Source organism: Nicotiana attenuata, chromosome 1, assembly GCF_001879085.1.
Source record: "Nicotiana attenuata strain UT chromosome 1, NIATTr2, whole genome shotgun sequence".
Classification (NCBI taxonomy): domain Eukaryota; kingdom Viridiplantae; phylum Streptophyta; class Magnoliopsida; order Solanales; family Solanaceae; genus Nicotiana; species Nicotiana attenuata.
In genome coordinates, this window is record NC_031989.1 from 52,162,239 (window position 1) to 52,306,417 (window position 144,179).

Below are 144,179 nucleotides of genomic sequence, written 5' to 3' on the forward strand. Positions count from 1 at the left end.
TATCACACCCCATGGAATGTCGAAACCTGGACCTCTCTTCGCGAGGAGGGGAAAAAGGGGGCGCGAGAAATATTACCCCCGGTAGAAGATTATCCATACCGGGTATAATAAGCTTATCCTTTCGATACTCCGTTATGGATAAACATTACCCCCGGTAGAAGATTATCCATTCCGGGTACAATAAACTTATCCTTTTGATACTCCGTTATGGATAAACATTACTCCCGGTAGAAGATTATCCATACCAGGTACAATGAGCTTATTCTTTCAGTACTCCGTTATGGATAAACATTACCCCCAGTAGAAGATTATCTATACCTGGTACAATGAGCTTATCCTTTCAGTACTCCGTAGTGGATAAACATTACTCTTAGTAGAAGATTATCCATATCTGGTATAGTAGCATCTTACACAGCAGCTTGCAGTAGCAGCTTACACAGCAACTTCCTTTCTTCTATAAATAGAAGAGATTTCAGTTCATTATGTGCATCAGTTTGAATTCGAATAATACATCAGTTTCTCTCTATACTTGTCTTACTTTACAGTCTTTATTTTATAACACGTTATCAGCACGAGACTCTGCCATCTCGAGCAAATACTTTGAAATAATCTGAGGTACAAACTTTCTTTTTCTATATAATGTCAAATCTTTCTAAACTTGAATTTGTAGCCCTGGATATATCGGGAAAAAGCTACATGTCTTGGGTGCTTGATGCTGAAATTCATCTTGACGATGGGTCTGACAGACACCATCAAGGATAAAAATCAGGCATCAAATCAAGACCGTGCCAAAGCAATGATATTCCTACGCCATCACCTTGATGAGGGCCTAAAAATGGAATATCTTAATATTAAAGATCCAATCATACCGTGGAATAATTTGAAAGATAGATATGACCACCTGAAGATGGTCGTTCTTCCACAGGCACGTTATGATTGGACTCATCTAAGGCTACAGGATTTTAAATCTATCAGTGAGTGTAATTCTTCTATGTTCAGAATTATTTCCCAATTGAAATTATGTGGTGATAATATTACTAATCATGATATGTTGGAGAAAACTTTCACCACTTTTCATGCCTCGAATATGCTCCTACAGCAGCAATATCGAGAGATGGGATTCAAAAGGTATTCTGAACTTATCTCACATCTTCTTGTAGCCAAGCAACATAATGGGATATTAATGAAAAATCATGAAAGCCGACCTACTGGTTGTTGTCCATTCCCTGAAGTGAATGAGACGAACTTCCACCAAGCTAAGCGTGGAGGAGGTCGTGGCCCCAGTCGTTGTCATGGCCGTGGTCGGGGAAGAAATTTTAATCATGGTAATAATAATGCACCAAAGAACCCTCCTCGCCACCAGCAGTGGAAAAGGAAGGAACAAAAGCATGAAGCGGTGCAAGCATCAAATGCAGAAAATGCATGCTATAGATGTGGAGGAAAATGGCACTGGTCACGTACTTGTCGTATGCCAAAGCACCTGGTTGAGCTTTATCAAGCCTCCCTAAAGAAGACTGAGAAAAATGCTGAAGCAAATTTTATTTCTGAAGATAATTTAGACTTCATGCATTTAGATGTAGCTGATTACCTTGCACTCCCAGATGGAGAAACAAGTCATGTGATCAGTGGTGAATCTGTAGAAATGTAAATATTTTAATTTTTGTTGTTTGTAATAGATAGTATGGTTATGTAATTATTGTGCATAAAGAAAAATTATGATTTGATAATGATGTTTACTATAATATGTATTATTTATGTCATTTTGAAGAATATGGATAACATTATTAGATCAACTTAAACTCTAGCAGAGTTTGCAAGAAATATACAACCACCAGAAGTGGTTATATTTCGTATATCTCATTATAATTGTATTTTGTTAACCACCAGAAGTGGTATATGCCTATGATCACCAGAAGTGATAATTTAGGCTTTCTATGGTTACAATTGAAGATAAGCTACATAAATATTCTCTATATTAAATGTACGCCTCGGTTTGCTCCTGAAGTAGTAAATATTTTAAAAGGTTGAGGCATCACAATTTGATGTGATTAATGCGCATTCAGATAATTATGTTCGATTTTCCTGAAGGATGAGAACTTTTGATAATATTAATCCATTCCCTGAAGTGAATGTGACAATATTAATAAATCTGGTAAATATGAACGCGCTCTTGATGTAAATATATTACAATTCACCTCCAGAAGAGGTAATATAATTGAGAGAATATATACTCAATATTTCGTATTTTAAATTTGCTCCTAAAGAAGTAATACAATTGAAATTGCCTCCTGAAGTAGGAAAATATTATGCAGAGGAGTTTTCTTGTGCTTAAACAATTATTTATTTGATTGTGATTTTCTCTTATGATACCAGAAGTGTCTGAGCAATATTTGATAGTACAAAATGTATCAACAACTCCTGAAGAGCTAACTGTTTGCCTAGAAGACACATGACACCAGTAGTGTCCGATAAATATTAGATTGTGGATAATAAATAAAGGCTCTCGAAGAGCTTATTTACTAATATGTCATTCATATTATATGATTATGGTAAAAAATATGTTGTAGTAAACCCAAAGTTTACTAAAATAAATGGCTATCATATTGAGACTATAAATGATTGGAAAATTAAAAATCTTCATGTTTCCACAATCATAGGGGGTAAAATAATATGTATATGAGAAGTTACCCGCCTTATTCTTCGATTTGTACTACATCATGTATCACAGTAAACCAGAAGTTTACTAATACAAAAGTAGCCACAGTAAATCAGAAGTTTACTAATGCAAAAGTTTATGTCATAGTAAACCAGAAGTTTACTAAGAGATAGCACATGTCATGATAAACTTGAAGTTTTCATTTGCCATTTTTAAATGAGCTATTTGAGAATGTAGATAAGCATATACTGAAGAACTAGAAGATTCTTCAAGAATTCTCCTATGTTGCTTGTTCTCATAATAAATTGATTATACCAGCTAAAGTTGGGACTAAGACCCCTGATTCTGAAATATATAAAAGGTGAATATGGGCCCATTCACCTATCATGTGAACCACTTATAGATGCATATATAAGATGGTTACATGTATGTTTATTGTCAACCTGCAGTTTGGCATTTGAAATTGCTTTTCTCACTTAAGAGCATAATTTTCAGATTATGAAATCAAGACAGTTCATCTTGATAATGCTGGTTTATATACAAGCTAGTTTAGCAGTGAATACCTCCTATTAATGGCTAAACTATTGTTTATGAGAACAAAACTTCATGTGTTGGTCTAAGATTTTCTAAATTGCATATAGCAGCACTTGTATGCATCAGACCAACAATATATGATAAGTCCTCCCCTCACAATTGGTTTAGGATCAGAAACCAAATATTTTACTATCTTTTGATGTGTGGTATATGATTAATTTCTCTACCACAATGCACAAAGATATGTTTCCCAAAGAAGATTGGGGATATATGTTAGTTTTTCTAACATTTAGGGAATGGAATAAATAGCTGAAAAATATGCTACATGAATCGAATTATCATTAATATGATCCTCACTTAGAAGATAATTCAAGTCAAATGCCAGAAGCATTTGCTGATCCAAAATCAAATATCATATTTCAGCTGCAAATGCTCCTAAAATTTAAAGTCCTTGAAGGATAGAGTTTACTGTACGCATGAAGCGTGGTAGACCAATCGGTTCCAAAGGCAACAATCCTTGAAAAATGATAAGGAGCTAATGATCAAAATGATCATAATGAGGAGGAAATGAGCTCTAGAAGAGCCCACGACATAACATTTCATGAAACTCCAGAAGAAGCTGAGGTACCTGAAAATAAAGAAAGTGATGAAATCTAAACAAGTTATGTCGCTTATGAACCGATACAAAATGATCGTCGACGATATATCTGATACAATATAGTGCACAATACTGTGAAATGTTGTGAGGATCGGACCAGTGGTCCAGACACCTGAAGATGTCATGCCATTTAAATGCGAGTCATAACCTATATGACTCATTTGATTAAATCTCTATAAAGATCCCTGAAGGATTTCAAATGCCTAAAGCATATAGTTCAAAGTCTCGAGAAATGTACTCGATCAAATTATAAAGATCTTTGTACGGTTTAAATCATCTGGGCGCATGTGATATAATCGCCTCAGTGAATATTTGCTGAAAGAAAGTTACATAAATGATGTTATTTGTCCATGTATTTTTATAAAGAAAATGTCATTAGAATTTGTTACAATTGCTGTTTATGTTGATGACATAGATCTTGTTGGAACTCCAGAAGAGCTCCAAAGGCAATTGAATATGTTAAGAAAGAATTTGAGATGAAAGATCTTGGAAAAATAAAAAATTATCTTGGTTTGCAAATTGAATATTTAGCAGACTAGATCTTTATCCATCAATTTGCCTGTACAGAAAGGGTCTTCAAACGCTTTTACATGGACAAAGCGCACACATTAAGTACACCAATGGGTATTCGATCACTTGAAGTGAATAAGGATCCGTTCCGACCTCCAGAAGAGGATGAGGAACTCCTTGGTCCTAAAATACTCTATCTCAGTGCAATTGCTATGCACTTATGTATCTTGCTAATGCTAACAAAGGTGGTGCAGATCGTATTGGTTATGCAGATACAAGATTAGAATGCAGAGACTCAAATATTTGAATCAAGGTTTTCATCAGGGGGAGTAAAATACGCGATGCACTCTTTTTTCCTTACTAAGGTTTTTTCCCACAGGGTTTTCCTTATAAGGTTTTTAATGAGGCACCTAGCAATGCGTAATACTAAATATGTGTACTCTTTTTCCTTCACTAGAATTTTTTCCCACGGGGTTTTTCCTAGTAAGGTTTTAATGAGGCACATTATCTTTTAATGAACATCCAAGGGGGAGTGTTATAAATATATTATGGATGTTCATTTAGTACTCCGTTGTAAATAAGCTTCCCGAAGAAGCTTATCCATATGGGACTCCGCCGTAAATATGTTTATCTATTTAGTACTCTATTGGAAATAAGCCTCCTAAAGAAGCTTATCACTTCGGTACCGGTTATGGATAAACATTACTCCCGGTGGAAGATTATCCATATCGGGTATAATAAGCTTATCCTTTCGATACTCCCTTATGGATAAACATTACCCCCGGTAGAAGATTATCCATACCGGGTATAATAAGCTTATCCTTTCGATATTCCGTTATGGATAAACATTACTCCCGATAGAGGATTATCCATACCGGGTACAATGAGCTTATTCTTTCAGTACTCCGTTATGGATAAACATTACCCCTAGTAGAAGATTATCTATACCTGGTACAATGAGCTTATCCTTTTAGTACTCCGTTATGGATAAACATTACTCTCAGTAGAAGATTATCCATATCTGGTATAGTAGGAGCTTACACAGCAGCTTGCAGTAGCAGCTTACACAACAGCTTCCTTTCTTCTATAAATAGAAGATATTTCAGTTCATTATGTACATCAGTTTGAATTCGAATAATATATCAGTTTCTCTCTATAAGCATCCATGAGAATGGTTATAAGTGCACTTGCCCCATCATTATAAGGTGAATCCGACCCGTTATCCATAACCGCTTGATTTCCAACCCGAATCGACCCGAATCAACGGCCATACATCGGCTAAAACCCTAAACCCTGCTCCAACTCTACACTTAGGGGAAAAAAGCAATATAATCCTCTGCTCTTTTCTGATTTGGGTTTCTGAAAATACAATTAGGTAAAAGAGAATGGAGCAAAGATTAGCAAATACATGGCGAATGACAGTGAATGAGAAAAAGTTCATAGAATCTGCATTGGAATCTGAACTGAGAATAGACGGTCGCCGTCCCTTTGATTATCGGAGGCTTACAATCAAGTTCGGTAGGTAAGAATCTGGAATTCAATATCGTTTTTTACCTTGACTTTTAGAATTAAAAAAAACTATGCTTTAATCCAAAATCAGTCTATATGAATCCTCTACATTAAGAGAATTTGCTGTAGTTCATCAAATTGTACTCTAGCCATTAAGCTGCTGTAAATATGTACCTTTGCTGGTGGGAGTTAGTCAGGTGCGCGCCAGCTGGCCCTACACCACAGTCAATGTTTAATTTTTTTTGCTTTAATCCAAACGACTTTTTTTTTTTTTTTTTTTGTAGAATTAGGTAGGTGCGGGCAAGCTGGCCCAAACACCACATTTTTTTTGTTGCTTTAATCCAAAATTAGTTGAAGTCAGCTATTTGAATCCTCTATATTAAGAGGATTTGCTGTAGTTCATCAATTTTTACTCCAGCCATTAAGCTAAATACAGTCAAACCTCTCTATAACAACCTCGTTTGTTCCAGATATTTTTGGATGTTATAGCGAATTGCTGTTATAGAATACATATATTATAACAGAATATGAAATTTGGTTCCGAAAAAATATGCTTTTATAGTGGAGTGCTGTTATACAAGGATGCTGCTGTTGTAGAGAGGTCTAACTGTATACACATAAATTGCTCTGTTGAGGTATCTGATGGGAGGTAGCAGGTATCACATAGAATTAGTCAGGTGCCGCTGGATGCCCCGGATACCGCTGTTAAAAAAATTGCTTTAATCCAATATTGTTGAAGTCGGGTATATGAATCCTCTATATTAAGTTTTAGTTCGTCAATTTTTACTCTAGCCATTGAGCTATAGTAACCGTCCTTTATTCGACTAGGGAATTGCTTTTTGAGGTACCTCTGCAGGTGGGAGGTAGCCGGTATTCCGTAGAGTTAGTTGAGGTACGCGCAAGCTAGCCCGGACACATGTGGAATTTGAGATGGATACTGGACATAGTATGTGGAGGTATTGAAACAGAAACTATCAGTGAGTGTAGTCTTCTGTTTGTTTGGTTGTCACTTTGTAACACATTTGGAGAGATAGAACTTTAATGTTAGAGAAGAAGACTCCTTACGGATATATCTATCACAGTTGTAGGTTTTATGTTATGGGCTGCTTTTGAAACTTTTAACCTCTTCTTATCATACGTTACGTTCATTTCAAATGATTTGACTAATCCCATGGATTAAAGTTCTTTCCTTATCCCCAATTGTTATTTATTGTACCTCTCAGTGTCACGCTTCCAGTATAACTTTTATATCGCACATGTTTGGCATATTATGGTATAAGGAGAAAAATTTAGCTATGTATGCTCGTGCAATTCATATAAGAACTTGTGTTATAAGTGCTAAGAGTTATTGATTTGCAGAGAAGATGGCTCGTCGGAAGTTCAACTGGGGCAAACTCATGTTATGGGCTTTGTTACGTCGCAACTAGTGCAACCTTATCGAGATCGACCAAACGAAGGAACCCTTTCAGTATTTACTGAGTTTTCCCCAATGGCTGATCCTTCATTTGAGGCAGGCCGTCCTTCAGAGTATGCTGTGGAGCTGGGTCGCATAATTGACAGAGGGTTAAGGTAACATTTCCTTTACTATTCTCTCCAAGAAGCATATGTCTTCCTCCGACAAGAGAATGTTACGCATCGAGAAATATATTATGATATATATATGGTCTTTTTAAAAAAACTAAAAGATGTATATTTTACAAGAAAAAGGTTTTACTATCCCATGGAGAGATATAGTATTTCTTTGTCTCGCGGTTGAGAAGTGCTTATAACTTTTGAGCACTGCTGCTTCTTTTCCATTATAGTAGTACTTGTTTGCTTTTTGAGCTTTTGCATTAGATCTTTTTGAAGGTATCATGTATTGTTATTTGTCTGTAGAAAGCGGACAATAAAGCTCACTTGCTTTGTTTTGCCGAGATAAGTACATAATTTGAAGAAAAGACATTGTTGTCTTTGGTTAAGTCTTCTTTTATGCTGATGCCTAAATGCAGGGAAAGCAGAGCTGTGGACACTGAATCACTCTGTGTTGTGGCTGGGAAGTGGGTTTGGTCAATTCGTATAGATCTCCATATTTTGGACAATGGAGGGTGAGTTGCAGTGGTTTATAATTGGGCCCAGTTAAGTGCCCATCTACGTCTCCATCTGAAGTTATGAAACTAATTATGTGATTTCTACAAGTGCAGTAATCTTGTTGATGCTTCCAATGTTGCTGCTTTAGCTGCTCTTTTGACATTTCGGAGGCCTGAATGTACACTAGGAGGAGATGACAGGCAGGAAGTGATACTGCATCCGCCCGAGGTCCCCTTTCTTGCTTATTTCCCTCAAAAATTTTTGAGGTTGCATTAAGTAATATTTCTTTGGACATAATCATCCGTTAAACCAATTCTTCAAAAGAAAATGTTTTGTCAAACAACTACCTTAGAGTCGTACATTTCCCTATATGTTCTTCCTTTATTGAGATTTCCTATCTGAGCGCTTGCCTTTGTCATGTTTAAGAATATCATTCTGTTATGTTGTAAATATAATCATAGTTACTTACCATTTCANATAAATAAATAATAATAATCACGGTGTCTTAACTTACTCTCGGCCCCCCCCCCTACCCCCCCCCCTACCCCCCCCCCCCCCCCCCCACAAAGAAAAAAACATATTATGGTGTGCTATGGTTTTCTTTATTAGCTTGTCAAAATTTGGAAGCTCTTAGTTCTGAAATAGTTTCTGCATTTTTTTTGCTGCTTTTTTTATTTTAATTGTTTTTCTAGTTTTTGCTTTAGCCTTCACCTACTCCCCCCGCCTTTTTATGTTGCTCGTCCAGAGTAATTCACTGACTCGTACATTATTCCGTATCTGCTTGTAATGGGAAATGTTCTATTTTGTTGCTATTACTTGATGTGTTTGAAATGTTTGTTAGAAAATGTTACATGTTGAGTTATTTGAGTGCTTCTTGAATTTTGGCAGGTGAGGGAGCCACTTCCTTTGATTATACACCATTTACCTATAGCAGTAACTTTTGCATTTATTGGAGACGAGAATTTGGTATGCAACTGTTAAAATTTCCTCTTTTAATTGTTTTATGCTGTTTAATTGCATGGTATTAAAAAATCAAATGCAAACTTCTTCTAATCTAACTAGTATTGGTAGGTTATAGATCCAACACATCATGAAGAAGCTGTTATGGGAGGAAGAATGTCCATCACCCTGAATACAAATGGCGAAGTCTGTGCATTTCAAAAGCCTGGAGGACAGGGTACCATGCAAAGTGTTGTCATGCAGTGTCTACGCATAGCCTCAGTGAAGGCCGGAGATATAACTAGCAAAATTAAAACCGCTGTAAGTATATGGTAGTGCAGACTAACTTTCAAGTGCTACTGGAGTCTGGTTCTGTAATCTTCATGCCTTTTCTGCTGAATGATGACTTTTTAAATCCCCTTTCTTTTCCCAATTAGAGCTACTATTGGTCTATCTTTCTGCTTTGCCCATGCCGCTACCATGTGCCACTTCATTTTCTCTGAGACTATCAAGAACTTACACTTAAATTGGTGAAAATATCTTTGTTATAATTTACTATATTTTGGTTTATTTGGAATTGCATAAATTTGGCTTTGGATTTGGATGAAAGCTCTGTGAAGAAGAAGGCAATTCAATCTTGTTTCTCTTTTTGTTTTTTATTTTATTTTTTCTGAAATTGAGTCAAAAAATAAAAAATATTCAAGTTAGTATTATCATGAATGGCGAAAGTATGATTTAGTTTGTTACATGTTGGATGCATTTATGAGTTGGGATAAGTTTGTGTTGACCAACCTGTACAAGTGGTTGGTAGATTGATGCCTAATAGGTTGGAATGTATTCTTTTTGTAGGTTGAATCTTACAACACAGAGAGAGCTCTCAAAATGGTCAAGCGACATGCAAATATTAATGCAGTTGATGTCAACGAACCAGGTCAAAAGGTACATGGAGGCTTTTTCATTAGCCAAATGTATGTGTAGAACCCATTGTATTGACTGATTAGAGTCATTACCCTTAGACATATTCAATAAGGGTAGTGAAGATTAGTTAAAATGGTTTATCTTTTGAAATCAAGTTCCATTCTCACCAAAATCTGAAAAATGGTGTATATTGCTAGGAAAAGAAATCACAATTCTATCAAATCTTAAGTAAGTGTATTTGCCAGTAAATTGTTAGAAAGTATGTGTTTCATTACAATATTGAGTCTTTAGCTGAAGCAAACTTAATTTTCAGCAGTTAGAATTTTGACTAAGATTTTTCAGTCAACTGAATTTCAGTCTTAAGACTTCAGTGTTCTGTTTTCTTATTTCCATCTCCTTACTGATAAGGCTAAGCAAATCTTGGAGGGGAAAAAAATAAAATCAGAAGAGTGCAGTGTTAGTCAGAGCGATGCCATGGATGTCGAGCAAGGTAGAATCAAGAAGAGGAGTGATAAGAACCAGAGTTTCACAGGCGGGCCATCCAGTTGGTAAATCTTGGTCCTGTCTTATTCTGAGTTTGTTTACCAGAAAATTATTCATATGCGGTGCAATTTATGCATATATAAGTTGCCAAAATGCCCTGGGCTGCTGTCTTTGGGCTAAGAGGTTTACTTTTTACATGCACAAGTGTAATCCAGCATGGAAACCCAAAGCTATCATTCAGAGAAGCAGTTCGTATATTCTTGCTTTGAAAGAACTAATGCATATCTCCATCTTAAAATGCACTTATAAACTTGTTTGGACACGTTAATAGTTGATTTTGCTAACTCACTGCAAAAATTTCCTTTCTCTTGCTTAGGGATCCATATTCAGAAGGTGTTAACACAGATGAATTGAAAGCTAATCTTGCTTCTCGTGGTGAGTTTTATGATTTAATTTCAAGTGTAAGCTTGGAGTTCCTTGTGTGCTATGATTGTTCTCTGACTTAACATACTGCAAACAGAGCTGAATGTGAATTACTAAATGAGCTTTTATGGATATTGATAATCTGACTGTGTATAGTTTTTGGATAATTCATGTATTCTTTGTATGCATGGTTTATTATACATTTGTTAAAGATTCAAAGACTTTGCTAATCTCATAACTGGGAGAGACTTTATTTCTGTGGGATTGTCCAGCTTCACTTGTCAAAGGAAATTTAGAAATTATACAAGGACTATCACACAATTTTTAATTTAATCTAAGTGCTTACAAATAGAATGTCAGTCTGATACGTCTCTTAATTTGCGGATAAGGAAAACTATCTTTGTTCTAGCGGTAAGAGAGCAACACATGATGTGTTTGTTAGGCGCACATCACAGGTTCGAACTCTCACGCAAGCAAAAGCTTGGTATTTAAGTAGAGAAGGGTAGAGCGGCAGGCTCATTATCCACCGAGTTTCGAACTGTGCGCCACGGTCTTAGGAATTTCTCTGTTATCCAAAAAACTCTATGTGGCATGAAAACAATGTTAGATAGGAAGATATGTAATTTTATGTATGTTGTCAGCTATACAAATCACATCCCATCAATTTCATGTGTCAGTTAGTACTTGCTAAAGAAATGACCCCAAGTAATAAAAATTGCTTATATTAAGCTTATAAGAAAAAGCACATTATAAACCATAAGAATTTTCAAATAATTTAACATGGCTTAGCATAAAAAAATTCAACATTATCAGTCAAAAAATAAAATAAAAATAATAAAAAATTGACATTATAATCAAACAATGAAAAATAGAAAATCAAAAAAATTTGAACATTGTGTTACTTAGGGTAGGCGAGAGCTCCTTTTTCAGGAGCTAAAGAGAATCTTTCTGTTCTATCTGGAATTTTAAAAACCTTCCCTTGTCGATCATCACATCTTCCCCAATCAGGTCCTCTTTTCTTATGACCCCAACTTTTCTTGATTTCCTTATCCTTTTAATCAATATTGACCTACCCAAAGTTAGTTCCTCCAATATTTCACACTGTTTAAGCTACGAGCTCTACTGGATAAGCCCCGTCTTTCCATTCAATTCAGAGCTTCGGTGTTGGTTTAAAGAATAACTAAAGTGTTGTGATACAGTAACATGAAATGTAATTCAATGTCACGACCCCGGTTCGCGCTCCGTGAACCATCGTGACGGCACCGTCTCTGCGACTAGGTAAGCGTAACAATGCGGAAAATAAACAACATTTGCGGAAGAAATAGTTAAAAACCGAAATAGTGAAATAAAACAGTGTTTGAAATGCCGCTCGGCATACAAAATATCAACTCTCGAAACTAATAACATTTCCCAAACCCGGAATCTCATGATCACAAGCGTTTGAATGTCTAATAGTATCTAACTCCAGAATATCTAACAAAGAAAGGAAATACAGAAGGGCTAATACTTAAAGCAAGAGTAGAAAGGGACTCTTCGGTCTGCGGACGCGGCAGATATACCTCGGAGTCTCTACAAGCGCCTCGCCTCAAGCGTGATAAGTCTGAGTCGCAATACCTGGATCTGCACATGAAAAACATGCGCAGGAAGGGCATGAGTACACCACAGCGGTACTCAGTAAGTGCCAAGCCTAACCTCGGTCGGGTAGTGACGAGTAAGGTCAGGGCCCTACTGAGGTTAGACGAATACAAGATATAATAACAGTGTAGAATAAAATAGTATGCTTAAGTGCAACAGTAAAAAGGTAACACAGGATAGAAGAACAACAGCAACTTTAACAGAAACAAAGTAATCATGGAAAAACAAATACAGCTCAACGCAGAGATATCAACCGGGGATCTCCCAGGATACCGTCCTGTAGTCCCCAAATATAAATATCCAGTGGATCTCCCGGGTGCAGTCCCGTAGTCCAACTCGTAAATGCGCGGGGATCTACCGGAATACCACATCCGTAATCCCAAATATAAATACTCAATACTGGGGGAATCTACCGGGTGCAATCCCGTAGTTCCAATGTAAAAGTGCAGGGGGATCTCCCGGAATACGAATCTCCGCCAACCGCTCCGAAGAATAGGTGGTGCACACAGGAATGAAATGTGCGGACTTGGTCAGCCGATCCACAATAACCCAAATGGCATCGAACTTCTTCAAAGTCCGTGGGAGCCCAGATACGAAGTCCATGGTGATCCGCTCCCACTTCCACTCCGGATCTATCTGCTGAAGCAATCCACCCGGTCTCTGGTGCTCATACTTCACCTGCTGACAATTAAGGCACCGAGCTACAAACCCAACTATATCTTTCTTCATCCGCCTCCACCAATAGTGCTGTCTCAAATCCTGGTACATCTTCGTGGCACCCGGATGAATGGAATACCGTGAACTATGGGCCTCCTCTAGAATCAACTCCCGAAGCCCATCAACATTGGGTACACAAACTCGACCCTGCATCCTCAATACCCCGTCATCACCAATGGTCACATCTTTGGCATCGCCATGCAAAACCTTGTCCTTGAGGACAAGCAAATGAGGGTCATCAAACTGACGCTCCCGGATACGATCAAACAAGGAAGACCGAGAGACCACGCAAGCTAGAACCCGATTGGGCTCCGAAAGATCCAATCTCACAAACTGGCTGGCTAAGGCCTGAACATCCAACGCCATGGGCCTCTCTGCTGCTGGTAAATAAGCCAAACTCCCCAAACTCTCTGCCCGGCGGCTCAAAGCATCGGCCACCACATTGGCCTTGCCCAGGTGATACAAAATAGTGATATCATAGTCCTTCAGCAGCTCTAGCCACCTCCTCTGGCGCAAATTAAGGTCCTTCTGCTTGAACAGATGCTGCAAACTCCGGTGATCAGTATAAATCTCACAAGGCACACCGTACAAATAATGACGCCAGATCTTCAAGGCGTGAACAATGGCAGCTAACTCGAGATCATGGACAGGATAATTCTTCTCATGTACCTTCAACTGTCTGGACGCGTAGGCAATCACCCTACCGTCTTGCATCAATACCGCTCCAAGGCCAACCCTCGAGGCATCTTGCATCAATACCGCTCCAAGGCCAACCCTCGAGGCATCACAATAGACCGTATAAGACCCCGAACCGGTAGGCAATATCAAAACTGGGGCTGTAGTCAAAGCTGTCTTGAGCTTCTGAAAGCTCTCCTCACATTCTTCCGTCCACTGGAACGGAGCACCTTTCTGGGTCAGTCTGGTCATAGGTGCTGCAATAGATGAAAACCCCTGAACAAATCGACGGCGATAATCCGCCAAGCCAAGAAAATTGCGGATCTCTGTAGCTGAGGATGGTCTGGGCCAACTCTGCACTGCCTCCACCTTCTTCGGATCCACCTGAATACCCTCACTCGAGACCACGTGACCCAAGAATGCCACGGAATCCAACCAAAACTCACATTTGGAGTACTTAGCATATAATTTCTTTTCCCTCAAAGTCTGGAGCACTGTCCTCAGGTGCTGCTCATGATCTTCCCGACTCCGGGAATATACCAGCATGTCATCAATAAAGACAATAACGAATGAGTCAAGATATGGCCGGAATACACTGTGCATCAGATGCATGAAGGCTGCTGGGGTATTAGTCAGCCCAAAAGACATAACAAGGAACTCATAAAGACCATACCGAGTCCTGAAGGCAGTCTTCGGGATATCTGGCTCCCGAATCTTCAACTGATGATAGCCTGAACGCAAGTCAATCTTAGAAAACACACAAACACCCTGTAACTGATCAAACATGTCATCAATACGAGGCAAATGATAGCGGTTCTTCACCGTGACCTTATTCAACTGGCGATAATCAATACACATACGCATAGAACCATCCTTCTTCTTCACAAATAAGACAGGAGCACCCCAAGGTAATACACTGGGCCGAATGAAACCCTTATCAAGCAATTCCTGTAACTGCTCCTTCAGCTCCTTAACTCAGGAGGAGCCATACGGTACGGAGGAATAGAAATGGGCTGAGTGCCCGGCAACAAATCAATATCTCTATCGGGCGGCATGCCCGGAAGGTCAGCTGGAAACACATTAGAGAAATCCCGCACTACTGGGACTGAATCAACTGTAGGGGTATCAATACTGACATCTCTCACATAAGCTAGATACGCGTCACACCCCTTCTCAACCATACGTCGAGCCTTAAGGAATGAAATAACTCTACTAGAAGTATGATCTAAGGTACCCCTCCACTCAATACGCGGTACACCTGGCATAGCCAGCGTCACGGTTTTGGCGTGACAATCAAGAATAGCATAATGGGGCGACAACCAGTCCATGCCCAGAATAACATCAAAGTCTTACCATGCTGAGCAATAACAAATCGGCTCTGGTCTCAAAACCACTAAGAGCAATCAAACACGACCGATAAACGTGGTCCACAACAAGAGAATCTCCCACAGGAGTAGAAACATAAATAGGGGAACTCAAAGAATCCCGAGATACACCCAAATGCGGAGCAAAATAAGAAGACACATAAGAATAAGTGGAGCCTTGATCGAATAGAACCAATGCATCTCTGTGACAGACCAAAATAGTACCTGTGATGACAGAATCGGAGGCGACAGCCTCAGTACGGGCAGGAAGGGCAAGCCAGGCCTGGCTTCCCCCTTCCTGCCCGTACTGAGGCTGTCGCCTCCGATTCTGTCATCACAGGTACTATTTTGGTCTGTCACAGAGATGCATTGGTTCTATTCGATCCAGGCTTCACTTATTCTTATGTGTCTTCTTATTTTGCTCCGCATTTGGGTGTATCTCGGGATTCTTTGAGTTCCCCTGTTTATGTTTCTACTCTTATGGGAGATTCTCTTGTTGTGGACCACGTTTATCGGTCGTGTTTGATTGCTCTTAGTGGTTTTGAGACCAGAGCCGATTTGTTATTGCTCAGCATGGTAGACTTTGATGTTATTCTGGGCATGGACTGGTTGTCGCCCCATTATGCTATTCTTGATTGTCACGCCAAAACCGTGACGCTGGCTATGCCAGGTGTACCGCGTATTGAGTGGAGGGGTACCTTAGATCATACTTCCAGTAGAGTTATTTCATTCCTTAAGGCTCGACGTATGGTTGAGAAGGGGTGTGACGCGTATCTAGCTTATGTGAGAGATGTCAGTATTGATACCCCTACAGTTGATTCAGTCCCAGTAGTGCGGGATTTCTCTGATGTGTTTCCAGCTGACCTTCCGGGCATGCCGCCCGATAGAGATATTGATTTGTTGCCGGGCACTCAGCCCATTTCTATTCCTCCGTACCGTATGGCTCCTCCTGAGTTGAAGGAGCAGTTACAGGAATTGCTTGATAAGGGTTTCAGTCGGCCCAGTGTATCACCTTGGGGTGCTCCTGTCTTATTTGTGAGGAAGAAGGATGGTTCTATGCGTATGTGTATTGGTTATCGCCAGTTGAATAAGGTCACGGTCAAGAACCGCTATCCTTTGCCTCGTATTGATGACTTGTTTGATCAGTTACAGGGTGCTTGTGTGTTTTCTAAGATTGACTTGCGTTCAGGCTATCATCAGTTGAAGATTCGGGAGCCAGATATCCCGAAGACTGCCTTCAGGACTCGGTATGGTCATTACGAGTTCCTTGTTATGTCTTTTGGGCTGACTAATGCCCTAGCAGCCTTCATGCATCGGATGCACAGTGTATTCCAGCCATATCTTGACTCATTCGTTATTGTCTTTATTGATGACATACTGGTATATTCCCGGAGTCGGGAAGATCATGAGCAACACCCGAGGACAGTGTTCCACACTTTGAGGGAGAAGAAATTATAAGCTAAGTTCTCGAAATGTGAGTTTTGGTTGGATTCCGTGGCATTCTTGGGTCACGTGGTCTCGAGTGAGGGTATTCAGGTGGATCCGAAGAAGGTGGAGGCAGTGCAGAGTTGGCCCAGACCATCCTCAGCTACAGAGATCCGCAGTTTTCTTGGCTTGGCGGGTTATTACCGTCGATTTGTTCAGGGGTTTTCATCTATTGCAGCACCTATGACCAGACTAACCCAGAAGGGTGCTCCGTTCTAGTGGACGGAAGAGTGTGAGGAGAGCTTTCAGAAGCTCAAGACAGCTTTGACTACAACCCCAGTTTTGATATTGCCTACCGGTTCGGGGTCTTATACGGTCTATTGTGATGCCTCGAGGGTTGGCCTTGGAGCGGTATTGATGCAGGACGGTAGGGTGATTGCCTACGCGTCCAGACAGTTGAAGGTACATGAGAAGAATTATCCTATCCATGATCTCGAGTTAGCTGCCATTGTTCACGCCTTGAAGATCTGGCATCATTATTTGTACGGTGTGCCTTGTGAGATTTATACTGATCACCGGAGTTTGCAGCATCTGTTCAAGCAGAAGGACCTTAATTTGCGCCAGAGGAGGTGGTTAGAGCTGCTGAAGGACTATGATTTCACTATTTTGTATCACCTGGGCAAGGCCAATGTGGTGGCCGATGCGTTGAGCCGCCGGGCAGAGAGTTTGGCTTATTTACCAGCAGCAGAGAGGCCCATGGCGATGGATGTTCAGGCCTTAGCCAGTTTGTGAGATTGGATCTTTCGAGCCCAGTCGGGTTCTAGCGTGCGTGCTATCTCGGTCTTCCTTGTTTGATCGTATCCGGGAGCGTCAGTTTGATGACCCTCATTTGCTTGTCCTCAAGGACAAGGTTTTGCATGGCGATGCCAGAGATGTGACCATTGGTGATGACGGGGTATTGAGGATGCAGGGTCAAGTTTGTGTACCCAATGTTGATGGGCTTCGGGAGTTGATTCTAGAGGAGGCCCATAGTTCGCGGTATTCCATTCATCCGGGTGCCGCGAAGATGTACCAGGATTTGAGACAGCACTATTGGTGGAGGCGGATGAAGAAAGATATAGTTGGGTTTGTAGCTCGGTGCCTTAATTGTCAGCAGGTGAAGTATGAGCACCAGAGACCGGGTGGATTGCTTCAGCAGATAGAGATTCCGGAGTGGGAGTGGATCACCATGGACTTCGTATCTGGGCTCCCACGGACTTTGAAGAAGTTCGATGCCATTTGGGTTATTGTGGATCGGGTGACCAAGTCTGATCATTTCATTCCTGTGTGCACCACCTATTTTTCGGAGCGGTTGGCGGAGATTGGTATTCCGGGAGATCCCCTGCACTTTTACATTGGAACTACGGGATTGCACCCTGTAGATTCCCCCAGTATTGAGTATTTATATTTGGGATTACGGATGTGGTATTCCGATAGATCCCCGCGCATTTATGAGTTGGACTACGGGACTGCACCGGGGAGATCCACTGGATATTTATATTTGGGGACTAAAGGACGGTATCCTGGGAGATCCCCGGTTGATATCTCTGCGTTGAGCTGTATTTGTTTTTCCGTGATTACTTTGTTTCTGTTAAAGTTGCTGTTGTTATTCTATCCTGTGTTACCTTTTTACTGTTGCACTTAAGCATACTGTCTTATTCTACACTGTTATTATATCTTGTATTTCCTTTAACCTCAGTAGGGCCCTGACCTTCCTCGTCACTACCCGACCGAGGTTAGACTTGGCACTTACTGAGTACCGCTGTGGTGTACTCATGCCCTTCCTGCGCATGTTTTTCATGTGCAGATCAAGGTATTGCGACTCAGACTTATCACGCTTGAGGCGAGGCGCTTGTAGAGACTCCGAGGTATATCTGCCGCGTCCGCAGACCGAAGAGTCCCTTTCTACTCTTGCTTTAAGTATTAGCCCTTCTGTATTTCCTTTCTTTGTTAGATACTATTAGACATTCAAACGCTTCTTTGTTAGATACTATTAGACATTCAAATGCTTGTGATCATGAGATTCCGGGTTTTGGGAAATGTTATTAGTTTCGAGAGTTGATATTGTGTATGCCGAGCGGCATTTCAAACACTGTTTTATTTCACTATTTCGGTTTTTAATTATTTCTTCCGCAAATGTTGTTTATTTTCCGCACTGTTAGGCTTACCTAGTCGCAGAGACCAGGTCTGTGCCCAATAATCTAGCCTCACCCGGCTCAAACCAACCCACCGGGTTTTAATTCTTAAAACGACCGGCCGGGTCGTTACATTCAAACCATAATAGCTCGAATTTATCGCTGATCAACGGAGAACTGTTTATGCAGCAAGTGGAAAATCCGTTGACTTGAGAGAAAATAGCAGGAATTCTATAGGATGGTTTGATTTGATAGAGAGGAGAAGAACTTAGCTAGCAACATTCATTTCAGTAACATCACTGGGTGGTCAACCACTTCATAAGAATAAAGATGGTACAGGGGATCGAAGAAGATCATCTCAAGAGATTGTACACGACGTTGGATGGGAAATTGCTCACAAAATGTTAAACTTTGGAATTTAGGGTAAGAGAAGGTGATTCGTCCTTCACACGAGTTGTTTCTATTAAAGGATGACCGTTAGGAGATGTGAAGCTGGTGAATCCATAAGAGGTAGAAGGAAACTACATCACAATTGAGAACCCTCTTAAATCTAGACTAAATGCTTAAATAGATGTTTGGGAGAGATTTGGAAGTGTGTCAGTTATACCTGGACTAGTAGAGTAGAGAGGTCAGTCAAGGTTCGTTGGGGGATTCTGGCATTTGAAGGAAGGGTGGCCATTTACAAATTTGATGCTTGGAATTTGAAATCAACGTATTTGACAGTAGAGTGGCATGTATTGTCTTGAAATTGATCTTCTAATCAATCTTGTCGTATGTTTCAAATAAACATAGGAGGCTATGCGTCTGGTGTTGACCATTTCTCTTTTTAGCACCTAATTATTGCCTGAATGTTATGATTTTGAAGGATACATCTTTCCAATTCTTTGTCCCTGCATGGTTGAGCCAAATTTTAGATTTGTCATCCTATGTTCCTATCTTTGAACATGAAAATGGGTACCACTAAGAAAGTAAGAAGCTTGTGAAACCTGAAAATTGTGTCAGAAGTTTGAACATTCTCTCTTGAAACAAGTATGAAAGATTGAGAATTAGATGGCTTGATACATTATAGGTTCAGCAGCAGTGCCTATGAAGCTAGACAATTTAGGTGATGATATTACAGACGAAAGAAAATCAGATGAACCACTTTCAGATGTTAGTCCGGTTTCATCATTGACCGAGTCAGCTGGAAAAGAAATGGCAACAAGCAGAGAGAAGACTTTACAAGATGCTGTTAAGCCTAAAAACAGACGGCGAAAGAAGAAATCTTCTAATTCTGCAGTTTAGAGAATGCCTGTGTCATCTGTCTTTTTGAGGTACGTGGTTGGTGTATGGTGTTTTTGGTGTTGCAGTCTCTGAATTTGACGGGACTTTCATGGTGGTTCTGGTTAAATCTTTCTTTTACAGCTCCCGTTAAATCTAACCTTCAAAGTTTGTTAAATATTTGACGGAGATTAAAAATGCTCACCTTTTCCAATTTTTTTTACAAGGACGGAAACTGCTCAAGAGTATATGTTTTACGGGACTATTTTAAACCTACCTCCGAACATAAGAGACCATCTTTTTGTCATTTTCTCGCATTAAGCTGGGGGAAGTTTATAGTGTAGACAACTTGGATGCCAATACACATTGCTGTATCACCATTCGGTTATATCTGTTTTACGAAATAAGATACATCTAACTACATTCACTGTCTTCTCTCAGGTTGAAATTTTCCGCCTGGCATCAGTAAATTATGTGTCTAATCGCAAAGTTGGAGCAGCACATGGAAGTTCTTGATAGTAGCAGCTAAAACTTTGTCCTCAAGTGAAGATCCTGAATTGAAGGCATTCCTATCGATGTTCTATGTGAATGGAAGATTAAAGAATGCTGGATTTTGTGAAGTCACTTAGCTCGAGTTCCAATTACTTGATCGTGTCCAGAACTTGTGGCATCCCCGCTTTGAATCTTGATTTGAACCTCGTTCTTGGATTTGAACTAGGCCGCGAAGGAAGACATAGAATGCTTTGTTCTTTAGAGTTTTCTCTGGCTTCTCTTTAGCTTTCTATGTGTTCTTTGACCATGTAGAACATTTTTATTTATAGTTGTAGAGCAAAGACAATCATTCTTCTGGATTTGAGGCTCACTTGAGTCACTCAGCTAACTAAACTATTTATGCAGCAATTGTATTTGATTGACCTAAACATGTCATTTCAACACTTGGAAGGTATTGATATACATTTATGTAGACATGACAAAATATACGAGTCGAGACATTAGATTCTCACCCCTCCTATACCAGTTCCAGAGCTGATTTCGCCGATTGTGTGTCAGGAATTTAAATAATTTGAATAAGATTTCTGAAGTACATATACCTTGCTCTCTAACTGAAAGGCTTGTCTGCTCTATGTGCCTATTGCTCTTATTTCCTCTTCTATAGAAATGTCAAAGTCTAATTGAAACTTCAAACAGCAAGTGCAATATACACAAATCACTGTGCAAGAAATATTGCTCCTACAATTAACTTTGGATAAATGGCAACAATCTATCTCTCTGAGGATGCGAAGAATATTTGAAACGACTTTCAAACCATCACACGGATTCCGACCCAACTGTTGAAAGGTCCTAACAAAACAACGAGGATATATGCTTATGGTTGATATATGCTTTTGTTCATCTTCTTGAGCCGAGGGTCTTTCGGAAATAGCCTTTTTATCCCCCAGGGTAGGGGTAAGTTCTGCGTACATATTACCCTCTCCAGACCTTACTTGTGGGATTATACAGAGTACATATTACCCTCTCCAGACCTTACTTGTGGGATTATACAGAGTTGTTGATATATGCTTTTGCCTGGAAGATAGGGGCAATGCTTATTAGTCATACACAAACCATAAGTCAAAAAAAGTTAAATAGGCAACAATCAATTTTTTAGAGGTACTTTATGAATTAATGGCTAGGAAAAATAGAGTCAATTAGTAATTCTTTTACGGCTTTGATATCTTTAAATTCTATAATATCACTAGACCTAAGCTATATAAAGGAAATTAGGACATCACCTCACGAAATCTTTTATCAAATTAAAAAGCATTTTGAGGGTGGGCTATCTATTTACATAAGCCCCGTTCGCCTTTGGTACTTCAATAAATATTCTAAAATAAAAAATTCAACTATAAACATATTAGGCAAGTCCGCCAATACCTATTTATAGAGTGAAATTAAAATAAAAGAGTATTTCAAGTCCTACTTGAAAGGCTTGCTTTTTAAAGTGAAAATGGCATGGGATAGCGTGGTATTTTTTTTTTATTCAACAATTCTAATGTTAAGAAAAATAGCCACTACTTTATTAAAATTAATATGAAAAGACATTTTTACCTTTTCTTCCATAGAACCGGAGCCCCGACAATGGCTGTTTAGAGTTTGTTCGTTTTGTTTCAAAGGAAGATTGTTGTGTCGCTAATGGCTTTCCGTCTCGTAGGGTAAGTTGGTTTCAGCCTAACTTTTGATTTATCCTAAGGCTTGTTTGATCTCTGTCTCAATTTTTGGGGGATTTTTAAATTTTTGGTTTGGGTAGAAGACAAATGGCTGCTGGTGCTGGTAGGGCTTTGCTTGGAGCACCAACAACACAAATCAAGTTCAAAAGTTAATGACATGTAGTCCTGAACTTTCAAAAGTTCAAAAGTTAAACTTACAGTTACAAGTTCAAAAGTTAAGGACAATAGGTCCTGAAGTCCTGAACTTAGACTAACAAGCTCAAAAGTTAAGGACAATAGGTCCTAAACTTAGGCTAAGAAACCCAAAAGTTAAGGACAATAGGTCCTGAACTTAAAGTTACAAGTTCAAAAGTTAAGGACAATAGGTCCTGAACTTACAGTTACAAGTTCAAAAGTTAAGGACAATAGGTCCTGAAGTCCTGAACTTAGACTAACAAGCTCAAAAGTTAAGGACAGTAGGTCCAAAGTTCGACTAAGAACCCGAAAGTTAAGGACAATAGGTCCTGAACTTAAACGTTACAAGTTCAAAGTTAAGGACAATAGGTCCTGAACTTACAGTTACAAGTTCAAAAGTTAAGGACAATAGGTCCTGAAGTCCTGAACTTAGACTAACAAGCTCAAAAGTTAAGGACAATAGGTCCTAAACTTAGGCTAAGAAACCCAAAAGTTAAGGACAATAGGTCCTGAACTTAAAGTTACAAGTTCAAAAGTTAAGGACAATAGGTCCTGAAGTCCTGAACTTAGACTAACAAGCTCAAAAGTTAAGGACAATAGATCTTGAACTTAGGCTAAGAAGCCCAAAAGTTAAGGACAATAGGTCCTGAACTTAGACTAACAAGCTCAAAAGTTAAGGACACTTGGTCCTGAACTTACAGTTACAAGTTCAAAAGTTAAAGGACATGTAGTCCTAAAGTCCTGAAGTTAAGTTCGAAAGTTAAGGACATGTAGTCCTGAAGTCCTGAAGTTAAGTTCAAAAGTTAAGGACATGTAGTCCTGAAGTCCTGAACTTAGGGTTACAAGTTCAAAAGTTAAGGACATGTAGTCCTGATGTCCTAACGTTAAGTTCAAAAGTTAAGGACACGAGCAGAAGGGTATTTTCGTCCGGACAGTTAAAGTTTATTAAAGCAATGGTTAAAGACTAAAGACATTTTAAACAGTGGCTTAAACGTAAATGCATGTGTTATTAGTGGCTAACCGTGCACTTCCCGCCTTTTTAACAAATATTTTTTTAATATTAAGAATCATTTAAAAAGCTGAACTTCTTCAAATAGTATGTAGATTTACTTAACTTCATGCCTGACTATCATTAGATTTAGACTGAAAAAGGAAAAATGAAAGATTGAGCATTAAAAAAATAGAGAATGAGCTATTACAAAACAATAGAAATTCAATAATAGTTCAATTATAAAACCATGAATTAAGAAATTCATTTCTCTTCAATTTGTTTCACTATCATCTCACTCGTAGAGATATCTAGATTTCCCAACATAGAGGAAGTATATTTTTCTACTTACGGTCAGACCTCTCTATAACAACATCTCTATATAACAATCATTCACTATAAAAGTCAAGTTTTTTCGGAACCAATTTTTATGTTATGTTATAATATATGTTCTTTATAACAGCACCTCACTATAGTAGCTAAAAAATATCGGAACAAACAAACCTGTTATAGAGAGGTCGGACTATATTAAGTTTATAAGGAAGTTGTTTTACTCATAAAAAATACTTATTGAAGCCTTTTAAAGTTGTTGCAGCTAGCGACAGCCTTTTTAAGTTGAGGTTTAGGTCTAACTTTGCTTAAGTCAGAAATACGTGTTGGACCAAAATTAAATTCAGTTCACATAGTTCAAGCTAGAATTACATTTTTTAATATCACTTTCTTCCAATCAATATAGTTGTTTTGTCAAATTAAGTTAGTATCGAAACATTTGACGTGTTATAAAAATAAAAAGTCATTTATTATTATTTTTGAAATCTATATTTTGTTGTCCTAACTAGCGCAATTTAATTAAGTGAAACATGCCAGGAGAAATACAAATTGGTTAGATAAATAGCATTGGCTAGCCATTTTTCGGATTGGTAATTAAAAAATATCCAGCGTTTGCAAAGTCATTGAAAAATAGCCATTATTTTGCTGAAACACGAAAAGTTCCAGCATAATATGCCGGATTATGGAACTCATACGTATAAACTTCCAGCATATAATGTTGGAACTCCAGCACACGAAAAGTTCCAGTATAATATATTGGATTATGGAGCTCATGCGTTTAAACTTCCAGCATATTATGTTGGCACTCCAACACATTATGTTGGAATCTCATATGTAAAAAATTCGAACTCCAGCATATTATGTTGGAATATTTCCGGATTTTTAACGGTATTTTTCTTCAGATTTTATCTTTACATGAAAAGTGGCTAAATTTTGATCGCTTTTAAAACTGTGACTATTTTTCAATTACCAGTTGTAAATCTGGTTATTTTTAATAAAACCCAGATAAATACTTTTACGATGAAGATTGTTAAATTTCTTTCTTAAAAAACATGCAAGGAGAAATACAAATTGGTTAGATAAATACTTTTATGATTAAGATTGTTAAATTTCTTTAAAAAACACTCGAAAAACTTAAAAAGTAAGTAATAGAGTATAAATTAATAAGAGGAAGCATCATTTTTTCTCTTTCCTTTTCTTTTCTGATTCTACTTATAATAATGAAGGTTAATAAGGGTACACATATTAAGCATTAAAGAAATATCAACAAAATATATCGTATTATTATAACATGAAAAAGGTATTCCTAGATCCACCGAAATGACACGTGCCATCTTTTTCATCAGTCATTGGCAGCATTTATATTTCATTTAAAATTGTAGTTGCAAGCACACATCACGGAAAATAATGGACCAAGAATGGGCAAGTAAGAAAACAATCTCAAAAATCATGAACTCAAAAAATAAAAAATAAAAAAATTAAATTATACTCCTTCCGGTCCAAAATAAGTGATTTTTTGGCCTTTTTTTTGTGGTCCAAAATAAGTGATTTTTCTAGATTTCAAGAATGAATTAATTATTTTTTTTCCTACATTGCCCTTAGAGTAAATAGTGTTGAAGTATGTGTTAGGAGTGTTTATGTGAAGAGATAGTAAAGATTAATATGGTCAATTTCATTGCTAATTAATGCTAAAAGGTGAATTTCTTAATTCGTGTGAAAATAACTAAAAAAATCACTTATTTTGGACCAAAGGAAGTACTATATAGTAATAATAAAGTCATAGCTATAGGCGGCAACAATATCTTTATTGCAACTGTAACCTACATGCATTGTAGTAGTAGTAGTAGTAAATTGGACCCCATTACATTTAATTCTCTTCACTTCCCACCTATCTTTTTGACATAAACCTTGCAATAATGTCCATTATCTAACTCCAAAAATATATTCAAAACCATATATACACAGAGATGCAAACATATTATAGAGTTGCACTTTTTTGGGAAGTTTAACTGAAAAAAAAATATGTACTGACTACTGATTAGAGTCATCATTTCATAGCAAAGCAATCTTGTCCATATATAGTCCAAAGGGTACTGTTTTATTTTTTGTTGTTTTCTTGTTTTTTTTTTTTTGGAGATGGATGGGATGGAGATAGAAGTGACAAATGGTGATGGAGATATTGAGAAAGGAGATATGCATAAACAAGGAGTTGCATATTTAGTATGGGAAGATTTAACAGTAATGTTACCAAATTTTGGACATGGACCAACAAAGAAATTGCTACATGGTTTAAGTGGTTGTGCTGAACCTGGTAGAATTATGGCTATTATGGGTCCTTCTGGTTCTGGCAAATCTACACTTCTTGATACTTTAGCAGGTTTTTACTCTTACTTCTTGATTTTTTTTAATAATGATGGTGTCCGGTCCAGTTTGAAAGGAGCCTTGAGCATTGTAAAGTTGTTTTTGTGTGACCAATAGGTTATGGGTTCGAGCCGTAGGAGCAGCCACTAATATTTGCATTAGGATAGGCTGTTTCCACGGACCCTGCGTGAACGCGGATGCCTTGTGCATAGGGCTGCTTTTTTCTTCCGGTCCAGTTTGCACGTTTATCGATTATTTTACTTGGTACTTCTTGTCTTTCGCCAACACATGTATTATGTTAACTCTGCCCACCAAAACTTAGGCAGATAGGAAAAAATCTGCCCCTGCTAGGATTTGAATTCTGGTTTTTCATAGTTTTCTAGATCCTTAGGGCACAGACTTGAGTGCCTCTACTTTTCTTGAATGTGTTTGGGATTTTTTGTTTGCTTGTGTTTGTTTGTTTTATTTTCTTTAATATTTTCCTATTTTGTTTTCTATTTTCTTGCTTACTTGCCTGTCCATGTTTTGTTCAAGAAAAGGGCAGGTCAGCTCGGTGCACAAATCATCTCGCACATAGGGTCCGGGGCAGGGTCGCATTCCAACGATGTAATGTAGACAGCCTACCTTAATACAAGCATTAGTTGCTACTTCCACGGCTCGAACTCGTGACCTGTAGGTAGTTGTTCAAGAATGTGATTTTTTTTGAATAAACCTGTCTATTATTGGGTTATTATGGCAGATCTGTATGTAAATAATGTATTGACTAAAGTAAATGATAGCTTTAACTAAATGTCGGCAAGGGTAGTTAGATAGAGAGGGACAGTTCATTAAGCTTTGTTTCTAGCTAGGCACATACTTATAACTCTGTTTTATACTTAAAATTGACAAAATTCTATTTACATGGGGTCTTATATTCGGATTATCTGGAAAAAAGGAATAGTGGAAAACTGTATTTTTCACATTTAATGATGTTGTTTGTGTTAGGTTTAGTCATGTTAGATAAAAATGGACATTTCCATTGCAGGAAAACTGTTAGTCTGTTCATTGTCAAAATAAGCCTTGAGCCTAACTCATATCCCAAAAGTTAGCTCGAAAGGAGGAGGATTGCCCAAGGCTTATACGGACATTCTTTGTCGGGGTTCCACTGTTCAGTCTGGAACGTGCAAAATCATGGACCGGGGGTATTTCCACACCCCCCCCCCCTCCAATTGGTCCGGGGGCATTCCGCCTCCTCTTTTGGGGGCCCACATCGACCACGGGTATAGCTCTGATACCATGTCAAAATAAGACTTGGGCCTAACTCACACCCAAAAAAACTAGCTCGAAGGGAGGAGGATTGCCCAAGTCTTATTAGGAGACCAGGATATCATCCCGGTCCGATGTGGGATTCATTCCAGTCATCATTGGATTGCAAGGTTTTCAATTGGCTTGGTGATCCACTGAAAATGAAGTATTGATTATGTTTATCGAATAAAACCTGAAGTTGGTTTGAATTTGACAATCTCAACAAGTAATCTATGACCTTTGCTGAAATACGGAGGATAGAATTAGTACTGTTGTGAATTTAGATGGTTTTGATGATAAAAAGGTAAAACCAGAGTATGAACATAAACTTAGCATGAACTTATAAATATTGGTGTTCATGGTCAAGGGATCTAATGTTTGCAAAAGTTCTTGTCTTGAGAATGCTTTCTATAGACCTGTTCCTATAACAGGCGAATTCGAGCATTGGTTTTGGTTGCTTATTCAAGCCTTTAAGGTCAAGTGACTGAATCCCACTTAAGTACTTCCCTGAGCCAAGGGTCTATTGGAATCAGCCTCTCTATCTCCACAAGATAGGGGTAATGTCTGCGTACACATTATCCTCCCCAGACCCCACTATTTGGGATTATACAGGATATGTTGTTGTTGTTGTTGTTGTTCCTATAACGGCTTGAAATAATCTCAAAATAACAGACTATGTTTATATTGAGGTGTTTCGCGCATTGCTTGTTCTGTGTCAAAAGGCTACTGCAGTTAAGTTAACCTCCTTGGTTCTGAATAATCGGTATATTTGCTTTTGGTCATGTCTTGATATCTATACTCTTAGCCTTGAGAATGCTCTTTATATACCTTTTGGACATTCATCTCCGTTTTCTCTAATTCCTTCTTCGACTTCTACTTTTCATTGTCATACCAATGTGGTTCAAGATAGTTACAAATTAAAGATGTTTCTCGTAGAATTGTTTTGCATGCTAGTCAGGTAGTCATGTGCTGCGTAAATTTTCATCCAAATCTTAATTTGATATCAGCACAACTCATGTACTTAGTTTATTGGTGAAAGTAAAAAGAGGGAAAAATTTGAGAATGAAAATTCACTTCTTGTGATTATAACATCTGCACTTTGCTAAATCATGCTTGGTTTGGACTGCAGGTAGACTATCGACAAATGTGGTAATGACTGGAAATATCCTTCTCAATGGGAAGAAGAGGAGGTTGGACTATGGTGTTGTTGTAAGTTACTCTGACTGAGCCGTTAATTTGTCCACACCACATTTTAGGCACTAACATTTGCATGTTTGAACTTCGCCAGAGTGTCCTTTTTCATTTAAGCAGGACATATAGAAGTTTGTGCTATTTCCTATGTATGCACTTCCTTTTGCTCCTATATAGATGGAAACCTCTTACCACCCAAAAAAGATGTCAACGCTAGCATGTCGTTTTCTCAAGATTCTCGAAGATTTGTTATTCTATGGCATTTTCTAGAAAAGAAAAACATAATTCTTTCTATCAGTTTGTCTCGAGTGAGTCTTAATAAACATGTCGATGTTACAGAAATCTCCAAACTCAACAAACATAGGAATATTACATAAACCTTCGGATTTTGTTTCTTTCTAAAACCACACTTTCCTTATCAGAAACATTTTCTAGATAACGCATTTGAATGTGATAAGAACGCCATCGTCTGAGTGAAAACAATGTGTACATATTTGAATGCAGAAGTTATACTTCTTTATTTTTTGATGAGCTGCCTGAATTTTACAGGCTTATGTTACTCAAGAGGATACTCTGTTGGGAACTCTATCGCCTAGAGAAACAATTACGTATTCAGCACATCTGCGTCTTCCAACTAGCATGACAAAAGAAGAGGTAAACGACGTTATAGAGGGAACAATAATGGAAATGGGGCTAGGGGATTGTGCTGATCGGCTGGTAGGAAATTGGCAGTTAAGAGGAATAAGCGGCGGGGAGAAAAAGAGACTAAGCATTGCACTTGAAATACTTGTACGACCTCGTATACTTTTTCTTGATGAACCTACCACTGGTCTTGACAGTGCCTCAGCATTCTTTGTTGTTCAAGCTCTTAAAAATATTTCCCGTGATGGAAGAACGGTTATCTCGTCTATTCATCAGCCAAGTAGTGAAGTTTTTGCATTGTTTGATGACCTCTTTCTGTTGTCTGGTGGAGAGGCTGTATATTTTGGTGAAGCAAAATCTGCAGTACAGGTATGGAGTGATAAAATTTGTATAACTACAAGATGTTTTACAAAGTCTTTTGTTTTCTATCTAATGAGATTGAATTTAATCTATACATATTGATATTTCAGTTCTTTGCTGAATCGGGGTTTCCGTGTCCAAGTAGAAGAAATCCATCCGATCATTTCTTACGCTGTGTTAATTCGGACTTTGACGTCGTGACAGCCACACTAAAAGGCTCGCAACGACTCCGGGTATGATACTACTATAGTTATGCTTTCTCCTTTTGAAATCACTCTTATTAATCCTTTTCCTGTGTCTGATGGATGTTATTTGTATGTCAAATTTTACTTCAAATAAGAAAATGGCTGTTTCTGTTAGGTATCAGGATTTAGATTTTGTAACCGTAGTTTTGTAGTAGCTCAATCCACTAGTGATACTGTCCGCTTTTAGCCTATACCCGCACGACTTTAAAACGCGTCTCTAGAGTCTAAGCAATGTTTACTTATATACCCAGCATCTGTCTCGTGTTTTGTCGATGTGAGATTCACCAAGGGTGTCACATACACCCCCCTTTGGAACTCAGCGTCCTCGTTGAGGTTTGCCCCACCATCATTCAAGGTTACATGCGGAGTGGCTCTAATACCATAGGTAACAGCCCAGACCACTAGTGATATTGTCCGTTTTTTGCCTAGGCTCGCACGGCTTTAAAACGCGTCACTAAGGCCTAAGACCTGTTTACTTATATACCCAGCATCTCTCCCGTGTTTTGTCGATGTGAGATTCGCCTAGGATGTCACAAGTTTTCTATGAACTGAGATCTGAAGCACTGGCACATAAAGCCTTCACCTTATGTTTTCCACATTCTCAAACTAGTTCATTGTCTCATAAATGAAAATTTTTAAGCTAAGACTTCTGGTTCTGTTATTTCAGAATCCATGTTTTGGATCATATAGATTGTGTATACTTTTCTCAACAGCTTATACTCAAGAACGATAATCTTTGTTTCTGATGCAGGAAACACATAAGAGTGACTATTTAATGAATATGGCAACAGCAGAGATTAAAGAACTGCTTGCAAGCAAATATAAGCACTCAGCATATGCTACAAGGGCCAGGTCACGGATGCGAGAACTCTTGGCCACGGTTAGTTCCTCGGCCCACTCTTCATCTGTATTTTTTTCCCTTAGTTTAACTGCTGTTTTAAACTGAAATTTAGGCTACACTATCAGGAAAGTGAGATAAAGTGCTGTATTTTGATTTGATTTCCTTATAAACCAATTTTATTTGTTCACCTCATTGAAAAATGTGCTGTAGGATTCTATCAACAAGTATGTATAGTTTTTGATTATAAAATTATTTACATGCTTCTAAATGATTGCCATTCTAATATAGGCTACTAAATTTGCAAAGTGACATCAAAAGCTGAATTTGGATTTATATTTGCCTAGAATTTCCATATCAGTCCTATTTTGTTGACAGACTATAAAAAATCATTAAAAATGCCGTGTAGAATGCTTTCATCAGGGACGCTTATTCTATCGTTCTAACAGCATTCACATATTTCTAGACAATGACCATTCTGTTAATGATGATAAACATCAATTGAAAGAGCTCCTAATGCTGTTCAGAGATACAAGTATAGGTAAACCAGTAGGATGCAAATCATCGTGCATAACATGCTGGTCGTTGGTGGTGGGTCAGGGTCAGGGATTGGGGGGGGGGGGGGAGTCAGGGTCTACGGGGTGGGGTGGCTGGGTCAGGTTCGTTGTCGGGGGTTGGTGGGTTCGAGATCAGGGGTCGTAGGTCAGGTGTTGGGGTAGGGGGTGGGGTGGGGTTGGGGTCTAGGGGGTGGCCTGGCCGCGTCAGGGTCAGGGGTCTGGGGTCAAGTGGGGGTGCGGTCAGGGTTGGGGATGGGGGTCGAACTGCCTTAAGACTTGTCTGATCAGTGTTTTTTGTGTGCAAAAACCTCTCTGCTCTAAATGTAATTTGCTTTTCATGCTGACTACTTTTCTCTTCTAAACTACTGAAATCTTGGCTACTCAACTTGCAAGGTGACAGTGAGTGTTGCATTTCGACTTACACTTTGTGCTGTTGTTCTTGAAACATTAACATTTTGTGCTGTCTAAACTATGAAAATGTTACTAATGATGATGAGTATCAAAGAGGAGTTCCAGTAAGAAGTACAATACCTTTATAATTAGTCGATCCATGCTCTAAAAGTCTTCTATTTAAAACTGTTCTATTTTAAAGCCGCTCTAATGCATCCTTTGTTCGCAGCAAGGAGTTGAGATTGAAACAGTAAAAGGAAGTCAAGCTGGTTGGGGAAAGCAACTTTCAACATTGACGCGAAGATCATTTGTGAACATGTCAAGAGACAAGGGATATTATTGGTCTCGCATAGTAATTTACATCATTGTGTCTATTGCTGTTGGTACCCTCTTCTATGACGTTGGCACCAGTTACACAGCAATCTTGGCTCGGGGAGCTTGTGGTGGATTCGTCACCGGCTACATGACTTTCATGTCCATTGGAGGCTTTCCGTCCTTCATAGAAGAATTGAAGGTAAACAAGCATTTACTACTATCTTAACCGCTTAACATGAAGGGGAGCCTTGGCGTAACCGGTAAAGTTGCTGCCATGTGACCATGAGGTCACGGGTTCGAGCCGTGGAAACAACCTCCAGAAATGCAATGTAAGGCTGCGTACAATAGACCCTTGTGGTCGGCTCTTCCCTGGACCACACGTATAGCGGGAGCTTAGTGCACCGGCTGCCCTTTAACTACTTAACATCCTATTTGACTACCAAGTACAAAATAGGTCAGCTATTTCGTGCCTGCAGGGCAATTAGTTTCTTTTGGGACTGTGTTAAGAATTTTGAAATAATTTAGGACTGACATTATGTCTCATTTTGCAGGTTTTTAGCAAAGAAAGGCTTAACGGGCACTATGGTGTTGCAGCTTTCATAATAGCAAACTTCCTCTCTTCATTTCCATTCTTAGTTGCAGTTTCACTCATCACTGGAACCATCACCTACTACATGGTGTTTCGTGCTAGATTCTTTCGTTATGTGTTTTTCGTCCTAAATCTTTTTGGTTGTATCGCTGTTGTTGAGAGCTGCATGATGATTGTAGCTTCACTTGTTCCAAACTTCTTAATGGGAATCATAACCGGAGCCGGCGTGCTTGTACGTACAAATTGCTTAATACTACTTCTCATCTTATTTTATCATCCTCTAGCTGTCGAGTAATTACACTCATCACCATATTTCTGTATACAGGGAATCATGATGATGACTGCTGGATTTTTCCGTTTGCTGCCAGATCTTCCCAAGCCGATTTGGCGCTATCCGATTTCATTTCTTGGTTACGGAGCATGGGGTTTACAGGTAACAAATAAAGCTTCATTTGCCACTGCTCTTTTCTCATTTTTCCTCGTGCTGAGGGTTTACTAGAAACAGCCTCTCTACATTCACTGTAGGGGTAAGGTCTGCGTACTATCTACCTTCCCCAGACCCCACTTGTAGGACTATACTGGATTTCCTGTTGTTGTAGTAGTACTATAGAGGTTTTGATCGATTATATCATTATGTCCATATTGGAGACTAGTAGCATATTCTACGCGTATTAAAGAATATTTTTGACAAGTACATTGAAGATGATATACTGGTACTATTGCAGGGAGCATATAAGAATGACATGATTGGACTTGTATTTGATCCGCTAATTCCTGGTGGAGAGAAGCTAAAAGGGGAAGATGTCATAACAAATATGTTCAAATTGTCATTGGATCATTCCAAGTGGTGGGATTTACTTGCATTATACGCCCTCATTCTGATGTATCGGCTTCTATTCTTTATTATCCTCAAGTTAAAGGAGCGAGCAACGCCATTTTTCCGATCAATGTATGCCAAGAGAACTATGCATCAACTCAAAAGGCGCCCGTCATTCAAGAGGAAACCATCTTTATCTTATTCAAGAAGGCAACATACTCTTAGGTCATTGTCTTCTCAAGAGGGTCTTAGCTCTCCAATCCCATAGAAACGATAAATCTCAAATTCTGGCACCAGAGGCGAGTTCAGGATTTAGAGTCAATGGGTTCAGAATCGATATAATGTCATTTATATAAGAATTAGTGAATCAAGGTGAAAGTTGTGGATTCAATTGAACCTGCTTTAGATCCGTCTCGATCTGGCTGTTACCTGATTCTCAACATATAATACTGTTAATATCTCATAAGATCATAGAATTCTGGTCAATTACATTGTCCTTGAGCTTTCATTTGTTGAACAATGCAATAAATTTGCTTCTATTAAAGAGCCAGACAAATTGCTGTATTATCAAATATATATACAAAAGAAGTGTCCCTTCTTTTGGTGTTAACTAAATTGAAGTGACTACTGCTTATAGGAGTATAGTGGCATGATTGAAATTCTTAGTGGGTTTATCCTACGTGCATTTAAATTAGTACCACTAGGCTTTGGATAGCAATCGGGTTGGTCTCAAGGGTGTACGCAGAAATTTTTGAAAGCGGTGTCGAAATTTATATAAGAACTGGAATATAACTTTGATTATCAGTTAAGGTTTGAACCTTTGACCTCTTAGAGCAAAATCAAGCACATAACCAACACACCAAGACACAATTTATGTTAAGTAGTGTTATTTTTTCCTACTTATTCATTTCCATACAGTATAAATACATATGTTTAGTGAAATTTTCCGACAAAGCGGTGTCGTGTGACACCGCTTTGGTAAGCGTGCATCCGCCCCTGGTTGGTCTAACCCAGAAATCGGCCTGAACTTGCCCATTAAAAGGGACCAGCCTTGATTCCTGGTTAGTGGTTAACAGGCTGGGTTTTGCCCAGCCCGAGGATATCGGACCCTTGTCCTTCCATAGCTTAATTTTAAGGGAACAAATGCTGCTTTCAGTGACGAAGCCAGAAATTTCTCCAAGGGTGTTCAAACTTGAAAGAAGAAAAAAAAAATGTGTTCAATATATGTTATGTGCCTCTAAAATCTAATATTTTACCTATATATACAGTGTAATTTTTTGACGAAGGGTGGTCAATTGACCAATCTTAGAAGAGCATAGCTTTGCCCCTGGCTGCTATCCTCCCATTTAGAATTTCGCTATATGTGTTTAATAATTTTTAAGATTTAGTATATATGTCGAGAAAATAATATTAGATCTATATGCGCATTATAATTTTCATAATGGTGTTCAATTGACTACATTTGAGCTTATGTAGCCCCGAGACTGCTTAAAGTTCAAAACTATAAACACCGTCAATTTTTCTTCTTATTATTTACAAAACAAACTCAACATTCTCTTCGTCAAGGAAAGATCTTTCTAAAATAGAATCAAGAGAAAACGCCAACTCCTTTTACCTTATCTCTGGTTGAAAGGGTCTCGACTGAAGTGAGAGAGACTTATGTGTTGTTTAGAATGGAAAAAATTGACGCTTTTACTCCAACAAAAAAAGGGAGTAGCATTATTTGTCTCCTTTATTCCCCCTTTACTCTCAAATGATCCTTTCAACCATACTTAGCTAATCAGAAAATAAAAGAGAGCGGCATAGCCCCAAAGGCGTTGCCAATGAAGAAGTTACGGGTTCATCTGAACCCAGTAATTTCGGCTTAGGCTTTGTATATGTTGTTTAACCAAAAATTGTGTAATTCGGTCAAAGCTTACTTTAAGAAGTACTCGGGCTACTGATAATCAAGAAATTCTATATTTACTCAGTGATAAGAAAGGAAATTAGAATATGAGATATCAAAAATAGCCAATAGTAAGCAAAAGAAAATAATTGTATTCCAATAATAATCAAAACGTGTTCGTACAAATAATATCCATTTCCCTTATATAGGAATCTATAAGTACAACGTCTTTCCCCTTTTATGACCGAATCATTATGAGCATTGTTAATGTTAATGAGACGTTATAATTGGTAATCGTAACTGTTCATGAGGATTTGTAATGTTTGAGATCATTCACGCTCATTAATTAATGATTCATGAATCTTTCCTTTTTACTGTCTTGATTCATTCCACCGGTACCTCTTCATGTATCCATTTAGACTTGAGCGACCATATCATTCCCTCTCATGGGTGATTTGCTCGTATCTGTTACGACTCGTGTTTCTTTCAATGCATCTCTCCAGCTGTCGCTTTTCTAGTAATCCACGTGTCTTGCCATATCAGCCACATATTTTATTCCACGTGTAATATTTATTTTTACCGATACAGATAGTCCCCCCACTTGCCAATATTCAGCAATCGAATATTTGGGAAGTGGTATGTATTTATGGCGGGAATTTTTGCCGTCGTTTCCCATGTATCATTATGTCTTCTCCAGAATCAACGCGTCGTATGTCACTTCCATTTAATGCATGTGCCACGTGGCCTTCGTCGATTGGGTTTATGACCCTTCAGCATTTTTAGGGCTTTTTTACAGCTGCATCTGTCATGAAGTGACTACTTCATTATGACGTTTACATCATGACTCACTTTTTATGACGGTTACTTGTTCATATAAATACCTCCTCTGCCTTTGCTTTTACTAAAAACTTTCTACAGTGTTCTTTGTTCACAATAGTTCTCGTTCTTCATCACGTATTACTTCCTCATACAACTATGTCTTCTTCAAATCCTGATCCTCGTAAAGTTGTTATAGTGGATGAACTTCCCCTTTCGTCTGCTCCTACCAAAAGTAGAAGAGGTGGCATGTTACGTAGTTTAGGATCTGTTTCTATCTGTGGTTCTCCTTCTCAACCCAGTACCACTACCCCGTCGTCTTCTAGAACTAGGGCTTCTTCTTCACATAGATCTTCTTCTAGAAGTAGGGATTCTAGTGAACCACTTCGTGAACCCACTGTTGATGAGATTATTCCCGCTGAACTTTCCTTCTTTACTGATAGAGAATCGATTAGAAATCAAGTTACTTCCATGACTTCTCATGATCGTGCTGATGTTTACCCTTCCCAGATTACTGAGGGTTTGATTTCTCTTGTGCGGAGAGACTGTCATTGGAAATTTGATTTCCCAATTTTAGTTCCTAGTGCAAATCAAAAGATCACCTTATTCAAAGCTGGTTATTCTTTTGTGTATACATATCCCTTTACGTTAGGTTTTAGACCACCTATTGACTCAGTCATCATAGAGTTTTGTCGTTTCTTCAACGTTTGTTAGGGACAGATTGGTCCTATTGTATGGAGGGCTGTGGCATGCCTTAGATACTTGTCAAACTTGGCTTCTTTACCCTTCACCTTTTATCATCTGATTCATCTTTATTCCCCCAAGTTATTTCGTTCTGGGGTGTTTACTCTTGTGGCCAGGAGTAAGAGGGTTTTAGTGAGCCCTGAAGATGACAAGGATCGTGGTTAGTACGCCCGATTCGTTGCTGCTCCCACAAGTGGGTTAGTGGGAGAAGTTAACATGCCTTTTCCAGAAAAGTGGAACTTTGCACGTAATTTCTTTTTCAGATTTTTTTTATTTCTCTTCTTTTTTGTAAATAACCTCCAATCTCATAACTGTTTTACTTTTCTTTTTCAGCAATCATGGAAGCTATTGAGGAGATTCCAAATTTTCGTGGTTGGGTAGAAAAATTGTTAACCGCTGCTCCTATGGAAGAAAGATTTTGGAAATACCTTTCTAACAGGTTCGAATGGAAAGTGAAGACTCATGGTATCTTCCTCTTCCACTTTCTACCTTGCTTCCATACTTACTTGGGCACTTACTAACCTCTTTCTTCACTAAGGTTTCCCATTCGGGGTGTGAGTGCCGGATCAATTACTGCTTCGAGGCTCTCTCTGTCGATGGCTCAAGAGATAATCTTGAGTTCTTCGTCAAAAAGAAAAGCTGATAGAGCACACAGTTCTGAGAGTGAAGAGGAGCGGGATGAAGGCTCATTGGTTCGTAAGCCTCGATCTAGGAGACGTGTCATTTCAGATGACGAAGCTACTCCTCCTCCCAGTTCTGTTCCCATGCACGAGCCCGAAGGTGCTACCTTAGTAATTTCTGATGATGAGATGCCTGCCGCACCCCGAGGTTCTACTGAACATCTCTTTTCTCGTGGGTTTGACGAAGACTTCGGCTTTGTTTCTAAGGAAACGCCTCTTGCTTCTTTTCCCGTGTCTGTTTCAGTTGATCCTCAGTTCCCCGCATCTATTGCTACTGCCACTGCTCCGCCCGTTATTTTGACTCCCTCGACTGTTCTTACTGTTACAACTTCTCATGTTGAAGTTGGTTCCTCTAGTAACAGTAGGGTAATGAAAAAAGTTACCATCGAGGTTCCTGAGGATGGTAATCTTCTGAAGAAATCTGGCCAAGCTGATGTATGGCTGAAACCATTGATTGGCCCAGTTGAGAAGTCAAAACTGGAAAGCCACAGTTCTTTAACGTGGATGAATGATATCGTACATTCATCTTTAAAGGTATAAGCCTTAGCTTTTTATTTTGCACGTGATTTCCTTTTCATTGGTATCACATTTTTCTTTTCATAGTGTAGATCAACCTCATTGGCACGGAGATGATGAAGAGGGTCCACAGAGCAGTTAATGCACGATTATCACATAGGCAGACAATTGGAATGAGCAGTTCGAAAGTCTTCAACTTGAGAAAGAAGTCTTAGAGGAAGAAAAGTGTACCTTGGAGCAACAGGTAAAAGTAATGGCAGCAGAGTTCGCAGTTGAGAAAGCCTCATCCAATCAGGCGGGCAAAGGTAAAAACCTTCTCGAGTCTTCATTCGCTAAGCAGCTTTCCAAGGCTACTGAAGAAATTAGAGGTCTGAAGGAACTGCTGAACCAGAAAGAAGTTTAAGCCAGGGAGCTTGTTCAAACGCTCACCCAAACTCAAGAAGATCTCCGCGTATCTTCTAACAAAGTTCAATTTTTAGAAAGGTCACTTGCCCCCTTACAGGCTTCTTATGATGCTGCCTTGAATGAGAAGGAAGAGCTAAGAAGTGAGATTGAGCAGTGGGAAAACGGTTATGAAGCCCTTGAAAATAAGGCCGCTGTTGATGTTAATTGGGCTTTCTTGAACACACGTCTCGAAACTTTAATGGAGGCAAGCCGGGAAGGCTTTGACTTAGCTGCTGAAATTGCAAAGACTAAAGAAACTATTGAGAAAACCCAACAGAGTCAGAGCTTTTCTTCACTTGAGGTCGCATTCCAGAGGGTGATGAAGTGACTTCTGGTGAAGTTGTTGTTCAACCTTCTTCTGCTCAAGTTGTTCCTCCTGCTATTGATGATGCCATTCTTTTGAAAAGTTTGAAGTGTTGTTTCGTTGTTTTTTTTATTGGTGGAATGTTTGGAAGTTTTACCCCTGGTCCTGTTTTGGGGTTTAGTGACGCTTAATTTTTTTTACCCCTGGTTTGTTTTGGGGTTTAGAATCAAATGGTTAGGCTGTAACTAAGTTTTTATACTTAGTTTTAACCGAATTTATATAATATTATTTTCCGAGTTTTTGTTATCTTATTTTGGGGTTTGAAGACAAATATTTGCCTTATGTTTGCAAAGCTTGATATATAGATTTTTGGCTTTAATATCCGCCTAATTTAATGTTTGGGTTTTTGTTTCACCCTTTGTTATTTTAACTTTGCATTAAACATGCTTCAATGCTCCGTGACTTTTTTGAACAAGCACGAACTATAAAAGAGGGCCCTTTTATAAACGACACTTAATGAAGAAGACGTCTCAACTTCATATGGGTGTAAACATACGAAAGAAGAAGTAGGAACATACATATTTCTTGGAGTAACTTGAGGAAGTTTTGTATTCTTGAACTTTCAAACTGTATACTTTACATGTATTCGAATAACATCTAAACAACTCTTTCATAACTGTTTTCTTTATAACAGATTTTAAAAATTTCAAGGGTATATCTTGCAACCCACAACTAAATATTGCCNTGGGTTCGATCTCATTTCTTTAGGCCACCACACCTTATCTCCCATGCTTCTTCAAAACAGCTACCAACTCAGAGGTGCTAACATTGAAGCTGTAACCACCAATCTTCGCTTTTGTACTTCTGTCGATGTCCTGCGTGTCTCGCTCCTTTCCAAACTTAGATGACGAACCCGCGTCTCTGTCACTTGATTTGGAACCGTACCTCGGTTGTCCTGTTTAGAACGTGAATCCCTTCCTGCTGGTCCCATGTAAGGTTCGTACCTGTTCTTACCGGACCTTTTTTTAGTTTCTGGTCGCCTCGAACTTACTCTTTCATCTCCCCGCGACCGAGTGATAGTATCTTCTTCTATCCGCAGCTTCGTGCTATACCTGTTGTAAACATCATTCCAAGTTGTTGCAGGAAATTCTCGTAAACTTTCTTTGAGTCTCCTCATGGCTTCTGAGCTTTTTTCATTTAGGTTACTTGCAAATGCCATAGCCGCCCAATTATCAGGTACACGTGGTAACATCATTCTTTCACGCTGGAATCCATACACAAATTCCCTGAATAACTCAGTATCTCCTTGTTTTATTTTGAAGACGTCTTCCATCCTCTTTTCAACTTTTTGAGCTCCCGAGTGTGCTTTTATAAATGAATCTGCAAGCTCGGCAAAAGAGTCAATAGAATTTTCAAGTAAAAGAGAATACCATGTTAGTGCTCCTTTTGTGAGTGTTTCACCAAATTTTTGACCAGCACTGACTAAATCTCTTGCTTGGTCAGGTCGTTGGCTTTCACACCAGTTGTAAATACAGTTACATGATCTCGTGGGTCGGTTGTCCCACCATACTTCGGGATATCGGGCATCTTAAACTTTTTTGGAATTAGCAAAGGCGCGGTACTTGGCTTCCATGGTTGTTGAGAATATTTATCAATATCCACCCCTTTGATTATGGGTGGAACACCAGGTATCTGCTCTATGCAATCGTTCTGCTCCTTGAGCTGTTTCTGCAAAGTTAGTACTAAACTTTGTAAATCAGAATCAATTAGAATACCTGACCTTCCATCACGAGATTCGCTGGGAGTTCCTCCACTGCCTGAATTTAGCGAGTCCCGAGCATGGATTTTCTATGGTTGCGGTGTTATTTGGAGGTGGAGTTGGTGGTACAGTTGGCAACCCACTAACAAAACCTTGAAGAGCATTGTTGACCAGTTCTGCAATTAGTTGCTTCAATGCATCATCAACAACTTGATCTTCCCCTTGTTGGTCATTCACATGTGATGTTGATCTGTCAAGTGACCCTTCTCGGGAATGTTGAGGAGAGTTTCGGGGTGAAGGGATTGGAGTTCCATCCTCTTGTTAATTCTGCTGGTTCAACTGGTTTTGCTGATTTTGTTTTTGTTGTCGTTAGCGGTCGACATGATTTTTTGACGGAACAAAGAATTTGGAAAGTGAAAAGATTATCAGATTCCCGGTAACGGAACCAATTTGTTTAACCAAAAATTATGTAATTCGGTCAAAGCTTACTTTAAGAAGTACTTGGGCTACTGATAATCAAGAAATTCTATATTTACTCAGTGATAAGAAAGAAAATTAGAATATGAGATAGCAAAAATAGCCAATAGTAAGCAAAAGAAAATAATTGTATTCCAATAATAACCAAAACATGTCCGTACAAATAATATCCCTTTTCCTTATATAGGAATCTATAAGTACTACGTCTTTCCCCTTTTATGACCGAATCATTATGAGCATTAATGATATTAATGAGACGTTATAATTGGTAATCGTAACTGTTCATGAGGATTCTGTAACGTTTGAGATCATTCACGCTCATTAATTAATGATTCATGAATCTTTCCTTTTTACTGTCTTGATTCATTCCACCGGTACCTCTTCATGTATCCATTTAGACTTGAGCGACCATATCATTCCCTCTCGTGGGTGATTTGCTCGTATCTGTTACGACTCGTGTTTCTTTCAATGCATCTCTCCCGCTAGCGCTTTTTTAGTAATCCACGTGTCTTGCCATATCATCCACGTATTTTATTCCACGTGTAATATTTATTTTTACCAATACATATGTGTTGAAAATCCAGCTAAAAAGTAAAAATGGCACGGGCTAGCTAGTTTTCGGACTGGTCATTCAAAAATAGCCAGCGTTTGCAAAGTCATTGAAAAATAGCCACTATATTGCTGCAACACGGAAAGTTTCAGCATAATATACTGGAGATTGGTGCACCTGTGTATGAACTTCCAGCATATTATGCTGGACCGGTATGTTATACTGGAACTCCAACATATTATGTTGGACCAGTATATTATACTGAAACTCCAATATAATATGCTAGAAGTCCAGTATATTATACTGGAGTATTTTTTGGATTTTAAACAGTGTTTTCGTTCAGATTTATCTTTATATGAAAAGTGGCTAAATTTCGATTACTTTTGAAACTGTCGCTATTTTGAATGACCACTTGTAAATCTGGCTATTTTTGAATTTCTCATAGCTAAAAAAGTACAAAAATAGATTGTGAACACGGGTGATGTGATAGAATTACGAATTTGAACCCATGAAATTATTGGAAACAGCCTCTCTACCTGCATTAGGTAGGGGTAAGGTCTGCGTAGAGACTATCCTCCCCAGACCCCACCTGCTGGGATCAAACTGGGTTTGTTGTTGTTGTTGTAACCCATGAAATTCAAATCCTAGATCCACATCTGCATAGCCCGGTGTACAAAGCATTCCGTATTCACGCAGGATTCGGGAAAGGATTGCACTCCAAGGGGTGTGTTGTAGACAGCCTACCTAATGCAAATATTCACGCTCAAACCCATGACTTATAGGTCACACGAAAACAACTTTACCGTTACTTGAGAGCTCCTCTTCACATACAAGCAAGAAAGACAGCCAAAAAAAATCCAAATTGTTGAAACAATCAGGTTATCCAAGTCTCGGTACTTTTCAACTCCCTCATAATGGCAACTGCATTAAAAGCTTGTTTGGTGATAACTTTTTAAAACCACCCTAAACTCAGAATATGTCTTCAATATAGTGCTCTGGTTAAAGTTTTTCTTTTTAAGGGTAGTGTATATTACTTACTAACATTATAAGTATTAAGTAAAGAGGACAATTATATGTAAGCATTCATATAAATATCAAATTTATAATGTGATAGCAGGCTAAGTTACTATTTTGTCAGGCTACTAGTAACTACACTTATCGCAGAGATTTACGTGTAACCTATGTTGCTTGGATTCTCTAAAATAGCTTTCGTGTCGGATCCTCCAAAAATGCACTATTTTTGGAAAATCCAGCACGTCACTAAACAATACTTTCGGAGAGTCCAAGCAACATAGCCTGTAACTACATCATAATTGATCTGATTATGTAAAAAAAAAAATTGCACTAACATTTTACACCATCAGTGCATAAAATTTAGACGGTAATTAATTTACACGTGTTCGATTGTGACTATTCATCAAGCTGGTTTTTATCATCCACAGTATGTACGTCCCTATCAACTGTACATATCTTCTGCTATATATGCAACAATGAATTACCATATTCCTGAATAAGATATTTCAGACATCAAATTTGTCTTGATTTCTGCTACACAAAACTCTATTAGGACAATATTCTCTTTTCCTTATAAAGAGTTTTAACAAAGAATATGGAGATAGAGGCAGCAAGTACTGCAGCAAGTGGTGGAAATTGTCTTGATCTTGAAAAGGGGGTGGCGTTATCAGAAAATACTGTATTATCTGGAATTCAAAATGCTGCATATTTGGTTTGGGAAGATTTAACAGTAATGTTGCCAAATTTTGGGAATGGACCAACAAAAAGATTACTAAATGGAATTACTGGTTATGCTGAACCAAGTAGAATCATGGCTATTATGGGTCCTTCTGGTTCTGGCAAATCCACTCTTCTTGATTCTTTAGCAGGTCATCTCTCTCTCATCTCTCTCTATTACTAGTTGAGTTTATTACATTGCTATGTTGCGCAAACTCTCCAAAATGACGCTGCGTCAGTGTCGGATCCTCCAAAAACGAACTGCTTCTGGAGGATCCGGCATGCACCTAGCGATATTTTCGGAGAATCCGAGCAACATAGCTACATTGACACTTAAAAGAAATTTTTAGACTATTAAGTCACGTAAAATATAATTATATGTAATCATCTATAAAAGGTGAGATCACTATGCAGCAAAATAAGGTATGTAACTCTCCAAAATGATGCCGCATTTGTGATGGATCCTCTAAAAATGCACTATTTTTAGAGAATTCGATATGCACCGAGCGATATTTTCGGAAAGTTCGAGCAACACAGCAAAATTAACAATTAAAAGAAATTTTTACACTATTAAATCACCTAAAATATAATTATATGTAATTATCCTATGGCGCTTCAATGTACATAGGTTAAATTCTTAACAGTGCACCCATTTCTAGGGTGGAGCTAGAAGGTTACCTATGTTTCAGACGAATCCAGTAACTTCAGTCCAAATTTCGTGTATATATATATATATATATATATATATATATATATATATAAAAGTTAAATTCATAATCCAATTACTGACACCTGATAACATTATCTTAGAATTTAATTAAAAATCATAAAGTTCAAATCCTGACTCATCTTCTACGCATTTCATTTGCATGAGAAAGGAGAAATAATTGTGATAAACAACAATATCTAAAGTTACTAAGTACTGATTTATAAGGAAATAAAGCAAAGTATGGTGTTTCAAGCATAACATCATCATTACCTAGGAAATAAAGCAAGGTTATGGTGTTTGAAGCATAACATAAGTTTGCCTCAATTGTTTGAGCATGCATAATGTCAATGATTATGAATCTGTGTGTACTATTTTCTTCTTCTCCACAAACAGAAGACCTGTCCGGTGCAGAGGTGGATCTAGGATTTCTAGAATACGGGTGCACCATTGAAAAAGCAAGAAAAAAGTACCTTGAATAATTAACTTAGCATTCAACCAGGTGCACCACTCAACCTTTTTGGAGCATGTGCGCCAACATATTATACTGGTCAATTTTACGATATATATACATAAAATACCTAATTTGGCAAAAAAACTATGTGTTCACGTGCCCCCTAGAAACGGCCTGAATCCGCCCCCTAGTTAGTGTCGTCGCTAATGCACAAGCTACTAAGGCAAGTGCTTTAGGCCCCCAATTTTCAGGGGCCCCATTTTTCAATAATAGTTACTAAGAAGGACTTTTTCGAGCCGATATACATCGACATATTTCGAGCCGATATACATCGACGGATTTAAGTAATATACATCGTTAATGTAAAAAATTTAACATTATTAGTGCTATTTAACTGAACAATATGTTATTTCTTTACTAAAAAGCAGTATACCAGTTCCATATAGACTAGACCTACTAATGGAGCAAGTCCGACTTCTGGAAACACGTCTTCCTATTCCATCTTTTCTCGAATTTCCTTAACGGAAGAAATAGAAAGCAATCCCTATTTCGCATAGCCGCCCTTTATTGAACAATCCTTCTTTTTACCCTGCCCGGAGCCATCCATCTCCAAATAGTAAACGCTGCTAAGCTCCTCGTGTGAAATTGTCTCTGTCCTTCGCTTTCCCTTCCTTTCTCAAGGTAACTTTCAATCCTCCGATCCACTCTCGTACTAATATGCTAACAGCGGTTTAGATAACCAGGAGCTCCTTGTTTGGGAAAGAAGAAAATACCGGGTTAAGTAGGCAATTATACTTTTTAGGTTATTCTCATCTCTTTATGAAGAGTGTACGTTAATTTAACTTAATGGTGTAACAAATTGCAAACTGTCAGTGTAGAAATGAAAATCTTTATACAGTCAGACCTATCTATAACAGTATCCCTATATAACAACACTTCACTATAAAAGTCAAACTTTTCCGAAACCATTCTTCATGTTAAGTTATAATATATGTTCTCTATAACAGCACATCGCTATAACATCCAAAATTATTCGGAACAAACGAGGTTGTATATAGAGAAGTTTGTAGTAACTCTTGTTGTTGGAAATTTAATGAATTAGCACAATGTTGTATATGTCACTTTCTTTTAGTACAATTCATTGTACACTTGGAAAGTCAAAAATAGGAGATTGAAAAGTAAGTGTAAGCAGTGCATTAATATGTGTAGCAGTGAATTTTATTGTTTCCTCTGACTAGTAATAATATTATAGGACAAGAGGTAGATAGAAAGAGATAAATAAGGCGTGGGTGCAGTTGGTCACCTAATTGATATTATAAATGCCTCATCTAGCTAACAGTCTAGCTAGTATTCAATCCTGTGCGTATTTATAATCCCTCTAGGTATAATAGTAATTTTTTTTGTTTCTCAATCGATGTTCGGTACTCGCATTAAGGTACGACTAAATCTAGATTCCTGCTAGAAAATCTTACTTTGGAGGTAAAGAGCTTCCTAATAAAGCGACTTTATACCCAGGGCTTGAATTCAGAGGCGAAGCTACACTTTGGTTAGGGTGGTTAATTGAACAACCTTTGTCGGAAAATTACGCTCCGTATATTGGTAAAATATCAGGTTTTTAGAGGTACATAACATATTGAACACGAGATTTTTTTTTACTTCTTTCAAGTTTGAACACCCTTGAGGAAATTCTTGACTTCGCCGGCCAGTTCCGAGACCTCTAGTTAAGAATGAAGTAATACACTACCACTGCACCACAACCCTCGTTGGTAAAATAGTACAATAGTAAATTGATAGTATTTCCACTTGTCTAGTTACTACAGCTATAGTACGTAGAGTAAATTACACGTACAGTTTTTCTATTTGGAATCATGCTATGAAAGCTCAATTTTTTTTTTTTTTTTTTTTTTTTTTGTGTGTGTGTGTTTGTATGTTATTCATATTATATATAGAGTTATGCAAAATTCTAATAGCCATTTTGCCAAGGGTTTTCTAGGATGGCTAAATAATAGTACGAGTAATTAATTGTTTAATATTGAATTGAATTTTTGAAAATAAGATGGAGAAATATTTACAGAGTTTGGTTTTACTTAGCAGGTAGACTCTCAACAAATCTTGTAATGAATGGAAATGTTCTTCTCAATGGAAAGAAGAAAAGGCTTGACCATGGTGTTGTCGTAAGTGCTATATCCAAATCAACTTAATATTATGAAAATTTGGTAAAATTTATTCTACTTTGAATTATTTAATTAAGAAATATATGTATTTGCACCGTAAAATATTTCTATCCATAAATACATTTTAAAGCAAATATTGGTACTTTCTTAAGTGGCTTAGATCAAATTGTAATATTTTCATGTTAATAAATCACAATACAATATTTGATCTAAGCCACTTAAGTACATTAAAATTATCTATATTTGTGTGTTTGTGAAAAATAAATGCTTGAATCTGTCACTGATTACTTGATGTTATTGTGGACTATGTTGCGCGGACTCTCCAAAATGCTGCCGCATCCGTGTCGGATTCTCCAAAAATACCCTACTTTTGGAGGAGCCGACATGAATCCGACGACATTTTCGGAAAGTCCGAGCAACATAGATTGTTACCAGGCTTATGTGACACAAGAAGATATACTAATGGGAACTCTAACAGTGAAAGAAACTATCCAATACTCAGCTCAATTGAGACTCCCAAGCAACATGACCAAACAAGAACTAAACAAGATTGTGGACAATGTAATATCAGAGATGGGGTTAGAAGATTGTGCAGAAAATTTAATTGGAAATTGGCATTTGAGAGGAATAAGTGGTGGTGAAAAAAAGAGATTAAGTATTGCACTTGAAATTATAACAAAACCTCAATTATTATTTCTTGATGAGCCAACAAGTGGACTTGACAGTGCTTCAGCTTATTTTGTTGTTCAAGTTCTTAAGAATATTGCATTATGTGGTGGAAGGACAATAATATGCTCAATTCATCAGCCAAGTAGTGAAGTTTTTGCACTATTTGATGATCTTTTCTTGCTATCCTCTGGTGAAATGATATATTTTGGAGAAGCTAAAATGGCAGTTGAGGTAAGACAAGCTTGACTTTACTCTTATATGATGTTATTAAATATGTATTTTAATTAGTTTGCACTCTGACAGCGTAAAATTCTCTTCGGGTGACCTATAGTTCTCGGGTTCAAACCGTAAAAACAGCCACTAGTGCTTGCATTAGAATATGCTGTCTACATCACACCCCTTAGGACGCGTTTGGTACGAGGGATAAGGGATAATTAATCTCGGGATTAAATTTGAGATGGTTTTACCCCTACGTTTGGTTGAGATAAAATTGTGGTATAATTAATTCCGGAATTAGTTATCCCGGAATTGTAATATTTTTTTTAATCTCTATGGGAGGGTGGGATAACTAATCCCAGGATAACCAATCCCGGGATAATTAGTCATGAGATAACTTGTTTCCCAACCAAACGACCCCTTAGGGTGCGGCTGGGTAAACCCATCTCAAATTTAATCTCGGGATTAGTTACCCTGGAATTGTAGTATTTTTTTATCCTTATGGGAGGGTGGGATAACTGATCTCGGGATAATTAATCATAAGATAACTTGTTTCCCGACCAAACGACCCCTTAGGGTGTGGCCCTTTCCCGGATCCTGCGTGAATGCAGGATGCTTTCAAAATTTTTTAAAGAAGAATAAATGGGTTTATATAAAAAGGATGCTATAAACATTCCGAAATAAGCTATACGCTCGGTTATTGATAGAGTGAATAGATCTGCCATTTCTTGAAATCTCTCTTCTGATTCAAAATCGTAGTGTAACGTGTATCCTCGACACGAGATAGATCTTCCAAAGAACAAGACCTTTTTCGAATAAGCCAATTCATTTGGGACCCTGCAGATCCTTCCTCCAAGGCCCAAATAGCTTAATTTTCTCCCATGAACTATTTGTGTCAATGGATTAGTTCGATCCAAAACTTGAGATAATGGGTGTAAACCGAAGGCCGGGACAAAGGATCGCGATCCCGCGAGGGTGAGCTAACCCCAAAAACCCGTCCTCAGTTCGGATTGCAGGCTGCAACTCGCCTGCATGAAGCCGGAATCGCTAGTAATCGCCGGTCAGCCATAAACGGATGAAATCAAGAAATAATTCAACTAACAGTTCGAACCAAGAAATGGAAGAACGAAAGTCGTATGGGTTCACTTCGCCGGATGCCTTCTTTTTTTTTTTTTTTTTTTTTGCACTGACAACGTAATTTTTATCATCACTGCACTTTAACTGATTGTATCAGGTTGCTTACTGTTTTTCTACCCAATCAATTATTTCTATATGGTTTACATATAGTTAACTTTTAAGTGATATGATTGTGTAACATTCAATGTGTAGAACTTAAAACTTGTTAAGGTAAAGGCAAATAAATTTCGCTAATTATGCACTGACAATTCAAATTTTTTTTAATGTATATAACTTAAATCCGAAAAGTAAATGTGATGAACACTATAGAAGAAAGACTAAAATTAGGATTAAACTGTATATAGGTCAAAGTTGTAATATTTATTTGATTTTATGTTTGCAGTTCTATGCTGATTCAGGATTTCCATGTCCAACAAGAAGAAATCCAGCTGACCATTTTCTTCGATGCATTAATTCAGACTTTGACGATGTTACCGCCACTTTAATAGGCTCGCAGAGAATAAATGTACGTATGATATATAATGTCGGTATGAGAAATTTTCCAATTATCGAATTTATTTTTATCTGTTGTAGCAGATTTTTTTACTCTCATTCTTCCGGTGTACCACTCGTTTTACTTTTAGAGTGTGTTTGGTACGAAGGAAAATATTTTCTTTATCACTTATTTTCCTATGTTTGGTTAGTGAGTGAATTTTTTTTTTCGAAAATTATTTTTAGTGTTTGTTTAGAGAGAAGATTTTTTTTTTTTTTGAAAAATAATTTTTTATGCTACTTTCCTTATCCTCCTTCCCCCAAATCCTCATGTTTCCTATGCTCCCCCTCCCCAAATCCTAAATACCCAACGTTTCAGGACTCTATTTTCTTCAAGAATTTAATTATTTTTTTAATTCACACAAACCCAAAAGGGACTAATGTGTTGTTTTACTTTTTCAATCGAAAATAACGTTGAAAATTGTGCTACATAACTAAAAAGAAAACACTTTTTTTTTTGGTTGAAAAAGAAAGTACTCTTTCTACAATATGAAAAAACGTATTCATTTTGTTAAAATGAAAGAAAATAATTTTTCTACATCATGAAAAGAAAACACTCATTTTGTTGAAATGAAAAAAATACATTTTACTACATTATTTTATTGAAACGAAAGAAAATACTTTTTTATATCATGAAAAGAAAATACTCATTTTGTTGAAATGAAAGAAAATAATTTTTTACAACATCATTTTGTTGAAATGAAAAAAAATATTTTTTACTACATCATTTTGTTGAAACGAAAGAAAATACATTTTCTACATCATAAAAAGAAAGTATTTTTTTGTTGAAATAAAAGACGATACTTTTTATTACATCATTTTGTTGAAATGAGAGAAAGTACTTTTTTTGTTGAAATGAAAGAAGATATTTTTTACGACATCATTTTGTTGAAATGAATGAAAATACTTTTTCAACATTATGAAAGAAAGTACTTTTATGTTGAATTAATGAAACAAAATACTTTTTTTATATCATTAAAAAAAATACTCATTTTGTTGAAACAAAAAAAGAAAGTGCTCTATCTACAACATGAAAAGAAAGTAATCTTAATAAAACTATTTAGGGTGGGGGTAGGGCAGGGTTGGGGAGGTGGGTGGGTGTGGTGGGGTGGGTGAGGTAGTGTTGGTGGTGGGGTGGCATAAGTGTGGGAAGGTTGGTGGGGATGGAAAATAGGGAAGGTTGAAGAAGAGTTTTGGAAAATATTCTCCTTTCTTTCGATAGGGAAAACACATTTTTCTCTAATTAGAGGAAAATGAGTTCATGAGGAAAATTATTTTCCAAAACATTTAAGCCAACTAAACATAGAAAAATTAAAAAATTTATTTTGGAAAACTTTTTCCTTCGTACCAAACACACCCTTAATTTATGACATTTTCAAGGAAAAAAGACTAACATACTCCTTCCATTCCATTTTAACTGTCGCTTTTGTTCTTTTCACGCCCATTAAAAAAAATAATAAGTTTACTAAGTTATTCCTATTAAATGCTTTTTGAGAATTGAATAGTATTAAAAAGGCCTATTACTTCTTTAATATTAAAGTTATAATTGGAAACTACTAACAAATTTAGTCTTGAGTTCTTAAAATGACAATTAGGGGATAATTATTTGAGTTAAAAGCGATAGTTAAATGGGACAGATGGATTATAAGTTGTTGATTACAGTATTTATCATGTGGGGACTGGGGACATATTTATTTATTTATGTTGAAGAATGTAATAATATTTTATGATATTGTTTTCTTGAAAAGAGTAAAAGTGAGTCCAATCAGTTTTTGATGTATTTAAAATGTGTAAAACCTTCAATATAATTAAATAGAGTGAAAAAACTTCTAGGGAGATCATTTTGTTGTGGAGGATTATGAAACATTTTTCTTGGAATTCTTCAACTAAATTTTTATTTATTACATCCAGTAGAAACTTGAGTACTTTTTGACTTTTGCATTCGAATTATAATTCCCTACATTGAAATTATAACTTTGTTAGCATGATTTTAATTTTTTGACATCGTAAATTATTTTTCAAAGAACATGTAGTCTTAAAATATAATATAGGTCAAAATCTTAAAACAAAAAATGATAATTGTGAAAATTAAATATGTTATTCTTTCTATTCAGGATATCAAAGAGTCCTCAGGTTCACTGGTTTATCTTCCAACAGCAGAGTGTAGAGTAAGGCTTATTCAAAAATACAAATGCTCCAAACATAGATTGAGGGCAAAAGCTAGAGTTCTCGAACTCGCAAATATTGTAAGTTTTCACAAGCTTTTCTTTCTTTTCTTTAATATTAGTATAGTATTCAGACTCAAAAAATAAGTTTTTGAAAGGGCAGCCGGGTGCATGCTGCCTCTATGCGCTGGGTCCGGAGAAGGGCTGGACCACAAAGGTCTATCGTACGATTCACGATGACTCCTTATACTTGGGTAGATTCACGATGACTCCTTAAATATATTCCTGAGTAGTTTTAATCCCTTAAATATGTCAAAAAGTGAGTTTTTTGGTCTTCGTCAAATATTTAATAAATTCTGATTGTTAAATTTAATGCGCACTGTAAAAAAAAAGTAGAATTTAACACGTCGTATTTGGTAGGTGCAGTTTTAGGTCACGGGTTCGAGCCGTGGAAACAGCCTCTTGCAGAAATGCAGGGTAAGGTAACGTACAATAGACTCTTGCGGCACGGGCGGATCCAGCCTTATGGGTGGGGTGGTATGGCACCCGCTCGGTCAGTAAAATTATCATATATTTTTGTAAAAAATTTTTTTAACTAGGTTAAATATATGATCCAGTCACCCCCATTCGCAAACTAGACAAAGGTGCCATGACCGGTAGACCTTTTTGAAAGCTTTTCTCATGTGTAAAATTCAAGATCGAATTTATCTTGAACCTTGTCTGACTTTCTCTTTTCGTTGTGCTTTTTATTTCTTTTGTCCCAGTCATTTTCTTTTTTGGCTACCTCCCAATTCCTATTTGTCGTTTATTATTTTTATATTTTTTCCTCTATTCTATTACTTTATGTGTGATATTTAGCAAGAACACTCAAAAAAGAGCCTCCAAAATTTGAAACTTTTTTTTATAAAGGCGCCTGAGGGCACTGATTAGTATTAAGCATTAAACAAATTTAAATTTTTTTAAATTATATGCATTTCTCTTAATCTCAAATCTTTTAGTTTTCTTCTTCAAAATCAAAAAACTTGGGTCTTGATATTTAGATTGAGATCAAAATTAATTTATAGTTTTTTTTTTTATTATAACATAAATATTTTGTTATTCTATAATTTTTAAATACAATTAAAATCTCTTTAGTATTAAATTATAATGAATATTTCGCAAGCATTAGATTTATGATTTTATGTTTTGAGGTCATGTAGTTTATCTAATTCTGCATTTACTTATGGGGTATAATTTACCTATTGAAGATGTTTTTTTTCTCTTATTCTGATTGGTGGAGTTCCCTTATTAAAGATTTTAGTTTACTTGTGCAAATTTATTTTTAGCATACAAAAAAAATATAGTTCCTTAGTGAAAATATTGATTTTACTTGTATTATTAATAATAAAAGTGTGATTCCTTATTTAAAATGCTAATTAAATTTTCTTCTTAATGTCTGAGATGTAATTTTCATACGACAATAATAACATATACCTAATGAAATTCCATATGTAGGGTCTGAAAAATTGATGTAATTTTTATATTTGCAAATAAAGTGCTTATTAAATTGCCCGAATAAACTAAAAAAATGAACCGGACAAACGTTCCGAACAAACTATAATTTTTATATTTGCAAATAAAGTGCTTATTAAATTGGCCGAATAAACTAAAAAATGAACAGGACAAACGTTCCGAACAAACTATATATTAGTAGTTATTATAAGGTGTACATTAAAGGAAATTTTGGCACCCGCCACCTTTAAATCCTAGATCCGCTTCTGCCTTGCGGTTCGGTTCGGCCTGTCCCTGGACCCCACGCATAGCGGGAGCTTAGTGCACCGGACTGCCTTACTATTTTTAGTCTGTTTCTGGAGTCTGATGCAGCTATTTTCTCACTTTTGACAAACTTAGAGGACCAAAACTGCTCAGGATTATAGTTAAGAGACCATCTTGAACCTTCCCCCAAACATAAGGGACCATTTTTGTTATTTCCCAACAAATTATATTAATCTTTAAGCCTCAAGTTGTAGAATATAGCATTAATCCTTAACTAGTGAATTTCTATTTTGGGCAGAAAGATGTTGTGATAAAGGAAAGTGGAGGGAGCCAAGCAACATGGTTGAAGCAACTGTGTACATTGATAAGGAGATCACTGAAAAACATGAGTAGAGATTTTGGGTACTATTGGTTGAGAATTATAGTGTATATAATACTATCTTTTTGTGTTGGTACTGTGTTTTATGATGTTGGAACTGGCCATAATGCAATATTGGCAAGGGGAGCTTGTGCTGGTTTCATTTCTGGTTTCATGACTTTCATGTCCATTGGAGGCTTCCCATCTTTCATTGAAGAAATGAAGGTAAATACATTGTCTTGCTATTGTTATTGTTTTTTTTTTCCTATCGCTTCTTCGCTACCGTATTTCTTTGATAAACTACTGCGATTATGATTACCTTGAACTAAGGGTCTATCGGAAATAACCTCCCTATCTTACCTGCAAGGTAGGAGGTAAGGTCTAGGTACACTCGACACTCCTCAGACACTACTTGTGGGACTACACTGAGTATATTGTTGTTGTTATTGTTATTGTTGTTGATATTGTTTCGGACTTTCAAAAAATGTTGTTGCACCTGTGTCAGATCCTCTAAAAATGCACTACTTTTGAAGGATCCAAAGCGTTCTCAACGACATTTTTGAAGAGTTTGAGCAACGTAAAGTACAATTTAATTTAGAACAAGATTAATTAGCTAGACATTGGGCTTATAATATTTGCCTTTTTTTCCTATACCTAAGTACAACTGTGTTGTGATTTTTGCTCTCTTCTTCCTTTTTATCCATGAAATATCAGAAATACTGTTAAAAAGGACAAATACTACTAACCATAATTAGTAGGATTTAACTTTTACACACTGATAGTATAAAAAAACTATCATGTCCAAAAAGATAAATACGGGTAAATGTTTGTAAAAAATGAAATTAGTAACCTGAAAAATAAGGCAAATTACTGATTATAACAGATTAAGATATACACACAGTATAAAAATTCTTACTGTTAGTGCTTAGGAACGCCATGTTGGATTGTATATATGAGGGACTTTCTATACATTCGGAAACAGTCTCTTTACCTCCACGAGGTAGGGGTAAGGTCTGCGTACACATCATCCATCCCATACCCTACTTGTAGGATTTCACTGGTTATGTTATTAGACTTTCTATACTTGAATATGGATAAAAAAAGCTCATTATATCATTATATTTGAGTATTAACAATTCATTTTTTGCAGATATTTAGCAAAGAAAGGAAGAGTGGACACTATGGAGTTGGAGTTTTCATTCTTTCAAACTTCATTTCTTCATTCCCATTTCTAGTTATTATGTCTTTGTGCTCAGCAGCCATAACATACAACTTAGTGAAGTTTCACCCTGGCTTCTTCCATTTTTTGTATGCTACCATTGATCTCTTGAGCTCCATTGCTGTTGTTGAAAGTTGCATGATGCTTGTGGCTTGCTTTGTTCCAAATTTCACTATGGGACTTGTTATTGGTGCTGGACTTCTTGTAAGTATCAATTATCCTATCTTGCTGTTTTTTTTTCCGGTTCGGTGTTTGGTACCCGTTTTGGGACCTGATTAATCTGGATACGCATCAGGAAGTCCCACCTTGGGGTAAAACGTTCCCTACCAAGCTGACTCCATACGTAAGGCTTGAACCCTAGACCTCTACATGGAGGCAATGGCGGAGCCAGGATTTTCACTAAGGATGTCAAATATAAAAAATTAAGCACATGAACGCCAAATTCTTTGTTCCATTCCTTTTGTTGAAAGATTTAGATTCTATTACTGACAGTACATAGGTATTTTTATACCATTTTGGTAAAATTGACGTATAATAATGTAGCTAACTCTTCATATCAAGTCGGATATGGTAACATAAAAAATAGAACGAAAACCTGTTACAACCATTTAATTTGCATTGAGAGTGAAATTTTTTTTAAATTATTAATGTGTATAACTTAAATCCTTTGCGTATATAACGCAGGTTATGATTTGATTTTTTTTATTTTTTATTTTTGGTATAATTATTTGTTATATGCAGGGAACAATGATGGCATCAGCTGGCTTTTTCAGGCTAATCCCTGATCTTCCAACAGTCTTTTGGAAATATCCTGTTTCATATGTTAATTACATGTCATGGGCCTTACAGGTAAAATTTCTAAGTCATAAAGCTATACTACAACTTGTTAAGATTACACATTAGTTGGTTGTCCAATATGCATCTCCTAAATATCTAAGTCTTGGTTTTAAAGGCAAATGCAAGGTAACTACTAATAATAAGTGAAATTCGTAACCTGGAAAATAAATCAAGTAATCTTCTATGAAAGGTTAAACTGTAAATTCATAACTTTGACTGTGAATATAAGTTGAAGGGGAGCCTTGGAGCAACGATAAAATTGTCTCTGTATGACCTATAGGTCACGGGTTCGAACTGTGGAAGCAGCCACTTATGCTTGCATTAAGTTAGCTATCTACATCACACCTTTGGGGTGCGCAGCCCTTCCTTGGACCCAGGGGCGGATTTAGGGGGGCGGAAGGGGGTTCACACCGAAACATTACACTGTATATATAAGGCAAAATCTGTTTTTACCTCTATATATTATGTTTTGAATCCACTTGACACAGCCCAGAATCATAACTTAGAGGTCAAGGGGGTTCAAAACCTTTGTAAGGTCATTGGTTCAATTCTCACTATCTACAATCTATTTTAACTTTTTTATTTTTTGAACCCCCTTAGCGGAAATCATGCCTCCGCCACTGCCCGGACCCTATGTAAATGCGAGATGTTTCATGCATTGGACTGCCCTTTTTGACTGTGGATATAAGTTATAGGTTCTTTCGATATATTCCTTTTAACAATTTTTCTCTTGATTTTGCAATGCTAGGGAGCATACAAGAATGATTTAATAGGATTAGAATTTGAGGGTATAATCCCAGGTGATCAAACTATGAAGCTGAAGGGTGAAGTAATCATAAGCTCAGTGCTTGGATTTTCAGTTAAGCATTCAAAATGGTGGGATTTGGGTGTTGTAATTTCTATTCTAATATCATTCAGATTGCTTTTCTACATAGTTCTCAAGCTAAAGGAGAGAGCTTTACCAGTTTTACACACATTTTACACAAAGAAAACTCTTCAACATCTTAGTAAAAGGCCTTCATTTAGGAAAACACCACCATCTTTTCCATCAAAAAGACATTATAATGTTCACTCATTGTCTTCTCAAGAAGGCCTTAATTCTCCTCTCCACTGAGAATATTATTAGAGTTTAACAGCTTGTTTGGATTGGTTGTTATTTATTGTATTGTATCGTATTGTTATTTTAAATATAATGTTTGTTTTGATTGTTACTTAAATTTTATAGTATCGTATCGTTAAATCCATTCTTAAAAGAACTTTAGTGGTTAGTGTAATACCATTTTTTTGGTTTCCCTTTGTACTTTTTGGGTGATTTATGTATTGGCTATGTAGAAAATTGTTCCAATATAACATATGTTTTATAGGGAAGTTTCAATATTTTTCCTTTGTTTCAACTCTAGGGTGAATTTACAAGGCATGTGCTCTCCTTCCTATAATACACATTGATGTAATATATATTAAAGTCTTTTGCCCTGTGAAATTCACACTAGAAATTGCATGCTCCTTATGCCAGATCTTGCATTCAATTTTATAAGTTCTATGCACTGTCGATATAACAAAAATTTGAAGAAAGTGAATGTAATATAATTTGTTCTAAATCAATTAAACCATTATTTTCCTTCTTCCCCACCAAGACAACAATCTAACAAGGCACCATTATGAGGGCTAGAATTTAAAATTGCAACAGAACTTAGTATCCTCCACCTACAGTACCGAATCCACGATGTAGATTCAGTGGATTTTGCTTTTAAATATGTGCTCAACTTTTCCCAGGCACATTCGCATACATATATATAGTCCGAGCTAGACGAAATGAGTTAAAAATTGTGCATAAGAGAACTTTTTAAGAATGTCCACCACCATTATTATTGTTTCAATAGTTGAGATAGCATAAGTACTTGACATGAAATTGCAAGGAGTTATGAACATAAGAGAAGACGAGGATGAAATCAAAATAATTTAAATATGAAGGATGAAATAATACTGCAATGTCTAAAGCAGACAATTCATATATGTAGACAAGATTAAAAATGATCATATCCAACATACATGTGACACTATGGAGATTGAAAGCGTTATGAGGGAGTAATGACCTAAAATTATATTGAAGGATGTTGAAGATGTACGTGATTAAATAAAAACTATATACTCTCTAATAATTTAAGTTTATAGATGATATGGTTATACAATTCAATGTGCTATGAGAGCAAAAATCATCCCCATTCTAGTTTATCCAATATTAGGCCACCATGTTATGTTGTCCCTGCTTCAAACGTCCAATCCTGGATGTGCGGGAGGTGAGGGTTATATGTTCTACATTGGTTAAGGGACTGGACTATCATCTACAAGCTCTTGGACAACCCTCGCTTCACGATTTAGTTTTTGAAGTTGTCCAAGATCCTTATAACTCATTTCCTCCACCAATATGAGATACTTGACATTCCATTCACCCCGATGTCCAAGACTAGAAATTTGGAGCATGAACAACATAACATTGTGACCTAATGTTGGATAACCCAAGAATAACAAGCGGACGCCTAACTCAACTCCAAAATTTAGCTCATTGGTCCAAGACTATATAAAGAGACAACAAATATATTAAAAATAGAAGAAAGATTAGACTAACCTTAAATCTAAATTGCCCCTTGCCCAACACCGACTATCATCTCCAATCACCGGTGCCATCCAAGCACTACAAACGCTAAACGCCAATCATCCCTTAGCCTCGTGTTTCTAAAAGTGAAAAGCTAAGAAGCGACAAGATTGATGAAGCTTAAAGTGAAAGCGAGAAGTGAGGCGCACACTTCTTTGAAGTGAAGCACATAGTTTTACAGAATTTAAAAGTACAATACAATATGATTTTAGTACTATAATAATAAAATTTCAATTAAAATAACTGATTTAGTCTTCTGATATACAATAATGCCGATAATAATACAACTCCTTAAGTTGAGATTCAAAGAATTGATCCTCCTTGTTGCACTTTCTGTGTCATTATTGAAGCGCACACTTGTGTAAAAGCGCACGACTTCGCCCATAAAGCAATGACCTCTCGCTTTGCATCGCTTCATCGCTTTAACCGACGAAGTGATGACTTTTAATGACAATGCTTTAGCCCTAATGGTAGCAAAATAGATAAAAAAACAATTATCTATCCATACTATTCACTAAAAAATTGGTTGGATAATGAACTCTTTAAAAAACGGATCTAATATAGATAAAAACTATATTATCCACTTAGAAAATGGATAACTAATGGGTTTAACTCTCACATTTGTAAAGACTCAAATTGGGGGTGCCTCAAGTTTGGAAGACTAGGAATTCTCCCAAAAATGATCATATTCAAGAAGTCATGGATAATATGAGTACCCATATTATCCGCCGGTTAACCCATTTTCTATTCATATTAAATATGGGTCGGGTCGGATAATTCATCCGTTTTGTGTGACTCCTTTTCGACTCGTCCATATCCGACCCGTCCCGTCCATTTGTCACCCACACTTGGCCCTTACCCATCATCATCTATATATAATGGTGGTGCTAGGCTAACTTATACACACCTCAACTAATCTGCCAAGTACTTATTGTGACACCCTAAGCGAATCTCACATCGACAAAACACGGGAGAGATGTTGGGTATATAAGTAGCAAGGCCTTAGATTCTAGTGATCATTTTACAACCGTGCGAACCTAGGCCCAAAGTGGACAATATCACTAGTGGGGTGGATTGTTCGATATGATATTAGAGTCACTACGCGCGCAACTTTGAACGATGGTGGGGCAAACCTTACGGAGGATGCCGAGTCCCTATGGGGGGAGGAGGTGTATGTGACACCCTAGGCGAATCCCACATCGACAAAACACGGGAGAAATGCTGGGTATATAAGTAAACAAGCCTTAGACTATAATGACACGTTTTAAAACCGTGCGAGCCTAGGCCCAAAACGAACAATATCACTAGTGGGTTGGGATGTTACATATGGTATCAGAGCCACTCCGCGTGCAACCTTTAACTGTGGTGGGGGACGCTGAGTCCCTAAGGGGGCTGTATGTTACACCCTAGGTGAATCCCACATCGACAAAACACGGAAGAGATGCTGGGTATATAAATAGATAGGGACTCTAGTGATGCATTTTATAACCATGCGGTCCTAGGCTCAAAATAGACAATATCACTAGTGAGCTGAGCTGTTACACTTACTATCTCCACCAACACAAGTATCGAGTAAATCCGCCAACAAGAATTAGGTAGATTGGACAAATTGCTTAGTATTTTTGTCTTTAGTGAGATTTGAACCCTGATTTCCCATTATTTTCATCCAACTTTATTAACCACCGAGCCACACCCTTGAAAATCCGCCTTTATGATCTTCTTGATCATGCAATCACGACCACTTTGCTGTATTGCCTCATCTTTCCACTCCGGTAACCCTATCATGTGTCACTTGCCCTGTTGCGCCGTTACTATAACTTGCCCTTTCCACCATGCCCCTTCTACAACTCCTTCCTCTCGAACCTCTCCCGCCCTGACCTTCAGCCATTCCAAAACCTTGCTTTATTTTCTCAAGAAGTCAAAACCTTGAATTCAAGCTCCATAAATCACAAATTAAAAATACATGCAAAAACACATTCTATTTCAATTTATGAATAAACATCACAAACAATGAACAACACCAAATTTAATGTAGCATATAAATTTGAATGACAAGTACATGAGGGTCAAGCAACAATCTCACGGACTAACCGCTAAATTCATCAACCAGAAATTTCTTCCATCAGACAGCACATTTCTCTAACAGAAAGAGCTAATAAAGACTAGAATCAGGGTCTCAACCAACTACAAGAAGACAACAACACAATAGAAACTGTACAACAGGCTACCCAAATGAAATTGATCACCCATTCTCCAGCACTCAACAGTCTACCACTTACAAAAGTTGGAACAACTATGAGACCACGCCAAGTAGCATTCTACATTCTATTTACAAAAGCTGAAACATAACCAACCTGAGTGCACTGCTCAAGCTTAGCTGACCATTTCAGCAGCTTCACCAATTTTATTTACGTGCTCTTTTACCACTTTGAGCATAGGGCACATCCTAGTTGAATGCCATGAATCACCTGTAATCAGAAAGTTTAAATCATGTTCAATCTGCCAAGATAGCTTAGATGAATGGAGTTAGGCAGATGCAACTGCTACTTAAGGTAGTTGTTTTTCTCTTCCTAATCTACTTCTGATATAAAATAGTAGGATGGACTAAAACTTGCGAGCCGAAAAGGAAAAAAGAAGTATGAGTCTGATTTTAGTACTATCTGGCACAACATTATCTTGCTTGAGAATAAAAGTGACAGATTAAGCTGCAATGAGGAGTAGCTGAAGTTGATAGCTGTAAAATTAATCATGACGTGTCAAAATTGAATAAATGAATTCAATGATTCCAATTTTTAGAAAGAATCTTTTACAAGGTTTGACTGTCACGTAGCAGCCTAAATCAGTAAGATCAGAAAAATTACAGTGAAAATCGGAGTCAAACAACCAGTATTCTATGTATTGGTCAACATGGTAAAAGACAAATAGCTAATTCTTTTGTTCATTGGACACACCATTCTCGACTCTTCCATCAAAGCCATGATAAGGAACTTCAACCATCGGTCTCGGAACAGCGCGCCCACCAAAATCTTCAGGAAAGCATTCAAAGTCAGGGCCAAAATTGAACTTCACAACGCAATTAGGTTGGTCAGGAAGTGTATACATTGAAGCAGCAGGGTAGTAACGACCACCATAAAGATCCTTGAAAGCAACACCTTGACATACTCCATTTTTAAAGAAAGATATCTCACTCCCTGCTCAGACAAAATACAATATTTTGTACACAGCTTAATGAACACGACAATTTGACAACACAAGAAAAAGAATTTGCCAAACACGTAAGGAGGAAACAGGGGTTACTGGAATTTCTCAAACTTGATTTCCCCAGAGATACCTTTACAAACATATCTTTTGTAAGTAGATAGTGTTTTTCAGCATTTTGGTATCAAGACTACATAGTGAAATAGAGTTTGAATATTACACCAAAGGAGATCCTACTCATTGAGATGGTCAGCACACGCATATACACAAAGACGAGCATGTAATGTAAATTGCTAAATCAAACGAGCCATTAGGACTAGAACTTCATATCTTTGATTGACAAGTGTGAGAAAAGAACATCATTCTTGCTCATAATAGTTCACTAATACAGCAACTAAGCAACCCATACTATCTAAGCAATTGAACTAGGACATTCACATTTGTCATTGCGATATCCCAATACCACCATCACCATCAAAAACACCAAAGGTTTGCTCTTTGATGCTAACACGAAGGAGATGAGAGTAATGAGACCCCCCCCCCCCCCCAAATCACTACTGTGAGATAGTAGTGCGCTTCTTCTTGAATTCTGAATAAGTTAATAGCTTTAATAGAGTCTTTGCAAAACTCTAACACTAGCAAATTTGAACGAAGAACATGGTGATTCATCTTCACTCTCAAAAAGTTAATCCCTTGACCAGACTCCTTCAGAAACCCCATTAACCTATAAAACTAGTAGATACATGAGAAGACAATCAATTCTTTTCTTTTTTCTTTTTTTGACAAGGTAGAAGACATTCAATTAAAAGAAGACTTGTGGGTGTATTTGACTGAGACACAAGGTAATAAGACTTTTTGATATCCTAATTTATCACAAGAGGTTTGCTATGATTCTATATTTGAATAGTTTCCGCACATTCTTCCCGAGTTTATTAACCTTAAAGCATCAGCTCCTCTTATACACATATCTTACCTAATGTAATTCTTTGTTAGTTCTTCGAGTTTAAGGCATAAGTTCTAGCATCTAACTGCATAAAAATCAAAACTTTACCAAAAACCATCAATTTTTTCTTATTCGTTTGTGATCAACTTTTGAAACAACAGCAATCTAAAAGTATCAAAGCATCAGCTCCTCATTTATACACATAAGTTGTCCAAATTAACTTTAATTGACCATCCTAAGTTTGAATCAACAATTCAAGCAGCAGACAGCATAAAAATTGAACCTATATCAAAACAGCAGCAACAAACAACAACAAAAAAACCGATTTTTTACTCGAGCGCCTCAATCCCAAATAAGTTGGATCGTCCATATAATCCTCACTGACAGCATTCAAGCAGATTCAGCATAAAAATTGAACTTCTATCAAAATAATAGCAACAACAAACAACAACTACTACTACTTCTCACTCCCAAACAAGTTCAGGTTGGCTATATGAATCCTCACGGACAGCATTCAAGCAGCCACTCAACATAAAAATCGAACCTTTATAAAAACAACAGGAACAACAACTACACCTCAGTTCCAAACAAGTTAAAGTCCGCTATATGAATCATAGTTCATCATTTCAAGCAGCATTAAGCATAAAAATTGAACATTTATCAACAGTTCATAACAACAACAGCTACTACACCTCAGCGCCCAAACAAGTTGGGGTCAGCTATATGAATCCTCAGTGAAAGCATTCAACATAAAAATTGAACCTTTAACAAAACAACAGCAAGAAATGCTCAAATAAAATCTAGCACTTGAGCTGGGTGTCAGTCACATACCTGGAATTATTTTGGGAGGATCTTCCTTAGGATCAGAAGCACACATATACCTCTGTCCCTTATACCAAACAAGTCTCGGCGGTTTCGGGGCATACTGACTACCTTCAGGCAAATTAATATAAAAACCAATAATATCACCTTCACCATACCCTTGTTCCCCATATTTCTCCCTTAAAGCTTTATGAATCTTGCTACCATCAATATCTCTATATCCAAAACTATTCCCATCATATCCAACAGGTGCTTGTAAATCCCCTTTATCAGTGGACCACCCAAGTCTTGTATGCCCACTTTCACCTAATTTCATTACCTTAATCTCAAAATACCATGCTCCTTCTAATACCCCTCTTGTTGCTCTCACCATTCTGTAACCTTTAATACTCCCTGCAGTTAATCTATCTTCACTTATGTCCACTTTTTCTGCTTTGTAAACTTTTGAAAGGCAGATTTTCATATCTGGGCTGTCGTCATTTTTGTCAGGGAATCTTGGGATAGGTGTAATGTAAACTTTGTCTTCAGCTTCTTGTGCTGAAACGGCGCCGTTCTTGTTGGTTTTTGTGTTGCTGCTGTTGTTGTTGTTGTTGTTTTGCTTCTTTTTTTTGCCTTTACGTGAACTGGGTTTTGTCCAGAGGTTGTTGTTGTTGTTGTTTTTCTTCTTGTATTTTGCTTTCTTGCTGCTTGTGGAGGTCGGAGTTTCCTTTGCTGCTGCTGTAATTATGGGTGTTGACAAGGGCAATTTGGTCATTTCACCATTTTGTTGTTCCTCTTCTTCTACTTTTGGCGGTGTTAGGGTTAAAGTGGAAAGTGGCTTTTGCTTCTTCGGTGGTGGCTCTTCTTCTTCATCTTCATCCACGTCATCATCGTCGTCGTCGTCGTCTTCTTCTTTCAGGGGGATTTTCGGGTCGGTGGAAGGTAATTCGGGTTCGGGTTCTGGAGTATTCGCACTGCCATTTTCGACAACTGAAGGTGGAGCTTCGGCGGAGGATAGTGGAGCTTCAGCGTAGGATGGTGAAGCTTCTACGGGGATTAGTGGAGCTTCGGCGGCGGACGGTGGAGATTCGACGGCGGCGGTGTTTTCTTCTTCGTCGTCGTCTTGGTAAGTGGCGATGAGATTCTCCATTGTTTGAGACGAAGGAAGCAGTATCTGAATGGGTTTTAATAGTGGATAATTTTGTAGGCCCAATGTGGAGAGTTTCTTGTGGGCCTTATCATATAGCCCAAAAGCTTGACTAAAACATGAAGAGAAAACACAAATAGCGGACTAAATTCACTATTTACTTTTACTAACCATTATATATATATTGGGACATCCAGAAAAGCTATCCCATTTAAGAAGCCCCTAAGTATATCCATGCTCCCTTCTATCCTTGATGGATCAATAGAAAAACTTTACATATCAAAATGGAATTCCGAACCTCTTCTTCGACCCTGACTACTCAACCTAAGAGCGTATAGCTAATGCATTCCACTTATTGAACAAGATTCTATGGTCAGTCTGTGACCCCTGAATGCCGAAGGCATACTTGGGATGATCTCGTGTATATATATATATATATATATATATATATATATATATATATATATATATATATATATATATATATATACTACTTTTTATAATTTAAGCTTGGGTGAGTGGCTATTTAGGCTATTTCTTCAAATAACTTTAGCCCGTGTGAGTTTCTTGAGGTTCGTCCAGCCAAGGTAATATAACTGAAGAAACTTGTGAAATTGGACCAGTTACATATATACAAGAAAGACCTAAAATTTTATAATGTTCAAATAACTTGAAAGTGAAAATATTTATTTGGCGATTGCAGTTCTTAGTTTCCATACACGAAATTCGTCGCGAATGGTAAGCTAATGAAATCAATAAGATTAGTAGTGTGGTATTATAGCTATTGGTTTGTAAGGTTATAATTAAGTTATTACTATCTTACGAGTAGTTTGCTATATTTTATTAGTCTCTCTTTAATCTGTCATAAGCAACCGATCGACAACAAATAAGTTTCTTTTTTTATATTTACTTAATATGCAAACTTTTTTTGAGCCAAATCAGTGCTAGAAGTTAGGTTGATTGACCGCCCAAAAAATAATTCTTATTTGCATAATATTCAGAATAGAGAAAAAAGAAGTAAGTATATTTGTATTGCACTTATTAAACAACTAATGAGTCAAAATTTGCTAAACACATTGGTGCAGAAAGCGTATCTTTTAGTGGCCCAACAACACAATAGATAGACGTGATATAATATGGTAGATGTTGTTTAATTTGATGTTAATCAGTAAACTTTGCCCACTAGAGTTAAGTAAATTAAAATTTATCTACATGCTCAATGAGTTGTTTTCTTTACTAATTTTGGAAAGTAAATTGGTGACATAATAACAAGGGAACCCGTGATTAAACCTAACTCAACGGTTGTTGGATAACGTAGCCTCTTCTATCTTTCAGGACCAACGGTCATGTAGAAGCAATGACTATTGTGTATGGGTCAAAATTCGGCTAAGAAAATTCTGCATGAAGAGGTGACCAAGTGTAAGAACTGTGTCCAATCATGAACGACTAGGCCGAGGTCGACCCGGGCTTGACGATATGGAGCCACCAAGTAAGCTCCTAAGGCCGAGGGCGAGCGGCAGAAAAAGGAATAACGGCTAGTATAGCTTTGAAACTTTAAAAGAGAACCCTCTGCTGTATTTTTTTTTGGGTTTTTTGGGAATATCGCATATAAATAGTAGAGAGAAGGCGATAGGGGGGTAATTTTTATTTCTGATAAGCACTCTAATGAAAAGTTGACTCTAGAGAGAGAGATAAAGAAAAGTATTACCTTTCCTTAAGGATTCGATTCACTGTTCATTCCACCTTTTTCTCGCATCAGATCCGAGAAAACCTCATATATTCCAATATCCATTTGTCTTACATCGTTCTCAGATAAGAGAATCATCTACCCCATTCAATGTTTGGGTGATTCGTTCTCTCTATTTACACTTATTGCCCTTCAATATAGTTATTGCTCATCATTGTTCCTCCATTTATTCTAGACTGCATCATTTAATACCATTTGTATTAAATCGACTCAAACGATTATTCTGTATTATTTATACAAGCATGTGTTAGATCTAGAACTTATTATATTTAACTAGGATTTACCCATCATCTTTTCATTTAATTGGTTTAGCAAAAAGTTTCATACTTTTTGGTCAAACAATTTAGCGCCGTCTGTAGGGATTTTCTAGTCAAAGTCATAGCTTTTCTAGATTTAAAAAAAAAGACAACAGCAAAACACAAAAATTTCTTTTTCCTACTTGCACAGCTTAACATGGCAGGTAATGGAGAGCAAAGATTGAAGGCAGCGGCAGGCCTTACTGCTAACCTCCTAAACACCATCAATGAGGTTAATGGAGAAGACGAGGAGAACGTGACACCAAACGATTCCCCTAGACGAAGTGGTTCACCTCTTCCTCATAGCAGCGTTACCACCTCCCATGGAAAAGCAGCCTCCACGTCCACAACGGAAGAAGCACCACCAGCAGTGAAAAAACTACTAGAAGCAACGAGTACGCTAACCAACATACTCGACAAACCTGCCCAAAGGGCAAGCAGGGAATATGCACGAGTCGACATCACAACAACAACCATTGAGCAGCACGTCCCTCCTCCTTCAACATGTATCACTTACACGGTTAATGATGCAGGTAACGACACCCTTATAGCTATTCTAAGAAAAATGGAGGAGATGGAGAATGAAAATAAAGCACTCCTCGACCAAATGAGGGAGCACCAAGAAAGGGTAGATAGACATCAGGCGTCCCAAAGCTTCTACCAAAACAGGATGCCGGCCGGTTTGTAGAACAACCATACAGCGACGAGACCGCACCCCATGCTATACCTAAAACATTGAAGATGCCGCCGTACTTGAAGATATATGACGACACAACGGACCCTGAGGATCACGTCACCCACTATGTCACCGCAGTAATGGGAAACGACCTCGCCAAAGAGCAAGTATCATCCATATTGTTGAATTTTTTGGGTGAAATCCTAACCAGGGGAGCGCTGACGTGGTACTCACAACTGCCAACGCGGTCCATAGAAACATTTGAAGAAATGGCCGACAAGTTCGTCACCGCACACGCCAGGGCCAAGAAAGCAGAGGCGAGAGTAAACGATATATTCGCCATTAAACAATCACCTGGCGAAGGGCTCAGGGACATCCTCGCACGGTTCAACCGAGTTAGAATGACTCTCCCAAATATGCCAGAAGGAATGGCGGTAGCAGAATTCCAAATGGGCTGAACAGGAGCGGTTCGAGGACAACCAAAAAATTATTAAGCCGACTCATGAAATACCCCTACCACTTGGGACGAAATCCACAATGCCTATTGCGCCGAGATGAGAGCGGATAAGGAAGACCTCAATGGACCGACCCAACGGTTGACATCAGTCCAAATGGAGGCGAGAAAAGACCACATAAACGATGACAGAAGGGACCATGCAGGTCCACGCCCCAACCGTGAAAGACACCAGCCATACGTCAGAGCTGCCATCATACCACCCCCCCCCCTCCATGGTGACGGTCCATCCAGGCCACAGACAGGGACTCACCGAAACGAGAGAGGTATGCCTCCATTATTATCCGCTCACAACTCTTGTGTTTCTCCTTCAGAGATAGTCTACGCCCTAGAGAAGCTCGGCCCAAAGGTGAAATGGACACAAAAGATGAAGTCCGACCTAAACACCAGAAAGTCGAACGCCCTCTGTGAATTCCACCAGGAACAAGGTCACAAGACCGAGGACTGCATCGCCTTGAGGCAAGAGGTAGTGAACATGCTCCATCAAGGGCATTTGAGAGAATTAATGAGCGACCAAGGAAGAGCGAACTTCGCTCGAGGACGAGAACAGCACCAAGGACCGCCAAAGACACCCTCTCCAACCCGCACCATCCAAATGATGATGAGGCGTCAATCAACAACGTAAAGTTCACAGCCACCCATAAGCTGAAGCGATCAAATCAATAACCCATGAACAATATGACGACCTCGAAGAAAGTACCATCTTCGACGAGTCGGATACCCACGGTTTGACCTTTCCTCACTATGATGCTCTTGTGATTACTTTGCGTATTTCAAATACCGATGTAAAACGAATTATGGTATATGACGGAAGCAGGGCGTGCATTATCCACCCTCGAGTCCTCACACAAATGAGGCTTGAAGATAAGATAGTGCCACACTGCATCACACTAACGGGTTTTAACAATGTAGTTGAGCGGACTTCCGGAAAAATCACACTACCCGTTCTGGCCAGTGGTATCACTCTGGAAACAATGTTCCACATTATGGATCGAGATACGGCGTACAACGCCATCATAGGACGGCTATGGATACACGCTATGAGGGCCATCCCATCTAGCTTATATCAGGTCATCAAGTTTCCTACCCCGTCGAGAGTATTCATTATTCGCGGCGAGCAGCGCACAGCCCAAGAATGCTACCGCATCCCCCAAGACTGCACCTACACTCAATAGTTAAAGGGCAAAGGCGCAGAAGCATAGCAATTAACGAGGTTGAAGTCGAACGCCGACGAAGGGACATCAAAGAACCCGATATCGTGGAAGCTACGAGATCAACTGTGGAAGACCTCGACCCCGTGCAGCTCGATAAGAGCGACCACAGCAAAAAGGCTTATATCGGCCACAAACTACAAGAACCAGGTAAATTCCATCAATTTCTAACTAATAATGCGGACTTGTTTGCCTTCTCTCATGCAGATATGCCGGGCGTCCCAAAGGAAATAGCAACATACAAATTGAACGTCGACCCACTCTAACCCCTGGTACGGCAGGTTAGAAGAAAATTTAATGCCGCAATAAATGATGCCGTCCGTGAAAAGATAGAAAAATTACTTGAAAACGGCTCTATCAGAGAGTCAAAATACCCCCAATGGGTCGCCAACGTGGTCATGGTAAAAAAGAAAAATGGGAAATGGCGAATGTGCAGACTTCACAGATCTGAACAAGGCATGCCCGAAAGACTCATTCCCACTGCCACACATTGATCAGCTCATCGATGCAACAGCAGGGCACGAGCTAAAGTTTCCTGGACGCCTATTTAGGCTACAATTAGATCCTCATGGAGGAGGAAGACCAGGAAAAAACTACTTTCATCACCCACAAAGGGACGTACTGCTACAGAGTTATGCCGTTTGGATTGAAAAACACAAGGGCGACATACCAGAGGCTGGTAACCAAATGTTCAAAGAGCAGCTCGGCAAAACCATGGAAGTATATATTGACAACATGTTGGTTATGTCGAAAAGAAAGGAAGACTACATCGACCGCTTGAGGGAAGCCTTCGGCATACTCAGGAGGTACAGCATGAAATTGAACCCCGAGAAATGCACCTTCGATGTAACCTCAAGAAAATTCCTCGGCTTTTTGGTGTCGCAAAGAGGCATCGAGGTTAACCCCGACCAAATCAAGGCTATAGAGGGAATACCAGAAAACTTGACCAACAAGAAGCAGGTGCAGAAGTTGACCAGCCGCATAAGCGCCCTATCGAGGTTGATCTCACGATCCTCTGATAGATGCCACAAATTTTTCGGCGTGCTCAAAAAGGACAACTGACTCCAATAGAATTCTGTGTGTGTCGATGCCTTGAGAGAACTAAAGGCGAACTTATCTTCGCCCCCACTGCTTACTAAGGCATAACCCAGAGAACGCCTCCTAATATACCTGGCCGTGTCAGACGTTGCAGTAAACGCAGTCCTGGTCTGAGAAAATAAAGGTATGCAATCTCCAATCTACTACATTAGCAAGACCCTTGTCGACGTTGAAACGAGGTACCCCCACCTCAAAAAGCTGGCCTTGGCTTTAGTCGTAGCTTCACGAAAGCTTAGACCTTATTTTCAGTGCCACCCCATCTCGGTGGTCACAACCTTTCCTCTATGGAGCATCCTACACAAGCCCGAGCTGTCGGGCAAATGGGCCATTGAATTGAGCGAGCACGATATAACCTATCAGCCGCGAATAACGATAAAGTCGCAAGTACTCGCCGACTTTGTTGCCGACTTCAACGCTAAAATAATGCCCGAGGTCGAAAGGTAAGCCACTAATACTTCCCTCAAGACACACGACCTATGGATTCTGTACACCAATGGCGCCTCAAACGCGTCAGGATATGGACTAGGACTCGTACTCGAGGTCCCGACATGCGAGATAATTTGCCAGTCCATACGATGTCCCGATATGACTAACAATGAGGCCGAGTATGAGGCTGTGATTGTAGGGTTAAAGTTGGCACTCAAGTACGGAGCACGACGGATAATCCTTCGATGCGACTCAAAACTCATCGTCAATCAAGTCACAGGTACTTTCCAAATCAAGGAACAAAGACTACAAAAATATCAGGCCGAAATCTACAAGTTACTGCTCGAGTTTGACGAATACCAGCTCGACCAAATACCTCGAGCGCAGAACATCGAGGCGGACGACCTCGCTAAATTGGCGGCAGCCACTAAAGGCATAACCGGAAAAGAGAATGTGGTCACTCTACTCCACTCGACCATCGACCAAATTGAGATACACACTATTAACCTAACTTGGGATTGGCGCAACCGTATTGTCTCCTACCTGCAGGACGACGTACTCCCAAACGACAAAAAAGAAGCCAAAAATCTTCGAATGCAAGCAGCCAGGTATAGAACCATCAACAACGATCTGTTCAAAAGGACGTATGGTGGCCCTCTAGCAAAATGTCTGGGACCAAACCAGACACGACGCGTCCTAGAAGAGGTCCACGAGGGTCACTGCGGGGCTCACACCGGCAATCGAGCCCTAGTCAGATGTCTCATACAAGTAGGCTACTACTGGCCCACAATGAAATAGGAGGCTGCCGATTTCGTTAAAAAATACACCCCTATAATCCACCAAGAGGGCGAGCATCTCCACTCAGTCACTTCGCCTTGGCCCTTCATCAAATGGGGAATGGATATCGTCCGCCCCCTTCCCGCAGGATGAGGTAATGTACGATTTCTTTTGGTTTTAACTGACTATTTTTCTAAATGGGTAGAAGCAGGTGCTTGCCCAAATACGCGAACAAGAAGTGATCGCCTTCATATGGAGGAACTCGTTGCCGTTTTGGCATCCCCAAAGAAATTAGTTGTGACAACGGACCCCAATTCACGGGGAAGAAGGTCGCCGAGTTCTTCGAGAAATGGCACATCAAAAGAATACTCTCTACGCCATATCACCCCGCAGGCAACGGACAAGATGAATCCTCCAACAAAAAGATATTGATATCATGAAAAAGAAACTCGAAAATGCCAAGGGACTGTGGCCAGAGTTACTGCTAGAAGTACTGTGGGCGTACCGCACCACGCCAAAGACAAGTAGAGGGAAAACGCCATACTCACTAGTCTATGGGACTGATGCAGTGATACCGGTTGAAGTCGGAGAACCAAGTCTAAGATACTCAAATGAGAGCGGGCCAAACAACGATAAAAGCAGAAGTCAAGACCTCAACGAGGCCGACGAACGAAGAGACATGGGTTACATAAGAATGGTAGCCCAAAAAACAACAGGCAGAGCGGTACTACAACAAAAAAGCCAAGGCCAAGTCACTCAAAGTCGGGGACTATGTACTCAAAACCAAAACACAGGCGAGCAAGGATCCACGGGAAGGCAAGCTGGGGGCCAATTGGGACGGCCCATACAAAATTACGATAGCAGTAAGCAAAGGGTCATTCCAACTAGAAATAATGGAGGGAAAATTACTAACAAACAATTGGAACGTCCCCCACCTCAAATTATTCAACTTCTAAGGATAGACGCCTCCCAAGTCGTACTCTTTATCCCCCACCGAGTTTTGTCCCAATTGGGTTTTCTCGGGGAGGTTTTTAACGAGGCAACGAAGAGGGAATCTCGAAGCTAAGTGTAAGTTCATCGCTCGACCTCTCAACTACTTCTCCAGGTCGACCAATGAAGGGACTAGATAAACTGGGACTTCTCCAATGTATGCATGAACAAAGCAAAAACATGGAAACTTCTCCAGTGAATGTATAAACAAAGCGAAATACGCAAACACATGTTCACATTTCTCCACCAACTTCATACATTATGCCAATCCAGGAAACAACATTCGACCTCGCTCGAATCGACTAACGTTCGACCTCGTTCGAATTAATTTTAAAGTCTACATTCGACCTCGTTCGAATTAAATTAAAGTCTACATTCGACCTCGCTCGAATCGACTTACATTCGACCTCATTCGAATGAATTTTAAAGTCTACATTCGACCTCGCTCGAATCAATTTACATCCGTCCTCGTTCGAATTAATTTTAAAGTCTACGTTCGACCTCGAATTAATTTTAAAGTCAACACTCGACCTCGCTCGAATAGACTTACTTTCGACCTCGTTCGAATTAATTTTAAAGTCTACATTCGACCTCGTTCAAATCAACTTACATTCGACCTCGTTCGAATTAATTTCAAAGTCCACATTCGACCTCGCTTGAATCGACTTACATTCGACCTCGTTCGAATTAATTTTAAAGTCTACATTCGACATCACTCGAATCGACTTACGTTCGACCTCGTTCGAACAAATTTTAAATTCAACACTTGACCTCGCTCGAATCGACTTACGTTTGACCTCGTTCGAATTAATTTTAAGGTCTACATTCGACCTCGCTCGAATCGACTTATGTTCGACCTTGTTCGAATTAATTTTAAAGTCCACATTCAACCTCACTTGAATCGACTTACATTCGACCTCGTTCGAATTAATTTTAAAGTCTACATTCTACCTCGCTCGAATCGACTTACATTTGACCTCGTTCGAACTAATTTTAAAGTCAACATTCGACATCGCTCAAATCGACTTACGTTCGACCTCGTTCGAACTAATTTTAAATTCAACACTTGACCTCGCTCAAATCGACTTACGTTTGACCTCGTTTGAATTAATTTTAAAGTCTACATTTGACCTCACTCGAATCGACTTATGTTCGACCTCGTTCGAATTAATTTTAAAGTCTACATTCGACCTCGCTCGAATCGACTTACGTTTGACCTCGTTCGAAGTAATTTTAAAGTCTACATTCGACCTCGCTCGAATCGACTTATGTTCGACCTCGTTCGAATTAATTTTAAAGTCTACATTCAACCTCGCTCGAATCGACTTACATTCGACCTCGTTCGAATTAATTTTAAAGTCTACGTTCGACCTCGTTCGAATTAATTTTAAAGTCTACATTCGAACTCGCTCGAATCGACTTACATTCGACCTCGCTCGAATTAATTTTAAAGTCTACATTCTGACCTCGCTCGAATCGACTTACATTCGACCTCGTTCGAATTAATTTTAAAGTCTACATTCGACCTCGCTCGAATCGACTACATTCTAACTCGTTCGAACTAATTTTAAAGTCAACATTCGACCTTGCTCGAATCGACTTACATTCAACCTCGTTCGAACTAATTTTAAAGTCAACATTCGACCTTGCTCGAATCGACTTACATCCAACCTCGTTCGAATCAATTTTAAAGTCAACATTCGACCTTGCTCGAATCGACTTACATTAGACCTCGTTCGAATTACTTCTAAAAGTCAACATTCGACCTCGCTCGAATAAATTTTTAAGTCAACATTCAACCTTGCTCGAATCGACTTACATTCGACCTCGTTCGAATTAATTTTAAAATTCAACATTCGACCTCGTTCGAATCGACTTACATTCAACCTCGCTCGAATTAATTTTGAAGTCTACATTCGACCTTGCTCGAATCGACTTATATTCGACGTCGTTCGAATTTAATTTAAAATCTACATTCGACCTCGCTCGAATCGACTTACATCCGACCTCGTTCGAATTAATTTTGAAGTCTACAGTCGACTTCACTCGAATCGACTTACATTCGACCCTGTTCGAATCAACTCTTATTCGACCTCGCTCGAATTAATTAAGACACTTACGTACATACAACTCGGCTCGAACTAATTAAGCAACTACCCGACCTCGCACGAGCTCAACTTACAATCGGCCTAATTGAAGTGCAATCAAAGCAGTCAATTGGGGAAAAATTTCGAAGGAAAAATAAGAAACTCAAACGGACACCAAAAGTATCATTCCAAAAGACATCTTACAAAGGCCAAACAGATGCCTGCAAAACAAAAAAAAAAGAACAAAAGTACAAAACAAGTACACTACTCGGCAGTATCACCCCCATCACCATCATCACTAGCACCCTCGCCGTCGGAGTATTCATCATCATACCAAGCATCTGGCTCGAGCCCGCCTACATTATTTTCATCATCACCCTCCTCGGGCGTACCGGGATTGTAGCAACAAGCTTCCCGAGCTGCACGTGCCTTAACACGAGCATCCTTAAATTCTGCCTCAGAAGCTTTCCCGGCCGTCATCAAGTCCCTGAATATGTCTAGATGAGCCTCAGCATGAACCCACTTCTCGTAAAAATCACGTGGAGCGTTGGGATAAGTGGAAGCATAGGAGGAAGATGGTTGAGTCAGTAGCTGCGCCTTCTCGGCCTTGAGGACGGCAATCTGCTCGTTTAGGTCTGAAACCTCTGTCTCTAGGCCACCAATTCATTCCTCGAGTCTTGCCTCTTTAAGCGCAGATGTCTTTAATTTATTTACCCGCTTTGATCTGAGGATGTGGATGGAACCCGCTAGCGCCGCCGCCTCTACCACAGCCCTCGTCCTAGCTTTCTCGTCCCTCTCCATCTCCGCCGCTTTTGTGGCCAACTCATCACTCAAGCCGTCGGCTCTAGCTTTACTTTGCTCAAGCTCGGCCAGCAAGGATGCCACCTGAGCCTGAAGGTCCACTCACTCTGCCATAACCCCCTTGCTCACCTCAAGCTCGTCCTCTTTGGCTCCTAACGTTCTTTTGAGCTCGCTACACCTACCGATGACTCTCACGAGCTCATCGTCCTTCTGCTTCAGCTCAACATCCTTTCGCTTTAGCTCGTCCCGTAGACTCTGGAACTACCCATCCTCGCCGAGTATGCTGCTCACTGCACGATGCCTGGTATGATACTCCCTGTACTTGGACTCCATTCTTTTATAGAGAGCCTTCCTCTTCTCTTCTCGACGGGCACACTCGATCTCTAGAATGAGAGTCTGATGAAGTAGGAAACAATCAGCAAAGACAAACAAGGTAAAGAAAAGGAAAAGATACGAGAACACTAAAAAGACAAAAACTTACTTGCAGGGCCATCCCGAAGATGTGTAACGACAAGTCGGCATCCTTGAATGTCTGCAAGGTCCTATTCTCGGTGCCAGTGTAGAGGGGAATCAAAGCTGGGACCACACTCTCCGAGTTGGTTAATAAAATGCAGTCCAAGGGAATGACGATGTTTCAGGTACATCCCTCCGTTCTCACCTCTACCCGAGTAAACCCTCGTCGAACGTCCGCTCCTCCTCGGGGTCTATATCATAACCGGACCCATTGTCGTCTATGACCACGGTCTTTCCTTTCCCCTCGGTGGACGAAGATACGACCTCTGCTTCCTCTGACGGTCTCCCTTCCACGGTGACCTCTGGCGGGAGAACAGTATCCGCAACTGAAGGACGTGCAGACTCCACGCCCAAAACAACATCACTTTCGGGTGCGGCCACGATCGTAACCACACCGCCAACCTCTACTCTCCACCTTTTCAGCGGAGCTATTTCCTCCTCGCCTGGTGAAGACTCGTCTACTAGATGTAATGCTGGGAAGGTCGGAGTCTCTGATGGAGCAGCCTGACGGCCAGGCCCATCTAAAGCCGGAGTTTGTGAAGAAGTATTCCTTACGGACTTAGTCAGCACGAACTGTGACCCGGTCCAGGCACCCGATTGGCGAAATGCGGGAACGAGAGCCTTCGCCTTTCTCGAAGTTCTACGACCTAACACCAAAGGGAAACTGTAAGTAAAAAAGAGAGAGAGAGAGAAGAGAAAGGGATTAGGATGAGGTCTAAATGGTCAAAGATCGAAATCCGAATTATAGGTCGAAGGCTTGGGTTCAAATTTCTTGTGGGAAGACGCCTAATCGCGAATCCCCACTGTGTGGGGCAAGCTTTAGGCCACCCAGTCACTAATATCGGCGACCAACGAAGGAGGATATTTCTCGGCTACACGAAAAAGAAAAAAGAACGATTAAGCCGCAAAACCAAAAATAAAAGGGAAAAGGAAAGGAACGTACTTCAATCACCAAAAGCACTTACGGGCAAAGTTCCACTGCTCAAGAAATCCATTGGGGCTGGCCACCACATGCTCGGTTTTGATAAAAAAGAAGTTGAACCAAAACCGATGATTCGCCTTATCGTCCATTCCTGTCACTAGCCCCTTGGTCCCGCGGTGGCGAAGGTGTATCATTGTGCCCCTGTGGAAGCTTGGTGCGAAGAGATGCAACAAATTGCGAATAGAGTTTCCACAGCCGGCCATCTCCACAAACTTTATCAGCATAAGGAAAAGCTTGTAAATGTAAGGGGAGAGTTGGGCCGAGCAGATGCCGTAATACGATTCGCTGTTCATTCCACCTTTTTTCTCACATCAGATCCGAGAAAACCTCACATATTTCAATATCCATTTATCTTACATCATTGTCAGATAAGAGAATCATCCATCTCATTTAACATTTGGGTGATTCGTTCTCTCTATTTACACTTATTGTCTTTCAATAAAGTTATTGCTCATCATTGTTCCTCTATTCATTCTAGACTGCATCATTTAATACCATTTGTATTAAATTGACTCAAACGATTATTCTGTACTATTTATACAAGCATGTGTTAGATCTAGAACTTATTATATTTAACTAAGATTTACCCATCACCTTTTTATTTAATTGGTTTAGCAAAAGGTTTCATACTTTTTGGTCAAAAATATTGTTCATTAGGTCATTTTTAATGGAACCGCAAAATTTTAGACGATTCGAAGACTGTCGCCCGAATTCATGAAGATGATGTGGACATTAGCACACGAAAAATTGGAAATCATATTGACTTCCTGTTTAATGATCCTAAAATGTCAAAAAATGAGGAACGGTCATGGATAAGCAATTACTATTGTTCATTAGGTCGTTTTTGATAGACAAATAAAATTTTAGGTGATTCGGGACCAGCTGCTCGAAATCATGAAGATGACATGGTCATTAGCACACGAAAAATTGAAAATCGTGTCGAATTCATATTTTATGGCCATAAACGCCAAAAAATAAGGAACAGTCATGGACAAAAAATCCCCGACCTCGGCAAAAAATGAACGGCGGCATCGACCGCCTGCCTTTTGGCCTTTGCGTTCCAAACATGGTAAAACCGACGACTACACTGCTCTATACCAAGTCATGAGCGATAGCGAAGGGGCTTCTTCCTCGAGTCTTGTCATGATCGCGTGGAACCTCATGGGTAAGGATAAAGAAATGGAACTGATAGAGAAATTTATAGACCTAAATAGGATAGGAGAATTGCTAAGGGGAATAGAGAGATCATACTGAGAAATAGAAGAATCATTTATGGGTACAACTATTTTTTGAACGAAGTGAGAAAAATGCGATCCGGAAAGAAGGAGCAAAGACGAAAAAGCTCAAGTGATTTTCCCTTGACTACTGTCAGGCCAGGGAAGTGTTGACACCCAATTTTTCCCTATATATTTTTCAGTATACAAAATAACTTCAAAAGGGCATATATATGCATATGTAAGCATATTCAAGTGTTTTATTATTTTTCCATAATTTTTAAGGTTTCAAATCAATTTATTTTCATCTTTTATCCATAAAAATCCAATGATTATTTACAAAATTATTATTTTTGGTAATTCATTTGTCGGACCTTTATATTTATGCTAAGATATAGAAAAGGTAATTTTTTGCATATTTTTACAAATTTATTTAGTAATTTTATGCTAAATTGCATATAATTGCAATATTAGCCCCTTTTAGAGTTAATTGTATTTTATATTCTTAGAATTAAGTCCTGTATTTTTTAAATTGTTAATTATATGTTATAAATCATTTTAGTACTTTTAATTTATTTTCAGAAATTAATTTATCACTTTTTATAAATTAAATAGGGAAAAATGGCTATTTAAAATTTAGCCCAATTGCATTTCAATTATAGCCTAAATCCTACCCCAATTAAACCCAATTTCCCCGGCCCAATCCCAATTAAACCCCGACCCAATCTCAAATTGAACCGACCAAACCCAAATCCCTACCTACCCTCTTTAATCCAGGCCGTTGATCTGATTTTATAAATTAAATAGGGAAAATGGCTATTTAAAATTTAGCCCAATTGCATTTCAATTGTAGCCTAAATCCTACCCCAATTAAACCCAATTTCCTCGGCCCAATCCCAATTAAACCCCGACCCAATCTCAAATTGAACCGACCAAACCCAAACCCCTACCTACCCTCTTTAATCCAGGCCGTTGATCATTCAGATCAACGGCCACTATTTGCCCTTCCATAATTAAACCCAAAAGACCCCTAAACCTAATTCATTTTCCCACCTACCGCCGCCCTTGAATCCCTCTTCTCTCTCAACTCTCTCTAAAACTCTCCTAAACCCTAGTCGCCGCCACCCTAATCCACCCTAATACCTAACAAATCCATGGCCTTCCGGGGTCATTTGAGATCTATACCAACCTTCCATGGCTCCTGGGTGTTTGGTTCTATGGTTTTATGAACAGAACTCGAAGAAGTCTGGTCCAGTCCTTGCTCGACTATTGTTCATGGCCTTTTTCCGGCCATCCACGACCTTTCACCGGCCATCCATGGCCTTTCAAGGCAAACCCTTGACTTTTCTGGTTAGATCGTTAACTTTCGAGATCTTTCTCATTTCTTTTGGGTTTTCTGAAACCCTAATCTCTAAGACTTTTCGATTTCTTTCAGATCTATCTTAGATTTGTGCTTACTATGAACTTTTTATGTGCTTCTCGAAGGTTCTTTGACTTTTCTTTCAAAAACGACTATTCGTTTTTCCAACGATTAGGGTTTTCCTTTAAAGTTTCTTCTCTGATCTTAATGTTGTTTGATGATTTTGCTATTTGCTCATGTTGTTCTTCTATCTATTTCAGCATATGAAAAACCCTAGTTCTTTTAGTCTTATCCGAGTTCTAGAAATTGTTTGTTTAAATGTGTACTTGCTTGATTAAGTTCTTCATTCTTGTTTGACTTGTTTGATTCTGAGTTTGACCATCTTTTAAACTCGATTATTGTGAAAAAACCCTAGGTATTTTGGCCTGAGACTGTTTGTTTGAAAGTATACTGGACCCAATTAAAGGTTCCTTATTTCAGGCCCTCTTTTCTTTATGTGGCTTATCTGATTCTGCGTTTCACTATCTTTTTAACTCGACTTTTGATGAAACCCTAACTTCTCAAAAGGTTTCCTCACCTGCTGATGTGAGACCTTTACATGTTTCTGATTTTTTTTACCTGATACTATGTTTTTCTTCACTGTTGATTCTATGTGACTTGACCTACTTGACTACTGTGCCTCGAATGTTTGCTTTACTACTGAATCCTATGCTTATTTCTGCTACTATTGTATGTCATTTCTTTTGCCAATGTACTTAGCCTCGCATGTCTGATGCTTCTGTTCACTCTATTTATATGCTGAAGCCTCTTCCTTGATTGATCTTGATCTTGTGACTGATTACAAAAAGTTTTCTTACAAGCCCTAATTTCTACTCATCTGTTTAAAGTTAATTGATTCCTTTCCTTTGCTATGATATTTTGCCTTGCTGAATTCTTTCCCAAAAATAAGCTTATTTTCGTACTTAGACTTGATTGTTTACTTCATGCTTTTACTACCCCTTTTATGGCAATAATCAATCTGTCCTCAAACTGATTTTCCTTCCTTAATTAAAACCTGTTACTGCCCGTTAAGCAGTGATTCCCTAATTAAAGGGAATCATTTATGTTAATTGATGCTGACTTGTGATTGTTTCCATGTTTGTGTTAAGACTTTACTTATTACCTTACTTACCACTTGTTTTCAAAACTATAAATACCCCCCCCCTCTTTTCTTTAATAGGACACGAACTATCTAAGTTCAGAACACACACTTCACTAAAAACTCTCTCTTTTCTCTGTTACTATTTGTGCTACTGCTTTGTCTAGCCGGCTGCAAGCTAAGGCTAGGACTGTGGACATTTGCTTACTTTTCTTTCTGCACTTTGCTTATTACTGGTATGTCCTAGTTAATTTTCAAGCATCAACAACAACATATTTCTGTAATTGTTTCAACTTCTTTCATGCTTGTCCACTTCTGCTTATGTTTCTGCAATCAAGTTACATTATTAGCATGTGGCGATGTGTTCCTTTCCCCTTTTCAAGTTAATGCTCTCCTATGTATATGAATCCCAAACCCCACATCCCCTCTTTGTGTTTGTATTCTCTGGCTGGTTTGTGAACGTGCCAGCATCCTCTATTGCTGTGCATGTCTAAACCTGACCCCTCCTAGGGTCATATGCTTCATGTAGTGTATTCCCAAAACCCCTGACCCCTTTGTGCAAAATGCTGACTCTGTATAGTTTAAATTTTACTACTACTGTTTTCAAATCATCCTTATCACTTACTATTTCCCAGCCCAGTTTTAAAATCTCTATGTTCTGCACTTTCACTATATTCCTAGAATCTAAGTTCTGCCCCATCTTGTGTGAGCCTTGCCTTGGGACCCTTGAGCTCCCTCTGAACTTGGACACATAAAAGCTGGCCCTTCCACACTGCACTCATCTCTATCTGGTTATGCAAACCTGGGTGTAAGCACTGCCCGGGGTCCCTTGAGACCCTTAGGGAACTTTGACACACCCAGGTCTGAGAAAGGCTTTGAAACAAGTGGCATTTGAGGTGGTTTGTTCCATAACTCAGAGAGGAAGTCAGAATCAGGCTTCCTATGGTTGTAACTTCTTATTTTTTTACATTTTTTATGTAATTCAGTATTTAGTCTGTAATAATTTGTAAACGAATTTTGGGGTTGGTTAGTGAAAAGGGGTGGGGTAATTGTGCATGTTTTAAGGGTAGATATCCTGCCTATAGGATCTGATTAATAAAGTTCTGCATGTTTACTTCCACACTTAGATGTCCTGCCTATAGGATCTGATTAGTAAAGTTCTGCATGTTTACTTCCACACTTAGATATCCTGCCTATAGGATCTATTTAATAAAGTCCTGCATGTGTTAATTCTACACTTAGATAACATGCCTATAGGATCTATCTAATAAATTTCTGCATTATTTCACTTCCACAATTAGATATCCTGCCTATATAATGGCTATAACCAGACGTCATATTTACAAGGTTAAAATCAGATTCAAAATTAGATGTCATGCCCATAAGGTTAATATCAATATTTTATAGAAATCATGTCTATAGGAATTTCGCCGTGATAAAATAGATCCTGCCTACTCCACTTCATTAGATACCATGCTTATAGGACCAAATCAGCCTCTAATATTAGATACCATGTCTGTAGGGATTAAAATCAGCAACAATAGAGATTATGTCCATAAAATCTGAAACCAGTTTAGTTAAAATCAGTTTGACTCGTACTGTGTTGAATTAGTTTAAACAACTTACTCCTTTCATTAATGCGGTCTAGAAAGTATGCGTATAGGATCCAATTTGCTCGTTTAAAACTGTTACTGCTTTGCCATTTTTGAATCAGTAATAGATATCATGCTTATAGGGTATCATCAATACACACCTAGGCAAGCCTTAAGTAATAGCGATAGAATTGAATCCGCCTTTGTTTAATTAGCAACTGCTACAACCAGCAGGCAGGCCTGATTTGGACTTCTTATCTGAGTTATGTAATAAATTGGTCTGCTTCAACAACTAAAACTCCCCTGTCTTAGTACTTTAAATTCTGACCCTAAATGTGTTTAAGTCATGCTATTTATGTGCTTTGCTTGAGGAGGTATATATGAGCCTCTTAGTTGTTTACATGTTTCCCCTAATATGCAGTCCTGTGTGTTTTGAATGTCGCCTTAGTCCTTTTACCTTTAAAACCCAAGAGTCAGCCTAAAATCCTCCCTCTTATAGGAATAGTAGTCCTAAATTCCTCCGGGACTGATAGGAACGGGACGGGTAATAGCATGCAATAGAGGTCGAGACCAATCCGCGCTTTAATACCTTAACGGGGTGGGAAGGGTAGATATGGATATGATGACCGGTGCGCTAATACCACGTGTAGCCCCTCTTTTGAGGAGTGATTACCGGGTATTGCATTGATGTGATCCATATTACGAATAAACCTAGGACCCCCTTTATATTCGTTAGCATGTTTAGTTATAACTCTTTCAAAACTTTGTTTTATTTTATCACTTACAAACATTTGTGTATTTGAAAATCCCCTCTTATTTGAGCCTTGTTTGTTTACTTGTTAATTGCGCAAATTCACAAAGAACTATCTGGCCGGGAACCACACTAGTGAATCCTGAGGGGTGCCTAACACCTTCCCCTTGGGATAATTTCAAGCCCTTACCCTATCTCTGGTTATAAAAATATAGTTATAGTTGAACCCCATAGGTGCCCTAACGCACCTTAAAATCGTTAGGTGGCGACTCTTCAAAATTGCAAACCCCTTTCCCGAAAGGAAAGAGTTGTCCCAACCGAATGTCACAAACTCGATTTCTGCGGAGGAAAAAGGGGGCGCGACAGCATGGCAACTCTGCTGGGGATTTTTCTTTTAGGCTTTTACCATTTCAGATTATTCTTGTGAATTTGTACCTCTCCCTATGTGCAATTATCTGTTTAATTCCTTTAAGCATTTGATTTCTTCTTTAAAAGCAAAACTAACATATTTTCCTTGTTTTCTTTCCTTTATTGCTTTAAATTATGAAACTGTTGTATTTATCGCTTCCTTAATGTGCAAATACATGTCAACATGCTTTTATATATTGTATAATCATGCTCAACATCATACTCCACTCGTGCCAAACAAATCCTATATCAACGCTTATAATGAAGTGGTTGCGCTCTTCCTATATCATTACCCCCTAAATTCGGAAAGGCATATTTGCGGTAAAACTAGTCGATCAGCGGTGCAGTCGATAGTTCCGAGCCTCCCCCCTTGAGTTGTCCGCTCAAGGGTACCAGTCTAAAACCCCATAGAAACCTTACTCTGTTTAAATTGTGCATGCATCATGGTCAAACCTAATCAGTTATGTTGTCCACATAACGATCCTTTAGGATAGCCTTGTCCAAAGTCCATTGGGTTTCCCTAAAACCCAAAACGGACGTCGTCACGTTCTGTGCATTTATTTGGAGAACTAGATGCTTCCTGCTAATTGTTGATATTAAATAGTCGACTCCTGGTGGGGGTAGGGTCTAACCTTATTTGCCTTGCAGAAATATGAGGCACGAAGTCCCCAGATTCGGCATGGTCACTAACATCCACCCAAGGTTGCTAGGCTGGTGGAAAGATTTACACTCTAGTGATCAAAATCTCGTCAGGAAATATCTGGGAAATCTACCATCCCTCCTGGAAATCCAACCCAATAACATGATCATAGAGGCTGCCATATTGTTTTTGGATTGCGAAAGAACCGTATTCCGCTTTGGGTATATTGAAATAACACCTTTGCTGGAGGAGATAGGAGGACTGGCTGGCCTAGTATGGGAAACTCCGAGCTTGTTAATGCCTGAGAATTGCAAAGGTAGAGGCTTCCTTAAAATGATGGGTTTGAAGAAGAATCCGGAATTGACATGCTTAAAGGATTCATACGTCTCTTTTGACTACTTGTATAAAAGGTACGGTCACAGCAAATCTTATTGCACCTACTCTGGCGAGTTTACCATCACATCCTTGGGACACGTCCACCGTAGGGTTTTCGTCTTCATATTTTGCTTCCTGGGTCTGATTGTATTTCCAATGAAGAAAGGTAGAATTCATACTAGGTTGGCTATGGTGACCAAAACCCTAATGGAGGGGATTGGTGGGCAGGCATTCAGCATTGTACCTATGATTATTGCAGACATATACCGAGCCTTAGAGAAGTGTCAACGAGGAGCAAAACACTTCGAAGGCTGCAATCTACTACTCCAACTTTGGCTCATGGAGCATCTCCAAAAGGGCGAATGTCGACAAGAAATTCAGCGTAGGGACTGGGATGATCACATTGCTTTCCATCATCCAAAGCGAATGAATTACATTCCTGACATGTTCGCTCAGCCTGAGGATTCTAAAGTATGGGTTGAGCTATTTGATAATCTGACCGAGGAACAAGTTCAGTGGATGTTCGAGTGGTTTTCGATGTAGGAGTTCATCGTCCAATCTAGAGACGCACCTTTCTTGATACTAATTGGTCTGAGGGGAACCTACCCTTACGTCCCTCTGCGAGTTATGAGGCAAGCTGGTAGGAAGCAAGTCATACCCAGGGTCGACAAGATGAGTCACTTTCGAGCCGACTTCCAAGGCGATGATAGTCCCTACAAGTGCCAAGCCCAACACATGTGGCATAGCAAGATCGTGATGGGGAAAGACACCATAGAGCCAGACAGATACCACGCCAATTGTACTCCTTTCTATTCAGGTTGGTTGGAAGACAATCATGATGGTTTGGGCCAGCCAGGGTTTGTTCGAGGCCACAGGATTATAGATGAAAAGGTTGAGGCGCAAGTCAAGTACAACCAGTTGCGCAAAAGGATCCGTGAGTGTGAAAGTGAACATCGCGAAATACAAGAGTCCAACCAAAAGCTAATCGAGGAATGGAAAGATATGGCTACCAACGCCAACAAAAGACTGGGATACTTGGAGCGAGGCATAGTGGAACTGGAAAGAAAGTTTCTCAAAAGGCTCGAGGATTGTCAAGAGGCTAAAGGGGCTGAAGGCGGATATCTAGCCAGAGCATACCTGTTGCTGGGACTTCGCGAGTTGGGGAAGTTGTTCGAAGGAGCCAAGGATGCTGAATTTGGGGAAGGTCCTTCTGGGACCAAGTAGATAGGAACTTATCTTTTTCGCTTGAAATGTAACGAGGCCAGTGGCCATTAGTAACTTTTATTTCTTGTTTATTTAATGTCGATTTGGGATTCGTCTTATCTTTATCAATGAAATGAGGCATTTAGCATTCTAAGTTCTCCAGATCAATTTGTCGCTAGGCCTACCTCGGGGACAACGAGGTTCCGAAATTAGGACACGATTTACATTCCTGCACTACGTGTTTAAATATTGCAACACTTTTTTTGATCCTCACTAACTTGGTTACCTTTTGTTTATTTTTGTTTTGTTATTCCCCTCCCCAAAGGTTAGTTCGTGCACTCTGGCAACATCATCTTATTCCACGAGATCCAGGGGCCCTCCACCCACTCCTCCTCTTAGTCCTGTTAAGAACAAGAACAAAGGCAAAATGGAAGATTTGAACGTCAGAAAGGAGAACACAACAGCAGAGGCCACTGATGGCCATGGTAATAGGGTTCCCAATGAAAATGTGTCACAACTTGAGCAGAAATTGTTGAAGTTTCAAGAAGAGCTTGATCAGGTTCGGAATCTGGCCAACCTATCCTTCTCCCTCAGCACTCCAGACACCATCTTCCCCAACGGCCAAATCCCCACACCTCCATAAAAGCAACCAAATCATCCCATGCTCCAACAAAGAACCAATGCAACACTTGCCACACTCCAAACAATGTTCCACTACTCATCCCCGAACCGCAAAACTCCGCAAATGACCATTTCCGCACCCACATACCAGGCCACCACAACAATCCCATCTACGTGGAGACAATGCCGCTCTCCACCCAACCTATATCTTGCACACCTGAGTCCGATGAAAAGGATCTACTCATCAGAAACTTGGCTGAGGAACTTAAGAAACTGACCAGCCGAATTCAGGGTGTCGAAGGAAGTAAAGGGATCGAAGGATTGAATTATGAAGACCTCTGCATACAACTAGATGTTGAACTACCGTAGGGGTGCAAACCTCCTAAGTTCAAGATGTTTGACGGTACAGGTGATCCAAGGGTCCATCTGAGAACATACTGCGATAAGCTGGTCGGGGTAGGAAAAGACGGAAGGATCTGCATGAAGCTGTTCATGAGGAGTCTGAAAGGAGATGCACTATCTTGGTACATCAGCCAAGATCCTAAGAAATGGTCGAGCTGGGTAGGTATGACATCTGATTTCATAGACAGGTTCAGGTTTAACACAGAGAACGCTCCAGACGTGTTCTATATCCAGAATCTGAAGAAGAAGCCCACGGAGACATTTCGCGAGTATGCTACTCGGTGGAGGTCTGAAGCTGCTAAGGTTAGACCCGCCTTAGAAGAAGAACAAATGAACAAGTTCTTTGTCCGGGCTCAAGACCCGCAATACTATGAGCGATTGATGGTGATTGAGAATCATAAGTTTTCTAACATTATCAAGTTGGGGGAATGAATTGAAGAAGGTATCAAGAGCGGTATGGTTACAAACTTCGAGGCCTTGCAAGCTACAAATAAGGCCTTACAGTCAGGTGGTGTGTCTAAGAAGAGGGACGTAGGGGCCGTGATGGTTGCACAAAGGACCAAATCTCCTCTAAAATACCAAACCTACCAAATACCTCCACTCACATATCAGCCAGCCCCAAATTACCAAGCATCCTCCTACCAAGCTCCACCACCAACTTATCAGTCACCTCCACCTCCCACATATCAGCCTACCTCACCTAGATACTCTCAGCCCGCTCATGTCTACCAAACTTACAATGCTCAACAATCTCATTACCAATCACCCCCCGCACGCCAAAACTTCCTTAGGCCCCGACCTAATTTTGATCGGAGGCCTCCAAAACAATACACAACCATCACTGAACCCATTGATCAGCTATATGAGAGACTCAAAGCCGCCGGTTATGTCACCCCCGTCCCTGCTACAACCCCTGAGAATCCTTCTCAGTGGGTTAACCCAAACCAGTCTTGTGCATACCACTCCGGCATGAAGGGACACACCATCGGCCAATGCCGCTCTCTAAAAGACAAGATACAGTCTCTGATTGATAACAAAGTAATTGTAGCAAAGGAAGCCGCTCTGAACGTTCGCAACAACCATCTACCAGACCATAAAGGCGGGAGTATTCACATGATTGAAGTAGAGGATGATTGGGATCCCGAGGGATCCATCGGGTTGATCGCGGAAGGCGATGATCCAAAGAAGCCAGCAGTTACTCTCAACCCCATCATAGTCCAGATCCAACCGTCTGAGGTCACCAAGGTAGATGTGTCTATCCCTCTTGAGTTTGAAGCAGCGCCATCAACAAAGGCACCAGCACCATTTGAGGTTGCAGTTTTGCCACCCAAAGAACATGTCCCATTTGAAGTAAAGGTGGACGCACCAATCCCAGTGGCGATGTCCACCATGCCGTCATTCCGTACAAAAGCTATACCCTGGGATTATACAGCTGAGGCTAGGAGGAAAGGCAAAGTCAGGATCGAAGAGATTGTTGCAGCGCAGGGTATGACAAGAACTGGGAGAGTCTATACCCCGGAACACCTAGCTGAGTCAAGCAAGCAGGCCTCCAACCGGCCACTCATCATTGAGACGGGTCTAGACGACCTTTGGAGGAAAATACAAGCCAAGGAGTATTCGGTCATCGACCAGCTAAACAAAACACCAGCACAGATATCCATCCTCTCATTACTGCAGAATTCCAAGACATACAAAAATGCTCTGTTGAAGGCGCTGAGTGAAGCATACGTGCCAAGTTACATCACTAGCGGGGAAATGGCTAATATGGTGGGACAAATATTAGAAAGCCATAAAATCACCTTCTATGAGGACGAGCTACCACCTGAAGGGTTGGGTCACAACAAAGCCTTGCACATCACCATGCAATGCGAAGACTACTTCATCACTAGGATCCTAATCGATGGGGATTCCAGCCTTAACATATGTCCATTGATAACACTCAAGAAGTTGGGGAATGGGTTGCATGAGATAAAAGAAGGAGCAATCAATGTGAAAGCTTTTGATGGGTCTCAGAGGTCCACCATCGGTGAGATTAGTCTGTGTCTGCAGATGGGACCAACCTGGTTCGAGGTCGACTTTCAAGTGATAGATGTGCCAGCATCTTACAACCTGCTGCTAGGATGACCCTGGATTCATGCTGCTAGGGCTGTAGCTTCAACACTGCATCAGGCGGTAAAATTCGAATGGAATCACCAGGAAGTGATCATTCACGGTGACGGCAGCAATCCTATATACAGTCGCCAGACCATTCCGGCAATCGAAGGGAGAAGAAAGCTAGGCAGAGAGACCTACCACCACATCGAGCGGGTCAATGCTGTCGACAAGGACAAATGGTGGGATAAAAAGATAGAGAGCATATTTAACTGGAGTGGGTACGAACCTGGTAAAGGACTCGGCAAGAACCTCCAAGGGATCTCTAAACCTATAAAACTCAAGAAACATGGCACTACCTTCGGTCTGGGATATGAATACACTTGGGAGGAGTTCAATAGTTGGTCGCCACCATGGCGCGGCCCTTACTACCCGTTAGAGCAACCGATACCGCACCTGGAGCAGACTTTCAAACAGGCTGACGTCATCTATGGGACAGACGAAGAAGAAGCACTCGCAGCAGTAGAGAACTTGTTTTTAGAGGACAATGATATGGATTGCTGTGTTATTCTCGAGGAGGAGGGGGAGGAAGGTCCTTCCATACAAGCTGTGAGTAGAGGGGCATACCTCAATAATTGGACCATTAGGACTACCAGAGTCCGACGAGCCTCGGGGTAGCAAGGCTAAAACAAGCACTATTCACTGTTTTTATTGAATGATTTCCTTTTCGCATTTTTTTAATTTCCGCAATAAGATCTTCAATGTGCAAAACAATTATTCAATTTATCAAAGCTTGTTTGATTTTTCCAATGAATTAATATTTATTTCTATCATTTTCTCCTTGCTTTACTTATACATCATTACTATTACTTATCTTGATGAACTAATGACTGTGACATGCAATGAGACAACGCAACAAACGGACCTTGATTCAGAAGAGGATGACATACCAGAGGAGATTGTCAAAGAAGTTGAGAACTTTGAGAACAGACCTAAGTCCAACCTGGACGAGACAGAGATTGTTAACTTGGGAGATGCAGAAAACGTCAAGAAAACACGAATCAGCGTTCACTTATCGCCGTCAGAAAATAAAGAATACACAGAATTCCTAAAGGAATATGAGGACATATCGCCTGGTCGTATGATTACATGACTAGTCTAAGTACGTCTATTGTGGCCCATAAATTGCCAACCGATCCGACATGTTCGCGGGTAAAGCAAAAGCTCAGAAAGTTCAAGCCTGATATGACTTTGAAAATCAAGGAATGAGTCACTAAGCAAGTCAAAGCTAAGGTTCTCAGGGTAGTGGAACACCCGACATGGTTAGCCAACATCGTTCCAGTACCAAAGAAGGACGGGAAGTTCAGAGTCTGTGTCGACTACCGGGATCTCAACCGGGCCAGTCCGAAAGACAACTTCCCTTTGCCGAATATACACATCCTGATTGACAATTGCGCCAAACATGAGTTGCAATCATTTTGTAGATTGTTTCGCTGGTTATCATCAGATCTGGATGGATGAAGAAGATGCTGAGAAAACGGCTTTCATCACGCCATGGGGAATGTATTGTTATAAGATGATGCCATTCGGCCTGAAGAATGCAGGGGCCACCTACATGAGGGCCATGACAACCATTTTCCATGATATGATACACAAGGAGATAGAGGTATATGTGGATGATATTATCATCAAATCCAAGAAGGCCACTGACCACATAGAAGATCTGAGGAAGTTTTTCAACAGACTACGGAGGTACAACCTGAAGCTAAACCCTGCAAAATGTGCATTTGTGGTCCCTGCTGGAAAGTTGCTTGGGTTCATTGTGAGCCGCCGAGGAATAGAACTGGATCCATCAAAGGTCAAGGCCATTCAAGAATTACCACCGCCAAAGAATAAGAAAGATATGATGAGTTTCCTAGGAAGGCTGAACTACATCAGCTGATTTATAGCGCAGTCTACAGTTATCTGTGAGCCGATCTTTAAAATGTTAAAGAAGGACGCCGCTACCAAATGGACCGATGACTGCTAAAAGGCCTTCGATAGAATCAAGGAATACCCGTCAACACCACCAGTCCTAGTTCCTCCTGAGCCAGGTAGACCCTTACTGCTCTACCTTGCAGTGTTAGATGGAGCTTTCGGCTGCATTTTGGGGCAACATGATGAAATGGAGAAAAAGGAACAAGCCATTTATTATCTCAGCAAGAAGTTCACTCCTTACGAGGCCCGGTATTCTCTTTTGGAACGCACCTGCTGTGCTTTGACTTGGGTAGCTCAGAAGCTGATACATTACTTCTGTGCCTATACCACGTACCTCATATCAAGGATGGATCCTTTGAAGTACATCTTTCAGAAGACCATGCCCACTGGCAAGCTAGCCAAGTGGCAAATCCTGTTGAGTGAGTTCGACATTGTTTACGTAACTCAGAAGGCAGTCAAAGGACAGGCACTGGCAAACCACCTTGCCGAATACCCCGTGGATGGAGATATGAACCCTTAAAAACGTATTTTCCTGATGAAGAGGTATCATTCATAGGAGAAGACATTGCAGAATCCTATGACGGCTGGAGAATGTTTTTCGATGGAGCAGCAAACTTCAAAGGAGTTGGCATAGGAGTGGTCTTAGTATCAGAAACCGGTCAGCATTATCTAGTGTCTGCCAAACTCAGATTCCCCTGCACCAACAATATGGCCGAGTATGAAGCCTGCATCTTAGGCTCAAAATGGCCATTGACATGAACATTCAAGAGCTGCTAGTAATTGGAGATTCGGACTTACTTATACATCAGGTACGAGAAGAATGGGCAACCAAGAAATCCAAGATACTCCCGTATCTGCATCATGTACAGGAATTGAGAAAGAGGTTCACAAAGACAGAATTCCGACATGTTCCCAGAGTCCAGAATGAGTTCGCCGATGCATTGGCTACCCTATCATCTATGATACATCATCCCAATAAGAATTTCATCGATCCTATTCCGGTGAAAATTCATAATCAGCCAGCTTACTGTGCCCATGTTGAAGAGGAAGCAGACGGAAAGCCTTGGTTTCATGATATCAAGGAATATTTGGCGAAAGGGGAGTACCCGGAGCTTGCTAATCATACTCAGAAACGCACACTTCGGAGATTGTCCAACAACTTCTTTCACAGCGGAGGAATCCTGTATAGGAGGACTCCTGATTTGGGATTATTAAGGTGTGTTGACGCAAAGGAAGCATCCAAGCTACTACAGGAAATTCATGCAGGGACCTATGGTCCACATATGAACGGTTTTGTCTTAGCAAAGAAGATACTCCGGGCTGGTTACTTTTGGATGCCTATGGAAACAGACTGCATCCAGTATGTCCGGAAATGCCATCGCTGCCAGATACAAGCAGACATGATAAAGGTACCTCCAAGCGAGCTCAACACAACAAGCTCGCCATGGCCGTTCGCCGCCTGGGGAATGGACGTCATTGGACCAATTGAGCCTGCCGCTTCCAACGGACACAGGTTTATCCTAGTGGCAGTTGACTATTTCACCAAGTGGGTCGAAGCAGCGTCTTACAAAGCAGTGACTAAGAAAGTCGTGACAGACTTTGTCCGGGACCGCATTGTTTGTCGATTCGGTATTCCAGAGTCAATCATTACTGATAATGGCTCCAATCTCAACAGTGACTTGATTAAAACCATGTGTGAAAGCATTAAGATCAGACACAGGAATTCCACAGCCTACAGGCCTCAAAAGAACGGAGCCGTAGAAGCCGCCAACAAGATTATCAAGAAGATATTGAGGAAAATGATAGAAAAGCATAAACAGTGGCACGAGAATTTATCATTTGCTCTATTGGGGTATCGCACCACAGTCCGCACATCAACCGGGGCAACCCCCTATATGCTGGTTTATGGTACGGAAGCCGTCATTCCCGCCGAAGTAGAAATTCCTTCCCTAAGGATCATACAGGAAGCTGAGCTCAACAACGCAGAGTGGGTGAAGAGTCGTTATGAGCAACTAGCTCTTATAGACGAAAAGAGAATGAACGCAGTCTGCCATGGTCAACTCTATCAGAACAGAATGTCCAGAACCTTCAATAAGAGAGTCAAGCCGAGACAGTTCACACTGGGGCAGCTGGTGTTAAAGAAAAATTTTCCACATCAGGATGAAGCCAAAGGGAAGTTCTCTCCCAACTGGAAGGGCCCATACATGGTTCACCAAGTTTTGACAGGAGTAGCCCTCATACTTGCAGAAATGGACGGAGCAGTCTGGCCAAAGCCGATTAATTCAGATGTAGTCAAGCGTTACTATGTGTAATATTTATGTCTTCCCTATATGATGTACATTGAACTATGCCTGACCTGATTCCCGTTTAAGAGGGGATACGTAGGCAGCCCTATGGGTTCGGTCACAATTCAATAAAATTTTCATCTCCCCCCGAAATTGGAAACTAGGGCAGAATTTTGAGGAGGACCCTCAAAATTCCGAAGTAATTTCAGCCGATCGCCGCACGAGCAACAGTCAGAAGCGTCAACCCACCAAACTGGGGCAGAATTTGGAAGAGGACCCTCAAAATTCTGTAGCAGGAGAGGTTGCAATGTCTCGAACCACGTCACAGTCACCGGTTCATCTAAAAAAAAAACTACTTTAATAATACATTTTTGTCATACTTTTACAAAATCATGCATGTTTATTATTGAAACTGCTTCGTTTAGCAAGGCTACCCCAATGATACAAATGGTATCACCAGATCAAAGCAGAACGAGTCAAGCAAAGCCGGCAGGGATACGAACTAACCTTTCACCCCTCTACAAAACTCACGATTTTCTTTGGATGCAGGCACTAGGATTACGAAATCATTGAACATACTGTACGCCCATAGAACAAACATTGTTTAAGAATACAATTCTCCGAAGCATTGCACTTACCAACATTTGCTATCAACACGCACCCGTAATGTTCCATATGTCACAACGCTCCAAGTAATCACCACGCCGCAATCTGCTATCAGCTAAGAAACTTTACTGTTATCTGCTATTTTATTTCTTGCATAAGGCTACTATTCTGCCTTCCGAGGTTAAACTCTACCTCTATCTGCATCTGCATTGCATAAGGCTCCCATTCTGCCTTCCAACCTGCATAAGGCTACTATTCTGCCTTCCGAGGTTAAGCTCTACCTCTATATGCATCTGCATTGCATAAGGCTACTATTCTGCCTTCCGAGGTTAAGCTCTACCTCTATCTGTATCTACATTGCATAAGGCTACCATTCTGCCTTCCAACCTGCATAAGGCTACCATTCTGCCTTCCGAGAAAGAACGCTGTCTCCACCCACATTGCACGGCTGAAAGATCGCCACATTGCACGGCTGAAAGATCTCCACATTGCACGGCTGACGGCTGAAAGATCGCCACATTGCACGGCTGAAAGATCGCCCCATTGCACGGCTGAAAGATCGCCACATTGCATGGCTGAAAGATTGCCACATTGCACGGCTGAAAGATCGCCACATTGCATGGCTGAAAAATCGCCACATTGCACGACTAAAAGATCGCCACATTGCACGGCTGAAAGATCGCCACATTGCACGGCTGAAAGATCGCCACATGCTTCTGCATCCTTCATGGGCTGAAATATTACCAACCCATCCAAAGGCGTCATCGTTTGGAGGCACCATCTTCATAGCCCGAGAACACCATGTCATGGCCCGAAGATCCCTTTCAATCTTTTGCATATCATTATTCAAAGGCGTCATGGTTCGGAGGCACCATTCTCATAGCCCGAGAGCATCATTTCATGGCATGCGAATCCTTTATTATACGCTACATGGACCAGGACATCATGGTCTAAAGACATCATCCTAACTGTTCAAAGACAACATTCATGGTCCGACGGGAATTTGCATCATGTCTAAATTTACGCACAATATATGCTTGTATTATTCATTTGCAGGTAAACAGGCAAGCAATAGCCGTCCCGACAGGAGCGTTTCCGCTCCAGTGCCCGCAGCCACATCAAACCTAACCATTCCCGTAAGCCGTTCACTCACCCAGCCCGGAATATCACGTCTGTCCTTGGAAAGTACCCGTCGGCATACTCCGCCGACAGATCCTGAACTACATATGGCCTGATTCCTGTAAAACCAGGATATGTAGGCAACTCAGAAGCCAGGGTGCGGCCTGAATCTTCTTCAAATCGTTTCGCTCGGCCAAAATTGGCCATCATATCTTTACCCGAAAACTCTTTCATCCTTCCCGGGTAAAGAGGGGCAGCTGTTGACACCCAATTATTCCCTATATATTTTTCAGTATACAAAATAACTTCAAAAGGGCATATATATGCATATGTAAGCATATTCAAGTGTTTTATTATTTTTCCATAATTTTTAAGGTTTCAAATCAATTTATTTTCATCTTTTATCCATAAAAACCCAATGATTATTTCCAAAATTATTATTTTTGGTAATTCATTTGTCGGACCTTTATATTTATGCTAAGATATAGATAAGGTAATTTTTGCATATTTCTACAAATGTTATTTAGTAATTTTAAGCTAAATTGCATATAATTGCAATATTAGGTCCTTTTAGATTTAATTGTGTTTTATAATCTTAAAATTAAGTCCTGTATTTTTTAAATTGTTAATTAGATGTCATAAATCATTTTAGTACTTCTAATTTATTTTCAGAGATTAATTTATCACTTTTTATAAATTAAATAGGGAAAATGGCTATTTAAAATTTAGCCCAATTGCATTTCAATTATAGCCTAAATCCTACCCCAATTAAACCCAATTCCCTTGCCCAATCCCAATTAAACCCCGACCCAATCTCAAATCGAACCGACCCAAACCCAAATCCCTACCTACCCTCTTTAATCCAAGTCGTTGATCATTCAGATCAACGGCCACCATTTGCCCTTCCACAATTAAACCCAAAAGACCCCTAAACCTAATTCATTTTCCCACCTACCGCCACCCTTGAATCCCTCTTCTCTCTCAACGCTCTCTGAAACTCTCCTAAACCCTAGCCGCCGTCACCCTAATCCACCCTAATACCTACCAAATCCATGGCCTTCCGAGGTCATTTGAGATCTATACCAACCTTCCATGGCTCCTGGGTGTTTGGTTCTATTGTTTCATGACTAGACCTCGAAGGAGTATGGTCCAGTCCTTGCTCGACTGTTGTTCATGGCCTTTCCCTGGCCATCCACGATCTTTCTCCGGCCATCCATGGCCTTTCAAGGCAAACCCTTGACTTTTCTGGTTAGATCGTTAACTTTTGCGATCTTTCTCATTTCTTTTGGGTTTTCTGAAACCCTAATCTCTAAGACTTTTCGATTTCTTTCAGATCTATCTTAGATCTGTGCTTACATTGAACTTTTTAAGTGCTTCTCGAAGGTTCTTTGACTTTTCTTTCGAAAACAACTCTTCGTTTTTCCATCGATTAGGGTTTTCCTTTAAAGTTTCTTCTCTGATCTTAATGTTGTTTGATGATTTTGCTATTTGCTCATGTTGTTCTTCTATCTATTTCAGCATACTAAAAACCCTAGTTCTTTTAGTCTTATCCAAGTTCTAGAAATTGTTTGTTTAAATGTGTACTTGCTTGATTAAGTTCTTCATTCTTGTTTGACTTGTTTGATTCTGAGTTTGACCATCTTTTAAACTCGATTATTGTGAAAAAAACCCTAGGTCTTTTGGTCTGAGATTGTTTGTTTGAAAGTATACTGGACCCAATTAAAGGTTCCTTGTTTCAGGCCCTCTTTTCTTTATGTGGCTTATCTGATTCTGAGTTTCACTATCTTTTTAACTCGACTTTTGATGAAACCCTAACTTCTCAAAAGGTTTCCTCACCTGCTGCTGTGAGACCTTTACATGTTTCTGATTTCTTTTACCTGATACTATGTTTTTCTTCACTGTTGATTCTATGTGACTTGACCTACTTGACTACTGTGCCTCGAATGTTTGCTTTACTACTGAATCCTATGCTTATTTCTGCTACTATTGTATGTCATTTCTTTTGCCAATGTACTTAGCCTCGCATGTCTGATGCTTCTGTTCAGTCTATTTATATGTTGAAGCCTCTTCCTTGATTAATCTTGATCTTGTAACTGATTGCAAAAAGTTTTCTTACAAGCCCTAATTTCTACTCATTTGTTTAATGTTAATTGATTCCTTTTCTTTGCTATGATATTTTGCCTTGCTGAATTCTTTCCAGAAATACAAGCTTATTTTCGTACTTAGACTTGATTGTTTACTTCATGCTTTTACTACCCCTTTTATGGTAATAATCAATCTGTCCTCAAACTGATTTTCTTTCCTTAGTTAAAACATGTTACTGCCCGTTAAGCAGTGATTCCCTAATTAAAGGGAATCACTTGTGTTAATTGATTCTGACTTGTGATTGTTTCCATGTTTGTGTTAAGACTTTACTTATTACCTTACTTACCACTTATTTTCAAAATAATAAATACCCCCCCCCCCTCCCCCTTGTTTTCTTTAACAGGACACGAACTATCTAAGTTCAAAACACACACTTCACTCAAAACTCTCTCTTTTCTTTCTTACTATTTGTGCTACTGCTTTGTCTAGCCGGCTGCAAGCCAAGGCTAGGCTGTGGATATTTGCTTACTTTTCTTTCTGCACTTTGCTTTTTAGTGGTATGTCCTAGTTAATTTTCAAGCATCAACAACAACATGTTTCTGTAATTGTTTCAACTTCTTTCATGCTTGTCCCCTTCTGCTTATGTTTCTGCAATCAAGTTACATTATTAGCATGTGGCGATGTGTTCCTTTCCCCTTCTCAAGTTATTGCTCTCCTATGTATAAGAATCCTAAACCCCACATCCCCTCTTTGTGTTTTTATTCTCTGGCTGGTTTGTGAACATGCTAGCATCCTCTATTGTTGTGCATGTCTAAACCTGACTCCTCCTAGGGTCATATGTTTCATGCAGTGTATTCCCAAAACCCCTGACCCCTTTGTGCAAAATGCTGACTCTGTATAGTTTAAATTTTACTACTACTGTTTTCAAATCATCCTTATCACTTTCTATTTCCCAGCCCAGTTTTAAGATCTCTATGTTCTGCACTTTCACTATATTCCTAGAATCTAAGTTCTGCCCCTCTTGTGTGAGCCTTGCCTTGGGACCCTTGAGTTCTCTCCGAACTTGGACACATAAGAGCTGGCCCTTCCACACTGCACTCATCTCTATCTGGTTATGCAAACCTAGGTATAAGCACTGCCCGGGGTCCCTTGAGACCCTTAGGGAACTTTGACCCACACATGTCTGAGAAAGGCTTTGAAACAAGTGGCAGTTGAGGTGCTTTGTTCCATAACTCAGAGAGGAAGTTAGAATCAGGCTTTCTATGGTTGTAACTTCTTATTTTTTTACATTTTTGATGTAATTCAGTATTTAGTCTGTAATAATTTGTAAACGAATATTGGGGTTAGTTAGTGAAAAGGGGTGGGGTAATTGTGCATGTTTTAAGGGTAGATATCCTGCCTATAGGATCTTATTAATAAAGTTCTGCATGTTTACTTCCACACTTAGATGTCCTGCCTATAGGATCTGATTAGTGAAGTTCTGCATGTTTACTTCCACACTTAGATATCCTGCCTATAGGATCTATTTAATAAAATCCTGCATGTGTTAATTCTACACTTAGATAACATGCCTATAGGATCTATCTAATAAATTTCTGCATTGTTTCACTCCCACAATTAGATATCCTGCCTATAGGATATAATGGCTATAACCAGACGTCATATTTACAAGGTTAAAATCAGATTCAAAATTAGATGTCCTGCCCATAAGGTTAATATCAATATTTTATAGAAATCATGTCTATAGGAATTTCACTGTGATCAAATAGATCCTGCCTACTCCACTTCATTAGATACCATGCCTATAAGACCAAATCAGCCTCTAATATTAGATATCATGTCTGTAGGGATTAAAATCAGCAACAATAGAGATTATGTCCGTAAAATCTGAAACCAGTTTAGTTAAAAATCAGTTTGACTCGTACTGTGTTGAATTAGTTTAAACAACTTACTCCTTTCATTAATGCGGTCTAGAAAGCATGCCTATAGGATCCAATTTGCTCGTTAAAAACTGTTACTGCTTTGCTATTTTTGAATTAGTAATAGATATCATGCTTATAGGGTATCATCAATACACACCTAGGCAAGCCTTAAGAAATAACGATAAAATTGAATCCGCCTTTGTTTAATTAGCAACTGCTACAACCAGCAGGCAGGCCTGATTCGGACTTCTTATCTGAGTTATGTAACAAATTGGTCTGCTTCAACAACTAAAACTCCCCTGTCTCAATACTTTGAATTCTGGCCCTAAATGTGTTTTAAGTCATGCTATTTATGTGCTTTACTTGAGGAGGTATATATGAGCCTTTTGGTTGTTTACATGTTTCCCCTTAATATGTAGTCCTATGTGTTTTGAATGTCGCCTTTGTCTTTTTTCCTTTAAAACCCAAGAGTCAGCCTAAAACCCTCCCTCTTATAGGAATAGTAGTCCTAAATTCCTCGGGGACTAATAGGAATGGGACGGATAATAGCTTGCAATAGAGGTCGAGACCAATCCGCGCTTTAATACCTTAACGGGGTGGGAAGGGTAGATATGGATATGATGACCGGTGCGCTAATACCACGTGTAGCCCCTCTTTTGAGGAGTGATTACCGGGTATTGCATTGATGTGATCCATATTACGAATAAACCTAGAATCCCCTTTATATTCGTTAGCATGTTTAGTTATAACTCTTTCAAAACATTGTTTTATTTTATCACTTACAAACATTTGTGTATTTAAAAATCCCCTCTTATTTGAGCCTTGTTTGTTTACTTGTTAATTGTACAAATTCACAAAGAACTATCTGGCCAGGAACCACACTAGTGGATCCTGAGGGGTGCCTAACACCTTCCCCTTGGGATAATTTCAAGCCCTTACCCTATCTCTGGTTATAAAAAATGTAGTTGTAGTTGAACCCTATAGGTGCCCTAACGCATCTTAAAATCGTTAGGTGGCAACTCTTCAAATTTGCAAAACCCTTTCCTCGAAAGGAAAGAGTTGTCCCAACCGAATGTCACAAACCCGATTTCCGCGGAGGAAAAAGGGGGCGCGACAGCTCCATTCATAAATTGGACAGGCGCACCCCACGACGAAACACTAGGTCGAAAAAACCCCTTATCAGGGAGTTCCTGAAGCGCCTCCTTCAACTCCTTCAACTCCGTCGGTGCCATACGATGCGGTAGAATAAAAATGGGTTGAGTGCGAGCACCAAATCAATACCAAAATCAATATCCCTATCCGGTGGCATGACCAGCAGGTCTGCAGGAAACACATCTGGAAAATCCATCACTACCGGGACTGAATCAATGGTAGGAGCCTCTACACTGACATCCCTCATGAAGGCCAAGTAAGAAAGGCAACCCTTCCCAACCATCCGTTGGGCCTTAAAAAATAAAACCACCCTACTGGGAACATAATCCGTCGAACCTCGCTACTCAATCCGTGGCACACCCGGCATGGCCAACGTCACTGTCTTAGCATGACAATCCAAAATAGCGCGACACGGAGATAGCTATTCCATGCCCAATATCACGTCAAAATCCACCATACAAAGCAACAGAAGGTCCACTCGGGTATCCAAACCCCCAATAGTCACAACACAGGATCGATATACGCAATCCACAACAATAGTATCGCCCACCGGAGTAGATACATGAACATATGAAATAGGAGACTCACGGGGTGTATCCAAATAACGAGCAAAATATGATGACACATATGAAAAAGTGGAACCAGGGTCAAATAACACAGAGTCATCTATGTGGCAAACTGAGACAATACCCGTAATCACAGCATTTGAAGCAATATCATCTGGTCGGGCTGGGAGTGCATAAAAATGGGCCTGACCACCACCTGATCGGCCTCCCCCTCTAAGGCAACCCCTAGCTGACTAACTTCCACACCGAGCTGGCTGAGCGGGTGGGGCAGTAACTGCTGCTGAAGCCGGAGGCTGACTCCTCTACTGGGACGAACCTCCTGTAAGACGGGGATAAAACCTCTTGATATGACCCAAATCTCCACACTCGGAGCAACCTCTACTGGCCACTAGAAATGGTGACTGAAGGGAGCCCCGAACACCGAGATACCCACTAGAAGACACAGGCATAGATGAACCCTAAACAGATGGTGCATGAGTCAAACTCTAAGCTGGAAGGGCACTAAGAGATGAGTGACCCTGATGTGAACTGTGAGAACCATGGCCAGATGACCCACCAAGGTGACCAGAACGAGCTGACTGAGCATGTCTGAATGGACGGCCTCTATACTCGCTCCTGGCGGCGAACTGACTCTATCTCTCTGGCAATGTCAACTACCTCCTCCAAAAAAGTGCCAGATACCCTCTCTCTGGTCAGAAAAAGTTGTAGCTGATAAGTGAGGCCATCAACAAACTTCAACATCTTGAACATTGGCTCACATATAACTGTGGACTGGGCTATGAACCGGCTGATGTAGTTTAGCCGTCCTAGAAAACTCATTATATCTTTCTTACTCTTCGGCAGCGGTAGCTCCTGAATGGCTTTGACTTTTGACGGATCCAATTCTATCCCTCGGCGGCTGACAATGAACCCAAGTAACTTTCTGGCAGGAACCCCGAATGCACATTTTGCGAGGTTTAGTTTCAGGCTGTATTTCCGCAGTCTGTCGAAAAACTTCCTCAAATCGGCTATATGATCTGTGGCTTTCTTGGATTTGATGATGACGTCGTCCACATATACCTCGATCTCCTTATGTATCATGTCATGAAAAATGGTAGTCATAGCCCTCATGTAGGTGGCCCCAGCATTCTTTAAACCGAATGGAATCATCTTATAACAGTATACTCCACATGGTGTAATGAAACCGGTTTTCTCAGCGTCCTCTTCATCCATCCAGATCTGATGGTAACCGGCAAAACAATACACAAACGACTGGAGTTCATGCTTGGCACAATTGTCGATTAGGATATGTATGTTTGGAAGTGGGAAATCATCATTTGGGCTGGCCTGTTGAGATCCCGATAATCAACACAGACACTGACCTTCCCATCCTTCTTTGGAACTGACACGATGTTGGCTAGCCAAGTTGGGTATTCAACCACCCTGAGGACCTTGGCCTTGATTTGCTTAGTAACCTCCTCCTTGATTTTCAGACTCATGTCAGGCTTGAATTTCTTGAGTTTCTGCTTCACTGGTGGACACGTTGGGTTTGTGGGAAATCATTTTCCTTAGAAAATAAACAAAACCATGTTGTTCAGCCTTGCTACCCCGGGACTCGTCGGGCCCTGGATGGTCTGAAGTCCAATTCTTGAGGAATGATCCTTTCTACACAGCCCGGATGGTAGGGCCTTCCTCCTCCTTCTCCTTAACAATTACACAACAGTCCATTTCTTCATCCTCCAAGAACAGGTTCCTTAAGGCTGCCAGTGCTGCTTCCTCCTCTAATCCCCATATAATGTCGGCCTGTTGGAAGGTCCGACTCAAGTGCGGTATAGGCTGCTCCAATGGATAGTACGGACCACGTCATGGTGGTGACCAGTTTCTGTACTCTTGCCAAGTGTATCGGTATCCCAGGCCAAAAGCAGTGCCATGACGTTTCGGATGTATTGGCTTGGAAATGCCCTGAAGATTTTTGCCAAGACCTTTGCTAGGCTCATACCTCTCCAGTTCATCATGCTTGCTATCTTGCTATCCCACCACTTATCTTTGTCGATTGCATTGACCCGCTCTATATGATAATAAGTTTCTCCACCGAGCCTTCTTCTATTCTCAACCACCGCGATAGTTTGACGGTTGTAAATGGGGTTGCTCCCATCTCCATGGATAATCACCCCCTGATGGTTCCACTCAAACTTCATTGCCTGATGCAAAATTGATGCCACAGCCCCAGCGGCGTGGATCCATGGTCGTCCCAACAACAGATTGTAGGATGCATATATATCCAGCACTTGAAACTCGACATCAAACCACGTAGGCCCCATCTGTATACAGAGATCAATTTCCCCGATGGTAGCTCTCTGAGACCCATCAAATGCCTTCACGTTCATGGTCCCTTCTCGTATCTCATATAGGCCTTTGCCCAACCTCTTCAGTGTTGTCAATGGGCAAATATTGAGACTGGATCCTCCATCGATCAGGACCCTAGTAATGAAGTAGTCTTCACATTGCTCTGTGATATGCAGTGCCTTATTGTGACTCAAACCCTCAGGCGGTAACTCATCCTCGTGGAAAGTGATTTTGTGACTTTCTAGTACCTATCCTACCATGTTAGCCATTTCTCCTCTTTTGATGTTATTGGGCATATATGCTTCGTCCAATACTTTCATCAGAGTGTTCCTGTGTGTTTTTTAATTCTGCAACAGCGACAAGATAGATATCTGAGCAGGAGTCTTGTTCAGATGATCGATGACTGAATACGCCCTTGCTTGTACTTTCCTCAAGAGGTCATCTGGACCTGTTTCCATAACGCGAGGTCTGTTAGAGGCCTATTTGCTGGGCTCTCCCAAATGCTCGGGTGTATAGACCCTTCCAGTCCTAGTCATCCCTTGTGCAGCACCAGATTCTTCCATTTTGGGTTTCCTTTTTCTTCTAGCTTCAGCCGCATAATCCCATGGTACAGCCTTGGTGTTGAAAGGCGGTGTGGTTGATACTGTCACTGTATATGGTGTGGCTACTTTCACCTCAAATGTAATAGGTGCAACTGCAGTGGGTGCTACCTCAACTTCAAATGGGACTGATGTTGTTACCTCGACCTCCACTGGCAGCTTTATCTGCACTATATGGGGCTGAGTGTGACGGCGGGCTTCTTGGGGTCGTCACCCTCTTTGATAAGTCCGATTGATCCCTCCGGATCCCATTCTTCATCCATCTCTATCACATTGACACCGCCACCCCTGTGATCTGGGAGGGGGTTGTTGCGGACATTGGGTGTAGCCCCCTTTGCCTGGATGATCTTGTTGTCAATCAAAGTCTGGATTTTGTCCTTCAATGTGCGGCACTCGTCAATGGTGTGCCCTTTCATGCCCGAATGGTATGCACAAATATTATTTGGGTTAACCTATTGGGATGAGTTCTCCATGGCCACAGCAGGGATGGGAGTGACGTAACCAGTAGCCTTCAACCTTTCATATAGCTGGTCGATAGGTTCAGCAATGGCAGTGTATTATTTGGGTGGTCTGTGGTCAAAATTAGGTCGCGGTCTTGGGTAGTTTGACGAGTTGGAGGTTACTGAAAATGAGATGGTTGGGAATCATAGGTGTGATAGGCAGTGGCTGATTGGGAATATCTGGGGGATGAGGGTTGATGTGTAGGTGGAGGTGACGGTTGATATGTGGGTGGAGGTGCTTGATGTGTGGGTGGAGGTGCTTGATACGCAAGTGGGGAGGTTTGGTATACGAATGGTGTTTTGGGTCCTTGGGCGACCATTACTGCTCCCACGTCCTTCTTCTTAGATATACCCCCTGACTGCAATGCCTTATTAGTGGCTTGCAATGCCTCAAAGTTTGTTACCATCCCGCTCTTGATGCCTTCTTCGATCCTTTCACCAAGTTTGATGATGTCAGAGAACGTATGGTATTCAATAACCATCAACCTTTCATATTATTGCAGATCCTGTGCTCTGACAAATAACTTGTTCATCTGTTCCTCGTCCAATGCTGGCCTGACTTTCGCCACTTCTGACCTCCAACGAGTAGCATACTCGCGGAAAGTCTCGGTGGGCTTCTTCTTGAGGTTCTGAATGTAGAAGACATCTAGTGCATTCTCTGTGTTGAACCTGAATCAGTCCATGAAATCAGATGCCATACTCACCCAGTTGGACCATTTCATAGGATCCTGGCTGATGTACCAGGACAAGGCATCTCCCGTAAGACTCCTCATAAAAAGCTTCATCCGGATCTTTTCATCTTTTCCGACTCCGACAAGCTTGTCACAATAGGTCCTTAGATGAACCCTGGGATCACCTGTACCGTCAAACATCTCAAACTTGGGAGGTTTGTAACCCTCTGGCAGTTCTACATCCGGTTGTATGCATAGGTCTTCATAATTCAGACCTTCTATCCCCTTGCCTCCTTCTACGCCTTGAACTCGGCTGGTCAACTTCTTGAGCTCCTCGGCCAGGTTCTTAATGAGCATGTCCTTATCAACAGATTCCGGTGCATAGGAGATGGGTTCAGTGGAGTGAGGTAGGGTCTCCACATATATAGGGTAGTTTTGGTGACCTGGAGTTTGCGTGCTTGTGTCATTTATTTTGGGGGTTCATGGGACCAATTTCTACTGCTCGCAGAGTTTGCATATAACACAGTTATTAGTCGAGTATTCAGATGGCTCCATATGAGGCTTTATATGGGAGACGGTGTAGATCTCCAGTAGGTTGGTTTGAGCCGGGTGAGGCTAGGCTTTTGGGTACAGACTTGGTACAGGATGCTTTGGACAAGGTGAAAGTGATTCAGGAGCAGCTTCGTACAGCGCAGTCGAGACAAAAGAGTTATGCTGACAGGAAGGTTCGTGATGTATCTTACATGGTTGGGGAGAAGGTTCTACTGAAGGTTTCACCCATGAAGGGTGTTATGAGATTTGGGGAGAAGGGTAAATTGAGTCCTCAGTTCATTGGGCCCTTTGACGTGCTTCGGAGGATTGGGGAGGTGGCTTAAGAGCTTGCTTTGCCACCTAGCTTGTCGAGTGTGCATCCGGTATTTCATGTTTTTATGCTCCGGAAGTATATTAGCGATCCGTCTCATGTTTTGGATTTTAGCACGGTTCAGTTAGACGGTGATTTGACTTATGATGTGGAGCCAGTGTCTATTTTTGAGCGGCAAGTCCGAAAGTTGAGGTCAAAGGATATAGCTTTAGTGAAAGTGCAGCGGAGAGGTCGGCCCGTGGAGGAGGCTACTTGGGAGACCGATCGGGAGATGCAGAGCAGATATCCACACCTATTTGAGGCTTCAGGTATGTTTCTTGACTCGTTCGAGGATGAACGTTTGTTTAAGAGAGGGAGGATGTAACGACCCGGCCGGTCGTTTCATGAGTTACAGCCCTGTTTCCCCATTTCTGCTTCTTTATGTGTTGTTCAGCTATATTTCATCGTATCGTGTTGGTTGTTTTGTGTTCTGAGTGGTCTTGGAGTGGAACAAGACACTTAGTCTCTTATTCGGAAGCTTAAGTTGGAAAAGTCAACCGGATGTTGACATATGTGTAGAAGGTCTCGGATGTGAATTATGATGGTTCGGATAGCTTTGTTAGGTGATTTTGGACTTAGGAGTGTATTCGAAATGTAATTTGGTGGTCCCTGGTAGATTTAGGCTTGAATTGGCGAAATTGAAAATTTAGCGTTTTCTGGTCGGCAGTGGAAATCTTAATATCGGGGTCGGAATGGAATTCCGAAAATTGGAGTAGGTCCGTTGTGTCATCATTTGTGACGTGTGTGCAAAATTTCAGGTCATTTGGGTGAGGTTTGATTGGTTTTGGCATCGTTTGCGGAATTCGGAAGTTTAGAAATCCTTAGGCTTACATCCGAGGGTGAATTGGTGTTTTGACGTTGTTTTGAGTGTTCCGAAGGTTGGAATAAGTTTGAATGGTGATATGTGACTTGTTCGTATGTTTGGTTGAGGTCCCGAGGGCCTCGGGATGAATTTGGGTGGTTGACGGAAAGTTTGGAATATTGTTGATGCTGCTGATTTTGCTGCTTCTTTCATTTACGCACCTGTGGATTGGGGACCGCAGGTGTGAGGTCGCAGATGCGATAAAGGGATCGCAGACGTGGAGTTTTGGCCATCAGGAGAAGACCCACAGATGCGGTTATTTGGACGCATCTGCGGCACCGCAAGTGCGGTGACTGGGGCGCAGATGTGGTCCTGGTCATTTAAGTGGAAACTGTAGGTGCGGTTGGTTGGACCGCAGAAGCGGTTGCGCAGGTGCGAGATATGGACTGCAAATGCGGAAGTCCTGGGCAGAAAGTATATAAGTTCCCCTTCGCGAATTTCAGTCATTCTACCACTATTTTTGGACGATTTTGGAGCTCCAAGCAGTGATTTCAAGAGGGAATCGAGGGATTTTAGTGAGGTAAGCTACTTGGGCCTTGTATTTTGTGTTTGTGATGATTTTTCCACTCCCTAATCATGAAATTAGTGGGGAATTTGGGGTGAAGTTGAAGGTTTAGGGCTTTAGTTTTGGAGAGCTTTGATTGGGGATTTGAGGGGACATTTGAGGTCCGATTTTGATGGTTTTTATATACACTAACTCGGGAGTGATAGGAGTTTCTAGTTTTGCGATTTTTATTGGATTCCAAGACATGGGCCCAAGGGCCGGGTTTGAGTCCAATTCGGGATTTTTGGTTTAATTTGATTACTTTTGTGTGGAAATTCGTTCCTTTAGTGTATATTGATGATAATATACTAATTTTGGTTAGATTCGAAGCATTTGGAGGCCGAGTCGAGAGGCAAGGGCATCACGGGTTAGAGTTTTGTCCGGTTTGAGGTAAGTAATGACTGTAATATTGTCCTGGGGGTAAAAAAAACCCGGATTTCACATTGTTTCACTACTTTGAGGTGACGCACACGCTAGATGACGAGCGTGAGGGCGTGCACCGTTGGGGATCGTGACTTGGCCGTCCCGCAGCAACTATTAAGTTGCACGTTTAACTAGAAACTATTTGATACTATGTATTTTAGAAAGTATTACTATGTTGTGGGCTGAATGCCATATTTGGGCCTCGTGCCAAGTTATTTGGACCCTTGGGGGCTTTTTACTATTATTCCTCACTGTTTTGATTTAATATATGTACTCAGTCATGCTATGTTTTACTTATTTCATAACTCAGTCCTATTTACTCCGTTTGAGGTATAAAATGATATTTTGGGCTGTGTACCTTGTTTTTACAGTTAGCCCGAGTGGCTTGAGAGGTTTCCGACTGAGTGAGTCCAAGGGCCTGTGTTGTTAGGATATCATGGGATCGGGCCGCGCGCCGCAGCATGTTGTACTGTTTTTTGATATATGAGAGGCCGAGGGCCTAATTTATTATGCCACGAGATGGCTTGTGATAGCGCTTGAGCTGTAGGAGCCCCTTCGGAGTCTATACACCCACAGTGAGCGCGGGTACCCTGAGTGAGTGATATGATGTTTCCTGAGGGGCTGATCACGAGTGATTCTGAGGTTGCCCGAGGGGCTGGTTCTGATTGATGTTTTTCCCGAGGGGCGGTTTATGATATATGTTTATGATACATGTCTTGCCCGAGGGGCTATTTATGGTTTTCATAATTTTTACTCTAAACTTCATTGAACTTATGTTGAAACTGTTAAAAAGATACTTTCCAAAGGATTTTTACTGAAATTTGATTTTAACGAGATGATTTGATTTGTATACTGTTTGAAAACATACTGTACTTCTGTGGTGTTATGACGTGGATTTATGTGTTTATTATTGCTCAGTCTTTATTTACTTTTATTACTTACTGAGTTGGCGTACTCACATTACTCCCTGCACCTTGTGTGCAGATCCAGGAGTTGCGGGTCGTGATAGCGAGCTGATCCTTCATCTGTATCCGGAGTCGACACGGTAGCTGCATGGCGATCGCAGCCTTTCTCTTCTCCCTCTTATCTTCCTTAGACTATATTAGTATTTTCCTAGACTGTGATAGTCTTAGTTGTATTCAGACAGTCCTTAGTAGATGCTCGTGATTTGTGACACCCCGATATCGGGCATTTTTCGCACTTGTTATTTAGACTCATGTTATGGAATTTTATTAATTAATAACTTAAAATGTCTTTTTTTATGAAATATTGGTTTGATTTGGGATTATGTCGGTTGGCCTAGTTTCATGATAGACGCCATCACGACCGGGTCGGTTTTGGAGTCGTGACACTTATTTCTGTTTTTATGCAATTTTAATTTCTGTTTGTTTTATTTAATGAAATATTATGTTTTTGTTTTAATGTTTTTGTGCGTTTTTTTAAATATTAATTCTCTTTATACTCAGAAAATAACAGAGGGAAAAACATTGTTTTTCCTTCAGCATAATACTACAAAACTTCAGCATTCTTGGTATGAAATTTTAGCAAATGAACTAAATAACTTAAGCATGCATTAGCAAAAATTCATTGAAAAATAACATATAGCATAGAAATACTTCAGCATTTAGTGCTGAAGTTTTAGCAAATAAACTAAAATACTTCAGCTTGTTTAGACTGAAGATTCAGATAAAACTCATGACAAGACTATAGACTGCAGGACAAAACTTCAGCATGTTTTAATATGAAGTTTTAGGAAATGAACTAAATAACTCCAGCATGCATTAACAAAAATTCATTAGAAAATTACATACTGCAGGACAAAAGATTAAGCATGCAGTCTGAAGTTTTAGCAAATGAACTAAAAAACTTCAACATACTACAACACTTCAGCATTTTTTGGTATGAAGTTTTAGCAAAAATTCATAATAAAATTACAAACTGCAGAATTAAAACTTCAGCATGTTTGTCCTGAAGTTTTAGAAAATGAACTAAAAAACTTCAGCTAGGTTAGACTGAAGTTTCGGAAAAAGCTCATGACAAAACTGTTAAATGCAGGACAAAACTTCAGCATGTTTTGGTATGAAGTTTTAGCAAATGAACTAAATAACTTCAACATCCGTTAGCATGATTAGCTTCAACGTGAAACAACTTCACGCTACATTAGCATGAAGTTTTAGCTTTAACGTGAAAAATCTTCACACTACAGTAGCATGAAGTTTTAGCTTGTATTTGATTAAAACTTCAGAATTCAACGTGAAACAATTTTATTCTATATCTATCATGTAAAGTTTTTGAAGATCTATAAGTGAAAAATTCATGTTTCATCCGTCAAACAACTTCATGCGAGTGTGATTAAATGAGCATAAGTGAAAAAATCTATAGGCGTTAATTGAATTAAATTAAAAGCATCATGAATTACGAAAATAATTGCTGAAACATATATCATGAAGATCAATCAGTTTCAAAAACTAATTTGAATTCTGAAGATGAATTGCAATACTTACAATGTATTTTGTAATTTTGAATTCGGAATTTGAATCCGGTTCAACTTTCTGGTTTTTTGATAAAACTTCTGAGAGGAGAGGAGATCTAAGGAGGGACGGAGCGATGGAGGAGAACGGTAAAGTGATTACTGCGTGATGCATCTTTTATATCTTTTGTCAGGGGTATAATTGTCTTATAATTATGAATTTTTTATCAGCTGGCTACCAAATCAATAATTTTTAAAAATAGGATACAAATTAAAAGGGGCACAAATATAGGGTACGGCTGCAAATCGCCCCTTTTATATTCGTTGTGGACTGGACTTCCTTTTTGTTTAGCTTAAGGTACAACAAACAGCATAATCTAAAAGTAAATAAAAGAAAAATTATGAAAGGGTGGTAATAGGTGAATGAGAAAGCTTTCCATCAAAATTCTCTCATTTTTTGATATCTTTCAACGTCTTTTCTTGTTATTTAGTTTTTTTATTTTCAGTTGATTACTGTTCTATTGCTAAAATATTGAAATAAAGGGCTTCAGGGGTAAAACAATGATGAGTACGAAAACATGTTAGAAGTGGCGCACAAAATGATAGTACAAAATAAACAAAAGAAACAGTACAAGTGTCATCTGAGCACCCAAACATAAGGCATACTGGTGAACGAATAGAGTAAAATCATGAACAATTAAAATTAAAATTTTGATAGAGACATAAAAAATGCTAGGTGATTGTTTGACATCAGACTATAGATCTTAGTGAATGAAGTTACTAGATATGTGTGTCATACAAGGTAATAGTAATAGTTTTCTAATGTAATAGTTAAGGTATACATAAGCTGCTGAATACCACCATAAAAAGTGTCATATGAAATTATTGTAAGAGTAATATGGATTCTTTTGTTATTTGTTAGCTAATGGCCGCTTAGATCTTGGGTACCCAAATTCGGCTAGCAAGCGGCAATGGTCCCAACAGTTGACAAAAAATTAGAAGTAGAAATGCAAATTTTTGCTTGAAATGTGTTACAATCATGTTTAGCCAAAAGCAAGTCGTTATCAAATTTTGCCCCAAAAAATCAGTTTAAAAACTCAGATGCCTCAAAAAATAATTTTCAGTTGGGGTCATTTTCTCCAAAAAAGAGAACTTACTTGTAACTTGAGTATTGCTTGGTCTTTAAATCCAAAATTATATCTAATAAATAAAGAAATAAGTAAATAAAAACTCTTGATTCCTGGTCGCTTTCGTTACAGCGTTTATAGGTCGACTGGGAAATACAATCTTTACAAAAAGATAGTTCCAACTTTTGGAAAGGAAATGGCAGCCAATTATTGCTTGTCTTTTTAACATTCGGCAGTATTGTCGTATTAATAGCCTGTTTGGCCAAGCTTTTTTTTTTGCCAGAAGTGCTTTTTTTGGCCGAAAGCACTTTTGACCAAAAATTGAGGTGTTTGGCCAAGCGTTTGGAAGGAAAAAAAGTGCTTTTGAGGAGAAGCAGAAGCAGTTTTGGAGAAGCAGAAAAAAGTAGCTTCTCTCCAAAAGCACTTTTTTGAGAAACACTTTTGAAAAAAATACACTTAGAAGCAGTTTTCAAAAGCTTGGCCAAACACTAATTACTGCTCAAAAGTACTTTTCTAATTAATTAGCCAAACACAAACTACTTCTCACCAAAAACCCTTTTTTTAAAAATACTTTCGAAAAAAGCACTTCTCAAAATAAGCTGATTTTAGAAGCTTGGCCAAACAGGCTATAAATGGTTTCACATCTGCAAATGCTACAAAATTTGGTCTTCTGATCTTATCACAAGTCAAGGTGCCCCGTCCCCAGTCCAGCATAGTTGGCCCATTTTGGAAAAATGTTTTTCACATTTTACTACAATGATTTAACACGATGACGATATTTGTCTAAAAGAAAATTTCAAGTTATTTTTATTAAAAATTAACTCAAACTATCACAAAAAAGCTTATAGGAGGATGTAGTTTAGGGAGTAGTATTTAGTCTGAGTCTGTCACATAACTGAGAGATTTCAATTTTTTTCTGTAAAACAAAAATTCAAATACATTAAAACCTCTATATAACAACTTCGTTTGTTCCAAATATTTTTGAATGTTATAGCGAATTATCGTAATAGAAAATATATATTATAACAGAAAATAAAATTTGGTTCCGAAAAAAACTTAACTTTTATAGTGAAGTGCTGTTATATAAGGATGTTGTTTTAAAAAGGTCTGACCGTATAGTTTTCCTAAAATTTATATCTTTCAATGTCATCTCTTAATTTTTAGTTTGTTTTTTATATTGATTATATTGTTTTAATTCATTATTAAACTCAGAAAGTAAAGGATTCATGATGTTAATGATGATACACACCCTTATATTTGTCTATAAACTGTGATAGTGTCGCATAAAATTGAACAGAGCAAGTACATGATAAAATAAACAGCTACAAGTAAAATGTCAGCAAAAAAGACAATAAAAAATACTAATCCATATCATAATGTTTAGTACCGTACTCAAGTGTATTGCAAGGGTTGAATTTCTTTCATGGAAAAGTTACACTGTGCAAAAAATATAGTATTATTTTTATCTTGTTATAAATTGTGGAATTTCCTTAATAAAAGAAAAGTTTGTAATTGTCCAGTTATTTAAGTGGCTCAAAATTTATAGTAAATTATAAATTGGAATCTCAAAAGTGTTATTCTTGTATTTCTTTGAATCTTCTTTGTAACGACCCGGCCGGTCGTTTTATGAATTTCAGCCCCGTCTTCCCCATTTCTACTTCTTTATGTCATGTTCAGCTGTATTATGTGATATCGGATTGGTTGGCTCGGGTTCGGAATGGTTTGGTAGAGTAATGAGACACTTAGTCTCTTAAGTTGGCATTTTAGTTGGAAAAGTGAACCGAAAGTTGACTTGTGGGTAAACGATCTCGGAATTTGGTTTTTATGATTCGGATAGCTTCGTGAGGTGATTTGGGACTTAGGAGTGTGATCGGAATGTGTTTTGGAAGTCCGGAGTAGATTTAGGCTTGAATTGGTGAAATTGGAATTTTGGCGTTTTCTGGTTGGTAGCGGAGATTTTGATATAGGGGTTGGAATGAAATTTCGAAAATTGGAGTAGGTCCGTGTGTCTTTTGGGACGTGTGTGCAAAATTTCAGGTCATTCGGACAAGGGTTGGTAGACTTTTTGATCAAAAGCGGAACTCGGAAGTTTTTGGAAACCTTAGGCTTGAATCCGATGTTATTTTGATGATTTGACATTATTTTAGGTGTTTAGAAGATTGGTATAAGTTTGGATAGTGGTATATGACTTGTCCGTACTTTTGGTTGAGGTCCCGGGGGCCTCGGGATGATTTCGGGTGGTTGACGGGAAGTTTGGAGTTGGAAATTTGCAGCTGAAGCTGCTGAAGTTCCTGTCATAACCGCACTAGCGGCTTGGGGACCGCAGGTGCGGGTCCGCAGAAGCGAAAAAAGGGGTCGCAGATGCGGCCAAGGGAATGAATGACTGGAGCCGCAGATGCGGAATTTTAGGCGCACCTGCGATGGCGCAGGTGCGGGATCTTGATCGCAGGTGCGAGTCTTGAGTGGTTAAGTAATTTCCGCAGGTGCGCACCTGGGACCGCAGGTGCGGGTCCGCAGGTACGGTTTTGCTGGGGCAGAACATATAAATTGAGGCCTTCGCGATTTTGGGTTATTTTTCATCACTTTTCGTACGGGTTTGAGCTTGGGAGAGCAAATTGAAGAGAGAATTCAAGAGGGTTTCGTGGAGGTAAGGTTTTTGGACCCTAAACTGGTTTCTATGTTGGTTTTTACCTGTTTAAGCTTGAAATCTATGGAAATTAGTAGCCAAATTGGGGGTTTAGGGCTTGGAAATTGGAGACCTAAATCTAGGGATTTGAGGGGTCATTTATGGTTGGATTTTGTTAAATTTGGTATGTATGAACTCGTGAGAGTGTAAGGATTCTAGTTTTGTGAATTTTATCGAAATCCGAGACGTGGGCCAGGGGTTGGGTTTGGTCAATTTCGGGATTCCTGGTATAAATTGGTTATTTTCGAGTGGGCTTTGTTTCCTTAGCATATTTTTGATGGTACGAATCTGTTTTGATTAGATTTGGAGTATTCGGAGGCCGATTCGAGAGGCAAGGGCATCGCGGGCTAGAATTTGGATCGGTTTGAGGTAAGTAATGATTGTAAATATTGTCCTGAGACTATGAAACCTCGGATTTCACATCGTTGTGCTACTTTGAGGTGACACACACGCTAGATGACGAGCGTGGGGTCGTGCACCGTTGGGGATTGTGACTTGGTCCATCCCGTACGACTGTTGAGTCGCGTTTTTTATTAAAACCTGTTTGATATCATTGTGTTTTGGAAATATTTGCCGTGTTTTGGGCTGAATGCCATATTTGGGCCTCGTGCCAACTGTTTACTTCATAATTGTACTCAGTCATGCTGTACTTTACTGTTTTCATAACTCAGCCATATTTACTCCGTTTTGATATTTTAAATGATACTTTGGGCTGAGCATCATGTTTTACTGTTGCCTGAGTGGCTTGAGAGATTTCTGACTGAGTGAGGCCGAGGGCCTGTGTTGTGAGGATATTATGGGATCGGGCTGCGCACCGCAGTATGTTCTTACTGATTCATGGTTATGAGGCCGAGGGCCTGATTTGATTATGCCACGAGATGGCTTGTTATAGCGCTTGGGCCGTAGGAAACCCCCCCCCCCTCCGGAGTTTGTACATCCCCAGTGAGCGCGGGTACCCAATGTGTGTGATGTGATATGGCCCGAGGGGCTGATGTTGTTTCGTGTTGTTGCCCGAGGAGCTGATACGAGTGATTGTAAGGTAGCGCGAGGGGCTGGTTCTGTTGATATTATGCCCGAGGGGCGGTTTATGGTATTTGTTTTGCCCAAGGGGCTGTTTACGTTTCTATTCTTTTACTCACTGTTTTCGTCACTCGTTTGAAACTATTGAAGGAAGTTTTGAAAAGGATTTTATTAAACTGAGTCGTTTTTATGAGTTCATAGTTTTTACTGCATTGTTTTGGATTTATACTGTTTTGCTGTAGCATTATGACGTGGCTTGCATGTTTTCTTACTGCTTAGCTGCCTTTACTTTTATTACTTACTGAGTTGGCGTACTTACATTACTCCCAGCACTCTGTGTGCAGATCCAGGAGTCTCGGGTCACGCTAGCGAGTGCTGATTTGTCTTCCAGCAGGCTTTCGGAGTTGACTAGGTAGCTGCTTGGCGTTCGCAGCCCAGTGCTTCTCCTTCCTATCTTTATTCCGCTTTGTATTAGCTTTGTTTCAGACTATGTTGTCTTTTCATATTTCTAGACGAGTTGTAGTTGCTCATGACTGGTGACACCCCGATGTCGGACTGTGTTTTGTCTCCGAACTATTCTATTCTACCTTACATTTTGGGATTTTAGCTTATTAATGACTTTTAAATGACTTATTATAATTGTTGGGTTAGTTTTGGGGTTTGTGTCGGCTGGCCTAGTTTCACGATAGGCGCCATCACAGTTGGGTCAGTTTTAGGGTCGTGACATTCTTATTAAAAGAATTGACTCAATCGATAAAACAACAATAAACCTAGTGTAATCTCACAAGTGTAATGACCCAACCGGTCGTTTTGAGCATTTGCACTTCGCTCGCCAGTTCTCCGGCATGACTAGCCCCGTATGATGTATTATGACTTATGTAAATCGTCGGTTTTGGTTTTCAGGTTATTCGGAACAGATATGGAAGAATCATTCTCAGCTTGAAGCTTTTGAGAGGTTTGACCAAGTTTTGACTTTTTAGTATTTGATCTCGGATTTTTATGATTTGGTTAGCTCCATTAGGTGATTTTGGACTTCGGAGCGTGTTCGGAATGTGATTTGGAGGTCCGTGGTAGAATTAGGCTTGAATTGGCGAAATTGGAAATTTGGTGTTTCTCGGTCGGCAGTGGAAATTTTGATATCGGAGTCGGAATGGAATTTCGGAAGTTGGAATAGGTCCGTAATGTAATTTGTGACGTGTGTGCATAATATCAGGTCATTCGGAAGTGATTTGATAGGTGCATCGTTTGCGAAATTCGGAAGTTTAGAAGTTCTTAGGCTTGAATCCGAGGGTCATTTGGTGTTTCGATGTTGTTGTGAATGTTCCGAAGGTTTGAATAAGTTTGAATGGTCATATGTGACTTGTTGGTATTTTTGGTTCAGGCCCCGAGGGCCTCGGGATGAATTTGTATGGTTGACAGAAAAGTTGGAATTGAGTTGGTGCAGCTGAGATTTGTTGCTTCTGTTATTTCCGCACCTGCAGTCGAGGCCGCAAATGCGAAAGGGAGATCGCAGATGCGGAGTTTGTCCATCAGGAAAAGAATCGCAGATGCGGTGAGTTGGACGCATCTGCGGGACCGTAGGTGGTGCCTAGGGCGCAGATGCTGTCCTAGGCGTTTAAGTGGAAACCGCAAGTGCGGTTGGTCGGACCGCAGAAGCGGTTGCGCAGGTGCGAGATTGGGACTGCGTATGTGGAAAATGCTGGGTAGAATGTATAAAAGGTTCCCTTCAGAATTTTTGCCTATTTCCTCCATTTCTGAAGGCGGGTTTTGATCTTTGAGCAGTGATTTTCAAGAGGAATCAAGGGATATCAGTTGCGTAAGTTACTTGGACTTTATTACTCGTGTTTATGATGATTTTCCCATTGTTTAATCCTGAAATTAGTGGGAATTTGGGGTGAAGTTGAAAGGGTTAGGGCTTGAGTTTTGATTGAAGATTTGGGGGACCATTTGAGGTCAGATTTTAATGATTTTGTTACGTATAGACTCGTGAGTGAAAGGAGTTTCTAATTTTGTGATTTTTGTCGAATTCCGAGACGTGGGCCCGAGGCCCGAGTTTGGGTGAACGGGATTTTTGTGTAATTTGATAATTTTTTGTATGGAATTGGTTCATTGGTTTATATTGATTGCATCGTATTGCTTTTGGTTAGACTCGGGACGTTTGGAGGCCGATTCCAGAGGCAAGGACATCGCGAAGTAGGGATTTGACCAGTTCGAGGTAAGTAATGATTGTAAATCTAGTCCTGAGGGTATGAAACCCCGAATTTCACATTGTTTTACTACTTTGAGGTGACGCACATGCTAGGTGATGAGTGTGTGGGTGTGCACCGTTAGGGATTGTGACTTGGTACGTCCCGTAGTAACTATACAGTTGCGTATTTGACTGACACTATATGATACTTATGTGTTTTAGAAAGAATTTCTATAACGTGGGCCCATATTTGGGCCTTGTGCCAAAGCTATTTGGACCCTTAGGGGCCTTTTCTTATTATTTTCTCACTGTTTTGATTTAAGATTTGTACTAAGTCATGCTATGTTTTACTGATTTCATAACTTAGTTTTTATTACTCCGTTTTTTAATGCATAAAATGATATTTTGGGCTGAGTGCCCTGTTTTACTGATAGCCGAGTGGCTTGAGAGGTTTCTGACTGAATGAGGCCGAGGGCCTGTTTTGTGAGGTTATTATAGGATCGGGCGGCACGCCGCAACAGGTTGTTATTGATTCATGATATTGTGAGGCCGAAAGCCTGATTGATTTGTGCCACGAGGTGGCTAGTTGTTATTGTAAGGCCCGGGGCCTGATTGATTAATGCTACGAGGTGGCTTGAAGTTATTGTGAGGCCCAGGGCCTGATTGATTTATGCCACGAGTTGGTATCAGAGCGTAGGTTACATATGTCTCACGAGTCATGAGCGGGGTTAGTAGAGTCTCGCGGATCGACACGGAGATGTCTGTACTTATCTTTGAGAGGTTGCAGAATCATTAGGAAATCCCACATTCTTCAATTTTTATCATGCGACATTGATTCAGCTTGAAGCGTAACTCCTTGAATTCCTTCCATGCATTCGTGTGCGCACATGAGGGCTCGGTATCAGCTTTGCATCGGTGGCCTTTGAGTTCCATTGTTGAGATGCGAGATGTGATTTGTGGCATGTTGATGATGGGAAGGTCTGGAGGACTTGAGGCCGGATTTTAACTGTAGCTTGAGCGCTGAGTTATTGATTGTCTGAGCATGTGCTTTTGGATTCATAGGTTGGGTAGTGTCCCTATTAGTGGAAGTGATGGCTGGCTGGCTACGTGAGGAGTATGATGTGACTGCGAGATGTGTACATATGATTTGAATGTGACGAGAAAGGGTTTGCTTGAGGGTAGAAGGAACTATTCCGTGCTTGATTTCCAGATTGATTTGATGTATAGCCCCGAGCTATGGGTGTGTTGAAGGATCTTTCCATGTTGTTTAGTTAGGGAATGAAGTAGATTTCATGTTGCGATATGAGTTCAGACAAAGGAAGATTAAGTGATTGCGTGATATTTATGATGGTGGAGGGGTATAAAGAGATGTTAGTTGAGGCAAAACAGGTGGCTTATCTCCTACGAGGCTTCTTGAGGGCGTGTGAATCCCTATGTTATGTTGTAGCGAGTTCTCCTTTACCAGTGAATTATAAGGGCTGCAAATTGAGTTGGATCACGTATGAGAGTTGTCTTGACTGTTACGAGGGTGAATGCGAGATTTGCAGATAATTTGAAGTACTAAATGGTTTGTGTTGTACGAGCTTATGAAGGATTTAGTTCAATCTCACTATGGTATTATGGCAGTAATAGAGTATGGGCATTATGAGTTTTTGTGTGTTTTGACCTATGGCTTTGAGCAAAGTAGGGGAGTCTGCCATAAGTTGTTTGCGCGGCTAAGTGTCGTATTAGTTTCAATTTGAGGTATACTGGCAAATTGGTTGTGGCTTACAGAGGTTGAGATCGAGGATGACTCGAGTAAAGGAAACTCTGGATAAGGGTTGTGTTATGCTTTATGGGTGTTTGAAAATCACGGAATGACTTGAGTTGTTATTGGTGAAGGATGTAATGTGCATGGAGCAGGAATTTATTTAGTCGCATTAAGGTGGGGTTATTTTCTTAGGTGTTGCTGTACTAATGAGGCACAGGTCGTTCGGCTCGTTTGATCAGTTTAATTGAAACCTGTGTAGAGTGGATGACTCCCTAGAATGGTCTTAATGGATTCAAGATTTACATGTATTATTGGAGGTCTTCAGGATGTGTATTTGGCTAGAAACTAAGGTTTACATTGGAGGGTGTCAAGACTTGTGGCATTTCTATATCATTATGGATTCTACATATCAGTATCAGTAAGGTGAAGGTAATGGCTTTAGATTCACAGGAAGTCTCTTCAGGGTAAGTATTTTGAACGTGGTGCTTTTGGGGATATTTGAGAGAGTATTCAGCGGCTTATGAGCCTTAGACGGTGGGGTTTTTATGCTTGGGTCTCGTGTGGTGAGTCTGGGTTGAGGATTGCGGTATTATGGCACAGAGAAGTATCAGTTCGAAGGTAATTCAGGAGGAACTTGGATAAATAGGACAGCTTGGTAGTAGGTCGGTTCGGCATGGTAAGGGATATGATTAGTTCTTTGGGTACTTATGAGGTAATGAGTTTCTATAGGTGTCTCGTGGCAATGCTCTTGGGGTTTTAGTGACCTGCGTAGCTTGGTTGAGCTAGAACGATTCAGTCCTGACGGTTTGGTTTTGTGCAAATGGGATTCAGAGAGTCCTTGACGGCTTCCACCACGGTTAGAGATGTATATTTTCTACTGGCGTGAGGAGTATGTGATGTATAATGATTTTCTTCTAGATGGGATCAAATGGACAGTTGTAGGCTAGTTGAGTACGTAGTTGCTTGTGGCTCGGAGTGGATTATGAAGTTCTCATATTTATCATAGGATGGCATAGTACATGCGGTATGTTGTGTAGGATTGAGATTTACATGTGTAAGTTCATGGTTCAGTTCTGAAAGGAAGGTCATAATTTCTTAGACGGCATAGACAGTTCAGATGACTAGGTAAATAATACTACTAATTGGTATGGTGGGATGAGAGCATACATTCAGAAAGGGGCAACGTGTTTGAGTTATGGATACTTCATTGGTATTGCGGCACTCTCTTGTTTGAACGATTAATAGAGTTCAAATTTTGCCTTGTGGAACAGAAGAATTTTGGAAGTATTCCTCGTGGGATGACCGTGTAATTTGCGAAGTGTGAACATTCAGGCGGTGGATTCAAGATCAGAGATGGTGATTCGTATATTCTATGGATTGGGAGACTGAGAGTTCTCCTGAGTAGATTGTTTCGTGGTTGTGAAATGTAAATGTAGCCAAGGTTTGCCAGAGGTTAGTATGTGTTGTGATTTAGTCATTGTAGACTTTTGAACGGTATTTAACTATTGTGGGTGGCCAGAGTTGATTAGGGTTCATTGGTAGGCCTGGATGGATGTGTGTTCTACACCAGGTCGGATTTGTTGACTCCGAATTGCTATGGTTAAGGGATGTGCCATTCGATCGTTATTGAGCTTATTTGTGTTCTGGAGTGATCTGCGAGTTACCCTTCTATGTTACGAGGAGTTGTGATTGTTGGTTATATGCACATCTGGTGTGGTTCTATTGGGTCTTATAGCGGAATTTGAGCAGGAAGATGTATTGGGTATTGCTTGGTAGATGGCGTATTGGTTATGTTCTTTCGGGTTTCGTGTGGTGTTATGTCTTTTGCCTTTCCATGGTTATGGTGATTCACTTATGGTACTAGACATCAAATTTTGCGTGGTTGTTGATTTTGAGCATGGTGACTTGAGGTGTTTCATGTGGATCAGTGTATAGATAGGGTCGTGCATTGCAGCGAAGCTATCTTGGGATATGATCATTCGGGTTAGATTTGTGCATTCTGGTTCTACGGTGTGTGATGGGTTCTTAGCATCGTGTTAAGGTGGTACTGGTGAGCTTGCGGTAGAGCTCTCTCATTTGAGTCATTTTCGTGATTTGAGTACATTTGGATTGTTGCTTTCGGGTGTACGGATTGTGGCTTTAGATCATATTGATGTGTCATGTCACCAGAGTAGTCGTGTTGGATGAGATGAGGTCATTGAACCTAGAATGAATACTATAGGATTCGATTTCAGCATGTTGGAAGGATAATATCGGAATCGGCTTAGAAATTTACTACAGTCCTTGCCAACGGAGAGGGAACTCCATGACTGGTTGATCGGAGGAATGGTCATGATTTCTGCGTGTTTCTTTCATCATTGGCAGTATGCGGAAGTGTTGGAATGAGACTTTGATTTATAAGAGGTTTATTACCGGTATTGGGTTGTTTGAGCAGCAACTGTGATTGAAGTTATCGCTATGAGTGTTTGAGGTTTGTGGTATATCATGTGATTTCATCTTGAATTGCAGTTATGGCTTGATACAGCTTGTTCGGACTTATACAGTGCATAGAGGTGAGATTCTGATCTTATAGATAATTCCGAAAGTGGAAATTGGGTTCTAAGGTTTATGGGCTAGGTTAGATTGTGAAATTTCAGTTATGTTGTGCTATCAGACCTATATGGGATAGGGTGACGTGGGATCACCCCCCGGGTATGTGCATAGTAAGGTTATACAGCAATGTGATGGCTTCCGGAACAACTCTGGGCACGTTCGAGGACGAACGAATATTTAAGTGGGGAAGGATGTAATGACCCAACCGGTCATTTTGAGCATTTGCACTTCGCTCGCCAGTTCTCAGGGCATGACTAGCCCGGTATGATGTATTATGACTTATGTAAATCGTCGGTTTAGGTTTTCAGGTTAATCGAAACAGATATGGAAGAATGATTCTCAGCTTGAATCTTTAAATTTGAGAGATTTGAACAAGTTTTAACTTTTCAGTATTCGATCTTGGATTTCATGAGTTGGTTAGCTCCGTTAGGTGATTTTGGACTCGGGAGCGCGTCCGGAATGTGATTTGGAGGTTCGTGGTAGAATTAGGCTTGAATTGGCAAAATTGGAAATTTGGCGTTTCTCGATCGGCAGTGGAAATTTTGATATCGGGGTCGGAGTGGAATTCTGGAAGTTGGAATAGGTTCGTAGTGTCATTTGTGACGTGTATGCAAAATTTCAGGTCATTCGGAGGTGATTTGATAGGTTTCTGCATCGTTTGCGGAATTCGAAAGTTTAGAAGTTCTTAAGCTTGAATCCGAGAGTGATTTGGTGTTTCGATGTTGTTTTGAATGTTTTGAAGGTTTGAATAAGTCTGAATGGTGATATCTGACTTGTTGGTATTTTTGGTTGAGGCCTCGAGGGCCTTGGGATGAATTTGGATGGTTGACGGAAAAGTTGGAATTGAGTGGTGACTCTGAGATTTGCTGCTTCTGTTATTTCTGCAGCTGCGGATAGAGGACTGTAGGTGCGAGGCCGCAGATGCGAAAGGGAGATCGCCGATGCGGAGTTTAGCCATCAAGAGAAGAAACGCAGATGCGGTGAGTTGGACACATCTGCGGGACCGCAGGTGCGGTGCCTGGGGCGCAGATGCGGTCCTGGGCGTTTAAGTGGAAACTGTATGTGCGGTTGGTTGGACCGCAGAAGCGGTTGCGCAGGTGCGAGATTGGGACAGCGGATGCGGAAAATGATGGGTAGAATGTATAAAAGGTTCCCTTCGCAAATTTTTGCCTATTTCCTCCATTTTTGAAGACGGGTTTTGAGCTTTGGGTAGTGATTTTCAAGAGGAATCAAGGGATATCAATTGGGTAGGTTATTTGGGCTTTATTACTCTTGTTATGATGATTTTCCCATTGTTTAATCCTGAAATTAGTGGGATTTCTGGGTGAAGTTGAAGGGGTTAGGGCTTGAGTTTTAAAGAGTTTTGATTGAGGATTTAGGGGACCATTTGAGATCAGATTTTAATGATTTTAGTATGTATAGACTCGTGAGTGAAAAGAGTTTCTAGTTTTGTGATTTTTGTCGAATTCCGAGACGTGGGCTTGAGGGCTGGGTTTGGGTGAATTTTGGAATTTTGGTGTAATTTGATAATTTCTTGTATGGAATCGGTTCATTGGTTTATATTGATCGCATCGTATTGCTTTTTGTCAGACTCGGGATGTTAGGAGGCAGATCCAGAGGCAAGGGCATCGCGGAGAAAGGATTTGACCGGTTCGAGGTAAGTAATGATTGTAAATCTAGTCCTGAGGGTATGAAACCCCGGATTTCACATTGTTTTACTACTTTGAGGTGACGCACATGCTAGGTGACGAGCGTGGGGCGTGCACCTTTAGGGATTGTGACTTGGTATGTTCCGTAGCAACTATATAGTTGTGTATTTGACTGACACTATATGATACTTATGTGATTTAGAAAGAATTTCTTTAACTTGGGTTGAATGCCATATTTGGGCCTTGTGCCAAAGCTGTTTGGACCCTTAGGGGCCTTTGCTTATTATTTCCTCACTATTTTGATTTAAGATTTGTACTCAGTCATGCTATGTTTTACTGATTTCATAACTCAGTCTTTATTACTCCCTTTTTTTTTATGCATAAAATGATATTTTGGGCCCGAGTGGCTTGAGAGGTTTCCGACTGAGTGAGACCGAGGGCCTATTTTGTGAGGATATTATGGGATCGGGCTGCAGGCTGCAGCAGGTTGTTACTGATTCATGATATTGTGAGGCCGGGGGCCTGATTGATTTACGCCACGAGGTGGCTTGTTGTTATTGTGAGGCCCAGGGCCTGATTGATTTATGCCATGAGTTGGTATCAGAGCCTAGGTTACATAGGTCTCACGAGTCATGAGCGAGTTTAGTAGAGTCTCACGGATCGATACGGAGATGTCTGTACTTATCTTTGAGAGGCTATAGAACCATTAGGAAATCCCACATTCTTGAATTCTTATCGTACGATATTGATTCAGCTTGAAGCGTAACTCCTTGAATTCCTTCCACGCATTCGTGTGCGCACATGCCGCGAGGTGGCTTGTTGTTATTGTGAGGCCGAGGGCCTGATTGATTTATGCCACGAGGCGGCTTGTTGTTATGAGGCCGAGGGCCTGATTGACTTATGCCACGAGGTGGCTTGTTATAGCGTTTGGGCTGTAGGAGCCCCTCCGGAGTCTGTACACCCGCAGTGAGCGCGGGTACCCTGAGTAGATGATATGATGTTTTGCCTGAGGGACTATTTGCGAGCGATTGTGAGGTAATGCCCGAGGGGCTGTTTATGATTCATGTTTGCCCGAGGGGCTGTTCAAGAGTGATGTTCGCCGAGGGGCTGCTCTTGATTTATGTTGCCGAGGGGTTGTATACGAGTGAGTTTTGCCCGAGGGGTTGTATACGAGTGAGTTTTGCCCGAGGGGCTGTTTATGTTTTCATCATTTTTACTCACTGTTTCATCACTTCGTTGAAAACTGTTGAAGGATGTTTTAAATAGTTTTACTGAAACTGGATTTAAATGAGCTGAGTTGATTCAAAACCCTGATTTTAAAAGCCTACTGTATTTTACTGAGATTTCATGATATGAACTGGATATGTTTTATTTCTCGTCACTACTGCTCAATCTCTATTTACTTTTATTACTTTCTGAGTTGGCGTACTCACATTACTCCCTGCACCTTGTGTACAAATCTAGGTATTTCTGAACCCGGTAGCGGGTGTAGACTACTCAGTGGCAGGTCCATCGAAGTTAGTAAGGTAGCTGCCTGGCGATCGCAGCCCTGCTTTTCTCCCTCCTTATCCTCCCTTAGTGTATTCAGTTATTTCCAGTCTATGTTAGTCTTAATGTTGTCAGACGGTTGTAGTAGATGCTCATGACTAGTGACACCCCGATGTCTGGCTTTCTTTCCACACTATTGTTTAATTTAAACACTTTATGAAGGTTTATTGTTAAATAGAGTTGATTTTATCATAAGAATGAAACATTGATTGGTTTTGGTAATGTGTGGCTTGCCTAGTACCATATTAGGCGTCATCACGACCGGGTTAGTTTTGGGTCGTGACAACAGGTGGGGTCTGAGGAGGATAATGTATATGCAGATCTTAACCCTACCTTTGTATAGGGTAAAATATGTTATACTAAATGATCGCAAAATGAAGTGACACGTGGAGCCGAAGACAGAGAATAGCTGAAATCAAAGGCAACGATCCCGTCTATTACTAGAGAGAATGACACTCATAAAGATGAAATAAATGTCTGCCGCCGGTAGCACTTAATGAAGAATATCCTACAGCATTAAGTACACTGCCCGTTAGAAAGAATATGGCATTCATGCCCGGCATTACACATTCTACAATGGCCTCATAATTGACATTAAAGAAGGGCTTGATCCTAGGACCTTGTTCCCTAGGTGCAACTATAAATTGTGAGCTCTATTATCATTGTAAGGGACAAGAATTTTCTGGCAAACATACGCTACACTCTATCCAAAGCTTAATATAATCTTATCTTCTTGCTTTTTGATTTCATTGTTGTTGTGCCCGGAAGCCTTGCTCCCGGAACTATTATTTCTGCTATTTCGTCTCCATCTCAAGGCTAAGTATTGCATATTTATATAATTCATCTTTTATTTAAGGATCAAATTACTCACTTGCCTAGAAATCATGTACAAATTTAACTGTACCGTTTTACGGGTAAACAGTTTGGCGTCCATCGTTGGGCCTAGACAGTTATGTAATTAATTTGGTCATTGCCTCTTTTACTAACGTGTTTTGATTATTTATTCTGGGAAGTGAACGCCTGCATGGACCAAATCCCGGGTGCACCTCTGGTGCTGAAAGGAGCGAACTCAAAGAAGTACACTCAATTGTCGTACAAACCGAGCGCGGCACCAGAATTGATCCCAAAGCAATTTAAAATTCCCAATGTACCGAAATATGATGGGACTTCGAACTCTCATGAGCATATTACCACCTATACAATGGCGGTGAAGGGGAAAGATTTAGATCCCCACGGGATCGAATCAGTTTTGCTAAAATAATTCGGAGAGACTCTCACAAGGGGAGCCTTGACGTGGTATTCGTTGTTGCCTAAGCATTCCATAGATTCCTTTGAGATGCTCGCGAATTATTTCATTAAGGCCCATGCCGGGGCCAGAAAGGTACAGGCCCGGAAGGCCGACATATTCAGAACTGCACAAGGAGAGTCCGAATTTATGTGGGAATTCGTAACCCGGTTGCAGAAGGAAAGGATGTTGCTTCCGGCTGTTCCGGATGAACGGGCGGATGAAGCATTCACCAAGGGTTTGAATCTGAGAAGTTCCGCTGCTTCCCCAAAATTGAAGAAAAGCCTGCTCGAGTTTCAAGCGACGACTTGGGCGGATGTTCACAACCGGTACGAGCCAAAGGTAAGGATTGAGGATGATAATCTCGGCTTCCCAGCGTCGGCTAAAAGCGGGGAGAAAAATAAAGAGAAATCAAAGAATATTTGACACAGATAGATCATTGTGCACGGTAAAATTGGAGGGTCCAATTTCTCGTCGTTATTATGCCCCGTAGACATACTTCACAAGGCCCGAGACTGGGGTCGAGGTTCACCCTCGAGGGCTGTCGACGCTCGACCTCGGGGCGATGCAGACCAACGGCTATATTGGAAAAGAGGGGAGTTCCCAAGGGGTGCAGATAGAACCGGTAAAGTCCGTCAGTCTAGTCTAAGCCTGCATCATGACGTCAACTAGCTGTCCTATCTCCATATCTTTGTAATAAATGCATTTGTACTATGTTGGGATTCCTCCTTCCTATATAAAGGGGGTCCTTGCCATATTGTAGGGACCGGTTGCTCCATACTAAATACATAAGAACATTTTCTATGCTCTCTAACATATTCTCTTGATATTATTGCTTCCATTTATTATCTTCATTATTGTTCTTCATTTATTGCTTATTATTGGCCATAAAGACCGGTCATTGATCTCATTATAACTGTTAGTTGCCCACCGACTACCCGCGATAGCTCCCAGCCGAGCGTCCAACTCGACCTCGAGGCCCCGAATAAGCAGCCTCGAGCCCCCGACCGACAGTAATTCGGTTTGATTAATATCTCGTTTTGAAGCTCTTATCTCACTTCTAAGCCTTTCATATAGCATCAACTGCTTAACAACCAGGATAAAAATAGATCACGTATTTTTAGAATCCTATAATCAAATTTAATTGTTATTACCATTTTCACAGTAAACATTTTGGAGCCCACCGTGGGGCTAAAAATAATAGTGATTATTTTCTTGTTGGTTCCATTACGCAACGCAAGTTATCTTTCACACTTGTTCTTGTCCAAGATCTTCAATTTCAGGTCGAAATGCCTAACTCAGTAAATAGAGGTGAAAACAACTATCTCGAGAACCACAGAGAGAATGATGTGGCTGTTCCAGGTGTCGGTATACCACCACGGAACCCTATGAACGCACCGGAGCCAACCTCCAAGGGTACGACCTCACGCGATGCCCAATGCGTTGGCACCGCTCCTCGCATTCACCAGAAAGCGCGCCGAAAAGTTTCGCGAGAAACTCGGCAAAATCCAACCTGGCCAAAAAAGAGATTCCTCGGCATGTCGTTCATATGATTATTGGAGGGATCGACATTCCCCAAGGGCCCATGATCATACGGACAAAAATATCCCCTGCAATAGAAGGGCTGATCCGAGATCGCATGGCCGAAGACACCCTCGCATTCAGCGAAGAGGATCTCGAGACCTTGGCAGAACCACACAACGACGAGCTGGTAATCTCGCTTCTTTTAAGCAACATTCGAGTTAAACGTATGCTCGTGGATCAAGGCAGCTCGGCCAACATAATCAGGTCAGAGGTAGTAGAACAGCTTGGGTTGCTCGATCAGATCATACCCGCCTCCCGGGTCCTCCACGGCTTCAATATGGCCGGCGAAGTAACAAAAGGAGAAATCACCCTCCCAGTCGACACGTCCGGTGCGGTTCAAAACACCAAGTTTCAAGTCATCAATGGCGACATGAGGTACAATGCATTGCTTGGCAGGCTGTGGATACACAACATGAGGGCAGTACTGTCAACTCCGCACCAGATGATAAAATTTCTGAGAAAGGATGGCATAACGACCATATATGGAGAACACCATGAGGCGAAAGAAATGTTCGTGGTTTACCAGGAGGCGTCGACCCCCATACGCCCGACCTCGGATGAGCCTAAGAGTATACGTCCCTGAGGACGACGAAGAAGATTTCCTTGCTCCTCGAACTTTCGTTGCCCCCAAAGAGTCGGATACAACAAAATCAACTATTGAAGATCTGGAGCAAGCTGTTTTGATCGAACACCTCCCAGATCATAAGGTATACCTGGGAACGGGATTAACCCCCGAACTCAGGAAAGAATTCATTGAATTTCTTATTAAAAATATCGACTATTATGCTTGGTCCCACTTAGATATGACAGGAATTCCGACGAAAATAACCTCCCACCGTCTGAGTGTCGACCCCAGGTTTAAACCGGTAAAGCAGAAAATAAGACCCCAGTCCGAGATAAAACACGCATTCATCAAGGATGAGGTAACGAAACTTCTTAAAATAGGGTCAATTAGAGAGGTAAATTACCCCGAATGGCTGGCCAATGTAGTAGTGGTACCCAAAAAGGGAAATAAGCTAAGAATGTGTGTGGATTATAATGACTTAAATAAGGCGTGTCCCAAGGATTCGTTCCTATTGCCTAACATCGATCGTCTGGTTGATGCTATGGTCGGCTACGAGACCCTCACCTTTCTCGATGCCTACTCGGGGTATAATCAAATTCAGATGAACCCCGAGGATAGGGAGAAGACTTCATTCATCACGAAGTACGGTACCTAATGTTACAATGTAATGCCCTTCGGACTAAAAAACGTAGGGGCTACGTACCAGCGTCTAGTTAATAAAATGTTCGAGCATCAAGTAGGCAGATCCATGGAAGTTTATATTGATCATATGCTAGTTAAGTCCCTACGCACAGAGGACCATTTGACTCATTTGCAGGAAACATTCAACATCCTCAGAAGTTACAACATGAAGATCAACCCCGAAAAATGTACCTTCGGAGTGGGTTCGGGCAAATTCTTGGGCTTCATGGTATCAAACAGGGGGATCAAGATTAACCCCGATAAAATCAAGGCCATCGAAGAAATCACGGTGGTAAATAATGTAAAGGTCGTGCAACGGCTGACAGGACGAATAGCGGCTCTGGGCAGATTCATATCAAGGTCATCCGACAGGAGCCATCATTTCTTCTCTTTACTCAAAAGGAAAACCAACTTCGAATGGACCCCAGAATGCCAACACGCCCTAGAGGAGTTGAAACTATATCTGATTAGCCCACCTCTGCTCCACACGCTAAAGGAGGATGAAACACTGTATCTATACTTGGCCATATCCGAAATAGCGGTAAGTGGCGTGCTAGCCCCAGAAGAGCAAGTTACGCAATTCCCTGTTTATTATGTAAGCCGGACCCTAGGGGATGCCGAAACTAGGTATCCACACCTAGAAAAATTAGCTCTTGCGTTAATAAGCGCATCGCGAAAATTGAAACCCTATTTTCAATGCCACCATATTTGCGTCTACTGACATACCCCCTCTGGAGCATATTGCACAAACCAGAACTATCGGGTCGATTGGCCAAATGGGCCATCGAACTCGGGGGGTATGATTTCGAGTATCAACCTCGAACGGCCATCAAGTCCCAGATTCTAGCGGACTTCGTGGCCGATTTCTCGCCCTCCCTCGTGCCCGAGGTAGAGAAGGAACTTTTATTAAAATCAGGCACGTCATCCGGGGTATGGACCCTGTTCACTGACAGCGCCACAAACGTGAGAAGATCCAGACTCGGTATAGTCCTAAAGCCACCTACGGGCGGCGTGATCAGAAAATCGATAAAAACTGCAAAGTTGACTAACAATGAAGCCGAGTACAAGGCTATGATTGTAGGTTTAGAACTGGCCAAAAGCCTGGGAGCCGAGACCATCGAAGCAAAATACGATTCACTCGGTAGTAAACCAGGTGAATGGGAGCTACAAGGTCCGAGAAGACAGGATGCAGAGGTATTTGGGCAAAATCCAAGTCGCATTACGTCGCTTCAAAGAATGGACCTTAGTCCACGTACCTCAAGAGCAGAATAGCGAGGCTGATGCCCTCGCAAACCTGGGATCATCTGTTGAAGAAGATGACCTACTCCCCGGGGTTGTTATTCAGCTATCTAAATCAGTGGTCGAGGAAGGTCATGTTGAGATTAATACCACCAGCCTAACATGGGACTGGAGAAATAAATATATTGATTATCTGAAAGACAAAAAATTGCCCTCGGATCCAAAAGAATCGAGGGCCCTGCGAACCAAAGCAGCCCGGTTCTCGCTCGATGAAAACAAGACTCTGTACAGAAGAACTTTCGATGGCCCCTTAGCAGTATGTCTGGGGCCAGGGAATACAGATTATGTACTCCGAGAAATTCACGAGTGTACTTGCGAAAACCACTCCGGCGCCGACTCCTTGGTCCGAAAGGTAATAAGACAGGCTTCTACTAGGATAACATGGAAAAAGATATTAAGGAATTCGTCCGAAAATGCGATAAACGCCAGAGATTTTCCCCTATGATTCACCAACCCGACGAACAACTACATTCGGTCTTATCACCATGGCCATTCATGAAATGGGGAATGGACATCGTCGGGCCCCTGCCGACGGCACCAAGTAAAGCTAAATTCATTTTATTTATGACTGACTATTTCTCAAAAGGGTGGAAGCACAGGCCTTCGAGAAGATAAGAGAAAAAGAAGTCATTAACTTCATCTGGGACAACATTATGTGCCGATTCGAGATCCCTTCTGAGATAACATGCGATAACGGAAGGCAGTTCATCGGAAGCAAGGTAACACAATCCTTGAGGATCACAAAATCAAGAGAATCCTATCGACGCCTTACCACCCATGTGCAAACGGCCAGGCCGAGTCCACAAATAAAACCATTATCCAAAACATTAAAAAGAAGCTGGAAAGCGCCAAGGGAAAGTGGAGAGAAATGTTGCTCGAAGTGTTGTGGGCATACCGAACAACTTTAAAATCAAGCACAGGGGAAACACCTTTCTCTCTAGTGTATGGCGCTGAGGCTTTGATACCAGTGGAGGTCGGGGAGCCGAGCGCCAGATTCTAAACACCACCGAAAGCTCGAACAACGAGGCCATGGCAACGGCCCTCGAACTATTAGATGAAAAATGAGAAGCCTCGCTGGTCCAGATGGCCGCCCAAAAGCAAAGGATCGAAAGATATTATAACAGGAGAACAAACCTCCGACATTTCGGAGTTGGGGACTTGGTCCTAAGGAAAGTCACCCTTAACACCCAAAACCCTAATGAAGGAAAGCTAGGCAAAAATTGGGAGGGACCGTATCGTGTCCTTGGAGTAATCGGCAAACGGTCTTTGATGTGTTAAGCGTTAACACCACACAAGAGGGGGGGTGATTTGTGTGGTACCCCAATTTTCGCTCTAGAAGAACCTGGTTCTTCTAGATGTACTAACTACTGTTGTTTGCGGAATAATAAATACAAAAAATAAAGAACACAGAGATTTTTTACGTGGAAAACACCTGGCTCAAAAGGTGAAAAAACCACGACCTACTACTCAGTAGGATTTTCCCAAACTTCCACTAAAATCACTGAGCCAAAACAGCATTTACAAAACTCTTTATAAACCTAATGATTAACTCTAATCCCTTTGTAGCACACAGCCTCAACTGTTGCGACAACTTCAAGTTAGCCTATAACTTGAATATTCAAAGTACCTATTACAATTGCTTCTATAAAAGCTGAAAGGTACAACTTTAATCCACCTACTACAATTAAACTAGAACTAAAGAAAGACACATAAAACTCTTTATGGAGCTGGTTCTTCAATCTTGTTCAAGTAGCTTCAGGAGTGCACACTTAAATCTCACATAAATTGCTTGCAAAATTGCCTTGCTCTTTTGCTCTCAATTTATTTTAACTTCTGCATATGTGTAATACCTATAAAAGAAAACAATCACTGTTATTTAATGAGTTAGTAATTAGAGTTTGATTGAGACTCAATTGATGATCTTCCAACGAAGTTGAGTCCTTGAATAACACAAACTCCAACCCTATCTTTTATCCGGATTGTATTCTCTTCTCATAAGGAGACTTTCTCTCCTTATCCCATATGCAACATTTTCAATCAGTTCAGGAGATATTGCTGCTTGATTAATGAGACTTATCTCCTTCACGTGCATCTCACATGTATAGGGTGACAAACACTATGCTTCATATGATGGACCTGGTCCATGACTGAGTTCATTTGTCATTCTTCAAAACTTCACCTGTTCTTGGGCCAACAGTCTTACAAGCTCGGTACTATGGAGGGTGAACCGCTTCCAAGCAACTGGAACATATCAATGCTAAAGCGATATTACTGCTAGGGTGTCCGATTGAAAATTCAGAAACACCCTCGAGCACGCGTTGCACTCTTTTCCTTCGACCGGATTTTTTCCCTATAAGGGTTTTACCGGCAAGGTTTTTAACGAGGCAACACCTACATGCTACCTAAGGAAAACTCAACGAGTATTCAAGGCTCCTTTTGCAATCAACCTCGAATAGTGGGGGGCATCCCCCCGGAAGATCACCTTCTCGGAGAAGGTAAGACATGCTGAACAGGTTCTCGATAGGAAAATAATGTACCGGACCAAACGGTCAAACGAACTGTGTCCGCATAGAACAACCAAGCTCCTAACAGCAAAGGCATGTATACTTGTACCAAGTAATCGAAGAATACTTTTCATCAAAGCATTTCACGCTTCAAAAGAGACTCGATACTTTTTAAAAACGGCTCCTCTGTCAAAAACGTCCCGAACACTCGGGGACTGGCATCGACAACTCAAACAATGCGACTCCCGGGTCATAGCTCTTAACTCATAAGCCCTCAATGAGGCAACACTAAGATCACAAAACAGCTCCAGAGACAAAAATGTCCCAAGCACTCGGGGACTGGCGTCAAAAACTCAAGTCCACATGACCCCCGAGTAGGAAACTCCGGAATCGTAAGCCCTCAATGAGGCAATACTAAGTTCACAAGTAATGGCTTCCGAGTCGAGAAATCCTCCACGACTTGGGGACTGCCGTGAATCGCTATCTCCATCGTAATGGCCCCAGAGCCGAGAAATCCTCCACGACTCGGGGACTGCCGTCAATCGCCATCTCCATAGTAATGTCTCCCGAGCCAAGAAATACTGGATAACTCGGGGACTGTCGTCAATCCCCATCTCCATCGGCTTATCAAAAATTCGAGGCCATAAGACCCCAAATGGGCAGCCTCGGTCTCGTGAGACCTACATAAGGCAACAATAATATCTGTAAGACCTCAAACAAGGCATGAATCGCACTTGTACCAAGTGACAATATCTGTAAGACCTCGAGCAAGGCATGAACCATACTTGTACCAAGTATCCAAAATAGTAAGACCTCAAGGGCATGTCAAACTTGTAAGACCTTACTAAAGGCAAAAACCCGATCTCAAAGTTAAGGCTATATATCTTTTTTTAAGACCCCTAAAAGGCATACCCTCGATATAGACGCTGAAACTACTTCACTCGGGACTAAAAGTGGCTCCTTTCAAACACAAATGACTACGGTTACAAGGCTGTACCACCCAAACTAACACGACTCGGGGACGCCCGACCGTCGCTACAAAATCACAGGCCTTCAATTACTTCGAATCTACTACGAAAAGAACCGGTTAAATAGGCTACCCTCGACATAGGCAAAAGAGCTTCGACCATGTCAGCTCCTAAACACTGGCTTCGAGATACTCAGCCTCCAAGCCAAACCTCCCGAGGTGCTCGATCATCGCCATATAATGACTCGCAATCGAGGTTTTTTATTAAACCGTCGAAGAGTTAGGCAAACACTTTCAAAAAATCCTTATCTAGGGAAAAATAAATCCTACATAAAAGGTCGCATCGACCCAAGGTGTAAGAGCCATTATCACCAGCCCGCACAAAAGGTCTCATCGACCCATGGCGTAAGAGCCATTGTTGCCAGCCCACATAAACAGTCACACCAACCCAAATCGTAAGAGCCACTATCGCCAGCTTAAAATTCAAAAACTTGAGGGTCGAATGAGCTCGAGTCGAAACCCGACTCGGAGACTGAACCCAAAATAGTTAACTAAATATACCTAAAAGCAAGGCGTAAGATCCATTGTCGCCAGCCCACACAAATCCAAAAACTTGAGGGTCGAATGAGCTCGAATCGAAACCCGACTCGGAGACTGAACCCAAAACAGTTAACCAAATATGCCTAAAAGCAAGGCGTAAGATCCATTGCCGCCAGCCCACATAAAAGGTCGCGTCGACCCAGCGTGTAACAGCCTAAGGGCCAGCTTGAAATTCTAAAACTCGAGGGTCAAATGAGCTTGAGTCGAAACCCGATTCTGAGATTGAGCCCAAACTAATAAAAATGCCTAAGAGCTCAAATGCCAGCTTACACTAAAAAGGGCGTACCGACCCGAGACGAGTCACTATTACCAGCGCTAGAATCAAAGGTCGTGCCAGTCGAATGCATAGAAACCAGGTCTGACCCGAGAGACTCGGGGACTGATCTTCGGTCGTTACGGGTCGCTCGATAATAGCAAAGCCCGAGGGTCTAACCCAAGACCTGGGACCTCGGGTCGAAAGTCAAAAGACGTCACATAGTATTTCTGAAAAACAAAAGGGAAAAGAAGGGATAGGAAACAAAAAGCCTTGTTATGGCCCACAGGGGGATGTTTATAAATCCCGAAAAAGCCCTTACAAGGAAAGAACCAAACAGAACCCTAATATGTCATCAAGCCTACATCTACGATGGCTGCACCGAAGGTTGCACCCCAACGACTCCGACTCCGCCTTCATTTTTATCACCTCCTGAGCCACTGCCCGGCCCACCTCCGAAAGCAATCAAGGCAGCATTCTTCTTCTCTAGGGCCTTCTCCCTCCCGAGCTCGGCAGGCAAGATGATATCTCCCGCATGCATATCCCCAAGAGTCTGCCTCCAAGATCCCAATTGAGCACGCTCCGTAGCTTGAGTCAATTTCGGCTCGGCTTCCTCAGGCGCCCTCCCGGCTTGAGCGCTTGTCACAATGGCATCCTCTCTATACAAAGATATAAGTGCCTCGGCTTCAGTCTTGATCCCGGATAATGCAGCTACTAACTCAAAATGGAGACCTCTATACTTGTTGCTATCCTCCCTTACGTCACTAAGCTGACGCCCAACTAAGGCCACCTTTTCTTGGAGGGCATCCCTCTCAGAAGTTATCTATCTCACATGCCGTTTGAGTTCAGAGACTTCGGAGTCTCTGGCCCGGAGCTCCTCCCTCAGCAGGGCACCTTCCTTTTCAAACTGCACGAATCAGATCCAAGATGTTAAAACACTGGGATCTGGCAAACATTCAGGTAATGGCAAACGGGGATTAGGTAACCTGTTCAGTAAGGTGAGCCTTCTTGCGCTCAAGACGAGCTACCTCAGCCTGATACCGGGTGAAAGTCTGACTGTAAAGCACCTCGGCCTGAAGCCACGAAAAAAGACAAGTTAAGAAGACAAAGGCCAGAGCAACACACAGGATTCGCAAAAATTACCTGCTCGCAAAGCCTGCTCATCTCACCAAAGACGAGTGAAGCATCGATCTCAGGGGTTCCCTCGGGAACGGTTGGAAGCCTTTCGAGCACATCTCCGCCTTTGTTAGGCATCCCCGCATCGGAAAATTCTTCACGCGGGACATCTTGCACCCCCTTAGGAGATAGGGTCGCTCCCTAAGGAGAATCGATCACGACCACGGCATTAGCAGGGTCAATCAGGACCATCCCTTGTCCATTCAGGGCCCCAGAACTAGGCTCCTCCGAACCACCCACCGAAGGCATCCCAGCTCGAGGAGAACTTTGGCCACCGGCCAGCTCGGGCGCATCACCGATACTCCATCAGTTGTCTCTTCACTCCGAAGTTGGACCACGAAGACGTCATACTACAGCTCGGAAGACACCATCTCTGCGACCCAAGGATCGGCTAGGTTTATCCCTTCCTCAGGCGCTGTCAAGAAGCTATTTTCCCCCTCACCTTCAACTCGAGGATTTCCTGCTATTTCTGGAGTCAGGGATGTCAGGCCGGCTTTAGTTTCTTCCGCCTTAATTTTCTTGGATTCCGAAGGTCCAATCGACAGATCCCTCTGTCTTTTCTTCCCTTCATCGGGTACCAAAGCATCCTCCCCGCCAGGCAATGCTCCCTTCATCAAGGGGACTTCCCCCAAACCTACATAAATGCAAGAGGTAAGCACAGGGAACGAGAGCGCTGCTAGTAGCGATTTAGGTCGAAAAGTGTGACTACAGCAGGGGTAAAGGCACACCATGATCCTTAGCTTCCCACCGAGCTTGGGACAAATCACGCCATGCTCGCTCAATATACGGGCAATTCGAGTCCAGACGGCCGACCCAGCTCGGGAGGTCCGTGACCGCGTCGGGATAAATTGCGGCAGCTGCATTAGCAAAAGAAATTAAGTGCCCAGAAGAACATAGTCAAAGAAAATCGAGAGAAAGCTAGATAACGTGTCTACTTGCATTCCATATTCCACCTCTCGGGGAACGGCATCCTTTCCGCCGGGATCAGGTCAGAAGTCCTTACCCGGACAAAGCGACTTATCCATCCCCCATTTCCAAGCTCCTCGGTACAAGCAAAGAGGGCCTTCGGGGCTCGGCAACGGAGCTTGATTAAACCCTCGCAGAAGAGACGAGGGTTGTACATCCTGATCAGATGATCGAGGGTGAAGGGAATCTCCTCAATCATGTTCACATAGTACCTGATCATATATACAACACGCTAGAACAAAGGATGAATTTGACCGAGGGTCACTTGATACCGTTGGCAGAAGTCGAGAATCACGGGATCAATCGGGGGCAAGGATGGCCTCACCGGCCCTAGGGTAAACGGGTAAGTATACACACTGAGAAAATTTGGCTTTGTGTGTCGTTATATCCTCCTCCCAAGTAGGGATCTCCACAAGCACCGTGTCCCCCCGGGCGACAATCGATTCTCACTCTTCCGATGTCTGTTATCGAGCTAATATACTGAGATACGGTTTCACGACGCCCCGGCTTTAAAGAAGGCCTCTCAACCTTAAAATCGGAAACCATCGCGAAAAATCCTGGAATGCATCTCTTAGCACGAGGAGGCATTGCCGTTTTGCTTTGAGATAGAAGCGAAGAGGATGAGGTCACATTCTCCTTAGAAGCAGAGGCGAAAGTTTTCGCCATTCCTAAAAAATTTCGGGAGAGAAAGGGAAGTTGCGTTCCTAAGAAAGAACAAAAGTAAAGGCAGAAGGAACCTTTTTTGGGGTTTGGTAATGCAGTGAGTTGTAAAGAACGAGAAGGAGAGTATTTATAGAAGCCCCGCGTGTGTGTTGAAGGAGGCCAACGGATAACTGACTGCCATAATCAATGCGAAGGCCTTCAAGGGTTGCGTGTGCGTCGTCTTTTGCCACCTTGTCACTGCCGTCGTTACAAAAGTATCGAAGGGGCAAGAATTCAAGGTCGTTTCTTATCACTTTCACTCTAAGAAATGCGGAGACTATCTGTGCACGGTAAAATCGAAGGGTCCAATTTCCCGTCGTTATGATGCCCCGTAGACATACTTCACAAGGCCCGAAACTGGGGTCGAGGTTCACCCTCGAGGGCTGTCGACGCTCGACCTCGGGGCGATGCAGACCAACGGCCATATTGGAAAAGAGGGGTGTTCCAAAGGGGTGCAGATAGAGCCGGTAAAGTCTGTCAGGCTAGTTTAAGCCCGAGTCATGACGTCAACTAGCTGTCCCATCTCCATATCTTTGTAATAAATGCGTTGGTACTATGTTGGGATTACCCCTTCCTATATAAAGGGGGTCCTTGCCATATTGTAGGGACCGGTTGCTCCATACTAAATACATAAGAACATTTTCTCTGCTCTCTAACACATTCTCTTGATATTGTTGCTTCCATTTATTATCTTCATTATTGTTCTTCATTTATTGCTTATTATTTGCCATAAAGAGCGGTCATTGATCTCATTATAATTGTTAGTCGCCCATCGACTACCCTCGATAGCTCCCAGTCGAGCGTCCAACTCTACCTCGAGGCCCCAAATAAGCAGCCTCGAGCCCCCGACCAACAGTAATTCGGTTTGATTAATATCTTGTTTTCAAGCTCTTATCTCACTTCTAAGCCTTTCACATAGCATCAACTGCTTAACAACCACCATAAAAATAGATCACGTATTTTTAGAATCCCATAATTAAATTTAATTGTTATTACCATTTTTATGGTAAACAATGATCTTTGAGGGGCCGGTTTTCCATATGAACGGCCGTAGGACACGGCAGAGGGTTCCGGTAGGCAGACAGGTTCGTTACCGATGTAAGAACTGATCGCGGCCGGAACAACAGATCAGTACAGGACAAGGAAACGTCAGGTTCTCGAGATCCTTCCTACCCCAGACTATCAGAATACAACTTCAACGTCAGTGCAGTAGAATTGGTATCGGCTATGAGGAACATAAAAAAGAAGCACATTTCCCAAATCCTATGAGGTCCGATCCAAGCCAGAGGACCCTAATTTATGGTGCGAATACCACGGGACGAACGGCCACCGGACTGGGGACTGCCGACATCTTTGTGAAGAGGTGGCGACGCTAGTGAAAAATGTCCATCTCAGGGAATTCTTAAGTGACCGGGCCAAAAACAATTACGGTCGCAACCGTGATAACACGGAGCCCTCAAAAGCAGGAGAAGATCCCCCGCGCTAGACGATCAACATGACTTTCAGGGCAAACGAGATTAACGATGTTACTTTCTTGGAAGCAAAAACGATGAAGGTATCAGTAACCCACAGCAAGAGGCTCCGAGAAGTCGCTGAAGATGACATCACTTTCACGGAGGAGGATGCAGACGGATTGTTGCTATCGCACAACGACACATTGGTAATTTCTTTAAATGTATTAGATTTAAAAATCAAACGTGTTCTAAGGGATCCAAGGAGTTCGGCCACAAAAACTCGCCGCTGGGTTCAACCTTGCAAGCATGACAACCCGAGGAGAGTTCCTACTACCAAAAAATACCGAGGGGATGATTAAGACGACCCTTTTGAGGTTGTGGATAGTGATATGGGTTACAATATTATCATGGAAGATCGTGGTTGCACGAGATGAAAGTCGTACCATTGACGTATCATTAGATGCTGAAATTCCTAACTTCCGAGGGGATTAAACAGATAAAAGTCGATCAACCAGAAACAAAGGGGATGAATGCGATCTCGATCTCCAGTAGCAAAGGGAAGGAGCATGTGGCATAGCAATTACAGGAACCGACGCCTGCGCTCGAATCAAGTGAAGTAAACTAAGGGAAAGAGGCATCGGAATCTTATTAGGTGCCAAGATATTTCCAGGTACCAGAAGATACGGACACGATTGAAGTCTCGCAGGTAGCGGTAAGCACCAATTTAGTCCGTGAGGACGAAGGTATTCAATCTCCCATTTATTATGTTAGTAAAATTTTAACGGGAGCAGAAACTCGCTACCCGTATTTGGAGAATCTAGCCTTAGCTCTCGTAGTCGCTGCTCGGAAGCTAAGTCCTTAGCTGTGGTGACCACCTTTCCCCTGCGGAATATCCTTCATAAGCCTGAACTCTCGGGTAGGATGGCCAAATGGACTGTCGGAATGAGTGAATTTGACATAGAATATAAACTTAGGGCTCCAATTAAATCACAAGTTTTGGCCGACTTTGTGGCCGATTTCAGTTCGGGGTTGCTGCCTCTGACAACCAAAGAAGGATGATGGTGTCATAATCGACATCAAGAGTTTGGATCCTATTTAAGGACGAAGCCTCCAACGTTAAAGGGTCCAGGCTCGGTATAGTACTAATCACGCCTTCGAGAGAAACCCTAAGGCAGGACAAGAGAACGGTTCCTTTAACTAACAATGAGGCGGAGTATGAAGCTTTGATTGCAGGACTCGAATTGGCCTGGGGACTAGATTTCGAGGTCATAGAAATCAAATGTGACTCCCGGCTGGTGGTAAATCAGGTCTACGGGATCTTCGAAACCAAAAAGGAGCGCATGCAACAAAATGTAGTGAAGGTTCAGATACGCATATCACGAGGGAAGAAAATGCAGAAGTGGACGCATTAGCTAACCTTGGCTCATCGACGGAAATAAAGGAATCGGACTTCGATACGATCGTACAGCCTATGCACTCTGTTCTGGACGTAGACGATTATTACGAGGTAAACGCGACTAAGTTGGTCTGGGACTGGAGGAATGAGATCATCGTTTACCTCGAGCACGGAAAGTTTCCTGAAGATCCCAAGGCATCTCGGGGGCTACGCGCCAAAGCAGCACGGTATAGTTTCAAAGGAGGCTTGGGGTGGACCTTGCCGCATTAGTAGGGTTAGCCAAAATGTCCTCCTCGAGGACGACAACTGAGCTCTTGGGTGGATCTGTATTCAACAGCAGAAAAAATTCAAACAACTTCCTTATGAGAAAAGGTAAAAACAAGATGAGTTCAACTTACCATGATTTTTGGCCTTCCACCCGTATTTCAGGGACAACTCTTTCCATGTGCGAGTTTCGGGCATAGTAACGTCCAAAATTTTCTGAACCCATTGGTCCAAGCCCTCAACCCTAGGGGGACCCCACCGAGTCGCTAAGAGAAGTAAAGGAAGAAAATTCAATAATGATGAAGAATTATCTTTAACAGAAGAAGAAACAGAGGATAGACGTACGAGTGCGGTTCTATAATTTCGGGAAAGCCGGAGCCGAGGCTGGGATGATATCACTGGTGGCAACTGAAACGGGCCTCTCCATCCACCCATGGACGTTATCATCAACTATGTTGGACAACAGTGCATGGTGGCCTCACTTGCTGAAGTTAATCATTCCCCCACTGAAGTTTTTGGGGGAATAGAGGTTCATTACTCGAGCTAAGGATAGCTCTTCTCCCGTCTCCTAGCATAGGCGCCGAAGACAAGAAATTATCCTCCACACGGAAGGGCGTACCTGTGCCAAACACACTTGATAGTGGAGGCAGAACTCCACAATGACGCAGTCAAGCTCTACGCTCAACGAAAACGCTCCCAAAGTAAAGGGATACCTATAAAAATATGTATAACCCTTCTTGGGTGAAGTTATCCGCTCTGCCAGGCCGGGAGCGATAATGTCCAAATCTTGACAATGACAGTCTTCTTTCACAGCAGGGATACTGGAAGGACGGATAGAAGAAGGGTATATGATAACAGCCCACGTACGAGGGTGAGCAGAAGGGTACTTCTCTTCAAAGTCTTTGGTAGTAATCAAGTTCTTTGGGACGTTGGTACTCACTGTAGGGGAAGCAGTATCATCATATTTGCCTTTGTTCTTTGAAGAACTAGGTATTCTTGAAGAAGAGGCCATTTTTTATCAATGGGATGTTTTTTCTCTCAAAAAGGAAGCTAAAGAAAGGTTAAAGTCGAAGTATGAGCTGAGTAAAAGAAGGTCTTAGAAAATTCAGAGTATTATGAGGTGAGAATGAAGGAGGTTGATGTGTATAAATAAAGGTCTAGGCGGCTAAACTCGTGGGCATAATTACCTCGATGGCCGGTAAAAGTTATGCTAAATCTTGAGATGATGCAATGTTCAGGGCATTAAATACGGAGAGACGTGCGTCTAATCAACTGTCAGAAACTTTTCAGATGGGTCAGTAAAATTTCTACCAAAAAAATATTTCTACCAACTTCCCGGTGACTCAAAGTTATGCCACCGAAAAGTAGGGAGACTATATGCATAGGGTAAAATATGTTATATTAAATGATCGCATAAGGAAGTGACACGTGGAGCCGAAGACAAAGCATAGCTGAAATCGAAGGCAACGATCCCGTCTGTTGCAGGAGAGAATGATACTCATAAAGATGAAATAAATGTCTGCCACCCGGTAGCATTTAATAAAACATATCCTACGACATTAAGTACACTTCCCATTACAAAGAATATTGCTCGCCTTACACATTCTTCAATGGCCCTCATAATTGACATTAAAGAAGGACTTGATCATAGGACCTTGTCTCTTAGGTGCAGCTATAAATAGTAAGCTCTATTATCATTGTAAGGGACACGAATTTTCTGGCAAACATACGCAACACTCTATTCAAAGCTTAATATAATCTTATCGTCTTGCTTATTGATTTCATTGCTGTTGTGCTCGGAAGCCCTGTTCCCGGAACTATTATTTCTGCTATTTCGTCTCCATATCAAGGCTAAGTATTGCATATTTACATAATTCATCTATTATTTCATGATCGAATTAATTCACTTGTCTAGAAACCACGTATAAATTCAACCGTATTGTTTTACGGGTAAACAACCTTATTAAAACAAAAAAGATATTTTCGATAGACCATCGACTTAAGAAACAATGAAAATAAAGTAACAATAGCAACATTCTGACGTCAATAATTTAGTTAATATGACAACAAACGTTCGACAAACTAGCAATTATGATAGTTGCTTTGCCGAATCTTCATCCCTAATTCTAGGGCTGCTTATCGGGCGGATTGGGCGATTATTTACTCTTAACGGTTTGGCTTATTGCTTATCGGCTTTTAAATGTATTAATCCGCTAGCCACCCGATAAGATATCGGGCGGATTGGTATTGGTTTAGCTCTTATCGGGCGATTTATCGGCCTAATTCAATCTATATTGCGTGCATTAATTGTTTGCTGACCGCCTAGCATACAAATTCAGAATAGGAAATTACAGATGAGTCCAAACATACATATGTCTGTTAACGGCTACATTACATCCAATATGTTAAATCAACAATATTGAGCAGACTATACAGATTCTAGAGAACGCCTTTGTTACTCAGGAAGAAAAGTTCACTACCTTAAATCAACAATATGTTATATAACTTCAACGTCACTGCTCATAGGAGTTAACATATATATATATATATATATATATATTCTTAACGGGTTAACAGATTATCCGTTAAGAAAATTGAATAATCCGCTTCCAAACCGGTAAGCTGTTAATGTAAAAATTTCAATCCGTTCCGTCCGTTAAACCGTTAACCCGATACCAATAAGCCATTAAGCTTCGGTTTCGGTTCGATTTTTTATTTCGGTTCGGTTTGAACAACCCTACCTAATTCATTTAACCTTGTAGGTAGAAGGTTTCACATGTAAAAGGAGAAAAGGTCCGACAAAATACAGTGGCTAATAGGCCTCTAATCTAATTGAAGTAGGATTAAGACCCCTAAATGGTTTAATCTAAGCTATCATAATCATCTATTCTTCTTCTTCCATCTGGTCATATGCTGATGTACACTAATATACACAGAATACATAGTACTACTACAACACCACAGACTGTAACCACTCAACGGCTTTGATATACGTCATTTTGCTGTCTTCTCCTCTCTGCTTTATTAGTGCAGGATAAATTATACTAATATCAGTATTGCTTACTAGGAATACCAATCAGTTGTTCACTTAAATTAAAATTTGCAAATACTAATAGTCAATGGTAAAGTAGAATAGTGGTAGCTCGAACTACTAATGCCAACGGCTAAAGTACGGCAACGTCCCAAAAAAATGACGTGGATATGTCATGCGTAGTGGTCTGAAATCCAACAGCTAAATCAATGCTCTGACTTAGATTACTAATAATGGTAACAACTGGCAATGGTTTGTGTTACTATTCTTTAATTTTTACCTAGAGTACCAATTCTATAGTATTGAATGTCACCTATTTCCGAGTGAAAGTTAAGTCCGTCGATCTAGATGGTCGATACAATTGTGTCCAAATTACAAATCAAATGAATTGATTAGTCCGTCGATCTAGATGGTCGATACAATTGTGTCCAAATTACAAATCAAATGAATTGATCTGATTATTTGTAATTCAGAAGTAGGAGTATTGTTTAGTGGTTGGTGGTGGTTCACTTGGTATTATAATTTTGTATTATAGGGATTAAATTAGGTGTCGTGTGTCGAGATATATAACACAATGGTTTATTAGCCTGCTGGTAAGAAAGTGTTGGCTAGGGCTGTTCAAAACCGAGCCGTAACTGTTAACTGAACCGTAAAAGTGACTTAATGGCTATTGGTACCGGGTTATCGGGTTAACGGTTGATGAACGGATTGACATTTTATAACTAATGGTTTGTCGGTTCGAGGGCAGATTACTTAATTTTCTTATTGGATAAACTGTTAACCCGTTAAGAATTATCATATTTATATTTTTGCCCATTATGAAGCAACTTCCTAACGGCTTGAGCTTCAATTTAATCATAACTTGTTTTTGGGGTAGGACTAGGCAAATTTAGATAGTTTGATATCTTTCTACTCAAATAAATTATTTAACTTGGTAACTGAAGTAAAACTATATCCAAAATTTATATTAACTGAACTTGTATTTACTGGTTAAGGATCCCCACTTTGTATTTTAGTTTGCTTATTGTAGAAAAATTAAGGAAGAAGAAACTACCATTAACAATGAGAGCTTCATTAGCGCACTGGAGTGTAATTGTGATTGGATCGTCTATCTATTGTTTAATGTCTTGCTATTTATGTAATTTTATTGTCTATTTGATTTAGCTGATAAATCGTCCAATAACCATCAAATGATCGCTAATCCGATACCGATCCACCCAATATTTTATCGGGTGGCTAGCGGATTAGTACATTTACAAGCCGATAACCGATAAGCCGCATGTTATGCGTAAATATCCGCCCGATAAGCAGCCCTAGTGTTGACTCGTGGGGTCAAGTCCATGATTCAGTTACTATTGTGGCTAATTTGTGAGAGTTTTCCGGGAAGTGTTAGAGCTAGAATTTTTTCGAAGGGGTATAATAATATAACTGTAAAGTACAGAGACAATAGAGAAATCTCTCTTGTGTTGTATTCAAGAAGTAACAAGTATATATACAAGTACATAGAGCCTTAACTATGGAAAGAATCAAAAAGGAAATCCTATAAATCTGTCGAATCCCTATAATTATGCTAGCTATGTATATTACATAAGATTATGTCTCTTTTCAGATTATGTTTACATTCATTATCTAACACTCCCTCTCAAGCTGGAGCATAGATATTGATCATGCCCAGCTTGTTACAAAGGTAATCAACTCAAATTCCATTAAACGCCTTTGTGAACAAATCAGCTGGTTGCTCTCATGTCTTCACTTAGCCAATGGAGATCAAGTTCTCCTGAATCTTCTTACAAATAAAATGGCAGTCAACCTCAATATGCATGGTTCTTTCATGATACACCGGATTTGACGCAATATGGAGGACAGCT

General features: G+C 40.4%; 5 protein-coding genes across 9 annotated transcripts; 4 read left to right on the forward strand and 1 right to left on the reverse strand.

Moving 5' to 3' along the window:
• LOC109236004 lies at positions 734–1,648 on the forward strand. Its single transcript, XM_019402242.1, has one exon. The coding sequence runs from the start codon at positions 734–736 to the stop codon at positions 1,646–1,648; it is 915 nt and encodes a 304-aa protein (XP_019257787.1).
• On the forward strand, positions 5,598–20,989 carry LOC109226602 (exosome complex component RRP45A-like). Of its 2 annotated transcripts, none has more exons than XM_019391420.1 (11): positions 5,598–5,880; positions 7,227–7,436; positions 7,856–7,951; positions 8,048–8,162; positions 8,823–8,900; positions 9,006–9,194; positions 9,723–9,812; positions 10,200–10,339; positions 10,651–10,709; positions 19,757–20,000; positions 20,389–20,989. In XM_019391420.1, the coding sequence occupies exons 1-10, from the start codon at positions 5,744–5,746 to the stop codon at positions 19,969–19,971; spliced, it is 1,329 nt and encodes a 442-aa protein (XP_019246965.1). In that variant the 5' UTR covers positions 5,598–5,743; the 3' UTR covers positions 19,972–20,000; positions 20,389–20,989. The 2 variants fall into 2 exon arrangements, with proteins under 2 accessions (XP_019246965.1, XP_019246973.1); XM_019391428.1 differs by lacking the exon at positions 5,598–5,880 and adding an exon at positions 6,723–6,823.
• On the forward strand, positions 25,553–33,799 carry LOC109226616 (ABC transporter G family member 15-like). Of its 3 annotated transcripts, none has more exons than XM_019391438.1 (9): positions 25,553–26,023; positions 28,421–28,500; positions 29,032–29,493; positions 29,595–29,717; positions 30,481–30,609; positions 31,744–32,028; positions 32,381–32,650; positions 32,744–32,851; positions 33,144–33,799. In XM_019391438.1, the coding sequence occupies exons 1-9, from the start codon at positions 25,783–25,785 to the stop codon at positions 33,501–33,503; spliced, it is 2,058 nt and encodes a 685-aa protein (XP_019246983.1). In that variant the 5' UTR covers positions 25,553–25,782; the 3' UTR covers positions 33,504–33,799. The 3 variants fall into 3 exon arrangements, with proteins under 3 accessions (XP_019246983.1, XP_019246999.1, XP_019246991.1); XM_019391454.1 differs by lacking the exon at positions 25,553–26,023 and adding an exon at positions 26,541–26,679; XM_019391446.1 differs by lacking the exon at positions 25,553–26,023 and adding an exon at positions 27,723–27,848.
• On the forward strand, positions 42,938–56,571 carry LOC109226638 (ABC transporter G family member 12-like). Its single transcript, XM_019391462.1, has 9 exons — positions 42,938–43,293; positions 46,396–46,475; positions 46,911–47,375; positions 48,880–49,002; positions 51,143–51,274; positions 53,247–53,531; positions 54,457–54,729; positions 55,267–55,374; positions 56,111–56,571. Exons 1-9 carry the CDS (start codon positions 43,020–43,022, stop codon positions 56,474–56,476), a joined length of 2,106 nt encoding a protein of 701 aa, XP_019247007.1. The 5' UTR covers positions 42,938–43,019; the 3' UTR covers positions 56,477–56,571.
• LOC109226647 (protein TRAUCO) lies at positions 60,027–64,134 on the reverse strand. 2 transcript variants are annotated; one of them, XM_019391477.1, is made up of 3 exons: positions 62,988–64,134; positions 60,967–61,041; positions 60,027–60,483 (listed from the first exon to the last, which is right to left on the reverse strand). In XM_019391477.1, the coding sequence occupies exons 1-3, from the start codon at positions 64,105–64,107 to the stop codon at positions 60,389–60,391; spliced, it is 1,290 nt and encodes a 429-aa protein (XP_019247022.1). In that variant the 5' UTR covers positions 64,108–64,134; the 3' UTR covers positions 60,027–60,388. The 2 variants fall into 2 exon arrangements, with proteins under 2 accessions (XP_019247022.1, XP_019247015.1); XM_019391470.1 differs by having other exon boundaries at positions 60,967–61,206.

What these genes read in the sequence shown, in the direction of transcription:
- LOC109226602 (XM_019391420.1), top strand. Translation starts at nt 5,744, where the DNA reads ATGGAGCAAAGATTAGCAAATACATGGCGAATGACAGTGAATGAGAAA. An exon ending in CATATTTTGGACAATGGAGG is followed by an intron (nt 7,952 to 8,047) that starts GTGAGTTGCAGT and finishes CTACAAGTGCAG; the next exon opens with TAATCTTGTTGATGCTTCCA. An exon ending in CTAGCAAAATTAAAACCGCT is followed by an intron (nt 9,195 to 9,722) that starts GTAAGTATATGG and finishes TTCTTTTTGTAG; the next exon opens with GTTGAATCTTACAACACAGA.
- LOC109236004 (XM_019402242.1), top strand. Translation starts at nt 734, where the DNA reads ATGGGTCTGACAGACACCATCAAGGATAAAAATCAGGCATCAAATCAA.
- LOC109226647 (XM_019391470.1), bottom strand. Translation starts at nt 64,107, where the DNA reads ATGGAGAATCTCATCGCCACTTACCAAGACGACGACGAAGAAGAAAAC. An exon ending in TCCTCCCAAAATAATTCCAG is followed by an intron (nt 61,207 to 62,987) that starts GTATGTGACTGA and finishes TTGTCTGAGCAG; the next exon opens with GGAGTGAGATATCTTTCTTT. An exon ending in TGATGGAAGAGTCGAGAATG is followed by an intron (nt 60,484 to 60,966) that starts GTGTGTCCAATG and finishes TTCTGATTACAG; the next exon opens with GTGATTCATGGCATTCAACT.
- LOC109226638 (XM_019391462.1), top strand. Translation starts at nt 43,020, where the DNA reads ATGGAGATAGAGGCAGCAAGTACTGCAGCAAGTGGTGGAAATTGTCTT. An exon ending in GGCTTGACCATGGTGTTGTC is followed by an intron (nt 46,476 to 46,910) that starts GTAAGTGCTATA and finishes GATTGTTACCAG; the next exon opens with GCTTATGTGACACAAGAAGA. An exon ending in TTCTCGAACTCGCAAATATT is followed by an intron (nt 51,275 to 53,246) that starts GTAAGTTTTCAC and finishes TATTTTGGGCAG; the next exon opens with AAAGATGTTGTGATAAAGGA.
- LOC109226616 (XM_019391438.1), top strand. Translation starts at nt 25,783, where the DNA reads ATGGATGGGATGGAGATAGAAGTGACAAATGGTGATGGAGATATTGAG. An exon ending in TAACCGGAGCCGGCGTGCTT is followed by an intron (nt 32,651 to 32,743) that starts GTACGTACAAAT and finishes TTCTGTATACAG; the next exon opens with GGAATCATGATGATGACTGC. An exon ending in ACGGAGCATGGGGTTTACAG is followed by an intron (nt 32,852 to 33,143) that starts GTAACAAATAAA and finishes GTACTATTGCAG; the next exon opens with GGAGCATATAAGAATGACAT.